General features: G+C 41.7%; 2 long non-coding RNA genes across 2 annotated transcripts; both read right to left on the reverse strand.

Moving 5' to 3' along the window:
• Positions 1–3,343: 3,343 nt before the first annotated feature.
• Positions 3,344–111,946, reverse strand: LOC129620815 (uncharacterized). Its single transcript, XR_008698732.1, has 4 exons — positions 111,839–111,946; positions 37,898–38,046; positions 5,112–5,286; positions 3,344–3,585 (listed from the first exon to the last, which is right to left on the reverse strand). It is a non-coding gene; the product is annotated as an uncharacterized LOC129620815 (long non-coding RNA).
• Positions 107,633–109,456, reverse strand: LOC129620816 (uncharacterized). Its single transcript, XR_008698733.1, has 2 exons — positions 109,318–109,456; positions 107,633–107,889 (listed from the first exon to the last, which is right to left on the reverse strand). It is a non-coding gene; the product is annotated as an uncharacterized LOC129620816 (long non-coding RNA).
• Positions 111,947–144,179: the final 32,233 nt, after the last annotated feature.

The raw sequence follows: 144,179 nt of genomic DNA on the forward strand, positions 1-144,179 counted from the left end.
ATGTGCTGCTCCCATCCAGGCTGGTACAGCAGTGAGCAGAGTTCCATGTGTATACAGCAGGTCCTTGGTGGTTACCCATTTTAAATATAACAGTGTGTACATGATCTTCCCAAAGTCCCTAACTATCCCTTCCCCCCAGTAACCATAAGTTCATTTTCTGAGTCTGTGAGTCTCTTTGTTTTGTAAGTAAGTTCATTTGTATCATTTCTTTTTAGATTCCACATATAAGGGATGTCATACGATATTTCTCATTCTCTGTCTCACTTACTTCACTCAGTATGATCATCTCTGGGTCCATCTATGTCGCTGCAAAAGGCATTATTTTGTTCTTTTTAATGGCTGAGTAATATCCCATTGTATATACATATACAATATATTGTATATACAATATACGCAATTGTATATATACATACAATATCCCATTGTGTGTGTGTGTGTGTGTATACACCACATCTTCTTTATCCACTCTTTGTGGACATTTAGGCTGCATCCACACCTTGGCTATTGTAAACAGTGCGCAATGAACATTGGGGTGCCTGTATCCTTTTGGATCATGCATTTCTTTCTCTAAATACATGTCTAGGAGTGTGATTGCAGGGTCATATGGTAGCTCCTGTTCTCCACAGTGACCATACCAATTTATATTCCCATCAACAGTGTAGGAGGGTTCCCAATAATAAGTTTTTAAATGTCTTTTAAAACATGCATGGATGCAGTTTCTGAATTAGGCTGTGGTATACACTTCAGAGACAGGACAAGGGGAAAAAAAAGAATAAGATAGTGAGACAAAGGTGAAGATGAAAGAGAAAAGGTTAGGGTCTAGATAATAATCTCACATGAGCTTTCATACTACACAGGAATAAAAGATAATATGTTATTTTTAAGTCACTCTGGTCTATATTGTCTGTACGTGCTATTATATAATATTATGTTTTCCCTAAGCCCACACATAATAATGGTTTTTAAGATATACTTTTATGAATAAGTATAAAGCCCACTTTATACTTATAAAAGAAACGATGTCTCCAAGGACTAAATGCAAGAATAAACACCAGGGTAGGTAGACTAGCTCAGGGAGTGGAAATCAAAACTTCAGGATAATTGTGGTTACAGTGTGAGGTCCTGTGACAGAAATGTGGCAAGGAGCTGCAACAGAGAACTGTGAATCTTTGGAGAAGGTGGGATGGCAAATGAAGTGTGGATATGAGATGCAAACCAAAGGATATGGATGAGGGGCTGCCATGAAGAGACAGACTAGATTAAACTCCTGTGCCACAGTTCACTGCAGTCCTCCTACCCGCAAAACTGTAGCCTAAAGAATGAATGCTTCAAACTGCAAAAGACTCTGCGGCTCCTTCTTTGTGACCACCCTATTTTTCTAAATTTATTGGCATGGAAACATTTTAGATTTAAGAAAGGAGATGATTTTTAAAGAAATGACCAAATATCACTGGAATGTGGGGAATTTAACTGGGAAGCACTATATTTTTAGAGGAAGAAGTGAAAAGAGAAAGGAGATAACAGAATAATGAAGATTATTTTCTTGCATATCTTTGATAAATTAATTTTAAAGTAATTATATTTACAATTTATATATGCATGCTCCTATGTGTACTGCACATCTACTCAAAAATGTATATTTACATAATATAACCAAGTTGTTCTTAAAACAAGAAATGTAACTCATTTCAATTTGGACTACAGGTTTTATGAGATTGATTCATACAGAATATGTTCCTAGCATCCGTGTCCACTCTGCAGATGGGTAAGAATCACAGGGAAACAGAACAGAGGGAAAAGTATGAAACCTCGTGAAAACCATAATGAATGGCAGCTTTAATTGCAGTCAAGACAGTAACCTTTTTAAAAAGGAGCTGACACAAATCAGCTCTTAATATACCATACATAAAATCAGTCAGTGGAGCTACCATTTAGAGCACTTACTGTGCACAAAACACTATTAATTACTTTACACATGGTATCTCGTTTCTTAGGACAGTGCTATTACATGGGAGTTACCATGACTGACTTTAAATGAAGAGAGGTTTAGAGGGTTTAACTAAGCTTACAGGGAAACAGTGGAAGCAATGTCAGACTTTATTTTTTTGGGCTCTAAGATCACTGCAGATGGTGATTGCAGCCATGAAATTAAAAGATGCTTACTCCTTGGAAGGAAAGTTATGACCAACCTAGATAGCATATTCAAAAGCAGAGACATTACTTTGCCAACAAAGGTCTGTCTAGTCAAAGCTATGGTTTTTCCAGTGGTCATGTATGGATGTGAGAGTTGGACTGTGAAGAAAGCTGAGCACTGAAGAATTGATGCTCTTGAACTGTGGTGTTGGAGAAGACTCTCAAGAGTCCCTTGGACTGCAAGGAGATCCAACCAGTCCCTCCTAAGGGAGATCAGTCCTGGGTGTTCATTGGAAGGATTGATATTGAAGCTGAAACTCCAATACTTTGGTCACCTCATGCAAAGAGTTGACTCACTAGAAAAGACCCTGATGCTGGGAGGGAATGGGGGCAGGAGGAGAAGGGGATGACAGAGGATGAGATGGCTGGATGGCATCACTGACTCGATGGACATGAGTTGGTGATGGACAGGGAGGCCTGGTGTGCTGTGATTCATGGGGTCGCAAAGAGTCGGACATGTCTGAGCCACCAAACTTTCTGAACTGAACTAAGCTTACACAGCTAATTAGGGGCAAAGCCATTTTATTGAAACCTTGCCTGTCCAACAGCAGATTCTGAACTCTTAATCCTTTAAATCTTTTAAAAATGCTTTTGCAAAAAGTAAACAGGAAGGTAAACAAAAGTAAGCAAAAGGGACGTGGTCTGATTACATTGAAACAAATCACTCTAAAGTCCGTCCCTGAAGCAAGTGCACATGCAACTCTTACACACACACACACACACCCCTCATCCAGCTGAACGAATGCTCTCTCTCTGACCTTTTATCAGTTATCTTCTTTTCCTTCCCTCTCTCCCCGTTGCCCTTCCATCAGACTCTGCCTCAGCCTAGCTATTACCACCCATTTCACCTGAATCCCACCCTTACTTCTCTTTTCCCCAAGCAGAGACCTTGGTTGTAGGGGTAAGAGGAAGAGGTCCCCACACCCAGCCCTAGGCCACGGATCCACTTAGCTGTGTCTTAGTCATGTTTTCCAGAAGCCTCTGTGCCTCAGTCACAAAGCCCTTCTCGAGCACATAGACAGGAATGCCCAGAGTAATCTCAGTGTCATTACCCTCTAAATGGTTCCCTCTTCCTTTAGGCTCTAGGAGGCATATCTTCACATCTGTTTTCTTTCTTTCTTTGTTTTTTTAAAGACGTTTATTTTTAGCTGTGCTGGGTCTTCGTTGCTGCGTTAAGGGCTTTCTCTAGTTGTGGCAAGCAGGCGCTGTTCTTCATGGCCTTCTCATCGAGGTGGCGGCTCTATGGCAGGCAGGCTTCAGGAGTTGTGGTGTGCGGGCTCAGTAGCTGTGGCTCGCGGGCTCCAGAGAGCAGGCTCAATAATTGTGGCACGTGGCCTTAGTTGCTTAGAGGCACGTTGGATCTTCCTGGCCCAGGGATCAATCCTCTGCCCCCTGCATTGGCAGGCAGATTCTTAACTACTACAGCACCAGGGAAGCCCCTGTTTTCTTTTCTTAATGAGGTTAGGAGGGAACACATGGAAAGGGGTGCAGAAGGAAACCTTTGCTACATTTAGATGGTTTCTAGAGTGTGTTACACTCCTACACAGAAATAAGCCTGTTAAAATATTATTCAGTATACAGTGCTGTATGTCAACTATATCTCGATAAAACTGGAATAAATAAAGTATTCAGTTAAGAGGGACTGCTGATCTGATATTGCCCACCCTGGGCACTGAGTCCTGACCATTTTGGGCAGGAGGCCTGTGACTGTCTATATTCCATGGTGCTCCAGACAGGAGTGAGGTGGGGGGCTAGAGGGTTATTCAATTCCAGATTTCATGAAAGTACCAACAGGATTTGTGAGAAATGACTGAATCTACATTATGAGGTAAGAACTAGTTTAACCACAATTACATGTAACAAACAAATGGCTCGGAGAAGGCAATGGCACCCCATTTTTGCCTGGAAAATCCCATGGATGGAGGAGCCTGGTAGGCTGCAGTCCATGGGGTTACGAAGAGTCAGACATGACTGAGCGACTTCACTTTCACTTTTCACTTTCATGCCTTGGAGAAGGAAATGGCAACCCACTCCAGTGTTCTTGCCTGGAGAATCCCAGGGACAGGGGAGCCTGGTGGGCTGCCGTCTATGGGGTCGCACAGAGTCGGACACGACTTAAGTTACTTAGCAGCAGCAATACACTATTCCTAATATTAATTTCCAATTTCTTTTTCAATAAAGAATTGCTTTAAAATGCCTTTGGCTAAGAACAATCAAAAAATAGTTTATATTCTACTCTGGTCTGAATGTCTCTTCTCTAATGTGTTGTCCAAATTCTTCTCTTCTTTCATTTAAATTATTATTTTTTTTTATGACAGTCCGGCTGTTCCTGTTCACTACTGGGATTTCACGTCTTTCTATGTCAGGGCCTTGGTTGCTAATAGGTAAACTATTCTGTATGCAATTGCTTAAAGTTTAGATTTAAACAACAGTGTCATTATCATAGAATTGCCAGCATTTGTTTTTAATATGCTCACAAAGATGCCTGGCACTGAACACTTTTTCCTCCAGGAATAATGTCAGGCAACGAACAAGCTTACTGAAATGAAACATACTAAGTACAAAACATTAGGTATTTACTTCTTTTCTCCCACTTTCAAGAGTATTTTTTAGTGAATTGTGTTCATTGAATCTTTCTGAAAGATTCCATTTCACTTTCATTGAAATAACTCTCTCTTTTTGCCCACATAATTCATTGGTAAATATAATAAATTAAAATATGGAAATAGAGTGACGAATACAACTGGCATAAACAGGTGTGGGAACCAACTCAGCAGTTTCTTGGTAAGGCGACAGCTGAGCTGGTGAGTTGCCCTGTGCACGGGAGCAGCGCTGTGCAAAGTTGAGTGTGCACCCGGATCAACGGTGGGCTTGGTAAGACACAGACAGCACCCAAAACATGACACAAGTGAACTCACCCAGGACGCAGAAGCAGGCTCACACACACGAAGAGCAGACTTGGAGGTGCCAAGTGGAGGATGGGTCAGGGAGGGACAGACGGGGAGCTCGGGGTGAGAGGATGCAAACCAGTTTATGTAGGATGGGTAAATAACAAGGTCTGACTGTACAACACAGGGATCTGCATTCAATATCCTGTAATAAACCATAAAGGAAAAAAAATAAAAGAAGATAATGAAAATCTGAAAATATGGTTAATGCTAAAATGATTATTTAAAAATTTAATTATTTTTCAATTGGTTAAACGATAAATGCCCATTGCTGTATGGTAGGCCTGGTCATCTCTTAATTGGCTTAATTTATTAAACTTTATTTTTTTCAAAAATATTGCCTTAAGCTAATAGGCTAAAGGATAACTTTCCAAAATAAAATCTTCATATATTTTAAAAAAAAAAGATTGCAGAAATTTATCTGGTTGGATTTTGCATTTCTAACAAGTTATCAGAGCATGCTGACGCTTCTTCTCTTGGGTGGAGGGCAGACTTTGAGAACAACTGTTAACTGATGCAGACAACAGTTTGGACATTTAAAGTGATTGTAAACTAGCCAATCTGATCACACAGACCACAGCCTTGTCTAACTCAATGAAACTAAGCCATGCCCGTGGGGCAACCCAAGATGGGCGGGTCATGGTGGAGAGAGTGACAGATTTTCATTATCTTCTTTTATTTTTTTTCCTTTATGGTTTATTACAGGATATTGAATGCAGATCCCTGTGTTGTACAGTCAGACCTTGTTATTTACCCATCCTACATAAACTGGTTTGCATCCTCTCACCCCGAGCTCCCCGTCTGTCCCTCCCCGACCCATCCTCCACTTGGCACCTCCAAGTCTGCTCTTCGTGTGTGTGAGCCTGCTTCTGCGTCCTGGGTGAGTTCACTTGTGTCATGTTTTGGGTGCTGTCTGTGTCTTACCAAGCCCACTGTTGATCTGGGTGCACACTCAACTTTGCACAGCGTTGCTCCCGTGCACAGGGCAACTCACCAGCTCAGCTGTCGCCTTACCAAGAAACTGCTGACAGAATGTGGTCCACTGGAGAAGGGAATGGCAAACCACTTCAGTATTCTTACCTTGAGAACCCCATGAACAGAATGAAAAGGCAAAATGATAGGATACTGAAAAGGGAACTCCCCAGGTCAGTAGGTGCCCAATATGCTACTGGAGATCAGTGGAGAAATAACTCCAGAAAGAATGAAGGGATGGAGCCAAAGCAAAAACAATACCCAGCTGTGGATGTGACTGGTGATAGAAGCAAGGTCTGATGCTGTAAAGAACAATATTGCATAGGAACCTGGAATGTCAGGTCCATGAATCAAGGCAAATTGAAAGTGGTCAAACAGGAGATGGCAAGAGTGAACATCGACATTCTAGGAATCAGCAAACTAAAATGGACTGGAATGGGTGAATTTAACTCAGATGACCATTATATCTACTACTGCAGGCAGGAATCCCTTAGAAGAAATGGAGTAGTCATCATGGTCAACAAAAGAGTCCGAAATGCAGAACTTGGATGCAATCTCAAAAACGACAGAATGATCTCTGTTCATTTCCAAGGCAAACCATTCAATATCACAGTAATCCAAGCCTATGCCCCAACCAATAATACTGAAGAAGCTGAACAGTCTATGAAGACCTACAAGACCTTTTAGAACTAACACCCAAAAAAAGATGTCCTTTTCATTATAGGGGACTGGAATGCAAAAGTAGGAAGTCAAGAAACACCTGGAGTAATAGGCAAAGTGGGCCTTGGAGTATGGAGTGAAGCAGGGCAAAGGCTAATAGAATTTTGCCAAGAGAACGCACTGGTCATAGCAAACACCCTCTTCCAACAACACAAGAGAAGACTCTACACATGGACATCACCAGAGGGTCAACACCAAAATCAGATTGATTATATTCTTTGCAGCCAAAGATGGAAAAGCTGTATACAGTCAACAAAAACAAGACCGGGAGCTGACTGTGGCTCAGATCATGAACTCCTTATTGCCAAATTCAGACTTAAGTTGAAGAAAGTAGGGAAAACCACTAAACCATTCAGGTATGACCTAAATCAAATCCCTTATGATTATACTAGGACTAGATCTGATAGACAGAGTGCCTGATGAACTATGGACAGAGGTTCGTGACATTGTACAGGAGACAGGGATCAGGACCATCCCCATGGAAAAGAAATGCAAAAAAGCAGAATGGTTGTCTGAGGAGGCCTTACAAATAGCTGTGAAAAGAAGAGAAGCAAAAAGCAAAGGAGAAAAGGAAAGATATTCCCATCTGAATGCAGAGTTCTAAAGAATAGCAAGGAGAGATAAGAAAGCCTTCCTCAGCAATCAATGCAAAGAAATAAAGGAAAACAACAGAATGGGAAAGACTAGAGATCTCTTCAAGAAAATTAGAGATACCAAGGGAACATTTCATGCAAAGATGGGCTCGATAAAGGACAGAAATGGTATGGACCTAAGAGAAGCAGAAGATATTAAGAAGAGGTGGCAAGAATACACAGAAGAACTGTACAAAAAAGAGCTTCATGGCCCAGATAATCACGATGGTGTGATCACTCACCTAGAGCCAGACATCCTGGAATGTGAAGTCAAGTGGGCCTTAGAAAGCATCACTACGAACAAAGGTAGTGGAGGTGATGGAATTCCAGTGGAGCTATTTCAAATCCTGAAAGATGATGCTGTGAAAGTGCTGCACTCAATATGCCAGCAAATGTGGAAAACTCAGCAGTGGCCACAGGACTGGAAAAGGTCAGTTTTCATTCCAATCCCAAAGAAAGGCAATGCCAAAGAATGCTCTAACTACCGCACAATTGCACTCATCTCACACGCTAGTAAAGTAATGCTCAAAATTCTCCAAGCCAGGCTTCAGCAATATGTGAACCGTGAACTTCTGGATGTTCAAGCTGGTTTTAGAAAAGGCAGAGGAACCAGAGATCAAATTGCCAACATCCGCTGGATCATGGAAAAAGCAAGAGAGTTCCAGAAAAGCATCTATTTCTGCTTTATTGACTATGCCAAAGCCTTTGACTGTGTGGATCACAATAAACTGTGGAAAATTCTGAAAGAGATGGGAATACCAGACCACCTGACCTGCCTCTTGAGAAACCTGTGTGCAGGTCAGGAAGCAACAGTTAGAACTGGACATGGAACAACAGACTGGTTCCAAATAGGAAAAGGAGTACGTCAAGGCTGTATCTACCCTGCTTATTTAACTTATATGCAGAGTACATCATGAGAAACGCTGGGCTGGAAGAAGCACAAGCTGGAATCAAGATTGCTGGGAGAAATATCAATAACCTCATATATGCAGATGACACCACCTTTATGGCAGAAAGTGAAGAGGAACTAAAGAGCTTCTCGATGTAAGTGAAAGAGGAGAGTGAAAAAGTTGGCTTAAGGCTCAACATTCAGAAAACGAAGATCATGGCATCTGGTCCCATCACTTCATGGCAAATAGATGGGGAAACAGTGGAAACAGTGTCAGACTTTATTTTTTGGGGCTCCAAAATCACTGCAGATGGTGATTGCAGCCATGAGATTAAAAGATGCTTACTCCTTGGAAGGAAAGTTATGACCAACCTAGATAGCATATTAAAAAGCAGAGACATTACTTTGCCAACAAAGGTCCATCTAGTCGAGGCTATGGTTTTTCCTGTGGTCATGTATGGATGTGAGAGTTGGACTGTGAAGAAAGCTGAGCACCAAAGAATTGATGCTTTTGAACTGTGGTGCTGGAGAAGACTCTTGAGAGTCCCCTGGACTGCAAGGAGATCCAACCAGTCCATTCTGAAGGAGATCAGTCCTGGGTGTTCATTGTAAGTAGTGATGTTAAATCTGAAACTCCAGTACTTTGGCCACCTCATCCAAAGAGTTGACTCATTGGAAAAGACCCTGATGCTGGGAGGGATTGGGGGCAGGAGGAGAAGGGGATGACAGAGGATGAGATGGTTGGATGGCATCACCGACTCAATGGACATGAGTTTGAGTGAACTCCGGGAGTTGGTGATGGACAGGGAGGCCTGGCATGCTGTGATTCATGGGTTCGCAAAGAGTCGGACACGACTGAGTGACTGAACTGAACTGAATGGAAGCACCAAATAGCCACATAGGCTGATGAGATGAAATCTGACTAACAGCGGTCCCTGTACTTGTCCATCAGGCCCTCAAACTGCTTATCCAGGTGTTCTGCGTTTAGCCTCAGAGGCTCAGTTACCCTGGGCTCTGGTCCTGTCTTTGTAAATGTACGATTTGAGATGTTCACTTAACTTCAACAATCTCCGATTTACTCATCTGTAGAAATGGATATACTCATCTTTTTGTAGAAACAAAGGACTTCATTATTCATTGCACTGCAAGCTGCATGAACATCAACATGTCTGCCTTGGTGGCTTTGGCTGCCAAGTCCCAGGGAGGTGATACAAAAAAATGGGCCAGACAGATACTATGCACACAGTGGATTTGTGTGGCAGCTGAGGGACACTGAGCTTGGAGAATCCACCGCTTTTATAGCGAGCACTAAACGAGACTGCTCTTGAGCTAGAAGATATTAATTTTTTCCTTGAGTTTACCAGCTATATAAAAATAAGCCTGAGAAATAGCTTCAGTGAAACAGCAGACAGGATCCTGCAGTCCTGGAACACACAGAAAGAAGAGCACAAGAGGCTCAGGCAGGACTGTGCTGCCCTGCTCTACACTCTTGTACAGTGTGCAGAATTGCTTTATCCAAGCATATTCACATTTTACTACTTGATACAAGTAGTAAAATTGCCAAATTGCCCTTCAGAAAACTTGTACCAGATTACATTCCCACCAAGACTGCCCAAGAGGGCCCTTCTCTCCACATTTTCATTGATGCTGGAAATTACCTACTTAAAAAAAAAATTGAATTATAGTTGATTTACAATATTGTGTTAGTTTCAATTACAGCAAAGTGATTCAGCCCTGTGGCTCAGCAGTAAAGAATCTGCCTGCAATGCAGGAGACGTGGGTTCAATCCCTGGGTTGGGAAGATCCCCTAAAGGAAGGCATGGCAACCCACTCCAGTATTCTTGCCTGATGAATCCCATGGACAGAGGAGCCTAGCGGGCTACAGTCCACAGGGGTCGCCAGGAGTCACAACTGAAGCAACCGGATTCTTTTCCATTCAGATTCAGATTCTTTTCCACTCTAGATTATTACAATATATTGAGTATAGTTCCCTATGCTATATAGTTGGTCCTTGTTAGTTATATTATATATTTTACATATAGTAGTCTATACCTGTTAATCCCATACTCCTAATTTACCCCTCCCTTCTTCCTCTTTGGTAAACATAAATTGTTTTTACTTTGTGAATTTATTTCTGTATTGTAAATAACTTCATTTATATTATTTTTTAGATTCTAATATAAGTTGGTATTATATAATATTTGTCTTTCTCTTTCTGACTTACTTCACTTAGTATGATAATCTCTATGTCCATCCATGTTGCGACATACAAATGGCATTATTTTATTCTTTTTGTGGCTGAATAACATTCCGTTGTACATATGTCCCATATCTTCTTTATCCAGTCATCTGTCAATGGACAGTTGGGTTGCTTCCGTGTCTTGGTTATTGTAAATAGTGCTGAATAGACATGAATATATCTTTTCAAATTATAGTTTTCAGCTTTTCTGGGAATATGCCCAGGAGTAGGATTGCCAGATCAATGGTAACTTTTTTAAAGGATTAAAGGAATTTCTGGACCGTTTTCCACAGTGGCTGCACAAATTTACATTTCCACAAACAGCATAGGAGGGTTCCCTTTTCTCCATACCCTCTCCAGCATTTATTATTTGCAGATTTTTTTGATGATGGTCATTCTGACCAGTATGAGGTGATATCTCAGTGAAGTTTTGATTTGCATTTCTCTATTAATTAGCAATGTTGAGCATCTTTTTATGTACCTGCTGGCCATCTATATGTCTCCTTTGGAGAAAGGCCTGTTTAGGTATTCTGTCCTTTTTTTTTTTTTTTTTTGATTGGGTTGCTTGAGTTCTTTGCTATTGTTGTTGTTGTAGAGTTGTATGAGCTATTTATATATTTTGAAAATTAAGCCCTTGTCAGTTTTATCATTTTACTCTTTGCTAGCTCTATTTATAAAAGGCAAATTGTTATTTCATTTGTGTCTCTTTGATCATTGGTGAGGTTGACCATCTTTTCATACTTACTTACTGTTTGTATCTATTCTGCTGTAAAAAGCATGTGCTTGTATTCTCAAGACCAGTTGGCTTGGTTCTTCTCCGGCCCAAGAAGAATGCATCCTGAGCATCAGTTTTAAGCACTGAGTGTCTGAATTCACCTGCCAATGCAGGAGATGGAGTTTCAATCCCTGGGTCAGGAAGATCCCTTAGAGAAGGAAATAGCAACCCACTCCAGTGTTCTAGCCTGGACAATCCCAAGGACAGAGGAGCCTGTCAGGCTATAGTCCATTGGGTTGCAAAAAAGTTGGGCACATCTTAGCAACTCAACAATGTAAGCCTCCCTTCAGAGCTGCCATGGGCGACATCTCTTGCTCAAAGTCCTTATTTTCCTATCAGGTAATTCTTTAAACTAGATTCTGGTTACTCCCCCCTTTCCTTGCCTCTTCATTAAGGCTACTGTTCATAGTACTGGAATATTGCACTGTTCTTTGTGGTTTGCCTTACTCTGCCTGTGCTTTTATAAATTGTCCTTTTGTAAAACTCTTTCAAAATTATCCAGTTTCAATCCACTATTTCCTGCTGAGACTCTGATTGGCACAGTAATTGGTAGTATAACCCAGAAAACAAATCAGAATCTTTAAAATGGCATCAGATTAGCACTGTCTGCAATATTTAAAGAGCGCAGGAGAAATGGGGCTGTGGGTAATCCTTGATGAACAATAGTATCATGATTACTCAAACTATCCCTGATGATGACATGGAAGGGCAAAATACTGGGGGGTCACGTAGCTGCAGAACTTGATTTCTGTGACAACAATGATGATTTGAGGCATTGTGTGTCCTCTAGGTTATTCTGATCTGCCTAGAGGGCAGAGGTAAGGAAAAAGAGAAGAGAAATAACTGAATCAGAACCCAGGTTATGTCAGAAAGTCTTGATATCTGCTTTAAAGAGTATCTTATTTCCTACAGTTGAAAAAGATGCGTCTGAGGACCAAGCTTAGAGTCTGACTAAAAGAGTTGCAGCACCAGTTAAATTGTCAAAACCATGAAGCCTGTTACATTAAAATAGGGAAACTTACGGAAAAACTAGTGGGACCCTGACCACTGAGTCCTAGTATGGAGACACACTTTACAGCAAGGAAGGTATGATGATGAATTTACACTGCTGTAATTCATTGATCTTGCTATGTGCCCCATCTCCAATTTAGCCACTGGATTGCTAGCAAAGCAGAAAAGCTTACTGAAGACACAGTTTTGGCCAAAGCACCCTCAAGGTTAGGACACTCTCTTATAGGATATGGCACATGCCTTGAATAAACAGCCAATATACGGTACATCTTCTTCGACAGTTAGGTTGCATAAATCTGGGGACAAATAACATGTAGCATGTGCAAAAATTCATCATATACTAGACCACAAAGTAGGGCTTAATAAATTCCTAAGAACTAATGTCATACAACTTTTTTTCCCAAAAAGAGTGCAGCAAAGACAGTAATAATAAAAAGAGAGAAGAAACCCTTATATGTTTTGGAATTTCTTGATGCACACTACAAAAAATTCATGGGTACCATAAGGCAAGAAGAAATAAAATGCATAGAGTTTTGAAAGGAAGTAATAAAATTGTCACTATTTTGCACATGAGTGTGTATGGAGAAAATCCAAACTATCCCCCACTACACCAACAGTTTATTTAAATTCATATGTGGATTTAGTAAGGTTGCTGGATGTAAGGTCAATATGCAAAAATCAACTGTATTTCTATATAATATTAACAATGAAGATCAGAATATAAAATCTTTTAAATATTATTTTTAATAGGTAAAAAAAATCAAACATCCAGAAATTAATTCTGGAAATAAAACATCAATAAGTAATTTAAAGCAGGCCTAAACGAATAGACAGTTATGCCACTTTCATGAAATAGAAGACTGAATATTGATTAAATGTCAGTTCTATCCAGGTTGATCTATAGATTCTATACAATCTCAGTCAAATCCCAAAAGATTTTTGTTTGTGGAAATTGACAAGCTGATTTAAAAATTCATATGGTAATGCAAAGAATCTAGAATGACCACATCAATCTTGCAGAAGAGAAATTTGATGATTTAGATGAAAAGATTTCAACACTTACCACATAGCATATTAAATAGGACAATGTGCTTTAGGCACATGAATAGTCAATTAAAATAATGGAAACAAAATAAGAGTCTAGAACAGACTCAGAAAAATACCACTGCAATTCTTTGGTGGCAGGAGAAGGCCGTCTTTTCAATATTCTTTTCAGTAAGTGGTGTTGGATCAGTTACTAACCACATGGAAAAGAAAATGAACTTTTATTCCTATATAATACCATACACAAAAATTGACATGGGTATAAACTTCAACATGAAAGGCAAAACCATGAAGCTTTTAGAAGAAAAGATCTTGATGACCTTGGAGTGGGCAAAGATTTCCTAAACAGAACACAGTAAGCACTTTCATTGAAAGAAAACAAATATATTTCATAGAGTTATAAACAAATTCATCAAAAGGTATCATTTAGAGAATGAAAAGACTGGGAGGAGAAATTCACAATACATGTAACAGATAAAGGAGTCATAATCAGAGTGTATGAAGAATTCCTACAACTCAGTGATAGGAAGACAAATAATCCGCTATAGAAATAGGCAAAAGTTCTGAATAAATAGTTCATAAAAGAAGATATGTAAATGGTCAACAAATATATAAAAAGGTGTTCAACATTATAGTCAGCAGGGATATGCAGACTAAACAGACGTTGAGATATTATACAATTAAAATAGCTAAAATAAACAAAGAAAAATGGACAATATAAAATATTGATGGGATGTGAAACAATGAGAACTCGCACATCATTACTGGTGGGAGCGTCAGATCAGATCAGATGAGTTGCTCAGTCGTGTCCGCTCTTCGCAACCCCATGAATCACAGCACGCCAGGCCTCCCTGTCCATCACCAACTCCCGGAGTTCACTCAGACTCACGTCCATCGACTCAGTGATGCCATCCAGCCATCTCATCCTCTGTCGTCCCCTTCTTCTCTTGCCTCCAATCCCTCCCAGCATCAGAGTCTTTTCCAGTGAGTCAACTCTTTGCATGAGGTGGCCAAAGTACTGGAGTTTCAGCTTTAGCATCATTCCTTCCAAAGAACACCCAGGGCTGATCTGCTTCAGAATGGACTGGTTGGATCTCCTTGCAGTCCAAGGGACTCTCCAGAGTCTTCTCCAACACCACAGTTCAAAAGCATCAATTCTTCGGTGCTCAGCCTTCTTCACAGTCCAACTCTCACATCCATACATGACCACAGTAAAAACCATAGCCTTGACTAGATGAACCTTTGTTGGCAAAGTAATGTCTCTGCTTTTGAATATGCTATCTAGGTTGGTCATAACTTTCCTTCCAAGGAGTAAGCGTCTTTTAATTTCATGGCTGCAGTCACCATCTGTAGTGATTTTGGAGCCCAGAAAAATAAAGTCTGACACTGTTTCCACTGTTTCCCCATCTATTTCCCATGAAGTGCTGGGACTGGATGCCATGATCTTCATTTTCTGAATGTTGAGCTTTAAGCCAACTTGTTCCCTCTCTACTTTCACTTTCATCAAGAGGCTTTTTAGTTCCTCTTTACTTTCTGCCATAAGGGTGGTGTCATCTGCATATCTGAGGTTATTGATATTTCTCTGGGCAACCTTGACTCCAGCTTGTGCTTCCTCCAGTCCAGCGTTTCTCATGATGTACTCTGCATAGAAGTTAAATAAACAGGGTGACAATATACAGCCTTGACAAATTCCTTTTCCTATTTGGAACCAGTCTGTTGTTCCATGTCCAGTTCTAACTGTTGCTTCCTGACCTGCATACAAATTTCTCAAGAGGCAGATCAGGTGGTCTGGTATTCCCATCTCTTTCAGAATTCTCCACAGTTTATTGTGATCCACACAGTCAAAGGCTTTGGCATAGTCAATAAAGCAGAAATAGATGCTTTTCTGGAACTCTCTTGCTTTTTCCATGATCCAGCAGATGTTGGCAATTTGATCTCTGGTTCCTCTGCCTTTTCTAAAACCAGCTTGAATGTCAGGAAGTTCACAGTTCACATATTGCTGAAGCCTGGCTTGGAGAATTTTGAGCATTACTTTATTGGCATGTGAGATGAGTGCAATTGTGCGGTAGTTTGAGCCTTCTTTGGCATTGCCTTTCTTTGGGATTGGAATGAAAACTGACCTTTTCCAGTCCTGTGGCCACTGCTGAGTTTTCCACATTTGCTGGCATGTTGAGTGCAGAACTTTCACAGCATCATCTTTCAGGATTTGAAATAGCTCCACTGGAATTCCATCACCTTCACTACCTTTGTTCGTAGTGACGCTTTCTAAGGCCCACTTGACTTCACATTCCAGGATGTCTGGCTCTAGGTGAGTGATCACACCATTGTGATTTTCCGGGTCGTGAAGATCTTTTTTGTACAGTTCTTCTGTGTATTCTTACCACCTCTTCTTAATATCTTCTGCTTCTCTTAGGTCCATACCATTTCTGTCCTTTATCGAGCCCATCTTTGCATGAAATGTTCCTTTGGTATCTCTGATTTTTGGTGGGAGTGTAAGCTGGTTAAAACCACCATGGAAAACTGTTTGGAAGTATCTAATAAAACTAAATATATGTCTATCCTATGACTTAGCAATTCTCCTGCTAGCCATATATCCAAGTCAGTGTCAGTCAGTGAGAGAAATGAGTAAATAGGTCCACCAAAAGACATTTTTAAGAACATCCATAGTAGTTTTATTCATAATAGCTTCAAACTAGAAACAACTCAAATATACATTGACTAATCGACAAATGAGTATATTTGTTTCCAGTAATGGAGAGGAAAGAATAGCCAATCATTGCTACAACATGGATAAATCTCTCAGTCACAAAATGCAATACATGATTCCAACTCAGATGATGTTCAAAAAGAGGTAAAACTAATCTATGATATTTAAGTCAATAGTAGTTACCTCTAGTGATATATTTATGGAGAAGTGGCATAAGGATATTCTTTGGGATGCTAAAAATGTTCTATATCTTGATCTAAGCAGTGGCTAAACAGGTGTATACATACAAACATTTTATTAGGTTATTCACTTAAGAATTGTGCACTTTATGTATAGTATAGCTCCATAACAAATTTTTTGGAAGTTGTGGGATAAAGAAAACAGTTATGATAAAAAAAAATAACTTATAATAAAATAAAATATTCAGAACCAAATGACACAGAAAGCACTTCATGTCAAACTTGTGGGAAACAGCCAATGGAGAACTCAGGAGGAAATTTATAGCCTTAACTGCGTATATTAGAAAACAAGAAAGATGGAAAATTAATGAGCTATTTAAGTAAAATTTTGCTAGAAAGAGAACCATAGATAAATTCTAAAGAAAACTGAAGCAAATGTGTTGAAAGCAGAAATTAATGTAATAGACAACAAAATTAGTAGCACAGAAGAGAAGAAATGCCTTGAAAGAAAGCAATAAACGGAAGTCAATAGAGAGAGAAAAAATGAAGAGCAGAAGTGAATTAGTAGCTACAGAGCAGAAGGAACAGAAGCACCAAAATGAATGTGTCCTACCGTCTACTCTGCATGTGGCTTGAGAAGGCGCAGTTTCTAGAGAGGCTGTTCTGTTCCAGAGTTGCAGTCGGACCACTGGAGCTACGGCCGAATTGGGAACTACGTTTCTCCATGAACACTGCTGAGGCTGTTTTTTGCCCTCCCTTATTTTCACACGAATCTTTGCAATGAAATCTTATCATTAGAGGTAAACTGAACTTCATCTCTAATTCTTGCAACCTGTTGTATTTACCTGACCAACATCCTTTCCCTCTTCTTTTGCTAACAGCATACCATTGAGCCTTCTGGGAACCAGACTGTGATTACTCACAGGTTTGTTTCCTGAGATGCTGACCCAGACTCTCAGTTCTGTGTTGGGCCTGCGATCCCGGCATGATGAAGTAAAGCACAGCTCACAGGCAGCTGATTCAGGGATGGGCACCTGCCCAGTCACGCCAGTCGATGTCATTCCCGTGATTTTCCAGAAATCGTGGGGAAGAAGGCACTCTCTTTCCTTGAGGCTACTAGTCTGGTTGAATTAAGCCTGGAGTTGGTGATAACCACCTTTCCAATACAATGGGACGAATGCCTAGCTTGAGAATGAAGCCAACATAGAGGAAAGCAGAGCAGAGTTGGAGAACGAGAGAAGATGTAGGAGAGACTGCTAACAATATGGAAGGTCCCGGATCTAGCAGGAGGTGAACCCATAACCAATGGCTTTTTGCTTAAACCATTGTTCTTCTGGATATCTGCACTTGCAACCCAATGTCCTTTTTTCCCCCCACAATGTCCTAATAGCAACTGTTGACCAATATATATATATATATATATATAAAATCTATCTTAACTACTTTTTAAAAAAAATATCACTGCTCTTCAGCAACCCACAGGATCTCTGTACACGTTTTCCCATAATGTTATAATTATTTTTTTCCTTTCAAATTAGTGTTTATGGTTTCAATATTATGCATCAACATGTATAAAATTTTTGCCAACTGCATGAGTTTTTAATTGGAACTTTCAGAAGATTCAGTCAGTAGTCCTAAGTTTAAATTTGAGAGATAAAGTAATTTGGCAGGGCCCAAGTATGTCAGAGGATGAGATGGCTGGATGGCATCACCGACTCGATGGACATGAGTTTGGGTGAACTCCAGGAGTTGGTGACGGACAGGGAGGCCTGGTGTGCTGCAGTTCATGGGGTCGCAAAGAGTTGGACACGACTGAGCGACTGAACTGAACTGAACTGAACTGAAGTATCTCAGTAGTTGGAGTACAAATACAGCTTCCCTGAAGAATCGCTCTCCCTACTTCCATGGAACCTCCTGGGCATAGGCTGCTAAAATGAGATTTATAATTATGGCCACAATCAAAATGCTCAGGGAAATCAGGGCTCTTAGAAAACTGTGTTGAGTTCTCATTATTTTTCAAATACTTAAATCTTTCTCTGTGCCATCCTCAATTCCCCACAAAATCTATGAGTAGAGGAAATAAAAATCTCAGCAATACCGACAGAGCCAGTAGCATAAATGCTGAGCTAAGACCCATGTCGCCCTGGGATCTGCTCCCAGGCCGAGTCCTCGGCTAACACGGTGCGTGCCCTCTCTCACCAAGTGCTCTTCTCCAGAACAAAAGCCTGCATTCTCACACCACAAAGAGTGAAAGGACTCTGGTGATTTCAAAGCACATAACATGACACTAAGAAAGCGTGCCGTTTTTGTTGTTACGGTTTTCAATTCCAGTTTTAATAGCATGAATTTTGATAGCAGATCTTTCTTCTGAGTTGATGCTAATCAGTGGTTAATCAGGCAGAACTTTAGAGACTGCAGAAGACTGGATTATTGTTCGCTCTAAATTACAGTCTAACCAGTGAAATGTACAGCCATTCAAATGACAATCCTGCAGTCTCCAAACAAACAAGTTCTCTCACAGTAGCTGTGATGGGTTTTGTGTATATGATTTCGCCTTCCTCTTCCTGGACTAAGCAAGATATATTCCCATTTTAGGAGAAGCTGAAAATGAACTACTTTTTCAGCAGACAAGCAATCAGAGTATTTCTTCTGGCTTGCTCCAGACTCCTTTTATTTCTAAACACGGATGTTGTTCATCAACGTAAGGTGGTATGCCAAATCATATTTATAAACATTTAATTATTGGAATAAATTCAGATAAGAACACATCTAAAGTTCTCCCAAACGAGGCCCTTGTGGTTCACCTGTTGAACTTCCCTGGTAGCTCAGTGGGTAAAGAATCTGCCTGCAATGCAGGAGATGCAGGTTCAATCCCTGGGTTGGGAACATTCCCCTGGAGAAGGAAATGGCAACCCACTCCAGTATTCTTGCCTGGTGAATCCCATGGCCAGAGGAGCCTGGTGGGCTACAGTCCACAGGGTTCCAAAGAATCGGACACAAATAAAGCAACTGAGCACACTCAGCACAAATTTCTCTAAAGGACTGAAAAAAAAAGAAACGTATCTGTCTCCTACTAGGAGTATCTAGGCCTTAATACTTGCAAGCAACTTTTGCTAAAAATACCTTTGTTTTTACTAATGCTCATTATTATCTCTGGTCTCTAGTATAATTATATCTTGAATAAGTGAATCAATGAATGGATTGAATTCTAGTTCATCAGGGAAATTTTCGCTTTCTTCTTAGAGCATACTCTGGCGTTTAAAACCAACTTTTCATTATTTGTATAATTTTAACAGCTTTGATTTGCCTATAGTTAGCAATTAAATCTTTGCTGCTTGAAGTCATAAACAGAAATCACATGTTCAGATGTCTTTCTCTTCAGGGATTATTCCTTTTTTCAGATTTTGTCCCAGAAAGCTTATGAGTAATGATCGAAAAGGGAAATTCAATATTTATCTTCTTTGTTAGGATTAGCTGGTACTTTGGTAGCCTGAGAGAATTTCTCTGTTTATTGATAGGTGGAATTTTTACGGATGGGTAAACAGTACTTTGTAAGATGCAGATACGCAAACTCAGAGTGTCAAATGAGAGGCAAAATTTCATTTTTCCTGAGGGACATTGAGTTCTGAAGAAACGGAGCGAAAGTTTCCAGAGCTTTTATGCTGCTTTACTCAACGTGTCCAGATACGTGCTCCTTTATGGTTTATCACATTCATTCTACCAAGAACTTTTAATCTAGTAAGAAGACTTTTTCAAGCACTTTTAAATTATTTGTTTGTTCAACTATCTGTTTCTTCTGCATGGCAACTGCCTTTTAGAGTGAGGATTTAGAGGGGTGTGTGTGCATGTGTCTGTGCGTGTGCGTGGTGTGTATGTGTTTGGTTTTTAATGAGGCATTTATTTACCCAGTTTTTTCTGGGTCTGTGAAAATATTTTTTTAAAAGAAGTCTAGTTGATTACAATGTTGTTTTAGTTTCAGGTGAACAGCAAAGTGATTCAGTTATACATATACGTGTGTGTGTGTGTGTTAAGTCACCTGAGTCGTGCCCAACTCTCCGTGACTCTATGGACTATAGCTCACCATTCTTTTCCCGTATAAGTTATTACAGAATTCCCTGTGCTGCACAAAAGTTCTTCCTTGTTTATCTGTTTTGTATATAGCAGTATGTATATGTTTCTCCCATCCTAATTTATTCCCCACCTCTCCTTTGGTATCCGTAAGCTTGTTTTCTATGTCTGTAGGTCTTTTTCTGTTCTCCCTATAAGCTCATTTGTATCTTTTGTTGTTCTTGTTTACCCAGTTTTAGAGCAGCATTCCTTGCATTAACTGTTTCAGTAACTCCCAAAATCCATTACTATAAGGCTTCCTATAAGCACAACTTGGGCAAGCAGGCATTCAACCCACACCCATTTTAGCCTTTATTTAGAAAACAAAATCTGGACACGCTATCCTTTCAGGCTTTAGAGTTCTGTCTTGATCTTTGTGAAGCACCAGAGTTAAACACTGTGCTTGTGATCACCTTTTTCTCTCTGCTATTGTGCCGTGCATGCATGCTAAGTCACTCCAGTCGTGTCCAACTCTTTGCAACACTATGGACTGTAGCCTGCCAGGCTCCTCATACTTTCTCTTGCCCATCATCACTCGAGGATCAACTCTGATTCCCACACAAAATGAGTGATTTTGGTATTTATTCCATGCAAATTATGACTTCATTTTAATAAAAATATTCTTTTTATGAAATATGAAAGTTTTCTTCTCTGCGACAATGTTGTTGTTGCCATATTCCATCCTCCTGGTTTCTCTCTTGTGAGGTCTGTGCCCTTGGCTCAGTCTTCATCCAAGCTGACCACACTCTAGCTTCTGAGTTGCTCATTCTTCTCAATGCCAGGCATCTTCACTTACAGCCCACAGAAAGAGTTCCCATGGGTCAAACTCTGTCATAATGTAAAGCTGATCTTCAGTGATAACCTCTAAACATTAACAGAGTACTCTCTGCCAACAATCTCTTATTCCTATAGCTTACTCTTTTGCTCCCAATATAGCTCATCTTATCCATGGCCAGTCCTCTGAGCCATTAAATTTTCTTCCAATTTACCATCTCCCCCTAGATGGCATTTTTGGTCTGTGCTGTGTTTGCTGACTGGTCTTCATGTCCTTCTGTTTTACTGGACTCACAAAACCACAGCCCAGGATCCATATGATCATACTTTTCATCTGCTTCTATTCATGGTGGACGAGACTGTACAACATTATACATGAGAAACACAGGTAAATAATGGCCTCCAGTCATAATGCTGAGCCCTCTTCTACCTGGCCTCAGTCACCAGATGACCTTGTTCCCAACTTCATTGAGAAAATCCAAGTCACTGCATAAGTATGCCCTCAAATGACTACCCTTACTCCCCTGCAAATGCATCTTACTTGTACCCTCTTATCTCCTTTTAGGCTATCTCCATAGAAGAGGCTGCTTCCTCCTGAAGAGGGATCATCTCCCCACTTTAGCTTTTGTCTTTTTCTGGCCCTGCTGTCAGGCATGTGGGATCGCAGATCTTAGTTGCTGCTCAGGGCTCGAACCCACACCCCCTGCGGTAGAAACACAGAGTATTAACCATTGGGCCACCAGGGAAGTCCCTCTGTACTCTAGCTTTTTATCCTGTCCCATTACTCCTCTCTTTCCCATAACTTGCCTACTCCATTAACTCCTTCTTCAGCAAATATTTACTAAACATTCAGTTCTTTTTTTGCACCACATTCCCACCACCTTCTTCTGAGAAAAGTACTGTCTTTCTTGAGAAATTCTTCTGCCTCCTATCTAACCAGGTAGCTCAGCACCACTTGCCATATTCTCACATAATCTTATATGCTGGTCGCAGTTGATTCTCAAGGAAAAGTTCTTATATCAACCCTAGGAATAAGCTGAAGGTAAGACCCCAAAAGCCTGAGCATTCATTCACAGGTGCCATGCCTTTGGAAAAATATTAAAGCTCTTCTCTCTGAGAGGCTGATTAAATTTGTTTGTTGTTATAAACAAGGGAGAGAAAGAAAAAAAGAAAGCAGGGAGCATAGGAGGATCAAGATGAACAAACATGACGGAGGCTGACTGGGACGAGGTGAGGAGCGTCCCTCCAAGACTGGGAGCAGGGGCAAGTAGAAGGGGAAAGAGGGAGTGGAGAAAGTGGTAGCTGAAAGATATTTTAAGAATGAGAAAACTAATCCACTACTTAAAGGGTTTGTGTGGCTGTCATTTCACTCTTCTGCCTTCTTCCCGCACATCCTCCCAAAATGTCTTTCTGAGGGGATCTTGTTGATGGTGGGATTTAAAGAGGAACGGAATTTTGCATCTGTACTGCTGTTATGTGGCACATAACAGGAGAACAGAGAATCAAAAGAAAGAGATCATGAGACTGTAAAATGTATCTACCTGCATTCCACCCCTGAAACTTAACAGAGATCATGAGAAGAGCTTAGGCTTCCATGTGACTGAGGTTCAAGTCAACTTTACCATTTTTTTCTGAAAGGACAGGTGGAAGGCACTGCTGATACTGGGTTATATGTTATACTTCCAAGTAGATACATGGCAATCCATGTGCAGTTGCAAAACAAAGCAATGATTCTCAAAATAAGATCTGCCAAACACTAATGGGATTGGGGGCTCCTCTTTGTGCAAGTCCTATTTTTCTTTTTACTATGAGTGACCAGTGCACACTCATATAGATTATTTTACTAAGTGAATCCTAAAATGAACCAGTTAGCAGAGTCTACTAATCCAAGACACCTGGCTGCCACTGAGTCCTTAAATTTCCACTACATCTGATGCAAAGACCAGAATCTCCATAATTCTCAGACTGAACTGTATTATCTCCATCAACAATGCTGATGTGAGTGGGTCATGGCTTTAATCTGCTGCTGTTCCTAAAATAATAAATACAAATGAGTGCTTTTTACTTTTGTGGATCATTTTGTTTTCCTGTAATGGGAATTTTTTTTGTGTAATTGCCACAATGTTACCATTTTTAAGTCATTGTTATCACCAAGTTCTTTTTTCCAGTGGGAGATGGGAACAACTTGGGTAGGTAAGCTGCAATGCCTTTTGTCCTGATTATGTTGGCAGATTTTCAAGTGACTGTAAAACCACTAAGTTTAGGGGCTTTTAGTAATGGCTTTGTAAGCTGTTTCTCCTTCTGTGCTTCTGAGAGACTGATGCAAGAGGATGGGAAATTTGTGTTTACTTTCACTTTGGAAAGGTTGGCAGCCTCATTCTGATGCATCTATTTATTTGTGTGTCTCTAGGGTCAATAGTGATGTCTCCTCTTTTATTTCTAATTTTAGTAATTTGAGTCTTTCCAACTTTTCCTTGGTCAAACTAGCTAATTTTTTAAGTTTCAAAGAAACAATTTTTGGTTTTGTTGATTTTCTCTACTGTCATTTCTGTTTTCTACCTGATTAATTTCCATTCTAATCTTTATTAGATCAGTCCTGGGTATTCTTTGGAAGGAATGATGCTAAAGCTGAAACTCCAGTACTTTGGCCACATCATGCAAAGAGTTGACTCATTGGAAAAGACTCTGATGCTGGGAGGGATTGGGGGCAGGAGGAGAAGGGGACGACAGAGGATGAGATGGCTGGATGGCATCACTGACTCGATGGACGTGAGTCTGGGTGAACTCCGGGAGTTGGTGATGGACAGGGAGGCCTGGCGTGCTGCAATTCATGGGGTCGCAAAGAGTCGGACACAACTGAGTAACTGAACTGAACTGAATCTTTATTATTTTCTTCCTTCTTCATGCTCTAGTTTTACTTTGCTCCTACGTGTACTAAGATAAAAGGTTAGGCTATTGATGTCAGAGCTTATTTTATTAAAAAAAATGTTTTTCTTCCAGTTTTATTGAGATATAATTTACATACAGCATTGGATAAGTTTATAGTGTATAGCATAATGATTTGACTTACATACATCATGTGAGATCTTCTTTGTTTTTTAATATAAGCATTTACACCTATAAATTTCTAAGTACTACTTAAGTGGCATCCCATAATTTTTATTACATTGTGTCTTCATTTTCATTCATCTGAAAGTATTTTTAAGATTCTCTTGTGACTTCTTTGCATGTGTGCATGCTTAGTTGCTAAGTTGTGTCTGACTCTTTCGTGACCCCATGGACTGTAGCCCTCCGGGCTCCTCTGTCCATGGGATTGCTCAGTCAAGAATACTGGAGAGGGCTGCCATTCCCTTCTCCAGGGAATCTTTTTGACCCAAGAATCAAACCTATGTCTCCTGAATTACAGGCCGATTCTTTACCACTGAGCCACTTGGGAAACCCTATTGATATTCTTTTTTCATGGCTGAATAATATTGCATTGTATGGATATACCACATTTTGTTTATCCATTCATAAGTTGGATTGTTCCATTCCAATCACTGGATTGTTTCCATCTTTTGGCTATTATGAATAATGCTGCTATAAACATTTATGTACAAATTTTTATGTGAGTATATATTTTAACTCTCTTGGGTTGTACACTATTGAAAATAGAATATTGAAATCTCTGTTTACTATTGTTGAATTGTCTATTTCTCCTTTCAATTCTGTCAGTGTTTGCTCCATGTGTTTTTGTTCCTGTTGTTTGGTGAATATACAATTATTGGGCTTCCCTGGTGGCTCAGGTGGTAAAGAATCTGTCTGCAATGCAGGGGACCCGGGTTCGATCGCTGGGTTGGGAAGATCCCCTGGAGAAGGAAATAGCAACCCACTCCAGTATGTTTGCCTGGAGAATCCCATGGACAGAAGAGCCTGGTGGACTGCAGTCCACAGGATTGCAAAGAGTAGGACACGACTGAGCAACTAACAGTTACTTACTATAATTATTATATCTTCCTGATGGATTGACACATTTATTATTATAAAAAGTCCAACTTTATTTTTGGTAACATTTTTTGTTTCACTGTCTGTGTTGTCTGATATTAGTATAGCCACTCCAGCTTTCCAGCTTTCTATAATTGCTATTTGCAAGGTACATTTTTCTTTTTTTGCCCTTTTACTTTCAACCTATTTGTATCTTTGAATCTAAAGTATGTTAACTGTAAAACAGACTCATAGACTTAGTGAATGAACTTACAGTTATGGGGGAGAAGGATAAGAGGAAGGGATAGTTGGGGAGTTTGGGATTGACATGTACCCTCTGCTATATTTAAAATGGATAACCAACAAGGTCCTACTGTATAACATGTGGAACTCTGCTTAATGTTATGTGGCAGCCTGGATGGGAGGGGAGTTTGGGAAAGAATAAATATATGTATATGTATAGTTAAGTCCCTTTGCTGTCCATCTGAAACTAATACAACATTGTTAATTGGCTATGTTGTTGTTGCTTAGTGGCTAAAAGTGAAAAGTGAAAGTCACTCAGTTGTGTCTGACTCTTTGCGACCCCATGGACTATACAGTCCATGGAATTCTCAAGGCTGAATACTGGAGTGGGTAGCCTTTCCCTTCTCCAGGGGATCTTCCCAACCGAGGAATCAAACTGGAGTCTCCTGCACTGCAGACAGATTCTTTACCAAGTGAGCTATCAGGGAAGTCCGCTTAGTGGCTAAGTCATGGCCAACTCTTTGTGACCCCATGGACTGTAGCCTGCCAGGCTCCTCTGTCCTTGAGATTGCCCAGGCAAGAATAGTGGAATAGGTTGCCATTTCCATCTCCAGGGGATCTTCCCAACCCAGGGATCGAACCCACATCTTCTGCATTGCTTGTGGATTCTTTACCACTGAGCCACCCAGGAAATCTGTTAATCAGCTATACTCCAATATGAAATAAAAAGTTTTTAAAAAGTGTTCTTACAATAGACAGTACATAGTTGGATCTTGCTTTTTAAAAAAATTTCAGTTGAAAATCTCTGCCTTTTGATTAAAATTTTCATCTCATTATATTCAATGTTATTACTGATATAGTTGGATTTACATCTGATATTCTACTTCTTTTTTGCCTACATGAATCATGCTTTCTTTGTTCCACTGTTCTTTCTTTGCTGCTTTCTTTTGAATTAAGTAAATATTGTCAAACATTTTAATTCCTCTAATGATTTTTTTTAAATTTGGATGGCATTTTAATTTTAAGCATCATAATGGCAGATTTATCATATACATTTTAACTTATCAGCATATATTTCAGATTTATACTAACTTAATTTCACTAAGATATATAAATGTTACCCTATATAGTTCTATTCTTCTTTCCCCTTCTCGTGCTGTTATTGTTATACATATATTACATATATATAATATCAATTCAGTTCAATTCAGTCGTGTCTGACTCTACATATATGTAATATACATATATGAAAAAGTTGGCTTAAATCTCAACATTCAGAAAACTAAGATCATGGCATCCGGTCCCATCACTTCATGGCAAATAGATGGGGAAACAATGGAAACAGTGAGAGACTTTATTTTTCTGGGATCCAAAATCACTGCAGATGGTGACTGCAGCCATGAAATTAAAGATGCTTATTCCTTGGAAGGAAAGTTATGACCAACCTAGACAGCATATTCAAAAGCAGAGACATTACTTTGCCAACAAACGTCCATCTAGTCAAGGCTATGGTTTTTCCAGTAGTCATGTATGCACGTGAGAGTTGGATTATAAAGAATGCTCAGTGCAGAAGAATTGATGCTTTTGAACTGTGGTGTTGGAAAAGACTCTTGAGAGTCCCTTGGACTGCAAGGAGATCCAATCAGTCCATCTTAAAGATCAGTCCTGGGTGTTCAAAGGAAGGACTGATGTTGAAGCTGAAACTCCAATACTTTGGCCACCTGATGCGATGAGCTGACTCATTGGAAAAGACCCTGATGCTGGGAAAGATTGAGGGCAGAAGGAGAAGGGGACGACAGAGGATGAGATGGTTGGACGGCATCACTGACTCGATGGACATGGGTTTGGGTGGACTCCGGGAGTTGGTGATGGAGAGGGAGGCCTGGCGTGCTGCCGTTCATGGGGTCGCAAAGAGTCGGAAACGACTTAGCAACTGAACTGAATTGAACTGATATTACATATATATGTTAGAAACCCAACAATACATTGTTATAATCATTACTTTGTATACTGCTGCTGCTGCTAAGTCACTTCAGTCGTGTCCAACTCTGTGTGACCCCATAGACGTCAGCCCACCAGGCTCTCCTGTCCCTGAGATTCTCCAGGCAAGAACACTGGAGTGGGTTGCCATTTCCTTCTCCATTGCATGAAAGTGAAAAGTGAAAGTGAAGTCGCTCAGTTGTGTCCGACCCTCAGTGACCCCATGGACTGCAGCCTTCTAGGCTCCTCCGTCCATGGGATTTTCCAGGCAGGAGTACTGGAGTGGGGTGCCATTGCCTTCTCCCACTTTATATACGATTATGTGTTTTAAAGAAGTTGAGAGAAGAAAGGAGAAAAAGTATATATTCATAGAGTTTGTTATATTAACCTTCTTATCCACCAAATGTAGTTCTCTTCATTTGTTTCTATGAGTTACCATCTGGTGTTATCTTCTTATTCCAGTATGACTCTACTCCCACCTATGTTCTCTGTGCAGTATTGTCAAATATATTGCATTTCTATAAGTTATACTCTCCAAAATACAGTTACACATATATTGTTTTATACAAGTGCTTTTTAAAAAGACTTCTCTTTTAGAGAAGTTGTCGATTAATAGCAAGACTAAGAGGAAGGTATATAGAGCTTTCCCACATACCCTCTACCCTCACACATGCATAGCCTCCCCCACTATCGACATCTTCCCCATCCCCTGCCCCAAGTGTACCTTTGTTACAACTGACGAACCTACACACCATTAGCACCCCAAGTACACAGTCTGCCTTAGAGTTTAGTTTTGGTGTTGTACATTGTATGGGTTTGGACAAATGCATAATGATATGTATGCAGCCTTATGGTACCATACAGAATATTTTCACTGCCCTTAAAATTCTCTGTGCTTCTCTTAATAATCCTTTCCTGCCCCTTTCAATCCCTCAATCGTCTCCATATTTTGCTTTTTCAAAATGTCGCATGGTTGGAATCAGTATATAGTCTTTTTAGATTGGCATCTTTCACTTAGTACTCTGAACTTAACGTTCTTCCATGCCTTTTCATGGCATGAGCTTTCCAAGCTCATTTCTTTTCCTTTCTTTCTTTGGTTCTTTCTTTCTTTCTTTTTTTTTTTTTATAGCAAAGCCCTTTTAAAAAAATACAAAATGGACTGAATAAAAGGGATTTACTCTTCTCAGCAAACAAAAGTAGTAAATTTCACTTAAACCTAAAAGTATTTCTCATATGTCTGACTCAAGGAAGGAAACAGCCTGTGGCAATTTCTAGTTTGGCACAGAATGACAGTTTGGTTTTGATTCTTATTCTATATAATCTAACTTATTTTCAAGGTACACATAAGCTGCTTCCTTTTTTTTTAACTCGAATTTTCCTTACTTATAACATAAAAGACAGATAATTTAGTTACATAGGTATAGGTCTCTGTCATTCACCTTCTCTTGTGCTTTGCTTTCCTCAAACTGTAGAGAATCGCCTGTCTCTGCAGACACATCTGTAGCAATGCTTGTACCATGAGCTTAAAGTTCTGGTGGCACATTTTAAGGAGGAAAATGACACTGGGGCATCAGTATGTTAAATAATAAATACTCATAGCCACTTCTCATATGCTAGAAAGCTTTTGTATTGAAACAAATTCTAATATTAAAAGGTTGATTTACATAGTGTTGCTGTTGTTGTTCAGCTGCTAAATCGTATCTGACTGTGATCCCATGAACTGTAGCACACCAGGTGCCTCTGTCCTCCATTATTTCTCAGAGTTTGCTTAAATTCACGTCTATTGAGTCAGTGATACTATCCAACCATCTCATCCTCCATCACCCGCTTCTCCTTATGCTTTCAATCTTTCCCAGTCTCAGGGTCTTTTCCAATGAGTAGGCTCATGGCATCGGATGGCCAAAGTATTTGAGCTTCAGCTTCAGCATCAGTCCTTCCAAGGAACATTAAGAGTTGATTTCCTTTAGAATTGACTGGTTTCATCTCCTTGCAGTCCAAGGGACTTTCAAGAGTCTTCTCTGGCACCGCAATTTGAAAGCATCGATTCTTTGGCCCTCAGTCTTCTTTATGGCCCAACTCTCACGTCCATACATGATTATGGGAAAAACCACAGCTTTGACTGGATGGACCTTTGTTGGCAAAGTGACGTCTCTATTTTTTAATATGCTCTCTAGGTTTGTCATAGCTTTTCTTCCAAGGAGCAAGCATCTTTTAATTTCATGGCTCCATTCACTGTTTGCAGTGATTTTGGAGCCCAGGAAAATAAAATCTGCTACTATTTCCATTTCTTCCCTATCTATTTGTCATGAAGTGGTGGGACCACATGCCATGATCTTAGGTTTTTGAATGTTGAGTTTTAAGCCATCTTTTTCACTCTCTTCTTTTGCTTTCATCAAGAGGCTCTTTAGTTCCTCTTCACTTTTTCCCATTAGAGTGGTATCATCTGCATATCTGATATTGTTGATATTTTTCCCAGCAATCTTGATTCTAGCTTGTGCTTCATCCAGCTTGGCATTTGGCATGATGTACTCTGCGTACATGTAAAATGTATAATTCAATAGATTTTAGTATATTCACAGTTGCTTGTTCATATAAATGGAATCATACAATGTGTAATTGCTTTGTAACTGGCCTTATAATAATGTTTTCAAGGTTGTAGCATGTATCAGTACTTCATTCCTTTTTACTTGCTAAATAATATTTTATTATTTAATGTGTAATTCCCATACTTGAAGACTTTTTGAAAGGCACAGTAAAAATGTTTTGATTTTAGCTTATATGACTACCTTCTGTGCTTTGGAATTTAAAAAATAAGGACACAGCTCTTAATTCTTCTGACCTTAACATGACAAGAAAAGCTTTTCATTCTTCTCAGTAGGCCAGTCTCTCATGAGATGCCCAGGAGTATCCAGGGCTTCATCATTCAATCTTGCACTGAGAGCCAGTAGAAAATTTGATTTGCCTCACTTTCTGCTGCCTTGCCCCTTGCCACATGATGAATTTGGGGACTGACCCTTGCCCGAGGGCATGTCTCTCTCCATGGAGTTCACTCTAGACATGGAACTAATTTTAAAAACTCATCATAGGGTTTACTCTCTATTGGCCTTGATTCTGCTTTATTCTCCAGTAATTCAACATTTTACCATTTCACTCACTGCTGGTCACTGCATTGAACACAAGCCTGCCATCTCAATGGCTATACTGGTGTGGGTCTTGACACATCCTGATTTATGAGGGACAGCCACCCTTCCACCAGCCAGGTCTCTCTGCCCTCTGAAGTGAAGGTAATCCCATCCCTGTAACTTCCAGACTGACATCCATATTCTTTTCAGTAGGTGAGTAACACTTTTTTGAGGGCAAAACTATTGTTAGATGAAATATACTGAAGAGGAAAAAATTATGCAAGAAATGGCATACTTTGATGACAGCTTTTTAAAGGGGGAAAAAAAGAGAAAAGTCTAATTTACACAGCAAAGGAAGCTATAAACAAGATGAAAAGACAGCCCTCAGAATGGGAGAAAATAATTGCAAACGAAACAACTGACAAAGGATTAATGTACAAAATATATTAGTAGCGCATGAAGCTCAGTATCAGAAAAACAACCCAATCAAAAAAATGGGCAGAAGTCCTAAACAGACATTTCTGTAAAGAAGACAAACAGATGACCAACCAATACATGAAAAGATGCTCAATATTGTTTATTATTAGAGGAATATAAATAAAAACTACAGTGAATGCAAATCAAAACTCACACTGGGCAGAATGACCATCATTAAAAAAATCTACATCCAATCAATGTTGAAGAGGATGTGGAGAAAAGGGGACCGTCTTGCAAGGTTGGTGGGAATGTAAATTGACATAGCAACTATGGAGAACAGTGCGGAGATTCTTTAAATACTATCCAGCAATCCCACTACTGGGCATATATCCTGAGAAAACCATAATTCAAAAAGACACGTGTACCCCAATGTTCACTGCAGCACTATTTACAATAGCAGGGACATGGAAGCAACCTAGATGTCCATCAACAGGTGAATGGATAAAGAAATTGTGGGTAAACAGTGGAAACAGTGTCAGACTTTATTTTGGGGGCTCCAAAATCACTGCAGATGGTGACTGCAGCCATGAAATTAAAAGATGCTTACTCCTTGGAAGAAAAGTTATGACCAACCTAGATAGCATATTGAAAAGCAGAAACATTACTTTGCCAACAAAGGTCCATCTAGTCAAGGCTATGGTTTTTCCAGTAGTCATGTATGGATGTGAGAGTTGGACTGTGAAGAAAGCTGAGCGCCAAAGAATTGATGCTTTTGAACTGTGGTGTTGGTAAAGACTCTTGAGAGTCCCTTGGACTGCAAGGAGATCCAACCAGTCCATTCTGAAGGAGATCAGCCCTGGGTGTTCTTTGGAAGGAATGATGCTGAAGCTGAAACTCCAGTACTTTGGCCACCTCATGTGAAGAGTTGACTCCTTGTAAAAGACTCTGATGCTGGGAGGGATTGGGGGCAGGAGGAGAAGGGGATGACAGAGGATGAGATGGCTGGATGACATCACTGACCCGATGGACGTGAGTTTGAGTGAACTCCGGGAGTTGGTGATGGACAGGGAGGCTTGGCGTGCTGTGATTCATGGGGTTGCAGAGTCAGACACAACTGAGCGACTGAACTGAACTGAACTGAACTGATACACAATGGAGTATTACTCAGTCATAAAAAGGAGAGAATGTGAGTCAGTTGAAGTGAGGTGGATAAACCTAGAATACATTAGACAGAGTGAATTAAGGCAGAAAGAGAAAAACAAATATCCTATATCAACGCATATATATGGAATCCAGGATAATTGTATTCATGAATCTATTTGCAGGGGAGGAACAGAGATGCAGATGTACAGAATGGACTTGTGGACACAGTGGGGGATAAAGAGGGTGGGACGAATTGAGAGAGCAGCACTGACATGTATACACTAACAAATGTAAAACAGCTAGCTAGTGGGAAGTTGCTGTATAACACAGGGAGCCCAGCCTGCTCTGTGATGACCTAGAGGGGTGGACTGGGGGAAGGGGTGGAAGGGACGCTCAAGAGGAAGAGGTTTTAGAGATCTATATGTGTGTGTATGTGTGCGTGTGCTCAGTCACTCAGTCATGTCTGACTCTGCGACTCCATAAACTATAGACCCTCAGGCTCCTCTGTCCATGGAATTTTCCAGGCAAGAATACTGGAGCAGGTTTCCATTTCCTTCTCCAGGGGAGCTTTCCCACCTAGGGATTGAACCAGCATCTTTTGTGTCTCCTGCATTGGCAGGCAGGTTTTTTACACTGTGCCACCTGGGATACCTATATGCGTGTGTGTGCACAACAACACTGATCGTGCTGTATGGCAGAAAGCAATGCAGTGCTGCAAAGCAAGTATCCTCCAATTAAAAATGAATTAAAAAAAGAAAATGTGCCAGAACATTAGCACGAGTTGTCCAAGGATGTTAAGATTTGGATATTATTTCTAATCACTTCTTCACTAAGTTATATCATTCTCCACATTTTTCTAAAATCAAAGTATTTCAACAGTCAGGATAAAAATAAGGTGAATAAACATGAAAACACACGATGGTAAGCGTGAAGTGGCACCTCTCTAACTATGCAAGGAGTGGAGTGAGATGGCGCCCTCCAGTGTCCACACTTTCAGAGTACTCGACTCATGCACCTGAGGCCACGCCCCTGACCCCCGCTCAGCATGTGGTTGAGCTGAGCAGGCGAAGGGCAGTACTAGAACCAGGCCATTTCTGTCTGATGCAAGACTCCCTAACAAGAATATTCTTTTACGGTTTTGCCTGAGGGCTCTGTTAACTCCTCTGCCTTGGGTCATGACAGAGTCTAAAGTGATCTGGAGTTTCCAGACATCTCACAGAATATTATGTTGATCCATCACATCAATGACATCATGCTGGCTGGATGGGTTGAGCAAGAAGAGGTAACTAACACACTAGAGGCCTTGATAAGACACCTGTGCTCCATAGAGTGGGAGACCAGACTACTATCTGAGTAAATTTTTTTAGAAGTTCAGTAGTTAGGGGTTTGCCAAGACATCCTCTCAGAAGTAAAAGGAAAATTCCTGATTCTTGCATTTCTTATTTCAAAGATGGAAGCAAAGAACTTGGTGAGCCATTTTGGACTGGAGGCAACATAGTATCATCTAGAAATAGTTCTCCAGCCCATTTACAGAGTGATACGGAAGGCTGCCAGCTCTGAGTGGTGCCCCGAGCAGAAGTGAGTCCTGCAGCAAACGTGGGCTTGAGTGCAAGCAGGTCTGCTGCTGGAGATTTGGAAGACCCTATGCTGTTGCTGATGCCAGGGATGGAAAACATTGTGGTGTGGCAAGCCCTGATGAGAGACTCGCAATGCAAACCCTTGGGGTTCTAGAGCAAGACCATGCCACTTGCAGTAGAGAATTACATACCTTTTGAGAAACAGCTCCTGGCATGTTACTGGGCCCTGTTAGAACTGGAATACTTGATCAGAGGGTACCAAGTGACTGTTCATTCAAAACTGCCCATTATGGGGTGGGCTTTGTTAGACTCACCAAGTCATAGAGTGGAACAGGTCCAGGAGCAGTCCACAGTAAGAGGGAAATGGAATGTCTGAGATTGAGGCCAAATAGGACCAGAAGGTATGAGCAAGCAACATGGGCAGGTGTCCCAGACTCCATGTCACCCTCCATCTTTATGCCAGTGCCCCTCCTTCACTCAAGCATATGGCCACCTATGCAGGAATCTCATACAGCCAGATGAAGAAGCAAAAAAACTGGGTTTGAGGGGTGACTTGGCCTGGTATGCAAATGCAAGCTGAAAGTGGACAGCAGTTGCATTATAGCCAAAGTCAGTGTTGGCCTTGAAACAAAGTGCAGATAAAAATCTCAATAAGCAGAGTTGGGATCGGTACATCTCGTCATTGACTTTGTATGAAAGAAAAAGTAGCCCTAAGGGAGAAAAAATACAGTCTTCGGGGCAGGTACCAATGGCCCTGTCAACCATTCATGTGCATAATGTGTCAATTCTGGGAAGGCTTTATCATTGACTTTCCCAGAATTGACACATTATGCACATGAAAGGAGTGGCCAAAATGGCAGAGATGGAGGCTATGCCTGAACTCAACAGCATACATGCCCGTCATTGAGGCTGATTTAGCTACTGGCACCTTGGAAGTTCCAATCTGCCAGCAACAGAGACCAACTTGAGTCCCCCAAATGGCATTATTCTTTGAGGAGACCAACCCATCATTTTATGGCAAATAAACCACGCTGGGCCCCTTCCATGTTGCAAGACCCAGTGGTTCATCTTCCTAGGGAAAGATACCTATTTGGAAAATGGGTTTGTTTTCTTGCCCACAGAGTCTCAGCCAACATTGCTGTGTAGGGACTTAGAGAATACCTGATTCACAGGCATAAAATCCCACACAACATAGCATCTAATCAGGAAACTCATTTCACAGTAAAGTGGGTGTGTAGGTGGCCACATTCCCTTGAGGCCCACTCGTTATGTTGTATACAGCACCACACAAAAGCAGTGGCCTTCCTTTGGGAGCCTTCTGAAGGTACAACTGAGGTGCCATCTTGGAGACAATAATCTGCAAAAAATGGGGTGCCTTCCTTTGGGATGCAGTATGGACACTAAATCAGAGAATCTGTATGCTGATGTGTCTCCTAGAGGAAACATATAAGCAACTGAGACCTAAGGGGTAGAAACAAGAGAAGCCCCACTTGCCATCAAACCCAACGACCCAGTAAGGGACTTTGCGCTTACTGGACAACTCTGGGCTTAGACTTGCATTCCCAGTATCAAGGAGGCGCACTCCTGCCAGGGGACCCAGCAAGAGTCCCACTGAAATACCTGCTATGGTTACTTCCAGGGAACTCTGGACTCCTTGGACCCACACACCAGCAGGTGAGACGAGTCACCATCACGGCAGGGGTAACTGACCCTGACTAGTAGGACCATGAGGCAGGACTGCTCATCTTATGCTTCTACATGAGAGCAGGCAGACCAATGTGCAGCCCAGGCAGTCCACTTTGGTTCTTCCTGACAATGCTTGCCCTTCACCTTTGCTGAAAAGGCGAGTGGACACGGGCAGCAACTGCAGCCTGAAATGGGTACAGTCACCAAGGGCTCAGACCCTGAAGGAATGAGGGTTTGGGTCACAAGACCAGATAAGTCATCAAGACATTCCCTCAGGAGGCAATACCTCCAGTTCCTAGACTATATGGGGCCAAGGATCTGTGCAGCTCAGGGGCGGACTGGGGAAGCCATGGGTGTGCTGCTCAGGTCTCCCTCCGAGAGAACACGCAGCGAGCAGTGCGGTTAGCTGTCCATGCGGCACCTCTCCCCAGGCTGTACCCAGTCAGTGACTGAGCACAGTGGGGGTCCCAGAGACAGTGCGCTTGTGTGTGATGTGGGACTCACCGCATGAGCACTCTGGGCTCTGGGGCTGACTGCCTTTCCTGGAGCTGTGCTGCAGTCTGAGGCTTTTCCCCCCAGTCCTCCTTCCCTCTGTCCTTTCACAGGCGTTGGACCAGCATCACAGTAGAAGCCTCTCCCTGCACACTCCAATTCCCTCTCCCTTTAATCCTTCACAGGCATTCTCCCCAGTAAGTCTTGAACTCCTAACTCCATCTGACATCTGTTTCCCAGAGGAACTGAACTGACATATTGAAGTACAAGAATAAGCATTATCACGTACTGTGAAGTCTTCGCTTTGAGTCATGAAGTCTTTATTGATTTGAGATTGTAGTGTACTGAATTAATGTCCATATATGAGAGATTTCTGATGCAACAAGCTGTTCAGGATCATGCACATGAAAGTGAATGTGAAAGCCGCTCAGTCTGACCCTATGCTACCCCAGGGACTATTCACTCCATGGAATTCTCCAGGCCAGCATCCTGGAGTGGGTAGCCTTTCTCTTCTCCAGGGCATCTTCCCAATCCAGGGATCCAACCCGGGTCTCCCACATTGCAGGCTGATTCTTTACCAGCTGAGCCACAAGGGAAACATCCTAATTTCTGTGACACCATATAACTGAGGTATCAGTTTCTCCCTTTGCCTCAGTTCTCTTGCCAGTGCCACATATTTAATATTTCAGGGTAAATCTTCTCACACTTCTAATGTGGGTCTTCTATTACCACAATATCTCAATTATTTGGGCCAAAGTCTATGGTTAATCTTATGCTAAATAATGAAGAACTGAGGCTAGCAAGCAGTTGGTGTCACAGTTGTGAGATATTTTACATGTATTCCTAGTTCATGAAGCCAAAAAGATAAGACTCCTTTACTTTACCAAGGTTATCAAGTTATTCAATTGGGGCTCAAGACGGGGCTGTGGCTCAGGAGTAGAGGTGGAATCTAGAAAGGGTGGGCAAGAATCAGAGACTCAGGTGAGGGTCAGGGGTGGAAGGAAGAATTCAGTATAGGATAAGGGTATCTATTGCTCACATTATTTGGTAATTTAAAATAAAGCTGAATAGGGGCTTCCCTGGTGGCTCAGTGGTAAAGAATCCACCTGCCAATGCAGGGGACACGGGTTTGATCCCTGGTATAAGAAAGCCTCGCATGCCACGGAGCAACTCATCCCATGTACCACAGCTTTTGAGCTGATGCTCTAGAGCCTGGGAGCTGCAACGTGAGAAACCACCAAAATGATAAACCTGTGCCCAGCAGCTAGAGGGTAGCCCCTGCTCTCCATAACCAGAGAAAATCCCACACAACAAACAAGACCCAGCACAGCCAAAGATAAATTAATAAAATTATTTTTTAAAAAGAGTGGAAAAACTAAATTGGATTTAAACAATAAAATGAAGCTGAATGTTTAACATTGCTTTTTAACTGCAAAGCTTTGCACAAATACAAAGTTGGGATTGCCACAACTTTTAGATGAGACACATTTAACTGTACATGGGCCAAAGATTTCAATTACTACATAAGGTTTATATTAACACTATGTTTGTAGAATTAGTTATAGGTCTTATTTCTTTTGATCACTTTGGTTTTTTTTCTCCAGTTACTGTAATGCTGCTGCTGCTAAGTCGCTTCAGTCGTGTTCGACTCTGTGTGACCCCATGGACGGCAGCCCACCAGGCTCCCCTGTCCCTGGGATTCTCCAGGCAAGAACACTGGAGTGGGTTGCCATTTCCTTCTCCAATGTGTAAAAGTGAAAAGTGAAAGTGAAAGTGAAGCTGCTCCGTCGTGTCTGACCCTCAGCGACCCCATGGACTGCAGCCTTCCAGGCTCCTCCATCCATGGGATTCTCCAGGCAAGAGTACTGGAGTGGGGTGCCATTGCCTTCTCTAAGTTACTGTAATAAGACCATATAAATTATAATTCTGGCCCTCTCCTAATTCTCTCCCAAATTCTTGTCCCAGTGGGAGACTGATCTAGGTAGACAATGGGCTCTCTTATCCAAACAGAGTTGACTGAGGTCAAGAAAATTTGAGAATATTGATCCAAGAGACTTTCAGACATGCCTTTCTAAGTACTTTACCTCTGTCCTTTAAGCAGACTTGCACAGGAAGAGGATTCAGTTGTGCTCACTGGTATTATGGGAGGCCCAGTACGGTGTCTTCTTTCCATCGAGTCCTGCCCTGTTTGTGATGGGTCGCCTCCTCCGTGGTGGCCCCCAGACACCTGTAGCTGGAAGAACATGTGTGTCATACTATGTGGCAATGCTCCGCCCACTTCTGACCATGAGGCTGTCTCTCTACTGCTATGGCCTGCCCATAACCTAGCCTTGTTAAAATCATCAGGAAACTGGCAGGTCTCATCAGTCCTGCTGCCTCTAGGACTGAGATCTCTAACTGCCCCAGCACCTCGTTCCCAGCAGGAAAGGAATTTGGGGGTGAAGTGACACCTGGTGACCTGGCCATGTGATGCTGTCCGTGTTCACTCTGAGGCTTGGTCTTCCCTGTGCAGACACCTGGGCTTCATGAACAAGTTTCCTGAACAGAATTAGTAGGCCATCGTTCCTTCTATCTTAGCCCACATGCTTTTGGCTCAAGGCCCTCTGGTGTTCACTTCTCAAAGGCCTCGCCAGTCACCTGCCCAGGGCACAGCCCCCCCAGCTGGTGTGGACTGCACTGAGAACAGGCGGCTGCCATCCAAGTATCCAGAACTGCAGTTCCTTATCCTCCATTTCCCTCCTCTGGGCTCTGAGGACAGAGTCCCTGTCTCCCTCTCTCAGTTACTGGGGACACTTCCTTTAGGTGAAAACCCTACCCAGTTAGACGCTGCAGGGACTAATAAATGAAAAAAAAAAAAAATGAGAAGTACAACATTGCATTTACAACTTAACCCGAGCTAGACAGAGAAAAGAAGTGTAGAGAGAAAGTCCTGGAAGGAAACAGGCCAAAAATTGGAAGAAGTGTTCCTTCTGGGTGATAAGATTGTAGGTTGTATTTTTACTGCCCCTTAGCAGCAGTATGTACTTTCCAAGTTTTCTGCAGTGGCCACATATAGTTGATGAGCAGAAAAAAATGGTGCAAAATCCTAGGGAACAACACAAAATATACTGTTGAAAATCACTGCAGGGACTCCCCTAGTGGTCCAATGGCTAAGACACTGCATTCACAATGCAGGGAGCCCAGGTTTGATCCCTGGTCAGGGAAGTAGATCCCACATGCCACAACTAAAGCTCCCATGTGCTGCAACTAAGACCCAACACAGCCAAATAAATATTTTTTAAAAACCCACCAAGTCCACTTAAAAAAAAAAAAAAGAAAGAAAGAAAATCCCTGTAAAGCAGGTGAATTTGTACTGGCAGAGAATGTGCACAGAGACTAGAATTAAGAGCCCTGCGCTAGGTGTGGTCATGCAACCTAAGTGTGACCAACAGAATATGAAAAGAGGTGTGTGTGCTTTCCAGTGGTCATCCCTAAGTGGGTATGGTAATGCCTTTCCCCTTCCATCTCTCCTGATGGCTAGAAGGTAGAAGTAAGAGAGAGGGAGGCTCAGAGATGGCAGTGGGAGTCAAAGGCAGGTGACTCTCAGAAAAGAGAGTGGAGCTCAGGGTTGGGGGGAAGAATAGGGTACAACCCATGAAGAGGTGAGCCCCAGAGATGGGGTGAAGCTCAGGACCAGAGAGAGGCTGAGACGTGGGCCAGAAGTAGTGAAAAGAGGTGTGCAAACAGATCCCTTCACACACTGTTTCACACACTGAGATCAGTTTCATACACTACTCAAGTGTTAGAAAAGAAAAAACAAAACAGAAAGTCTGTCTTAGGTCCGCATTTGGTAAGACTGTCCTGGCAGAGCTCCATTCTGATTTCAATTCATTCCAACAGAAGTGGACTGTTTTGTCCGTGGACAATTTGCTGTTCAAGAGCAGCTTGAGTGCCCTTCAGAGGAAGATGAGAACCCTTCCTGGCAATGACACCATGCCCAGTTCTCAGCAAGGAGTCAGGTTGGAAAAAAGGACACAAATGCAGAGACAGGCAGGCAGAAATCATTCTAGGAGAAAGGGAGACATTACTTTCTTCTTTGAAAGAGGGCAGGGAGAGGGGAAAGAAATCATGTCTTCAAGAGAAGGAGGAAAATTGATCAAGTCCTCTAAAAAGTTTAAAGACATTCTTGAAAATACTGGCATCACACTATTTTTCCCAACCCTAGTCTAATTTCTGTGTCTATTCTTATTATGTGAGTCTATAAGTTCTTGCTAGAATCCAGTCATTAGCAGCATGTAGAAGAACCTGGAATCTTAACCAACCAAACAGCAACCAACCAAGATGTGCTTAAGTAAAACCAAAGTGACATATGAAATGCAATCTTGATTATATTTTACTGGTGAATTAGAGTTTTGAAGTTACATTAACTCTTGTTAATATAGGCAATTACTTAGTATTCTAAAGAAAAACTTACTAACAAACATCAGAGTAATCATGTAAGGCAAAGAGCAATGACATGTTGAGTTTTATGCAAAATTTTGGCAAATTATCTCCATCCTCCAACCCCCATCTCCATAACTGGCTAGCCAACGTAGTGGAGGGTCATCAAAAATAATAACTCTATGTGTTGAGCATTTGAGAGTCATTTAATTCTTACAACAACTGTATGAGCCAAATATTATGACTTCTATGTTATAGACGAGGAAGGCAAAACTTAAGTAGCCTCAGTGATTAGTAGACATGGGAAAAACTGAAGCCAGCTATGGCTGACTCCAAAGCCTGGGCCATTAACCTCTACAGCTCTGCTGTCTAAGTTAGCTGTCTCACATGGAATTCCTTGAAACAGACAGCAAGACACAATGAATAACTTTAGATTTACCAAGTGTTTTATGGCTCACGATGTACTTTCAAAAATGTTGTTTCAGCTTCTTATTCATTCTGTGAAGATCAGCAGCTCAGATATGATCATGTCCCCACTTTCCAGATGAGTTAGCCGTAGGCCAAAAGTTCATTTGACTGTTCCAGCGTTAATAATGAGAGCTAAAAGTCAGAGATGTCCACAAGACCACCCCTGAGAAAAACTGCAAGAGCAGGGATCTGGAAGACCATTCTTGGCTTCCATAATTTCCCAGAAGGACTCAGAGAATTTGTTGAAAGCCGCTGCACCGATGGTTATGGTTTATTACAGTGAAAGCAGAAACAGATGAGAATCAGCTCCAGAGGAGGTGCCTGGGGTGGCGTCCAGCAGGGTCCCACCCCCAGAGCTCCCAGCTGCCTCTCCCAGCAGAGCTGTGAGTAGTGCTCATTTGTTCTGGAAACTACAGGTGACATACACACAGAGTACTGCCAATGAAGGCAGCGCCTCGGTGGCCAGAGTTTTACTGGGACTTGGTCACATAAATACTGCCAGATTAGCTGATCTTTTAAGTTTTATCTTAGAGCCTGAGCAACCTTGACCTAAAGAGGTAAGAAGCAGGAATTTGCCACAGCCTTGACTGAGTTTTCACCTAGTTTGGAAGCTGCTTTAGGAGAAACACATCACTGCCCTTTTGACTTTTAGTCAAAACCAGAGGAGAGAAGAAAGATCAAGAAGTTAAGAATGAACAGAGTCAGGGAAGGTCCCAGCCAGCACCAGCAGTCCTGGAAGCCCTCTGCTCACAGTCCAGACAGTAACAAGCAGCTGGGGCTATTAAGAGTTGCTTTGCCTTGTCAATCTTTTGTTTCCCTTGACAATGATGCCTTCAGTCTTTTAGGAGGAGTGACTGCAATTTGTAAATAAAGACTAAGGATGAGAGAAAATAATTATTTTCTTCCCTTCTCCAAATGAGGCAAGGAGGTCAAACATATGAGAAAACAAAATGAAACAATCTCAGCATGTAGATGAACAGCACCTGTTTAAATAATTGCACTTGGGATTCTATAAACACAGTAAGCATGGGCCAAGTAGCGTGTGGCTTTTTGGAAACTGTTTATCAGATCCTTAGCAGCAGCCTAGGGACAGAATCTGAGTGGCAACAACTGTGAATGCTGGGACACAGTTGGGTTGTGGGAGAGACTAACGCTGCTGATCTTTAGACCAGGAGATTAATTAGGTTTAGATGGAGAAAATGTCTGGAATTCATAAATACCAGTGGAAGGAAGGCGTGAATGGCCAGAAAGTTGTTATTCCTCTGCTTGGCTTTTAGCAGAGTCTGAGGAATTTGCTCGGGTTATTTGAGAAATTCTTGAGGTACTTATGATATAATTGGGCAGAGTTTTTAATAGCTCTGCTTGCCATCCAGATGCTAATGGCAGCTAGATCGTCGCTGTTGCACGTGTCCTCAATCGTTTCTAACTCTTTGTGACCCCATGGACTGTAGCCCACCAGGGTCCTTTCCCCATGGGGTTATCCAGGCAAGAGTACTGGAGTAGGTCGCTATTTCCTTCTCCAGGGGATCTTCCCCATCCAGAGACTGAAAATGTATCTCTTGCATCTTCTGCTTAGCAGGCCACCTGGGAAGCACCACCACTGGGTAGGAGCTATTAAATGAGTTTTCCTTTACATGGTCTCCGAGGGTGCTTGGGAGTGTGCCTACCTCACCAAGCAGCACACTGCAAGGGGACACCAAATCCTCAACCTCTTTTCTACTGTGGAGGCAGATTAATCCCCAGCCCCCTTTACCTCCCTGACCTGCTCAGAACCGTAGATTTCAAAACCTTCAGTGGTATGACCACAGGCTCTCAGATGGAAACAGAGCCCAAGAGGGCCCTTTAACCTCCAAGGATGTTTGTCTCCCCTGCCCTTCCCACTCCTCAAGGGCTCTGCCCCCTACTTGCTTGGCCTCTCAGCAACCTCAGAAGCAGCAGCAGAGCTCAGCCAGGTTTAGAGACACTCCGCCAAGTACACAACCTGGAGAACACTGAAGTGCCTGTGTGCCTTCTAGAACTGCCCTACCCGCTCTGCCCCAGACACACGCTCTTCTTGAGGTTTTATGCTCAGTGTCAGCTTTGACTGCAGAGGGGAAGTGAGTCCCTAAAAACATACCCTTCTGGTCCTAGAAGTGCAGGTTGCGGAAGTGAGATGGGGGATCCTGCTCGGTGCCTTTAAAAGCCACCATTGTGATCACCGCTCTGACAAGTGAGTCTCAACCCTGGCTGGACGTCACAATCGTGCTGAAAGCTTAAACACCAGACAGAAACACTGTGCCTAGATTTCACTCCTGAGACTAAGACTTACTCATTTGGGGTTAGGGTGCTGCCACCGCAGGTTAATAAGGGATCACGATAGTTCTCATTTTTAGTTGGGGCTGAAAATCTAGATCTAGAAGATGATCAGATTGCATGGTTGTAGAAATGAATTCACTGAGGCAGTATCAGTCCCTGTTCCCCCTTTTGTGCTCAGGGGAAAGAGCAAGGTAAACATGTTTGGGAAGATGATGTCTGCTGTGAGGTGGAAAAGATGCCTCAACCTTTTACTGGAGGCAGTACAGAAGTCAGGATCTGCCTTCTACCTGCAACTTTACAGACAGGAGTTGGCAGACATATTTAAATGCTTTGAGGTGTTATTATTATTTTTTTTAATGGAAAGTTTTTTTGGATAGTTGTGGGTTCACATGCAATGGTAAGAAATGATACAGATTTCATGTACTCTTTACCTAGTTTTCCTCCAAATAACATCTTGCAAAACTAGTACAGTTCTACGGCCAGGACACTGGCATTGACATATCTGGTGATCTTGACATAATCTGTTGCTCGGCTTTCCCCAGTCTCATTTGTACTGTGGATTTAGTTATATGCGGTTTTATTGCATGTCAATTCATGTGTCCATAACCACAGTCAAGATGTAAAACAGTTCCAGCACAAGGATTCCTGTGCTGCCCTTTTATGAGCAGGCTCACCTCCGCCCCCCTCCCTATTCCTCTAACCCCTGACAACCACTACTCTCTCATTTCAAAGACTCCATGTGAATGGAACCATACGGAACGTAGTCTTTTGGGACTGGTTTTTCTTACTCAGCATAATTCCATGGAGATGCATCCAAGTCATTGCGTGTATGAAGGGGATTGCATGAAGCATGCACACCACAATAAATTAAGCTATTTGCCATCAAAGAATCTCTGGGCAGATTCCAGTTTTTAGCTAGTATGAATAAAGCTGCTATAAACAATCATTTTTGTGTGAAGTTTTCAGTTCTTTGGAACAAACATCAAGAGTACAACTGCCAGATCACAAGGTTTAGTTTTATAAGAAAATTCCAAGCGTGGTTGTATCATTTTATATATCTCAAAGCAATGGGATCCAGCTTTTTCACATGCTTGTCAGAATTTGGTGTTCTGACGATCCTTTATTTTAGCCATTCTGATTGGTGTGTAATAACAGTTCACTGTGGTTTTAATTCTTATTTTTCTATTTGCCATCTGGATATCCTCCCCAGTTAACTGTCTGTCAGGTTTTTTGCTCATTTTCTAAATGAAATGGTTGTTGTTTGTGCTGTTGAGTTTTGAGGGTTCTTCATGTATTTTTGATACTGGTTCTTTGTTGAATTCATGTAACTTTTAACAAGTTACACATGAATACATGATTACACCGTGACTAAAAATAACACAATAGAATAATATTTAGCAAAATAACATGCAAGTCCCCCTCATACCCTGCTAGCTAATTCTACTCACATCTGTGGGAGTAACCTTTTTTACAGTTTAGTTCAGACCCTCTTTTAAACTGCACATATGTAAAAAGGGTTTGATCTCTATACATTTTTCTGTAACTTTCTTTTTAAAAAAACTTGACAGAAAACACATAAATATGTTATTTTTTCTTTAATCATTCAGCTTTTCGATTTTTCTGTAATCCAGAAAGAAATACAACAACACCTCCTAACTCCAGGAACCTGAAAGTTTAGAATATTGTTTCCAAGAGCAAAACCTTAAACTGGAACAAAAAGTGGAGAAAACTCAGGATTGCCATGCCACATCATGGGAAGAAGGTGTCTTCCGCGTGTGTACAGGGCCAAGAGCCCCAGCTGCCTTCCCTGCCTCTGCAGTGGCTAACTAGGGAGTTTCCTGCCTATCTGAAGTCCTGTTTCATCCTCAGCAGAACCACCAATTGGACACAAACTCCCTCAGTGCCCTGCCAGCTTTATCGCAGTGTCCATTTCCCATGGGGGTTGGGAGCAGGGTCTAGGGTCTAGCCCAGAATATTGATGTGCCCGCAGGTAAGGGTGGGATCCATCAGCTCCTTTCCTTCTTTCACCCACCCCCAAGAGAAGTCCACTCCAGGACAAGCAAAAAAATCAGCCCTTTCGTCTCACTGCCTGGGAAACACATATTTCCTAGTGAAAAGAAGAGTACATCATGAGAAACACTGGACTGGAAGAAACACAAGCTGGAATCAAGATTGCAGGGAGAAATATCAATAAACTCAGATATGCAGATGACACCACCCTTATGGCAGAAAGTGAAGAGGAACTAAAAAGCCTCTTGATGAAAGTGAAAGAGGAGAGTGAAAAAGTTGGGTTAAAGCTCAACATTCAGAAAACTAAGATCATGGCATCCGGTCCCATCACTTCATGGCAAATAGATGGGGAAACAGTGGAAACAGTGTCAGACTTTATTTTTCTGGGCTCCAAAATCACTACAGATGGTGACTGCAGCCATGAAATTAAAAGACGCTTACTCCTTGGAAGGAAAGTTATGACCAACCTAGATAGCATATTCAAAAGCAGAGACATTACTTTGCCAACAAAGGTCCGTCTAGTCAAGGCTATGGTTTTTACTGTGGTCATGTATGGATGTGAGAGTTGGACTGTGAAGAAGTCTGAGCGCCGAAGAATTGATGCTTTTGAACTGTGGTGTTGGAGAAGATTCTTGAGAGTCCCTTGGACTGCAAGGAGATCCAACCAGTCCATTCTGAAGGAGATCAGTCCTGGGTGTTCTTTGGAAGGAATGATGCTGAAGCTGAAACTCCAGTACTTTGGCCACCTCATGCGAAGAGTTGACTCATTGGAAAAGACTCTGATGCTGGGAGGGATTGGGGGCAGGAGGAGAAGGGGACGACAGAGGATAAGATGGCTGGATGGCATCACCGACTTGATGGACGTGAGTTTGAGTGAACTCTGGGAGTTGTTCAGGGACAGGGAGGCCTGGCGTGCTGCGATTCATGGAGTCGCAAAGAGTCGGACATGACTGAACTACTGATCTGATCTGATCTGATGCTGTCTGTAATATAAGCAAGACTTGGTGAGGGGAGAATTTCACGTTTCTGAGCTGCTCTGGTATTAGAAGAGGTAGTGCAATGTAATCGGAGAAGGCACGGGCACCCCACTCCAATACTCTTGCCTGGAAAATCCCATGGATGGAGGAGCCTGGTGGGCTGCAGTCCATGGGGTCGCTAAGAGTCGGACACGACTGAGCGACTTTACTTTCACTTTTCACTTTCATGCACCGGAGAAGGACATGGCAACCCACTCCAGTGTTCTTGCCTGGAGAATCCCAGGGACGGCGGAGCCTGGTGGGGTGCCGTCTCTGGGGTCGCACAGAGTCGGACACGACTGAGCGACTTAGCAGCAGCAGTGCAATGTAATGATAGCGACCGTTTTACTAATTTGTCTGCAAAAGAGGTAAAAGACTTGAATCACATCATTACTTCCATTCATGGGATATAATAAATAATACAAGGGGGAAAAGCCTCGCCATTCTTAGCAGGCTAGATTAAACACACACACACACACTTATTTGATATATTTATTCGCTTAAATACTACTGGACGTCTGTGGTAGGTCAGGAATACTGCCAGGCAGTGAGATAAAAAAGTGACCGTTCACAGAGAATTCTAAAATTTTCAGCAGGGACATGATCTAAACACTGGGCCCTCTTGCTCTTATGTTTTATTAAGGCCTTCTGGAAACTTCCACAGAGGAAGAAAATCTGCAGAACAAGGTGGACTCATGAGAAAACATCCTACACGAGAAAACTGCTTACAAAAGAAGGTGCTAGCAAAAGGGTCTGAAATTTCAAAGCTGTTTTCCTGGGCTCACAGGGTGCTTTGTCACAGAAGAGCATGGGGGAGGGTGGTACATGGGGGGAGGAGAAATCAGTTTAACAGAGACAAGAACTATGAACTTTCTGGAAATGGAAATGGTGGTGGCATGAATGTGAGCATTTTCTCTGTATCCAGAATTTGCCAGATGAGCTGGTATCTCAAAAAGTTGGTTAACAGATGTTTTAAAGATTTTTTTCCCCCTCTTTTCAAAAGATGTTCTGGCAGTGTGCTTAAAAACCGTCTAGGCCTGGACAGCCTGGGTCTCATTATGGTTCTGCCCCTGTTACATCTAACATTTTGTCATCTGGTAACTTGACGATGGCAGCCTCCTTGATGGATGGCTCTGACCTAGACTGAGAACATTTTGTTTTAGTGATGTCATTAGGACAACCACAAATATTTGCCACTTTCACAAATGATTTTGAAGACAGGGTGACTCAAGAGTTGCTACTGTGCTATGAAAATGTTAAGAGCTCCATTTTTAAAAATGTTTTTAGTTATTGACATTTGAAATACTAGACGCTGTGTTTGAACAATCTTAGACAATGAAAATACATTGTGATGACATGCTTGATATTTCCTCCCCTGTCATTAACCAGGGACAGTTATTGGTTATCACTGAATTTATTTTTGACTAAAGGCTGCTGCTGTTCTCAGTTGCTCAGTCGTGTCTGACTCTTTGCAGCCCAATGGGCTGTAGCCCACCAGGCTCCTCTGTCCATAGAATTTTCCAAGCAAGAATACTGGAGCGGGTTGCCATTTCCTACTCCAGGGGATCCTCCTGACCTAGGAACTGAACCCACATCTCTTGCATCTCCTGCTTTGGCTGGCAGATTCTTCACCACTAGCGCCCCCTGGGATGTTCCATTAACCAAAGGCAAACTGCTGCAGAATTAAAACCTGATGCCAAGCTGCATACTGACTGTGTTCTAATCACTTCATGCATAACTTCATGTAATACTGAAGCCCTCAGAATTTACTTGTACTCCCTATCTACCCTCTGGCTATAACACTAAATTAATTTGTATTGGATTATTTTTTCCTTAGATAACTCCTATTCCAAATCTTTATGAATACAAGTGTTGTTAGGTATCTAGTTATTTTGAGAAGCTGGTAGATAAAAAATGTAGTTCAGAACAGCCTAGGACTTACTTTTTCAGAGTAGCAATTAGGTCAAAAAACTTAGTTGTTGAAGGAGTTTTGGGATAAGGGTGGGTGTACACGGTCTGTCTTTAAAAGGGGTGGGGGAAAGACCATTAAAACAACTGCTAACTAACTTTTTAATTGAAATACCAGCTCATTTGAGAAATTCTCAGTACAGGGGAAACACTCACATACATACCACTACCACCTCCATTTCCAAAATGTGGAATAACTTCATACTTCTAATTCAATGTCAGAACGTTTTTTCTTAGTGTTCTCTAGGGCATACTGATTAAAAATTCTCCTCTTCCATTAGTTAGCTCTAAATCCAAAGCTTCTGGCAAGGTATTTCACCTGAGAATTTCTATTAAATAAAAAGCAACTACCTGTAGAATGTAAAGAAATGAAGAGAACAAAGGAAACACTTGGCTTGGAATAAAAGGGGACATGATCATGGTTATTCTTAAGAACTGCATAAAGACAGATATTTTGCTGTACTGCTATTGTTTATTAGAAAGCAATTCAGCTTCATTTATTATCCAATTTGTACTTCAAACACCCCTTTCTTCATTTTCAGTTGTTAAAAATTTATCTGTTCTTCAAGGCCTGGCTCAAGTGCCACCTTCTTTCCTAATCTGTTTCTTCATCTCCTGTGGCACATAGATGATCTTGTCTTGTGTTTGTAAATTAAAAAAAAGTACCTGCTGCAAAGTAAGTTCCCCCAGACCTCATCATTTTGTTCTCTACTACAGTCTCACAGTTAACACACAGAAATCGGTTGCATTTTCTTATGCTAACAATGAAATATCAGAAAGTTAAAGAAAGCTCATTTAAAATCGCATAAAAAATAAAATAAAACATTTAGGAATAAACCTGATGAAGGAGGTGAAAGACTTATCTGCTGAGAACTATAAAACATTAATAAAGGAATCTGAAGACAATTCAAAGACGTGGAAAGACATCCCATGCGCTTGGGTTGGAGGAATTACTACTGTTAAAAATGGACATGCTACACAAAACAATGTTCATATTAAATGCAATCCCTATCAATTTACCCATGACATTTTTTACAGAACTAGAACAAATAATCCTAAAATGTATATGGAACAAAAGACCTAGAATTGCCAAGGCAATCCTGAGGAAAAAGAACAAAATTGGAGGCATAATCCTTCCAGATTTCAGACAATACTACAAAGCTACAGTAATCAAAACAGTGTGGTATTGGCAACAGAATAGAGAATCCAGAAATAAATCCACACATCTATGTCAATTAATCTTCAACAAAGGAGCAAGAATATACAGTGGGGAAAAGACAGTCTCTTCAGCAAGTGGTGGGGAAGCTGGATAGCCACATGAAAATCCATGAAATTAGAACACTCCCTTACAACATATACAGAAATAAGCTCAAAATGGCTTAAAGAGTTAAATATAAGACATGACACCATGAAACTCCTGGAAGAGAACATAGGAAAGATATTCTGTAACATAAATTGTACCAATGTTTTATTATGCCAGTCTTCTAAGGCAAAAGAAATAAAAGCAAAAATAAATAAATGAAATCTATTCAAACTTCTAAACTTTTGCACAGGAAAGGAAACCATAAACAAAACAAAAAGAACCTACAGAATGGGAGAAAACATTTACAAACAATGCAACCAACAAGGACTTAATTTCCAAAATATACAAATAGTAACACAGCTCAATAGCAAGAAAACAAACAACCCAATCAAAAAATGGGCAGAAGACCTAAACAGACATGTATTCAAAGAAGAAATACAGATGACAAACAGACACATGAAAAGATGCTCAACATCACTAATTATTAGAGAAATGTTAACCACAATTACAATGAGGTATCACCTCATACAAGTCAGAATGGCCATTATCAAAAAGCCTACAAATGATAAATGCTGCAGAGGGTATAAAGAAAAAGAAACCCTCCTACACTGTTTGTGGGAATGTAAATTTTTGTAACCACTATGGATAACAGTATAAAAGTCCCTTTGAAAAAAATAGAGTTACCATATGATCCAGGAAACCAACTCCTAGGCATACATTTGGAAAAAACCAATTCAAAAAGATACATGCACCCCGATGTTCATAGCAGCACTATTCATAATAGCCAAAACATGGAAGCCACCTAAATATCTGTTGACAGATGAAGAGATAAAGAGGATGTGGTATATATATACACAGTGGAATATTACTCAGCCAAAGAAAGAATTGGTATAAACATGGATGAACCTAGAGATTATCATACTAAGTGAAGTAGGTCAGACAAAGACAACTATCATATGGTATCACTTATAAGTCGAATCTAAAATCTTATACTAATGAACTTATTTACAAAGCAGAAGCAGACTCACAGACATAGAAAGCAAACTTATGGTTACCAAAGTGGGATAAAGAAGATGTGGTATATATGTGCAATGGAATACTACTCAGTCATAGAAAGGAATAACATTTTACATTTGCAACAGCATGGATGGAACTGAAGGGTATTATACTTAGTGAAAGATGTCGGACAAAAAGACAAATACTATATGTTATCACTTACGTGGGATCTGAAAAATAAAACACATGAATGAATATAACAACAGTTAACAACAGCAACAACAAAACAGACTCACTGATACATGGAACGTGTAGTTATCAGTGAGGAGAGGGAAGGACTGAAAGGCAAAACATGGGTAGGGAATTAAGAGGCACAAACTACTATGGGTATAATAAATAAACTACAAGAAAATATTGCACCATACAGGAAATATAGCCAACACCTTACAGGAACTATAAATGGAGTATGTGAAACTGTGAACATGAAAATCGCTCAGTTGTGTCCGACTCTTTGCAACCCCATGGACTATACAGTCCATGGAACTCTCCAGGCCAGAATACTGGAGTGGGTAGCCTTTCCCTTCTCCAGGGGATCTTCCCAACCCAGGGATCGAACCCAGGTCTCTGGCATTGCAGGCAGATTCTTTACCAGCTGAGCCACAAGGGAAGCCTAAATGGAGTATATTCTATATAAATTTTGAATCACTATGTTGTACACCTGAGACTAGGATTATATTGTAAATCAACTATTCTTCAATTTTAAAAAAAGTTAGGAAAATTCCATACCAAAATCAATTGGGGGTAACTAATTAAACTTCTTCAAAAGAGTCAAGGATATGAAAGATAAGTGAAGACCCAAGCACCATACAGATTGATGAAGATCAAGAAGAAATGACAGCTAAATGTAATATGGTTCCTGGAACAGAAAAAAGAGTGTGAAAAATGAGAAATCCAAATGGAGTTTGTAGTTTAATTACTAATATTATATTAGTGTTAACTTCTTGTTTTTTTTTTAATTTTATTTTTAAACTTTACAGTATTGTATTGGTTTTGCCAAATATCAAAATGAATCTGCCACAGGTATACTCGTCTTCCCCATCCTGAACCCTCCACCCTCCTCCCTCCCCATACCATCCCTCTGGGTCGTCCCAGTGCACCAACCCCAAGCATCCAGTATCGTGCATCGAACCTGGACTGGCGACTCGTTTCATACATGATAGTGTACCATTGTTAAGTAAGATGTTTGGGGCCTAATGAATGGAATTTTCTGCAACTTTTCTGTCAGTATAAGATTATTTCAAAATAAAAGCTTTAATAAAAAAGGAAAAAGGGGCACTTATAAAAATTACACATTCCTAGGTCTCCCCTCACACTTAATAAAGCACATCAAGCATGGAAATCTGCATGTTAAATATTCTCCTAGGTGATTCCACTGCACATCAGATTTTAAGACTCCTGATTCCATGTACTTTGATAAATGCTTTAAAAACTAGAACCATGCTTGAAAAAATTAACAAAAATGTATTTATGCATTACTTGTATAATTAAAAAGAGTATGAGACGAGTCAAAGTTTCTCAACTTGGGCTGGATGTCAGAGTCACCTGGGAAATTTATAAAACACCCAAGGATCAGGGCACACCCCAAATCAATTTTTTCAGTCTCCAGGAGTGGGATGGCTTTTCCAGGTGGCTCAGTGGTAAAGAATCCATCTTCCAATGTAACAAATGCAGGAGATGCAAGGTTGGGATGATCCCCTGGAGAAGGAAATGGCAACCAGCTCCAGTATTCTTGCCTGGAAAATGCCACAGACAGAGAAGCCTGGTGGGCTGCAATCCAGGGGGTCGCAAAGAGTTGGACATGACTAAACAATTGAGCACGCACCAGAAGTGGGATCTGGCCACAAGCAGGTCTAAGAGATGCAAGATACGTTACTGCCTTACTACACTTAAACTTTTTCCTCAAATTCTCAATGTCTTGTGAATTACTTTTTACTCAAAAAATGTAACACTGAGATTATTTTAAAAAAGAATGCGCTCTTGGTCCTTGTTCATAACAAAAGAAGAGGGAAATCTAGTTCTCTCATTCTCCATGAAGATATCCACTCTGTTTCAGGCTGAGGACAAAGTGTTGCCAGCTTTCTAAAGGTCAGTTAGTGGAGGCATCTGCTCAGTTCTTTCTGAATCATAGAATTGCTCAACCCATATATTTACATGGTTGCAGCAAAAGCACCCATGTATTAAGCTGATCCAGCCCTACACCCTTCCAGCCAAGTGCCTGGACCAAGTTGACATATGACCCTAGCTAGATCTGACAGAACTTTCCTGGGTTTTTTTTTGCACGTGAGAGAAAATATAGCTAATCTTTCTTTGGGACCTGCACTATAAATACTAAATTTGTGGAAATAAATTGTCTTTTCTCCCCAGTTATTGTTAAGTAATACATTCATGTTCCCACTGGCACATGATGGTGAGAGAATTATAAAATATATAGATCACACACAAACACACTGTCAGCAGTGATTCCCTTCTTGGTAACAGAGTGGAAGTTGAGAGGGAGAATAAACTATTTTTTATACACAGTATACATACTTCAATGTTTTTTAGAAAATTGTCAAATCAATAGATCATTATGTTACCTGAATAATTAAAACTTCACGAGGGTCAGAGACTTTTCATCATAACAGTTTCTGACATTCCATCAATAGCCTCCATTCATTAAAGTCTGGCTGATTCACAGAAATCCTCTTTTTGGAATGCATTAAAATTTAGAGTTCATGAAAAGAGGCTTTAGGCTGATTTTCTCAACCTGTGGTCCACTGATCCCCAGGCAGTTTTATGGATAAAATTCAGGCTTCCCAGGTGGTGCTTGTGGTAAAGAACCCGCCTGCCAATGCAGGAAAAGATGTAAGAGATGCAGCTTTGATCCCTGAGTCAGGAAGTTCCCCTGGAGAAGGGAATAGCAATCCACTCCAGTATTCTTGCCTGGAGAATCCCATGCACAGAAGAGCCTGGCAGGCTTCAGTCCATAGGGTCACAAAGTCAGACATGACTGAAGTGACTTAGCATAGCATGCTGGGAGTGCATGGGCCTGGATGGAAATAATTGTATTTTCACTAACATCTTTGAAATTTAGAATTTCCTTCAATTAAAAATGTAGACATATTAATGCATATATATGGAGTGTAAAAAGATAGTACTGATGATCCTGCTTAAAGGGCAGCAAAGGAGACACAAATATTTTGGACACAGAGGGGGAAGAAGAAGTAGGATGATATGAGAGAACAGCATTGAAACATATACATTACCATATGTAAAACAGATAGCCAGTGGGAGTCTGATGTGTGCCCCAGGGAACCAAAGCCAATGCTCTGTAACAGCCTAGAGGGGAGGATGGGGAGGGAGGTGGAAGCGGGATTGAAGAGGGAGGGGACATATATATACCTAATACCAATTCACATTGAGGTATGCCAAAAACAATCACACAATGGTTGAGTAATTATCCTCTAATTAAGAAAAAAGAATGCAGACAGCAAACCACAGTAATAGACAAGGGTATTTATACCTCCAACAGAAATCATACCCATTCATTAGTTCTTGCAGATACCTCAAAATACGGTTTCTGCTCGTCACTACATGAGAATTATAGTAGGCAGTGAGCCTGGGGCTAGGCCATAACTTAGAGAGGCACACTGTGCTTAGTCGCTCAGTCGTGCCGACTCTCTGTGACCCCATGGGCTGTAGCCCACCAGGCTCCTCTATCTGTGGGGATTCTCCAGGCAACAATACTGGAGTGGGTTGCCACACCCTCCTCCAGGCGATCTTCCCAACCAGGGATCGAACCCAGGTCTCTCACATGGCAGGCAGATTCTTTACCATCTGAGCTACCAGGAAAGCCCAAAGAAGCATATTACTATATCATAAATGTGATTTAATATTTAGGTAACTGTATTTTTAAATAATTATTTTTATTTTTTCCCTATAAGTGGTGCTTTTAATGCATTTAAAACAGTATTCTTGGGAACTTTCCTGGTTGTCCAGTGGCCAAGACTGCAGTCCCAATGCAGGATGTCCAGGTTCTATCCCCAGTCAAGGAGCTAGATCCAGATGCTGCAACTGAGTGTTCACATGCTGCAAAGATCCCACAGGCTGAAACTAAAAGATCCCTCATGCTGCAACAAATATTGAAGATCCCACATGCCATAGCTGAGACCCAGCACAGTCAAATACATACATAAATAAAACATTATTCTTAGAAAAGGCCTGGAGACATCAACAATTCCAGAGAGGTTCATGATACAAAATAAGTTAAGAAATTTTACTTTAGAGCAAAATAAAAGTTCAGATGTATAAAATTTTAATGTCAATAAATAACTCTTATGCCAAGAAAGGTAAGCAATCTTATATTGAATCAGCCCTAATATCCATCAACATATGAATGGATGTAGAAGATATGTGTATATGTATATTGTATATGTACAATGGAATATTACTCAACCATTAAAAAGAATGAAATTTTGCCATTTGCAGAAACATGGATAGACTTGGAGGGCATTATGCTAAGTGAAATGTCAAAGAAAGACAAATCCTGTATGATATCACTTACCTGTAGAATCTAAAAAAAAAAAAACAAACTAGTGAATATTACAAAAAGGAGGCAGACTCTCTGATACAGAGAACAAACTAGTGGTTACCAGTGAGGACAGGGAAGGGGGCGGGCAACACAGGCTAATAACTATAAATGGAGTATAACCTTTAAAAACTGTGAATCACTATATTGTATATCCATAACATTTAATATTTTACATCAACTGTAATTTTTTTAAATGAGCAAAAAACCCCCACTAAGGTTAATTTAACAGATAAAAGTAATAATGGTCTTTTACTCCTGCTATGAGATTAATAGTCCATATGTCAAACAAGTCTTTTTTATTTTGTAAAGACCTAGCATAAAGAAAGGGTCACAAAGAGTTGGATACGACTGAGCAACTGAGCATAAAGAAAATAATACCGCAGTCATCTAGAGATAAACCATCTTCCTAAAACTCTAGATGTATCTTTTGTTTAGAAAGAAAACTTAAGTGAAAACCAATTTTTACAAGAAACATGACTTTTTCCTTTTAATCAAGCAAGCAGTATTTGACAAAGCCCTTATTTATGATATTTTACCTCTTTAAATGACAAAAAGGATGTTTGGGAATTTCAACAGGATTTTTCTAAGCAATAGACCCAAATCCCACTTTATGTTTCTGAATCTTAAACAGAGGAACCAGGATTCATACAGCCCATCAAAATGATGAGATTTGTATGATGAGTTTAGGAGTCCAAGGTTATTGCCTGGAATGTATTAAGACTTGTGGCCATTTTCTAGCTCAAGAAGGACATGAGATCTTGTCCTTGATCTTGAGAAGGACAAGATCTTGAGAAGGACAATGTCAGAGAACTGAGCAGTAACTCATTCACAGTTGTCTGTGTCAATACATTCTAGGGTGTCCTTGGACTTTAAAAAGTTCAGGGAAGGATGGCAGCAAGGGAAATAAAGGAAAACAGAGCTTGGTGAGGGGGTATTAATTGTTGGAGTTGAGGAGAGGCTGCCATATCATGTGTTGTCTCAGTGTCTACAGAGTGCGTTGTGTAATCCCTTTGCATGTCCCTCAGTGGGACATGTCCTTTGCACCCATGCTGAGTTGCGTAAGTTAAGATTTCAGTGCTTCATTTTGCCTTATCAGTGAGGATGCTGTTAATGATGCAAGGGCATCAAGACTTCCAGGCTAGAGGAACACCACTCATACTCTCCTCCTCTCCCTCACTTCTCAGTGGTCTGAGTTTGCAGCAAGTTGCTGTGCATCTTGGGTGATCATAGGAGGACTGGGAAGTCCCATCTGAGAACCAAAGTGAGAAGGACCAGGGTGGAAGACTATCAGGGCTCAGGTGTTCAAAAGTATGGCACCAACTGGCAGAGATGCTGCATGTTTTTGAGGTTTGTCTGCTTCTGACCATCCAGGCTCCATAAGCCATGTTCATTAATAAATAAGGAGTAATCCACCAAAGACACTGCAAGTGAGGCCCGTGGACAGGAAGCATCATCCAGGAGCTTGTTAGCAATCCCGGTTCTGGGGACTGCCCTGTGACCCAGTGGCGAAGACACCAGGCTTCCAATGCAGAGGGGCTGGTTTTTGACCCCTGCTCAGGGAACTAGATCCCACATCTGCAATGAAGAGCTCACATGCCACAGTTCAAAAAATAAAAGATCCTTGAAGTCACAACTAAGACTTGGAACAATTAAATATTTATTATATTTAATATTAATGTTTAAATTATTAAATAAATATTAACATTTATTTATTAATAAATATTTAGAAATAAATCGAGATTCTTGGGCCCCAGGCTAGACTTCCTGACTAAGAATCTCAGGAATGGAACCCAGGAATCTGTGTTTTAACAAGCCTCTCAGATGATTTTTAGGCACACCAAGGCTCGAGGAGCCCTGACCTAGGCAACCACCAACAGACTACTCTTCTGAAGAAGAAGGATGTCACTGTGTTACCAGGCAGCAGCAGCCTGATGGTATGTTTATTAAGTGGCCAAAGCTCTATCCCAAAGGGCACCAAAGCCAAGATCTTATAGGAAATAGACCAAGGGGGAAAATCCATTAGCTTTTTTTTAGATTGCTCATGCTACATCCATGCCAGTGAGTTTGCAAAACATGCCACACCTCTCCTATGACTACTTGTTTTGAAATTGCAGGCAAGAGGAGAGGTGGAGTAGTTCAGAGAATTAAGCCAGAACAAGTTGTTTAGGTAGTTTGAAACTTTTTCTGGTCATTCCACTGACTTTGTCTAAATAAGCTGAGAGCCAGGACAGTATCTTACTCATGCTTTTATTACTAGCAACTGGCTCAGAGACTCACTCACTATAGCTGCTCAATGAATGTTGAAAACAGAATAAATGAATGAATCAAACTAAATGAAGCTTTTGTCTTTATTTCCATGTATTAGTTTTATATTGCTACTCAAACAAATTACCACTATTTTAGTCTCTTAAGCAACAAAACTATGCCAAAGCCTTTGACTGTGTGGATCACAAGAAACTGTGGAAAATTCTGAAAGAGATGGGAATACCAGACCACCTGACCTGCCTCTTGAGAAACCTATATGCAGGTCAGGAAGCAATAGTTAGAACTGGACATGGAACAACAGACTGGTTCCAAATAGGAAAAGGAGTACATCAAGGCTGTATATTGTCACCCTGCTTATTTATCTTATATGCAGAGTACATCATGAGAAACGCTGAGCTGGAAGAAGCACAAGCTGGAATCAAGATTGCTGGGAGAAATATCAATAACCTCAGATATGCAGATGACACTACTCTTATGGCAGAAAGTGAAGAGGAACTAAAGAGCCTCTTGATGAAAGTGAAAGAGGAGAGTGAAAAAGTTGGCTTAAAGCTCAACATTCAGAAAACTAAGATCATGGCATCTGGTCCCATCACTTCATGGCAAATAGATGGGGAAACAGTGGAAAAAGTCAGTGGCTGACTTTATTTTTCTGGGCTCCAAAATCACTGCAGATGGTGATTGCAGCCATGAAATTAAAAGACACTTACTCCTTGGAAGGAAAGTTATGACCAACCTAGATAGCATATTAAAAAGCAGAGACATTACTTTGCCAACAAAGGTCCATCTAGTCAAGGCTATGGTTTTTCCAGTAGTCATGTATGGATGTGAGAGTTGGACTGTGAAGAAAGCTGAGCGTAGAAGAACTGATGCTTTTGAACTGTGGTGTTGGAGAAGCCTCTTGAGAGTCCCTTGGACTGCAAGGAGATCCAACCAGTCCATCGTAAAGGAGATCAGTCCTGGGTGTTCATTGGAAGGACCAATGATGAAGCTGAAACTCCAATACATTGGCCACCTGATGCAAAGAGCTGACTCATTGGAAAAGACCCTGATGCTGGGAAAGATTGAGGGCAGGAGGAGAAGGGGATGGCAGAGGATGAGATGGTTAGATGGCATCACCAACTCAATGGACATGGGTTTGGGTGGATTCCGGGAGTTGGCGATGGACAGGGAGGCCTGGCGTGCTGTGGTTCATGGGGTTGCAAAGAGTTGGACACGACTGAGTGACTGAACTGAGCTGAAGCAACAACAAATTTATTATCTTATAGTTCTCCATGTCAGAAGTCTAGAATGAGCCTCACTGTGTTAAAATCAAGGTGTCAGCAGGGCTGCATTTCTTTCTGAAGGCTCTATGGGACAATTCATATCTTCCAGCACATGGGTAGTTGGGAGAACTCAGTTCCTTATGGTTGTAGTACTGAAGTACCCACTTCTTTGCTGACTGTCAGGTGGAGGGGCTTACCTCGGTTCTAGAGGTTGCCCACGTTCCTTGACTCATGACCTCTTTCCTCAAACCTCAAAGCCATAAACAGGGGGTTGGGTGAGTACCTCTCAGGCACTGAATCTCTCCTGCAAAATTCCAATTCTGACATGTCTCTCTGACTGACTGTTTTGCCTTCTCCCACTTTTAACAGCTTATGCAGTTAGATTCATCCTAGTCAAATAAGATCCATATCAAGATTCACAATCCTCACTATATCTGCAAAATCTTTTTTGCCATGTAAGGTAACATACTTAATTCTACAAATTAGGACATGTACAACTTTGGGAGCCATATTAAGCCTATGACACTCTATTGGACAAAGTATATTAAAATCATCCAAGTCCCAGGAATCTGGTGGGGAACAGATATGATATTCTTATGGAATGCATTGGCACAGGTATAAACACCCAGAATTGGCCCTTTGTGAGGTGATGAATTTAGAGAAATTTATAGCTTTCTACTATCACCACTTTTAAAACTTTCCCTCCTGTACCCTCTCCTTCCATACCGAGCTGGACAGCACCCAGGCTCTTAACCCTTTCTCCTCTTTGCTCTTCCTGCTTTCCAATCAAAACATAACAGAAATAGTTATTGATTGGTTTACTATGTACTGAGTATTTTCACACAAATCATCTCATTAAGTTACCATATGATCTAAATTCAGTAAGTATATTCTCAATTTAGAGGAAGAGGAGGTTTAGAAAGTTTAAACAGCTCATTCAAGACAGTAAATGGTAGAGCTCAGATTCTATTACAAGTCTCTCTTTTTAACCATTGCAAATTCTACCCCCTTGTGATGTCTTATTTACATATTTCCTCTACCCCAAGAAATAAACAGTTAACTTAATGCAGGCTTGTATATTCACTAGTTGATGTGTATAGAAATATATATTAGTCAGGGTTCTCCAGAGAAACAGAACCAGTAGGATATATATATGTAACTACATATATATATACATGAGGAATTAGCTCATGCAATTGTGGGTATACAACCTGCAAACTGGAAAACCTGCAAGTTGGAGGCATAATTTGAATCCAAAGGCCTGAGACTCATAGGGGTCCATGACATAAATTCCAGACACAGTCTAAAGGCCCATATTTTAGGAGCATCAGAAGCATTGATGTCTATGAGCAGAAGGCGGATGTCCCAGAGCAAATCCACCCTTCCTCCACCATTTTGTTCTATTTGAGCCCTCAATGATTGGATGATCCATCCACATTGGTAAGAGCACTTTTCTTGACTCAGTTTGCTAATTCAGTGGTAATCTCTTCTGGAAACACCTTCACAAATACACTGGGAAATAATATTTTACCAGCTATGTGGGCATGCTTAGCCAATCAACACATAAAAATAACCATCACAGGGCCTTTCACAACAAGATCTCAAGCTGTAACAAATAATCCCAAAGGTGAAAATCAAGGCATCTTGTGATGGGTGGGGAGAGGAAATTTAAACATCTGGTTTCACTTAGTCACATGCATTTACAAAGCCCAGCAGAGTAGAAGTTTAAGGGAAGAGCACTGGAGAATTATTTTTCATCTTTTCTACACCAGAAAACAAACAAAGCACTTGTTGTTTGGCGTAAGAAGGTCTAGGGGAAGTCTCAAGAAACTATCTCTATAGATGCAATATTTGAACAAAGTCCCCTCACTTCTAGACTGAAATTCTATTTCTACCAAAATTGTATTCAAATTGGTCAAAACACTCCCTTAATGTGGGAATCTGCAAACAGAAATAAGAACAATTGAGTAATGAGTTATTTTTCCCCTCTTTTGATTATTTAACCATTCTTTGTCTCGTTTTATTAATAAGCACTTGGTGACTCATTATTCATAAATACAGATAGAATATTTTGCTATTTGCAGACACCATGGTAGCTATAGAGATAAAACGGAGGAATAAAAAATTCAACCACAGATTGAGACGCACTCAGCAGCCAGCAATTAAAATATGACATGCTCTCATCAGGGTACAATCTCATTTTTATCCTTATCTTGGATGATACCTTAATCAAGAAACCCCAAGGAAACATGGATTTAATTTTAAATGGCTTGTTTGTTTGGAAGCCTAGTCTTGTCCCTAAGAGATTCGTTTTAATAACTGGCTCATGAAGGGCAGGACAGCCCATTTCCCTTTTGTTCTACCATTCATGAAAAGGAACTATGATCCTGGAGAAGAGGGACCAGACTGCAGTTCCTGCCCCCCACCAAAGATTGTTTCACCCTTATATAACTTTCCTGAAAGAGCAATCCAACCTAACCTTTCTATGACTTACACTTTTACTGAGGTCATAAATGAGTGTTTATTGTACTGTGTGTTTACCAGGTATATAATTTTCTATGAATGATAATGCTATAGCCATGCCTAGTGTTTGTTGTTTAATTTTTTATTTTTTTGCATTAGCAGGACTGGCTCAGTGAAAATGAGAACTTGAGTGAGCTTGTCTTCACTCATTTCTTCTCTTTCAGCACTAATTGACTCCTGTGATACCAAGAGGACATAGGATGCTATTGGATCCATCCTTTACATCTATCACTTCCAGACTTCACCTGCCTAGAATGTGCTTTTCCAGGGCGCATTACGTGGCTCTGGAATTTGTATTACTGATTTTAAGCCCCCATTCCATAAAACTTCCTGTCCAGTTTGTCTCTCTTTTTAAAACTTAGCTCTCTAGTAGATAGATAAGGAACCAGAAGTAGGGTAAGGTCTATAGCTTATATATCTATCTGTATTCCCAAGATCTAGGTCACTGCCTCACCATAATAATAAATAAGCACACTCAAAACCATGTCAATAGTAATAGCATGCATTTGTATAGTATTTAATATGTGCTAAGTGACTATATATACATTTTTCATGTATTAATTCATTTTCTCTCATGGAAACTCTCTGAAGTAGATGCTAATATTATACTCACTTTACAAATGAGGAAATTAAACCTGTTAGTTGAACTAATGAATGAAAGATGCAAAGTTACCACAAGTAATTAAATGGATCATCTTGAGACAATCCATCTGGGGTCTTGAAAGGTACTTGGCAGGGAAGGTGTCCAGGGTGGGGGAGGAGGACAAGTCTTTCAAATCCCTTCAGTGACACAGTGTCCAGCTTATAGTTTTTCAGGAATCTCTGTCTTTGGTCTTGCTTCAGACGATTCTGCTTCATCATTTTTCTAATTTTAAGGAGTTCCAGGAGTTGGGATGTTGTAAACATGTTTTCCCAGGTCAGGTAAGTTCCATGGTGAAGTCACAGCTCTGCAATCCAAGGATCCCATGGGAAATAGTACTGATCCACAGCTACAGAAGCCTGTGGATCAGTCCTAGGCCAGGGTCTTCCTCTTGTATGCAGGGTCTCTATATTAGTTTTCTATCTACTTGACACATTAACACGTTCTCAGGAGCTTAAGCTAACACCACACATCATCTCCCATTCTGTGGATCAGGAGCCTAAGAATGGTTTATCTGGATCTCACAAGGCTGTGGTCAGAGTTTTGCCTGTGCTCTCATCCGATGGCACACTCAGGGTGCTGGCAGCTATCGGCCTGAGGACCTTGCCTACTTGTGCTTGTTGACTGGCAGCTGCCTCAGTTCCTTGTCTCATGAACCTCCCAATACAGCCCTTCATTTCTTCAAAGTCAGTTGCAGTTTCTAGAATGAGTGAAGTGAAAGTCGCTCAGTTGTGTCCAACTCTTTGCGACCCCATAGGCTATACAGTCCATGGAATTCTCCAGGCCAGAATACTGGAGTGGGTAGCCATTCCCTTCTCCGGGGTATCTTCCTTACCCAGGGATTGAACCCAGGCCTCCTGCATTGCAGGAGGATTCTTTACCAACTGAGCTATCAGGAAAGCCCCTCTAGAATGAGTATGCGTTACCAAAGTGAACCTGCATCTGCTCACCTGCTATGCAAAAAAGCCAATTTACTGGCACCAGTTTGTGGGGAAAGGAAGTACAGAGTTTATTTCATGCTCAAAAGACCCGAACTCCTTGATGGTTTCAGGGAAACTTTTTTTTTAACTTTTTAGTTTATACTGGAGGATAGCTGATTAAGAATGTTACGACTGTTTCAGGTGAACAGGAAAGGAGTCAGCCATACATATACATGCATCCATTCTCCCCCAAACTCCCCTCCCATCCAGACTTCCACACAACCCTGAGCAGACTTCCATGTGCTATACAGTAGGAGCTTGTTGATTATCCATTTTAAATATAGCAGAGTGTGGGGCCTCGCTGGTGGCTCAGTGGTATAGAGTCTGCCTGCCAATGCAGGAGACGTGGGTTCGATCCCTGATCCGGGAAGATCCCACATGCTGCTGAGCAACTAAGCCTGTGTGCCACAGCTATGGAGGCTGTCCTCTAGAGCCCGAGAGCCACAACCACTGAAGCCCGTGCGTCCTAAAGCCTGTGCTTCACAGCAAGAGAAGCCACTGCAGGGAGGAGCCTGCACACAGCAACTAGAGAGGTAGCCCCACTCGCCACAACTAGAGAAAAGCCCGAGCAGCAGTGGAAACCCAGTACAGCCAGAAATAAATACATACATAATAAAAAATAAATTAAGAAAATAAATATAGCAGAGTATACATGTCAATCCCAAACTCCCTAACCATCCCTTCCCAGGAAAGCATTCTTAAAGGCAATATTTGGGAGTGAGGGCTTCAAGAGTCATGACTTTCTTCTGATTGGTTAATGGTGAAGTAACAGGGTGGTGATTCAAGAATTTCGACCATTCTTCTGGTTCAACCAATCTGGAGTCTGTGTGCTTACGCTCAGTGCATAGTCACCGTCTGCCACAGGGTGGGTGGGGAGGGGGGGTGGCTGGGTAGGGTGTCTTAGTTCCTGTGGAAAAAGAGGACTGTTTTACTGCTAAACTTCTCTTGTTTAACAACTTTTCCTTTGTTTCTGCATTCCTTGCCTTCCCTATTTAGTAGTTGCCTATTTTCCTCTTTGAAACTCAGGGAAGGCCTAGAAGACTAAATCCTATCTTCTACAAAAGAAATGGGGGAAACAGAGAGGCTATTGTACCCAGGAGGGCCCTCCAAGCAAGACAGAATCTTATACATCCTATTGTGACCACTGAAGTTGCTACCTGAAAAACTGGGTTTCTCTCTTGTTGGATACTAAGTTAAAAGACACAACCAAGCCAAAGATGGGGAGAAAGAAGGATTTAATACTTGAAACAAGGAAGGAGAACACTGGGGATCTTTCCCAGAGCAAAACTGGGGAAGTTTTAAGCTAAGGGCGTATGCATATCCATGAAGGGGCTTGGGCAGTCAATGGAGTTTAAGCTTTAGTTAATGAAGTTACAAGGGTCAGAAAAGGTCAATACATCATCTCTTAGGTTCCAGTTGTCCAACACTTTGTGACCACATGGACTGTAGCCTGCCAGGCTCCTCTGTCCATGGCATTTTTCAGGCAAGAATACTGGAGTGGGTTGCCATTTCCTTCTCCAGGGGAACTTCCTGATCCAGGGATTGAATCTCCTGCATTAACAGGCAGATTCTTTACCACTAGCACCACTTGAGAACCTGCTTTGTTCCCTTAAGATCATTAAATATCTGTTCAAGGGCAAGCGCTGTGTTCAAGCTTAGATCGCATGATAGCTTAGGACAAAAATGGCTTCTCTTATGTCAAGAAAGTCATGCCTGATTCTCTTGCTCTGGGGAACCCCTACCCTATTTGCTTAGAAGGTGACATTCTCTCATCTTTGCCACATTCTATTGTTGGCAGTCACAGGTCAGCCGGTATTCAAGCAGAGGACATGAGTTCCAGACCATGGGATTGTGATGGGCCACCTTAAAGTCTCTCAGGACCCTCCTGAAGGAAGCCCCATGACACTACATAGAGCTGTTAGGTGCACTGAATTCGCCTCATATGTGAATGGGTGAGATCAGGAACCCTGTCTGACCTGTCCATGGAGGTATCTGGAGTCCAAAACAGTGCCCCTCCTCAACGAATGTCTGTCTGTGAGTGAATGACGTCTGGCATCGTGCATGTGATAAAGAAATGGAATAAACATGATGAGCAAGAATGAGGCTTTACTTATCTGATGTGTAAAGATGTCTCCTTACTCCTCGCTGACCAGTCTATCTTCTACAACAGAAGGTTATAGGTGAAGAAACTGTTCAGAAAACTGAGCCTGGAGATACGAGAGGAGGGGAAAAGTCTCCTTTTTTGGTAGACAGAAACCCAACCTGCCAGAGCCCAGGTTCCCGAGTTGTTCTGGGTGGCTCTGTTCCTCATAAGCTTTGAAAGTACTATAAAAACATTAACAAGGGTGCCCTGTCTTTCTTTCTTTTTTATATTATTTATAACTTATAAATCCTCAGGTATAGTTTTCTTTGAGTCACATTCTCCTGGTAGCAACACTGGACACAAAGAGAAAACAGATGGAAAGACAGAGAGACTGAAATGATAAGGAAAAATTTTAGCATTAACGCAGCTCGAAGATCCAGCTAACGATTAAGACCAGATACGGCTTGGAGCCACCGAGGACTTGACTGTTCTTCCTAGAGTGTTTCCTGTGAGGCCTGTCTCGTTGTACTAAGTCTGACCCAGGTCATGAGGCTGCGGGCAAATAAACTTGCAGAAGCAGGGACATAAGGCTAAGAGCACAGCAGACACTCAGGATGTGACCTTCACCATTCATTTAAAATGTGTAGAAACAGGGCAGAGTTTGATTGACAAATGGTCCTGTGCTAGACAAATTCAACACAGAAAACACTGGTTGTGGCTGGGTTCACATGCTAGTGTGTTTGTGCACAAGGGTAGACGCAGGCATTCAGGAAGGCACACCCAGCCTCACTTTCTATAAATCACATGGTTATGAGGGGAGAAATGAGGAGTTAAGAGGGAAGAAAAAACATTAGACTTTTCCTACACGGTGACCTGGACAGTGTGTTGAGAGCAGACACGTTACTCAGTCGACAGAGGTCCATGTAGTCAAGGATCCGTTCTTCCCAGTGGTCACACATGGTTGGGAGAGGGCAGAATGCCAAAGAACTGATGCCTTCAAATGGCGGTGCTGGAGAAGACTCCTGCAATTCCCCTGGGCAGCAAAGAGATCAAGCAAGCCAATCTTAAGGGAGATCGACTGTGAATATTCACTGGAAAGACTGACGCTGAAGCTGAAGCTCCAGTGTTTTGGTCATCTGATGCGAACAGCTGACTTAGTGGAAAAGTCCCTGATGCTGGGAAAGACTGAGGGCAGAAGGAGAAGAGGGTGACAGAGGATGAGTTGGTTGGACGACATCACTGATGCAATGAACATGAACTTGGGCAAACTCGGGACGTGGTGAGGGACAGGGAGACCTGGCGTGCTGCAGTCCATAGGGTCACAGAGTCGGACACGACTGGGCGACTGAACAACAATCCAAGATGCGTGAAAAATACAGGGATCAGAACTCAGAGACTGCCTTTGGCCTCCTCTCTAGCAGATTTTCTAAATTTTAACTGCACAGAAATTTTCATACAGGATAAAAGATCTATTCACAGGCTGATCCTTCACAAAAACTTACAAATTACAACATACTGTATAACTAAGAGGTAGGCCCTGAAATCAGGCCAGGAAAAACTCTAAGAGGGAGTGATTTATTCCCAAAGAAGAAACAGGGACCACATAAAACAAAACACAGAAGAGCAGTGAATAATCAGCGTCTCCTTTCCCAGATGCTGTTTACTCTGGGGGTTTCTAACACGCAGGTCTCATCTTCTTGTCACTGGAAGGTCACACTCACTCACCACAGGCTCTGAGGATGTGAGTGATCCACTGTTTGCCTAGGGGGTCTTAGGACTTTCTTTGTCTTGTTCCTTTCCTCCAGGACGTGCTATGTGGCTAATGATGAGACATGTCACTTATCTCCAACACTCACCCATTACTTCTAGATAAACTGGTTGGATGAAGGACATCAAAACACTTTTGTTATTCTTCCATAAAATGTTCAAACATCTTCCTAACCAACTCACCAAGTAGGGAGCTGGAAGCATTTAAAACCTTTCCAAGCCCTGGTCCTTCTGGCCAATGTTTGTGATTACAGATGATATTCAGAGAAGTCATAACTGAACTTTGTTTGAACCCACGAAACCAGGAGAGCTTTTCTCAAGAGACAGAATGTACAATGGCAAACATTTTACAACTTAATTAGGGACAGTCAGAATTCTTGGAGCTATTTACAAAGATATGCAGGCACAAAGAGAAGCTCCGCTTTGCTCTGGGTAGGAGATTCTGTGAGATCCTGGCTGTGCTCCATTCTTTGGGTACACCATGAGTAGAAAGAACATGTAACAAACTTCATGAACACAACCGTGAACTGACAATTTAGTTGAATTCGATACATGCCAAGGATGCTCAGAAATGCACAGGAGTGGTGGGAAGATGGTGTAAGAACTTGAATTAAAGTCTTTGCTTGATACAATGATGATAAAAAGGAGTGAGGACATAATGGGAAAGGGGAAAGGACACAAACATGATAAGTGGGTAATTGTCACATCAGAACTGATGCACGAGACACGGTCGCAGCAATGTTGAAATGCTGTTTTTGTGCTTAAGGGATAAAAGTAATGAAAAGGTCAAAATGGGGAAAATCAGTTTATCTGGATCTTGAACAGGCTTAGAAACAGAATTCTACTTTGACTTTTCAGTTCAGTTCAGTCACTCAGTCATGTCCGACTCTTTGTGACCCCATGAATGGCAGCATGCCAGGCCTCCCTGTCCATCACCAACTCCCGGAGTTCACTCAGACTCATGTCCATTGAGTCGGTGATGTGATGCCATCCAGCCATCTCATGCTCTGCCGTCCCCTTCTCCTCCTGGCCCCAATCCCTCCCAGCATCAGAGTCTTTTCCAGTGAGTCAACTTGTCGCATGAGGTGGCCAAAGTACTGGAGTTTCAGCTTTAGCATCATTCCTTCCAAAGAAATCCCAGGGCTGATCTCCTTTAGAATGGACTGGTTGGATCTCCTTGCAGTCCAAGGGACTCTCAAGAGTCTTCTCCAACACCACAGTTCAAAAGCATCAATTCTTTGGCGCTCAGCTTTCTTCACAGTCCAACTCTCACATCCATACATGACTACTGGAAAAACCATAGCCTTGACTAGACTGACCTATGTTGGCAAAGTAATGTCTCTGCTTTTCAATATGTTATCTAGGTTGGCCATAACTTTTCTTCCAAGGAGTAAGCGTCTTTTAATTTCATGGCTGCAGTCACCATCTGCAGTGATTTTGGAGCTAAAAAAAAAAAATTCTGACACTGTTTCCACTGTTTCTCCATCTATTTCCCATGAAGTGATGGGACCAGATGCCATGATCTTAGTTTTCTGAATGTTGAGCTTTAAGCCAACTTTTTCACTATCCTCTTTCACCTTCATCAAGAGGCTTTTGAGTTCCTCTTCACTTTCTGCCATAAGGGTGGTGTCATCTGCATATCTGAGGTTATTGATATTTCTCCCAGCAATCTTGATTCCAGCTTGTGCTTCTTCCAGCCCAGCGTTTCTCATGATGTACTCTGCATATAAGATAAATAAGCAGGGTGACAATATACAGCCTTGACGTACTCCTTTTCCTATTTGGAACCAGTCTGTTTTTCCATGTCCAGTTCTAACTGTTGCTTCCTGACCTGCATACAGGTTTCTCAAGAGGCAGGTCAGGTGGTCTGGTATTCCCATCTCTTTCAGAATTTTCCACGGTTTATTGTGGTCCACACAGTCAAAGGCTTTGGCATAGTCAATAAAGCAGAAATAGATGTTTTTCTGGAACTCTCTTGCTTTTTCCATGATCCAGCAGATGTTGGCAATTTGATCTCTGGTTCCTCTGCCTTTTCTAAAACCAGCTTGAACATCTGGAAGTTCACAGTTCACATATTGCTGAAGCCTGGCTTGGAGAATTTGGAGAGTTACTTTACTGGCGTGTGAGATGAGTGCAATTGTGCGGTAGTTTGAGCATTCTTTGGCATTGCCTTTCTTTGGGATTGGAATGAAAACTGACCTTTTCCAGTCCTGTGGCCACTGCTGAGTTTTCCACATTTGCTGGCATATTGAGTGCAGCACTTTCACAGCATCATCTTTCAGGATTTGAAATAGCTCAACTGGAATTCCATCACCTCCACTAGCTGTGTTTATAGTGATGCTTTCTAAGGCCCACTTGACTTCACATTCCAGGATGTCTGGCTCTAGGTCAGTGATGACACCATTGTGATTATCTGGGTCATGAAGATCTTTTTTGTACAGTTCTTCTGTGTATTCTTGCCACCTTTTCTTAATATCTTCTGCTTCTGTTAGGTCCATACCATTTCTGTCCTTTATCGAGCCCATCTTTTCATGAAGTGTTCCCTTGATATCTCTATTTTCTTGAAGAGATCTCTAGTCTTTCCCATTCTGTTGTTGATCGCTGAGGCAGGCTTTCTTATCCCTTCTTGCTATTCTTTGGAACTCTGCATTCAGATGCTTATATCTTTCCTTTTCTCCTTTGCTTTTCACTTCTCTTGTTTTCACAGCTATTTGTAAGGCCTCCCCAGACAACCATTTTGCTTTTTTGCATTTCTTTTCCATGGGGATGGTCTTGATCCTTGTCTCCTGTACAGTGTCACAAACCTCAGTCCATAGTTTATCAGGCACTCTATCAGATCTAGGCCCTTAAATCTATTTCTCACTTCCACTGTATAATCATAAGGGATTTGATTTAGATCATACCTGAATGGTCTAGTGGTTTTCCCTACTTTCTTCAATTTCAGTCTGAATTTGGCAATAAGGAGTTCATGATCTGAGCCACAGTCAGCTCCTGGTCTTTTTTTTGCTGACTGTATAGAGCTTCTTCATCTTTGGCTGCAAAGAATATAATCAGTCTGATTTCGGTGTTGACCATCTGGTGATGTCCATGTGTAGAGTCTTCTCTTGTGTTGTTGGAAGAGAGTGTTTTCTATGACCAGTGCATTTTCTTGGCAAAACGCTATTAGTCTTTTCCCTGCTTCATTCCATATTCCAAGGCCAAATTTACCTGTTACTCCAGGTGTTTCTTGACTTCCTACTTTTGCATTCCAGTCCCCTATAATGAAAAGGACATCTTTTTTGGGTGTTAGTTCTAAAAGGTCTTGTAGGTCTTCAAAGAAGCGTTCAACTTCAGCTTCTTCAGCATTACTGGTTGGGGCACAGGTGGATTACTGTGATATTGAATGGTTTGCCTTGGAAACGAACAGAGATCATTCTTTCGTTTTTGAGATTGCATCCAAGTACTGCATTTTGAACTTTTTCGTTGACTATGATGGCAACTCCATTTCTTCTGAGGGGACAATCCAAATCTTATCAAGATTATAACTTCACTAAAATTTGTCCTCTTAGCTGACAAAATAAGTCTTTTCTAAACCACCTGCTCGCCCCCCCCCCCCCTGCCAAAGAGGAATTTTGATGGATTGATTGACAGCACAGTAATGAGAAAAGTATGTAAAAAGTCAAAGAAGCCTAGCTCTCTCTGACACACCAGCCAGTCTGTGAGTTCAGGTCACTGTGAGTGATGAGCCAATCGACCCTTATCCCCTTCGTCCAAAGGGGAAGCACTGACTCTTTCAGCCTGCTAATGCTGTTATTGTAAAGTTCTAGAGAATGGGTGGTTCGAGCAACAGAAATGCGTCGTCTCACAGCTCTGGAAGCCAGAAGTCCGAGACCAAGACGCCAGCAGGGCTGGCTTCTGCAGCCTCAGTCCTTGGCTCAGAGATGACCGTCTTCTCCCTGTGTCTTCACATGGCCTTCCCTCTGTGTATGTCTGGGTCCTAAACTCTTCTTGTAAGACACGAGTCGTATTAGGACTAACCGCCTCATTTTGCCTTAATTACCTCTTTAACACCCCTCTCCAAGTACAGTCACATTTTGAGGTGTGTGTATTATTCAGCCCACAACAGACTCCAAGGAAGTGGAGACCAAGATGGGACTTGTCAAAAGATGCTTCTCCCTCTCCGTTGTCCCCAGTATCTGTACACCACCACTCCCGGCTGTGAGCTCTGTAGACGAGCAAAGGTTCACAGTCTCCCCTAAGGCCAGCAGTGATTTCTTGATTTGAGGAGCCACTGTGGGGTCTACTATTTGACCTCAGAGTCCTTCACAGAAACTCATGCGATAGTCAGAGGGAACCCCCAGCAGACTTTCCTTTTCTCTTTTCTCTGGCCAAACTGTACTTTCTTAGTGGATATTGTGCCTGCATGTGATCCAGTACAGCTGAGATTTCAAGGTGTCTCTATCATTTCACTTGGAAACACAACATCTTCACAAATTTTAGCTCAATTTTCTAAAATGTGATAGACATGCCATTGGCAACTTCTGAGACAAAATAAGCAGGGTATCAAGTTACATTGAATCAAACAGTGAAAACACTATTCCTTTTTGATCATTTTTTAGTTGTTTCAATTAAAGGAAAAATAAAGTGTCAGTTTGGGGCTAATATGTCTTTAACACATGACAGGAATCTTCCTAACAGAGAAGACCTTAGGTCAGAGACTTTAGCAGGTGAAAATATTAAGCTGGAACTTAATATTGTTTAGTCTCCATGACATTTATTTTCTATCACTAGGAAAGTGATAAGTATCCATATATCTTTTAAAATTAATCTGTCTTAAAAACAAAGTTAATTGAAAGAAAGTATTAAAGGAATCATAGTACAAGTAGTATTTAAATATGGCAAAAATCATGCAGGCCATTTTTGTATGGGTAAGTTGCAAATGACTGAAATCTGGGAAAATCTGCTTTATTTCATTTAATTCTATCAACAACTCCATGAGGTAAGTTTTATTCAGCACATTTTCACAAAGAAGCAACTGAGGCTCAAGTAGTTTGTTGTTCAAGATCACCCATTAGTTATTTGCAGAGCCCAAATCACATGTAGGTGTTGCTGCTGCTGCTGCTAAGTCGCTTCAGTCTCGTCTGACTCTGTGCGACCCCATAGACGGCAGCCCACCAGGCTCCCCCGTCCCTGGGATTCTCCAGGCAAGAACCCTGGAGTGGGTCATGTAGGTGTTGTTTGACTGCAAAGCTGGTGCTCTTAACTACTAAACAATCCCACCTGTTCATCAGGCCCACAACAACTTTTTCAGTAAAAGAACCTAAGGGCCTAGAGGAAAACACCTCAGGGATGGGAATGTGACCAAGGAAGGCTGACTTAGGTTGAGGTTTAACTGCTATGTGAATAAGCATTTCTTCAGTCGGTCAATAAATTTGAACTCAGTGTCTGCTATTGTCAGCCAATAAACTTGGTGCTGAAGTACAATTTTTCTGGGAGGAACCAAAGACATGAGTTCCCAGACAAGAAAAACAAAAGTCAAACAAAGCAAAACAACCCATAGTGGGGAGTCTCTTTTTTTCCATGGAGATCACCCCGTGGCTTGAGAATGATATAACTACCAAGAGATCACCCAGACTTGTCTGCAGCCAAGTGTCCCGATCTTCTGCTCTGGACCAGAAAGCAAATATTAATGCTCTCCTCTCTAAGGGAACATTTCACCATAACTACTTTAAGGCATGGGACTCTATAAAGAACAAGGTAGGAGGTTCTCATCCAATCTGTGCTGGTAGGAGTTTCTTAGTGTTGGCAATAGTTCCCTCTAATTTTGCCAGAAGAGTCATTGCAGTCTTTTAAAGACTTTACCGAGGAGGACTGCCAAGACTGAAAATTCAAACTGCGACATGGATCAGAGTCCAACTCACTGATGCTTCTCCACCTCCCTATATGATCAATCACAAAAAGAGGTGATCTAAAAACTCAACCCTGATGGTCAGCAACTGCCACGAACAATTCTGTAATTTATATAGTAGCAGAACAGCAGCGTGAAGAAGGCAATTGAATGCCTCTCTGCAACCTCCGTCTGTTTGCGAGGACTCCATCAGCAGCCACATCCAAGAGGCCTCCACAGAAATCCAGCATTAGCAACTACGGGCCGCCCCTTGTCATCTTGGAGACCTTCTCCTACTTCAGCTGGATCAGAGAAACAGAAACTCCTGAACAGAAGCCCTTTTTGTAGAGTCAGTTTGCGAGTTTCCCTCTACATCTTTCTTCTTTGTGAAGTGTTCCCAATTTTGGGAGAGCACCTGGAAACTTTTGATTAAATATTCCCTGAGAGTCAGTCTCCCCCACATAGTATCTTGGCACTGACTGCCACTCATCAGAGGCAGAATTCCCTTTAGGCCTAAATAGACAGGATGGTTTGGGCTTCTATCAAAACATACCACCCACACAGTAGATGCAGCCAACTTGACCACAAGAAGCTACTTTTAATATCCTCTAAAAAATGCTGGACACCATCACATGATCGCATTTGTTCCTTTCTTATTGGTTGAGGTGATGTGTAATGACAAAAAATATGAAATGAATCCTTCTAAATGATTTTAACAATTATTAATCCTAAAGTAACTACATACACTTTTCAAATAAAGCATATATATATCTAAGGCAGATTATTTACTCAGTCAGATGAACAAATAGATTCTCAGAAAAAGGTTTCCTAAGGAATCTCCAGTCTACAGGTTGAAAAACCTTACATTATGCTATGAGTTCCTTGAAGATAAAGTAATGTTTTATTTAGATTTAAATCCCTAATGCCTAACCCAGTGCTTAGCCCATAGCAAGTGCTTAATAAAAAATAGATGCATGGGAGGTGCTTTGTTTTAGTGAACACTTGTGGGATTCATGGAGCACTTACCATGCGCCAGGCACTGGTGTAAGTGTTGCCCATGTATTAATTCATTTTGCCATCGAACAACCCGAAGGGGTAGGTGTTTTTACCATCCATATTTATAGATGACAAAACTGAGGCTTAAATATCTTCAATAGTTTGCTCAAGGTCACACTGCAAATAATTTTCAAAGCCAGGATACAAACTCATATTTTATTGTTTTTCATGTTTTTAAATGTAGCTTCACAGAGACCATACTATGGATATTCCGTGGGGCCTTGGGCACTGCTGACCGACCAAATTAATAGGATGCTACCTGCGGTACACATACACAGTGGAATATTACTCAGCCACATGACAGAATGAAACCACATTAAGGGAAGGCACACAGAGAAAGACAAATATACGATGCCACTTACTGGTGGAATCTAAAAAACGATCCAAATGAACTTATTTACAAAACACAAATAGGTTCACAGACACGGAAAACAATCTTATGGTTTCCAAAGAGGATAGCAGGGTGAGGAGAAAGACAAATTAGGAGTTTGGGGTTAACATGCTTGTGTTTGTGTGTTAGTCATTCAATTCAGTTCAGTTCAGATCAGTGGCTCAGTCGTGTCTGACTCTTTGCGACCCCATGAATTGCAGCACGCCAGGCCTCCCTGTCCATCACCAACTCCTGGAGTTCACTCAGACTCACGTCCATCAAGTCGGTGATGCCATCCAGCCATCTCATGCTCTGCCGTCCCCTTCTCCTCTTGCCCCCAATCCCTCCCAGCATCAGAGTCTTTTCCAATGAGTCAACTCATCGCATGAGGTGGCCAAAGTACTGGAGTTTCAGCTTTAGCATCATTCCTTCCCAAGAAATCCCAGGGCTGATCTCCTTCAGAATGGACTGTTTGGATCTCCTTGCAGTCCAAGGGACTCTCAAGAGTCTTCTCCAACACCACAGTTCAAAATCATTCAGTTGCGTCCAACTCTTTGGGACCCCATGGACTGTAGCCCCAGGCTTCTCTGTTCTTGGAATTTTCCAGGCAAGAATACTAGAGTGAGTAGCCATTAGCTTCTCTGGGAGATCTTCCCGACCCAGGGATTGATCCTGGATTCCCTGTACTGCAGGCAGACTCTTTACTGTCTGAGCCCCCAGGGAAGCCATAACATATTTACATGTATTTAAAGGATGTATTTATACATAATATAGGTAAACAAGGAGGACCTACTGCATAGCACAAGGAACTATATTCATTATCTTGTAATAACCTATAATGGAAAATAATCTGAAAAAGAATATATATACATATAACTGAATCACTTTACTGTACACTTGAAATTAATATGACATTGTAAATTAACTATACTTCAATTTAAAGAGGCTTCCCTGATAGCTCACTTGGTAAAGAGTCCACCTGCAATGCAGGAGACCCTGGTTTGATTCCTGGATCAGGAAGATCTGCTGGAGAAGGGATAGGCTACCCACTCCAGTATTCTTGGGCTTCCCTTGTGGCTCAGCTGGTAAAGAATCCACCTGCAATGTGGGAGACCTAGGTTCAATCCCTGGGTTGGGAAGATCCCCTGGAGAAGGGAAAGGCTACCCACCCCAGTATTCTGGCCTGGAGAATCCCATGGAGAGAGGAGCCTGGCGGGCTACAGTCCACGGGGTCGCAAAGAGTTGGACACAACTGAGCGACTTCACACACTCACACACACACACAAAGAATCAGACGTGACTGAGTGACTTTCATTTCACTTCACTTCTTCAATTTAAAAATAAAATATAAATAATAGGATGCTGCTTTGACAGCTCCACCTCATTTGAGGAGGAATGTGTGCCTTTCGTGAAGAGGCATTAATCTCCTTGTCTCTAGGCTACTAAGACACAGCTTCAGAAACATGTGTCACATATGTATATCCTGCCAGTCCCCACCTGATGCATTTCAGACAGTAAGCTCTCACCCAGCCTTTAAGGAGAATGAGAGAGGACATGAATGAACGATTGAGTGAATTTCTGGAGGAAGGCTTTAAAGGACATCAGTTACTTTTCTGGCTGGGAGTTTTGTGGCTCTATGGTAAGCCCTTCCATGAAAGAGAAGTTTGTCAGGGCTTTGTTTCTAGCAGTGGAAGCATTAGAATCCATCAGTAAAAGACACAAAGACGTGAGGCAGAGAGGCGGGGAGGCAGAGGCCGGCCCAGCACGGTCAGTCTGACCCGCTAGGTCCTCGTGGCCTTGTGTGCACCAGAGCACAGGTACCAAGAGAGATGCAGACACAGCGGGGCATGCTGCCCTCAAGCTCAGGATGGACGACGGAAGATGGACGTGGACATCAATCACCACAATACAAGGTCACATGGGACCTCTGTTTGGAAAAAAAAAAAAAATTTGAACCAAGTGTTCTGGGAGGAGAGAAAGAAGTCAGATGATGCCAGCTAGGGGAAGCAGGAAATGCCAGCCTCTGAACTAGCTGTATTTTGATTGATAGAGATTAGCAGGGAAGGACTTTCTACGCAAGTGAAGCTCCCTGGAGATGTGGTGGGAGCGCAGGCAGAGGAGAACAGGCAGTTCATTCCGCCTGATTAAGCAGCAGTTGCACACTGGCCAGCTCTGCACTAATCTTCCCTTGGCTGGTACATTATTGTGTTTTTTTCCCCCAAAACCAAATGCTGTATTCGAATGCCCCGAGGAAGGACCTGGACTGTGTATCCCTCATCCTTCTCCACTGTCTGACTTCGCATTCACATACTCGTGTCAGCTGCTGTCCCTATAGGTTTTAGGAGGGGGTGAGCCCTGTTTACTAAAGCAGAGAGTGTCTGAGGGCTTGTTGGGGAACAAGGGGACAGGCAGGGGATCGTCACCTGGAATTAAGGCAGAGAGAGAGTCTGGGGAGTGGTGTATGGAAAAGGTGGAATTTGATGGGGGAAAAAAATGCACATGTATTTTCACTAACTTCTAGCTGAAATTTAGCATTTCCTTCCCTTTTGTATTTGAATGAAAAACAAATCACAATCGTATGAGCAGTATGTGTGATTTTGTTACCAATAAAACTCACAGATGATTCGACATATCAGTAGTTGTTGCAGATTTCACATATCAATCTTAAACTACTGTCTATGTTCAATACTTTGACATTACATTAGTTATGAGACTTAAGCCAGCTCTAGTCATTTAATGAGTTAATAAAGAAGTACATATCCTACTATATAAAAAATCTGATACATATTTTGATACAAATTCCATCTAATTGGTTTCCTTTATACTCTTACATGTTTTATTTACACATTTTAAAACATTATTCTGAGAAGGAGCCCATAGTTTTCACCAGATCATCAAAAGTGGCCATGACATCAAATAGATTAAAAACCTTTGCTGAAGGTAGCTTGCAGCCATACAACATACATGCATACATAACATACAGTCACTTCAGTCGTGTCTGACTCTGTGTGACCCCATGGACTGTAGCTTGCCAGGCTCCTCTGTCCATAGGATTCTCCAGGCCAGAATACTGGAGTGGGTTGTCACCCTCTCCTCCAGGGGATCTTCAACCATGTAACAGAGAGCTTTAAATATCTTCAGCAGTGTGAATTTAATCTCGTAGTCCAATGGGAGCCACTGAAGGGTTTTTTTTTTTATGTCAATTATTACTTTTCAATAATCTAATTGCAGCATAATTACTTTTAATCAATGTTATTGAGGTATTGTTGTTTAGTCGCAAAGCCTTGTCTGACTGTCTGCAACCCCATGGACTGTAGCCAGCCAGGCTCCTTTATGCATGGACTTTCCCAGGCAAGAATGCTGGAGTGGGTTGCCATTTCCTTCTCCAGGGGATTTTCCTGACCCAGGGACCAAACCTGCATCTCCTGCATTGGCACACAGATTCTTTACCACTGAGCCACCTGGGAGGTCCTTATAAATATAATACAGCATATATCTTTAGAAATTCAGTGAGTTTTGACAAATGTGCAGATACACATGTAACTATCACTAAAATCAAGATACAATTTGGGTAATAAAAAGTAAAATTGCAAAAACTGTATGTCCTGCTCTTGCATTCTCAAAGGATCCCCACTCTGGGCTCACAAAGGCACTAGCTCTTCACTGAGGGACCCAGAACCTGAGCTTTACAGGAGAACAGTCCCCAGAACAATGCAGGTTCACAAAAGGATGGCTTATTGATAATAAGGGACTTATGTATTCATGGGGTATGTACATGAACAGCCTAATGTCAGTCCTCACATATCTACCTATAACAATTTATGTAACCTCTATCAAGATCACAACATTACCCTGGTTAAGAGAGGGCCAGAATCTGCACTTCCGTTCTTATTGGCTGATAGGATGCAATGCTGCTAACCTACTGGTACATGGGTTGAGGATAGCTGTTTTATATTACCCACAAGTTATGTTATATTTTCGGAAAAGACAATGGCAAGCCACTCCAGTACTCTTGCCTGGAGAATCCCATGGATGGAGGAGCCTGGTGGGCTGCAGTCCATGGGGTTGCTAGGAGTCGGACACGACTGAGCGACTTCCCTTTCGCTTTTCACTTTCACACATTGGAGAAGGAAATGGCAAGCCACTCCAGTGTTCTTGCCTGGAGAATCCCAGGGACGGGGAAGCCTGGTAGGCTGCCGTCTATGGGGTCGCACAGAGTTGGACACGACTGAAGCGACTTAGCAGCAGCAGCAGCATGTTATATTTTATTGAAATTCCTGAAAACTATAGACATTCATTAAAGAAAAAAAAAGTCTCCCATTATCTCCTGGGACTCTGGGAAATCAGCGCAATTTATTTTGCCAGGCCTCACAAATATTTACTGAGATGGCATGAGACAAAACAAAGTCACAAGACTGTTTGCATTAGAAGTTATTACATTAGCTGCATTAGGGTAGGTTTCCACACTCCAAAAATAAACTAGGCTTTTCCCTTTTAAAGACATAAAAATCAATCATTTTAGAACAGCTCTCCTAATCTTAAAGGGCTTCCCTGGTAGCTCAGCTGGTAAAGAATCCACCTGCAATGTGGGAGATTTGGGTTCGATCCCTGGGTTGGGAAGATCTGCTGGGGAAGGGATAGGCTACCCATTCCAGTATTCTGGCCTGGAGAATTCCATGGACTGTACAGTCCTTGGGGTCACAGAGAGTTGGACACAACTGAATGACTTTCACTTCACTTCACTTCAATCTTCTTAAGGACTGCTGAAGTTATTACTGAAACACTTCAAATATTTTTTTTTAGTGTGTGAAATAAAATTGAAAAGAGCTAATTTTCTAGGAGAGTATATTTGGGGGGCTTCCCTTGACTATTATACAGATATTTTGTATTACTCATGTAAGGAAAGCAAATTACATGAAGTAAACACATTTGTTCCAATATAAGCTTTTTGCAAGATGTTCATAAGCCTGCCATTGTATAATGATGATGACAACAGAGGTAAGTAATATACAAGTGATAGAAATAATTTTTCCCAAGGTAGATGGTGAGTCTTCTAGCATTTAATAATAATATTTCTCATTTGTTGGATGCTGGCTGTAAACCAACATAGTGTAAGACAATTTATTTACATATATGTTCTCATTTAATCCACCCAACAATCCTAAAAACAGTATTAATGCCCATACTTTTTACCCATGAGAAAACTAAGAAGCACAGAGCCCTAAGAGGCGGATCTGACTCTGTCTTCCAAAATTCTATTCCTTCCACTTCCTTATTTTACCCAGCAATATATTACTTACTATCTTACTTTCTAGACTTTGTTAGTTGTGCTTCAAAATCTCACTTTACAACACCTGAATTGAAAGGTATGAACCAAGAGTGATGGATTCTATTTTACAAGGGAGACTCTCATCTTTTGTAACTGGTGAGGAGTGAATTCTTAAGGAGAGGACCCCATCACCAAGCTGCCATGTCTAGCTGGCTTCATTCTTCCCTCCAAGACCTCTACTCTGAGCTCCTTCATTTGTTACTATAGACTGAATGTTTGCTAAGTCGCTTCAGTCGTGTCCGACTCTGTGTGACCCCATAGACGGCAGCCCACCAGGCTTCCCTGACCCTGGGATTCTCCAGGCAAGAACACTGGAGTGGGTTGCCATTTCCTTCTCCAATGTGTAAAAGTGAAAAGTGAAAGTGAAGTCGCTCAGTCGTGTCCGACTCTTTGCGACCCCATGGACTGCAGCTTACCAGGCTCCTGCATCAACTGGTTTTTCTAGGCAAGAGTACTGGAGTGGCTTGACATTGCCTTCTCCGAGACTGAATGTTTATGTGCCCCCAAAACTCATGTGTTGAAACCCTAATCCCCAGTTTAATGGTATTTGGAGATGAGGACTTCCAGAGGCAATGAGGTCATGAGGGTGGAAACATAAATGGGACTAGAGAGTTTTTAAGAGGAGTTCAGTTCAGTTGCTCAGTTGTGTCCAACTCTTTGCGACCCCATGAACTGCAGCATGGCAGGCCTCCCTGTCCATCACCAACTCCCAGAGTCCACCCAAACCCATGTCCATCGAGTTGGTAATGCCATCCAACCATCTCATTCTCTGTCGTCCCCTTCTCCTCCTGCCCTCAATCTTTCCCAGCATCAGGGTCTTTTCCAATGAGTCAGCTCTTCGCATCAGGTGGCCAAAACTCAAAACTGTTGGCGTTTCATCTTCAACATCAGTCCTTCCAATGAACACCCAGGACTAATGTCCTTTAGGATGGACTGGTTGGATCTCCTTGCAGTCCAAGGGACTCTCAAGAGGCTTCTCCAACATCACAGTTCAAAAGCATCAATTCTTCGGCGCTCAGCTTTCTTTATAGTCCAACTCTCACATCCATATATGACTACTGGAAAAACCATAGCCTTGACTAGACAGACCTTTGTTGGCAAAGTAATGTCTCTGCTTTTGAATATGCTGTCTAGGTTGGTCATAACTTTCCTTCCAAGGAGTAAGTGTCTTTTAATTTCATGGCTGCAATCACCATCTGCAGTGATTTTGGAGCCCAGAAAAATAAAGTCAGCCATTGTTTCCACTGTTTCCCCATCTATTTGCCATGAAGTGATGGGACCGGATGCCATGATCTTAGTTTTCTGAATGTTGAGCTTTAAGCCAACTTTTTCACTCTCCTCTTTCACTTTCATCAAGAGGCTCTTTAGTTCCTCTTCACTTTCTGCCATAAGAGTGGTGTCATCTGCATATCTGAGGTTATTGATATTTCTTCCAGCAATGTTGATTCCAGCTTGTGCTTCCTCCAGCCCAGCATTTCTCATGATGTACTCTGTATAGAAGTTAAATAGCAGGGTGACAATATACAGCCTTGACATACTCCTTTTCCTATTTGGAACTAGTCTGTTGTTCCATGTCCAGTTCTAACTATTGCCTCCTGACCTGCATACAGGTTTCTCAAGAGGCAGGTCAGGTGGTCTGGTATTCCCATCTCTTTCAGAATTTTTCACAGTTTATTGTGATCCACACAGTCAAAGGCTTTGGCATAGTCAATAAAACAGAAATAGACGTTTTTCTGGAACTCTCTTGCTTTTTTGATTTTCCAGTGGATGTTGGCAATTTGATGTCTGGTTCCTCTGCCTTTTCTAAAACCAGCTTGAACATCTGGAAGTTCACGACGTGAGCGAATTTGCTTCCCCTCTGGTCTCTCTGCTGTATGAGGATATGACTAGTAGATGGTATTCTGCAAACCAGAAGGAATCCCGCACCAGACACCAGATGTCTTGATTTTGGATTTCCCAGTCTCCAGAACTGTGAGAAATAAATGTCTGTTGCTTAATACACTTTGTGGATTGTATTCTGTTACAGTATCCTGAACTAAGAAAGGTGATTCCCAGTTACTGCACAGCCATACAAGTGCACCTAAAGACTATACCTGATCATCTTCTTTTCACTCTTTTTAAGCTCTTCTTAGTTATTCTTCCTAAGAGCATGTTTTTTAGGTAATTCAACAATAATGGCAGAGAATGGCCATAGAGCTACTGCAGGGCCTGCTGTAACTCTCAGTATAGTGCGGTGAATGAGCGCATTCATGAGAGGGCATCAAAGGGAAACTCGAGCTTTGACTCCAACCATCCCTTTAAAATTTGTTCACTTTACCTTCCCCTGAATGAAATCCAGCATGTTCCATGACTTTACTGCTCACTCTTGGGAAACAGGCCATCTCAGGTCACTTTACGTCACAGAACAGTCTCTACGCAATAATGAGAATGCCCCGTTCCATGCAATGCAAAGAACTCTTTCTTTGATTTAGCATTAGATCTTTTGCCCCTCCCAGCAGGGGCAGAGTTCCAGCAAGAGTGGTGGTGGGCCTTTTCTTACTACCAGTCTGCTAAGTAATGCTCGTAGGTCCTTGGGGTTAGAGGGAAGAGGGAAAGGAGTAGAAAGTTCTTCCTTGACTGGTGTCATTCTAAAGGGCTTTGTGTTATCTGGCATGGGAGATGCTTAAAGCTGATTCTCCCATAGGGATCACTGTGGATTCTTGGAGGGATCCCTTGGTAGGTCCCTCCCACTGCAACTCTGCTTTAGCAATCAACAGTTTCTCATTAAATTTCAACAACTTCCATTTTGATCTGTCTGATCATCCTTTTTGGTACCTGATAGATGTTCTATTTCAGAATTTCAGTCTGCATTTCTTGTTTAACAGCCTATAATATTCACCATTACATAACGCCTACATACTATGGTTCATTGTCACTTGGACATACACTTTGAGTATAAGTGAAGAATGACATGCCTCTCAGCTGGGAAAACTATATATTAAAAATGTTGTCTGGCCCTTGTTACAGTACCTGGAAATTTTCTCATATTTATTTCCTTTCATTCAATTTTTTTTGTTGTTGTTATTGTAATGCACGGCTTGCAGGATCTTAGTTCCCTGATTAGTGATTGAACCTGGGCTCTAACAGTGAAAGCCAACGCTAACTACTGCTGGACCTCTAGGGAATTCTCTCAAAGTTTTGTTTTGACTACAATTTGAAAATGGATTGTAATGCCTCTTCCACAGAAGTTGATTCTTTTTTCAATTTGTTCCACATTTTGGTGGTTTTCAGTAAATAAGAACTCTTAACTCTGTTCATCCTATGCTTGGACCTGAAACCAATTCTGTCTCTCCTTGTTGATGGAAAATTTTCCTATGAGCTCATCGTGTTTTTTACATTTCTCTATGTAAGAATGCAGATGAAGGCATAAACTCAAGGTCCTAATCCCCAGACGATCTGCATCCTAACAGCAGATCACTGCACCATTCTTGGTCAATATCACCTGTGCTGTTGATGCACTTATTAGAGATTCATTGGAGTCATATTGTTTAAAATAACAGTAGCGTGTTCATTTTTAAACACTCTAATTCCTTTCCCTCTCTCACTCTGCCTTCAGAATTATATCAGAGACCACCGTAGCAACTGCATCACCGTGACAGTGACTAGGGTAAGGAGAGTATGGCATCTAACAGAAAAAAATTTAAGGAGGTTCTCACTTCCGTGGTCATCGAAGCTCAGTGTCTTCAATTTCACACCCTGGGTGCCTCACTCACCTTACCCTAGTCCTGTCTCTGTGTATCAGATCTGCATTTACTCAGTAATAATCTTGAGAACCTTCTGTGAGCCAAACACTGTTCCTGATTGTGGACACCAGAAGGAGAGCAGTCAGATAAAAGTTTATGCCCTTATTGGATAGTAGCAAGCGCCGTGGAGGAAGATAAAGCAGAGAAAGGGAATAAGGAAGTGCCAGAGTTGGGTAGGGGATGTCATTTACAATAGGGTGGTCAGGGAAATCCTTATTGAGAAGGTAATATTTGAGAAAAGAATTGAAAGAGGTAAAAAGTTTTTGAACACTTACTAAACTGCTCAAAATATCTTCTGAATTTGTTGCCAATAGTTTATGATGAATATATTTTACAAAAATATCTGGCTTCTCTTGATACATCCAAAGATCTGGCAACATGGAGCCCCCTCCTTGTACAATGAGACGAGCTGAGAGGGCTGGCCTCTCTGAACCATGCTGGGGCCTTGCATGGGACAAAAAGCTTTCTGGTTCTCCAGCTCTCCATCTGCCTGCCTTGCTCTCTTACATCACTTGTCTGTCCCTTGCAGAATCTGAGTTTGCAAACTTTGACAAGAATCCATAAGAGAGAACTCCAGTGCTGCCAGCCTCCCTCCAAGTAGTGATTTGGAGGCTTGATGGCTCTGGAGGTGAGAGGGTCTGCTCACCAGAACCCAGTAAAGTCAGTCCACTAATGAGGCCCGGTGGCCTTGACTCTGGACTCCAGAGATGAGGGTGTTTACTTAGTTGCCTCCAGCCGAGGGGCGAAGGTGCTGCTGGGCTGTTCTTTTGCACAGTGACTGGCAATACCAGACCTTCGTTAAAACCCTGCTACCCTAGTTCACACACGTTCGAACTTTCAACTAGTCCTTTTCTTGAAGCAAAAGAAAAAAATATTCTGGGGTGTGCAATGCGTGGGTTTCTCTCCCAGCAGAATTTTAATACAAGCAGTTGCAGGTCTCTGAAACCCCACCTACCTGCTGGCACATGTCAGGCACAGGAATTTTCCACTTGGGTGAGACGCCTGTACGATCACTGAAACTACCCTGAGGAAGAGATGTGCGGTGACAGACAGCACTGACAGACGCTTCTGTGAAGCAACAACAGGCCCCCATCCTCACAGCCGGGAGAAGAGAGGGCACTCCCATCGCAACTATCACATATCCGTACATGCGTTAGCTGGAATTTTGTTTCTGCAACTCTGTGCTAATCTGGACTTCCCCAGTAGCTCAGGGGTAAAGAATCTGCCTGCAATGCAGGAGATGCAGGAAACTTAGGTTCGATCCCTGGGTCAGGAAGATCCCCTGGAGGAGGGCATGGCAAACCCACTCCAGCATTCTTGCCTGGAGAATCCCAAGGACAGAGGAGCCTGGCAGGCTACAGTCCTTGGGGTCACAAAGAATCGGACACGACTGAAGCAACTGAGCACACACGCACTGCCTATATTATAAGATTTTAAACTGAGGCCAAGTAGGTGAGAACAAGTTAAGATTTCTTAATTTCAATTTATGTAATAATCTCCACTGTGGAAAAAGAAAGAAAGAAAAGAGCGAAGTCGGGATAACAATATCCTACTGCATAGGGAACTATATTCAGTACCCTGTGATAAACTCCAATGGAAAAGAATATGTGTATGTCTAACTGAATCACTGCTGTACAGCAGAAATTCACACAACACTGTAAATCAACTATATTTCAATAACATTTTAAAAAATTTAAAAAATACTAAAAAATAATCTCTACTGTGAACTTGCATGAAACTAGTTTTGTTATAAAATGAAAATAGCTGGGACCACTGTGACTCTGAGTCAGATATAGCATGTTTGTTTGATAAATGATTTAAAATTCTGGATGTATTTCAATTAACTTGCTATGTTTACACTGGATTAAAAATGCTCAAACCCCACCTAGTGTACAGAGTACATTACATCTCTGCTTTATTTCACAATCAGTTAAGAAGAAAGAAAAACTAGGGAGGGGGAGCATATTCCCAATCTTAACTCCAAGCTGGGTATTGGGATATTGAACTTTCATGCCAGTAAAAACGAAAACCATGGGTAAACAATTAGAATTATTTTAAAGACAAGTTTGCAAATAACTAGCAGGCCACTCACATAACATGAATATTAAATGCAGATGAACTGAGGGGAAACATTTTAGGGTGACCCAAAGAAAATCTGTGAAATAGGAGAAATCCTCTTTGGGTACAAACTTTCTTTTCTCGGTACTGTCCTTCATCTTTATCAGCCTGTCCTGCCCACCACTCCCCACACAGTTCTCATAATCAAACTCTCCTCCACACTTCAGCCTCCCCCTGTCAAAGTATGGGCCAATGGGAAGGCACAAGAAACTTGCAAAGATCTTTTTTAAAAAGCTCTGGTTCAAAAATTGCTACTGATTTTAAGAACACAAGGGAAAGAAGGTCAAGGGAAGAAAGACTGTGTCTCCTTACAAATTCTTATGACTTATTTCTTCTCTGGAGCACATTTTTTCAAAGGATAAAACCATTGATACAATGGAAGGTTTTTGTAGTTTTCTTTTGGGAATCAAACATTAAGCAGCAGTATCTGGGACTTAGCAAAAGGAATACCAAAAGAAACTGAATTTTAATTTTTCCATGAAAATAAATCTTCAGAGTTCTTTTATAGCCAGCCTGTATCCCTTTTCATTCACTTTTTGTTTTACTTGTTAGACAAACTTGCAAATAACTACTGACCCAAACCCAAAGCTTGAATACTAAATCCATATTAACTGCAGGAAAATTTAATTTTAGTTTGACCCTCCATTTTCAAGAAACCACATGTGAGAGAGAGATTATTTAAAAATATTCCTTAAGATGTAATACAGCCATTTAACAAGAAACACATTTTTTTAAAAAGACTAAGGAATAAAAATGTTGGGTACCAGTCTCTTTGCAGTGACCTAGAGATCACAACACTGGTAAATAATTCTGCTTTTCCTGAGATTCAACCTGCTTACCTGTTTTCCTTTCAGGAGTCATTACTAAGGTGCAGCAGTGTCTCAGATGCCCACAAATAGATGATGGAGGCCAGCCCTTGTCCTCAAGGCCATGCATGGTATGAGAAAACCACTATCATTTCTCCACTTTCTGGGACCATCCCTCCCTCTCCAGCCCTGGCATCTTTTTCCTTCCCACAGAGGAAGAGCTTCTGTCTTCTGACTCCTGGTTCCATGGGCTCTTAGTTCCCCAACCAAGGACCGAGCCTGCGTCCCCTGCACTGGAAAGCAGATTCACTGATGCTTAACCACGGGCCCTCCAGGGAAGTCTCTCTCTTCTCCTTTGGACCATCTTCCCCTCCTCCTATACCTTCCTTTCGGGCTAAAACTGGCAGCCATCTCCCCTGTTCTGAGACCCTTCCTGACACTGCGCTGTCCCCACAAGACTGCTGTCGACGTTCTTTCCCTGCCAGTCACGCGGAACAAAGACCCTGCAGCTGCCCCAACACCGCCTGCAGGAAAATCACCCAGCGTGCATCTGCATTCGAAGGCAGACTTTGAGTCAGTGAGCGCCAGCGAATCTGCGTTTCTAATGAGCCCTCGGGCGATGCCCACGTGGAGGACTCTCCAGTCAACGCGCTCACTCTTGATTGTTCATTTATCCCTCACCATTTTTTCCACCTCCCTGAAATGGTTCCTAAAAATCACCACTGATCTTCTTACCCTCATATCCAATGGCTCTTCCCTGTGTCCTTAGCATCTTTACTCCGTCCACACTATCATTTTTCACAAGTGGTCACTTGCCATCCTTTTCTTGAAATTTCTTCTCTTGGATTCACTGATATGATGATACTCCTTTGGCTCTTATTTCATGGGCAGCTCCAGTTTCCATTCATTGTAGCCCTTCCTCCTCCTGTGACCTGAAAGAACCTAGTAACCCCCCAAGTGATGACCCTCCAATTCAGTATTTGCCCTTTGGTTTACCTTTGTCTCTGTTCTTTCCCTCAGGAACTATCCGATTTCATGACCGCAAAGTGCATTTTTCAGATGCATGTTTCTAAAGGGACCTTTGCCCCAAATCACATTCCAACCTCTTAACTCCACCTGGACAAGCTACTCAAACCTGAAACTTAGGTTTTAAACCAAACTCGAGACCTAATTTCTATGGCTCACTTTTCTGTTTCTATGAGTGATGTTATTATTACTCTGGTCACGCAAGCCCCTAACCTCTGCTTTATTCTTGGTTTTCCTGTCCCTTTATATTCTATCAGAAATTCTAAGCCAGAAGAACAGGAAAGACAGCTCACAGGATCCAGCAATGAGTGAGTTGACAGTACTGGACTGGGAGGTTTACTAACCACATTTCCAGCTACAGTTTAGTGACACTTTTATATCCTGATGATAAGTCTACATACAGCTCAGCTAACTCACCAGCTTCAACCCACCAGCCTGTTTTTTATCTCCCTTGTTTTCTACTCTCTCTTTTCATTTGCATCCACATCTCCTATTTCCTTTTCAGTCCTCTCCTGTCTCATTTTTTCTTTTTCTCTTTCTCTTCCATTGGTAATCAATCAGACATTTTCAAAGGAATCATGGCCTTCTCTCATGGTACAGTGGATAAGAATCCACCTATCACTGCACGGAACATGGGCCCCATCCCTGGTCCGGGAAGATCCCACACGCCATGAAGCAGCTAAGCCTGTACGCCACAACTCCTGAGCACGAAAGCCACAACTGCTGAGTCTGCGTGTGCCTTGAGCCCACATGCCGAACAGGAGACGCCACTGTAGTGAGAAGGCCATGCCCTGCAATGAAGAGCAGGCCCTGCTCACCGCTGTTAAAGAAAGCCCATGCACAGCAATAAAGATTCAATGCAGCCAAAAGCAAATAAAGGCAATCACATTCCCGTAGCCTCTCTCAATTAGAACTCATTTAGTGAATAACACCTTTCCAGTCCTACCCACCTCTTATCTAGCTATCTCACATTTTATTTCCTCACCACACTCATTCTTGTCATCCTTCCGAATCTTAAAACAGTTCCAGGAGAACAAAGACCATTCCTACATTATTATCTTGTCTTGTATCCCCTTGGTGTCTGACATGAAGTGCTCAGTAAGTGCTGGTGAAAGGAGGAAAGAGGGAAGAGAAGGCAAGGGGGAAGAGAAAGAATACGATCCTTATTTGTCAGATAAGTAACTAGGGCTCCAAGAGCTTAAGCAACTTGTCTACGGTCATACACCTAACTGATGATGGAGACAGTCTGCTATGTCTGTCCTGTCTGAAGCTAAAGCCTGTATTAAGGACACTGCCTCAGAAGATCTTATTTACAAAGCAGAAACAGAGACACAGAGAACAAGTGTATGATAGCAAGGGGGAACAGGGACAGGATGAATTAGAAGATTGGGATTGACATATATAAACTATTAATACTATGTGTAAAATAGATTACTAATGGGAACCTACTAGATGGCTCCAGGAAGCCTACTCAGTGCTCTGTGGTGACCTAAATGGGAAGGAAGTCCAGAAAGGAGGGGATATACGTACACACATGGCTGATTCACTTTGTGGCACGGCAGAAACTAACACAACATCGTAAAGCAACTATACTACAGTAAAAAGTTTTTTTTTTAAAAAGGACACCACCTTTCTGTATCCCCAGCTCTGTAGTAGGTGCCCCAGGAGGAGACAAATACATACAAGACAAAGGCTGTGCCCCCTTAGAAGTATATAATTTAGTAAGGAAGTGAAATACAAAAATAACTGTAATATAAAGTAGGGTGTAATCATGAGTTCACATTTCTAAAAAGATTTGATGAGTACCTACTTTCTTGGTAAATAATTTTAGAGTGTGACAGAATAAAGAAGTTTGTAAACAGTGTTCAGATGGAAGGCTCTCCTCTTCCCTGGAGCCTTGTGGTTGACATGACTAAGAATAAGAGTCTTGAAATTCAAGCATAGAGGACTTTTCCTCACATGTCAGATCCACAGGCCCAAGCTAATGGAGATTTCATCATTGTTCTCAGCCTAAAACCAGATTCAAGGCGCTTAGCAGCAAGTCTTAACTGCTGGCTGCCAAGAGCAGAAACAGTGTCATTTAAACATGCTGCCAGCTTATTGTCTACAAGTTGTCTACAAGAATTCTGCAAGTTGGTACAAAAGAAATTTCTCTCAGGCCTGGAAGAGAGACAAAATTAATTACTTTTTTCCCCCCAAACCTAGAGCAGACACACCACGTAGGTCTCTCTTGTAAGTTTTCATTTTCAGATGGTTTATCGCAAAAGTATTTGATTTTCAGAAGAAAAATTGGGCAAGTCCTTCTGGTTGCTTCGGGAAGAGAATGACTGCGTAGTATGTTCAAAATCACACAAGATTCCTAGGGTAGAACTCAAGCAGCAAACAAGTAGGCATTATAGTGGGGTTAGTGTTTAGTGCAGCTCTGGAATGCAAAAGTTTAATATCATAAGGGTAAGCATCAGCCAGGGACAAGTTGGTTCCACATGTGCTTCTTACATTTCTCAGTTTGTACCAGTTTGGGGCCAAAGATTTTCATAAAGCAAACATTTCAGAACAGAGGGAATAATGGTGTTGGGACAACTGGCTATCTAATTGGGGTGAAAAAAAGTTAAATCATTGCCTTAACTTTCCATGAAAAAAAACCAACAGGTGTGCTTAAAATTTAAGTAAAATTTTAAACTATGTAAATAGTAGAAAAAGTGTGGAATAGGTGGATCATTTTCCACCCGTAGGTAAATAAAGGTCTTTCAGCATGACACAAAGGCAGAACCGTGAAGCATAGGATTACATTTAAGGATACTTAAGAATGAAAAAAGAAAACTTCTATATTGCCAAAGGGTGCAATAAAACAATGTCAAAATTAAAAACTAGAATATATTTTAAAGTATGAGATATAGTCATTCAGTTAAAAAAGGAGGAAATACATCCTTGCTATAAAGAGATAAGTAAAATAATTTTTAAAAAAGTTCCACAGTTTCTCAGCTAAACAGATGGCCAAAAAGTATAAGCCTCATAATATTTAGTTACAGCGAGCTTAATAGGAAAATGAGCTTCGTGTAGGATCATTGAAAGAATAATTGCTACCATTTTTGTGAAGGACACTTTGGTACTTTGTACCACAAAACCTGCAAAAATAGACCCAGCAATTCTACTTGTAGGAATTAATCCTAGAAAACTATTAGAAAAATACAAATCAATTTATATCCAAAACATTTATTGTGACATTGTTTATAATAGTGAAAACTTAAATCATCTAAATGTTGAATCATGGATGAATTAAATATATGATGATCTAATCATATAGCAGAATATCCTGCTGCTATTAAAAAGATCACAATGTGAATATGCTTTTACTGACACAGAAAGCTATTCAAGCTGAAGCTCCAATACTTTGGCTACCTGATACAAAGAGCTGACTCACTAGAAAAGACCCTGATGCTGGGAAAGATTGAAGGCAGGAGGAGAAGGGGACAACAGAGGATGAGATGGTTGGATGGCATCACCGACTCACATGAGTTTGAGCAAGTTCCAGGAGGTGGTGAGGGACAGGGAAGCCTGGGGTGCTACAGTCCATGGGGTTGCAAAGAGTAAGACACAACTGAGTGACTGAACAACAACAAATTACAGAAAATCCCATTACACAACAATTTGTATAATCATTTCTTTTTTATAAAAAGAATATCATGTTTATATGTGGAATCAAAAACGATACAGATGAACTTATTAACAAAACAGAAATAGATCACAGACATAGAAAACAAATTTATGGTTACCAAAGAGGAAAGGGCCTAGAGGAATAAATAAAGAGATTGGGGTTAAAATATACACACTACTATATATAAAATAATCAACATGGATCTACTGTATAGCACAGGGAACTATACTCAATACCTTGTAGTAACCTATAATGGAAGGGAATGTAAAAAAAGAGTATATATGTATAACTGAATCACTTTGCTATATACTTGAAACTAACACAACATTGTAAATCATCTATATTTCAGTAAAAATCTTAAAAATAAAATTAAATAAAAATTAGAAAGGATATCAGACAATACAACATGTATAATAACTTATTTTACATTTATATATATATATATATATGCATATTTATACATGTATGTGTGTGCTAATGAGCTCCCCTGGTAGCTCAGCTGGTAAAGAATCTGCCTGCAATGCAGGAGACCCCTGTTCCATTCCTGGGTTGGGAAGATCTGCTGGAGAAAGGATAGGCTATCTACTCCAGTATTCTTGGACTTCCCTGATGGCTCAGCTGGTAAAGAATCTATCTGCAATGCGGGAGACCTGGGTTCGATCCCTGGGTTGGGAAGATCACCTGGAGAAGGGAACAGAGACCCACTCCAGTACTCTGGCCTGGAGAAGTCCATGGACTGTATAGTCCATGGGGATGCAAAATACATTAACACTTATGTGTATTGATACATACATACACATGGAGAGAGAGAGAGAAAAAATGAGCCAGACAGTTCAACCCCAATGCCTCTGAGGACCCAGTATTAGAAACTTGTATTAGATTAACATGAACTTCAAGGTCTTTGAGTGTTCAACACCCTCCCCTGAAGTTTACTTCTTCGTGTTTCCAATCGCCTCTGCACTTCTGCACCACTGTGCACCTGTCTTGTTTCACCTCATAAAACTCAGATGTGAATCTTAGTCCTTCCACAATAAATCCACTCACACTAAGCCTCTGTTGAGTTTTTGCTGACTTTACTGAAGTTTTAAGGAGAACGGTGGTGATCACTTGGACTTCTGTCTCGATAGCTCTTTAGCCATTCTCCTGATTGATTCCTGGGAAGCTTTAGTGCCACCCAACATATGGCCCCAAAAGGAAGGTAATAGACTAAGATTCTCTCTTTATCATTAGATATGTGTGTATATATGTATACATATATATGTGTGTATCATATATATGTATTGTATATGTACACATATATGTATGTATATATAATAATATATGTGTATATATATATATATATATATATATATATATATATATATATATATAAAAAATATCCTCTGGCTTCCTGGATATTTAAAAATCCAGAAAGCAATTATTCAAAAGTTAGCAGTGGCTATCACTACTTAGTGGGAATTCAAATGACTTTTATATTCTTCTTCATACTTTTCTAAATTTTCTGAATTTTTTAAAGCATGTACTATTATTAGAATAAGAGGGAAATTTTTTAACTTATTTTTCTTTTAAAGGGTAGAGGTGTAATACTAACAACAAAGCAGTTTTTCTCTGCGTTCGTTCACACCTGACTTGCAGAAACCCTGCCCCTTCCAATTTACTCCAAATTGTTTAAGGAGCCTGCAGGAGGCATCCCACAGGCACCCTAGATTAACCAGCCATCGTGGGTACCACATTGGTCTCCCATTTGTTGTCTGTCCTGCAGTGACATGCCTCACCAGGAGCCCAAAGGACATCCCTCCTCACGTGGCCCTCAAAGAGCCCCACACTCCTGCTGGTCAATGCCCTCCAGCACCTCAGCCAAACGACCAGAGGTCTCCCAAGGCCACCATCCCCTATCTTTGCCCAAACTGACCTTCTACTGACTTGCTTTTTTGCAGCTACCGCAAAGGACGCTGGTACTTTCCAGAGCCAATAGTGGCTTTTCCCCTCCGTTTTCTACCTTTGGTAGAAAGGAAAGATGAGAAATAAACAGGGATTAATGTCCAGAGCAGGTGGGCAGTATTCCCTCCTTCTCAGGCTACAGAGAACAAGACATGCCCGCATTCCTGCCTCCCTGGAAGTCTCACTGCAAGGTCCAGTCAGATGCTGCCTGGAGCAGCTGAGGGACTGGCTGGGCCGCCCACACAGAGATGGCAGAAGCCTCTCTGGCTCCCAGTCTGCTTGTTTGGTGGAGCGGTGGGAGACCAGGCAGAAGTACCCCAAGTGAGCACCCCAAGTAGATTATGAATGACCCTCCCACCAGTGCCAGTCCATGGAGCTGTGCCACTCTCTCACCAAGGCTGAGCCTTACAGCCCACCCCTCCGCAGAGGATGTGTGGGTGAAGAGCACTACCAAGGCCATGAGTTATGGCCTCCTGTAATGGTCTCCACATGGCTTCACAGCCTCAGGATGGGGAATATATAAAATCTGGGGTCAAGTCTCAAAGGGCCCGGGTAGGCAAAAAACCACACTAAATACATAGGTTTCCAGAGAGAAAAAGAATCTCAGGATCTCAGACAAACTGGCTTGCCCGCTAGATTAGGCTTGCAGTTATGCTTTATTTTAGGCCACTCACCTGAATAATATTTTATTAATAATATTATCTAGCATTTATATGGGATTTCCCTGGTGGCTCAGATGGCAAAGAACCTGCCTGCAATGCAGGAGACTCAGATTTGATCCCTGAGTTGGGAAGATCCCCTGGACAGGGAGATCTGGTGTGCTGCAGTCCATGGGGTCACCAAGAGTCGGACACCATTTAGTGACTGAAAAACAACCCTCACATGAAGGGGTGAGAGAGTGACTATGGCTATATCCCAGGGAAGAACATTCTAGGCACAGGAAACAGCCCAGCGGAAGATTCTTAGCAAGGGAGGTTGCCCAGGGTCTTCAACAAAAGCTCATGTGGTTTGGGTCCCTCAGTGGCTCAATGGTAAAGAGTCCACCTGCCAATACAGGAGACACGGGTCTGGTCGCTTAGGCAGGGAGATTCCGCATGCCGCAGAGCAGCTTAGCCTGCGTGCCCCAGCTATCGAGGCTGTGAGCCGTAGAGCCTGCGCTCTGCAACAAGAGGAGCTGCCTCAGTGAGGACCCGCAACACTGCAGCGAGAGAGCAGCCCCCACCGTCCTGCAAACAGAGAAAGCCTGCATGGCAGCAAAGACCAGCACGCCAAAAATAAAATGAATTAATGAAATTAAATTGAAACTGCTGCTGCTGCTAAGTCACTTCACTCATGTCCGACTCTGTGTGACCCCATAGATGGCAGCCCACCAGGCTCCCCCATCCCTGGGATTCTCCAGGCAAGAACACTGGAGTGGGTTGCCATTACTACGTATATAAAAAAATATCTAATGTGCTTTGGTGTGGACTAACTACATAAAGGAAAGATATACCCATTTGAATGCAGAGTTCCAAAGAATAGCAAGGAGAGATAAGAAAGCTTTCCTTAGAGATCAATGCAAAGAAATGGAGGAAAACAACAGAATGGGAAGGACTAGAGATCTTCTCAAGAAAATTAGAGAAACCAAAGATGGGCACAATAAAGGACAGAAATGGTATGGACCTAACAGAAGCAGAAGATATTAAGAAGAGGTGGCAAGAATACACAGAAGAAATGTACAAAAAAATGTCTTCATGACCCAGATAATCACGATGGTGATTAGAGCCAGACATCCTGGAATGTGAAGTCAAGTGGAGCTTAGGAAGCATCACTATGAACAAAGCTAGTAGAGGTGATGGAATTCCAGTTGAGCTATTTCAAATCCTAAAAGATGTTGCTGTGAAAGTGCTGCACTCAATATGCCAGCAAATTTGGAAAACTTTGGCCACAGGACTGGAAAAGGTCAGTTTTCATTCCAATCCCAAAGAAAGGCAATGCCAAAGAATGCTCAAACACAATTGCACTCATCTCACACTCTAGCAAAGTAATGCTCAAAATCAGCAGATGAATGGATAAGAAAGCTGTGGTACATATACACAATGGAGTATTACTCAGCCATTAAAAAGAATACATTTGAATCAATTCTAATGAGGTGGATGAAACTGGAGCCTATTATACAGAGTGAAGTAAGCCAGAAAGAAAAACACCAATACAGTATACTAACGCATATATATGGAATTTAGAAAGATGGTAATGACAACTCTATATGCGAGACAGCAAAAGAGACACAGATGTACAGAACAGTCTTTTGGACTCTATGGGAAAGGGAGAGGGGGATGATTTGGGAGAATGGCATTAAAACATGTATAATATCATGTAAGAAATGAATCGCCAGTCCAGGTTCAATGCAGGATACAGGAAGCTTGGGGCTGGGGCACTGGGATGACCCAGAGGGATGGTATGTGGAGGGAGGTGGGAGGGGGGTTCAGTATGGGGAACACGTGTACACCCGTGGCGGATGCATGTTGATGTATGGCAAAACCAATACAATATTGTAAAGTAAAAAAAAATAATAATAATAATAAAAAAAGAAAAAAAAATTCTCCAAGCCAGGCTTCAACAGTATGTGAACCATGAACTTCCAGATGTTCAAGCTGGATTTAGAAAATGCAGAGGAACCAGAGATCAAATTGCCAACATCTGTTGGATCATTGAAAAAGCAAGAGAGTTCCAGAAAAACATCTACATCTGCTTTATTGACTATGCCAAAGCCTTTGACTGTGTGGATCACAACAAACTGGAAAATTCTTCAAGAGATGGGAATACCAGACCACCTGACCTGTCTCCTGAGAAATCTGTATGCAGTTAGAACTGGACATGGAACAACGGACTGGTTCCAAATTGGGAAAGGAGTATGTAAAGAGTGTATATTATCACCCTGCTTATTTAACTTATACGCAGAGTACATCATGTGAAATGCCAGGCTAAATGAAGCACAAGCTGGAATCAAGATTGCCAGGAGAAATATCAATAACCTCAGATATGCAGATGACACCACCCTTATGGAAGAAAGCGAAGAAGAACTAAAGAACTTCTTGGTGAAAGTGAAAGAGGAGAGTGAAAAAGTTGGCTTAAAGCTCAACATTAAGAAAACTAAGATCATGGCATCCGGTCCCATCACTTCATGGGAAATAGATGGGGAAAGAATGGAAACAGTGACAGACTTTATTTTGGGGCTCCAAAGTCACTGCAGATGGTGACTGCAACTATGAAATTAAAAGATGCTTGCTCCTTGGAAGAAAAGCTATGACCAACCTAGACAGCATATTAAAAAGCAGAGACATTACTTTGCCAACAAAGATCCATATGGTCAAAGCTATGGTTTTTCCAGTAGTCATGTATGGATGTGAGAGTTGGACTATAAAGAAAGCTGAGCACCAAAGAATTGATGCTTTTGAACTGTGGTGTTGGAGAAGACTCTTGAGAGTCCCTTGGACTGCAAGGAGATCCAACCAGTCCATCATAAAGGAATCAGTCCTGAATATCCATTGGAAGGACTGATGCTGAAGCTGAAACTCCAATACTTTGGCCACCTGATGCAAAGAACTGAGTCACTGGAAAAGACCCTGATGCCAGGAGAGATTGAATGCAGGAGGAGAAGGGGATGACAGAGGATGAGATGGTTGGATGTCATCCTCAATTTGATGGACATGAGTTTGCGTAACCTCCGGGAGTTGGTGATGGACAGGGAAACAGGTGTGCTGCAATTCATGGGGTCGCAAAGAGTGGGACACGACTGAGTGACTGAACTGAACTGAATGAAGTACATAAAGTGAGAGATTAGAGAGATTATAAGGTAGAGATGGTATGGGTCCTGTAGACTATTGTCATTTACTGGGTAAGATGGGAAGCCTTTGAAAGGTTTTGCTAATAATAATCACACTAAAGTTGTTGATTTTATTGTAGTCGAGCTAAGAAGAAAAGGAAGTATTTTTTGTAGCCATGTCCCCTTCTTGGTCCCTGTAGACATCTGAGTTTGCAATTCCTGTTATAGTTCATAGGAATATCATATGACAGGACAAAATACGTGGCTTTCTCCACCCTGATAGGCAAAGCCAGTCATACTGACTAACTTTCCGAGATATGTACCTTTGGTGGTTTCCTCTCTCTAGCCTTTGGAGCTTCAGCCTCACCACTGCACTCTCTCACTCCCTGTAGCATGCACTTCTTTTCCTTTGCTTGTCATCCCTCAGCTCCCTCATCACCTGGGGTCTTCCCTAATTCTCTTTGCGAAAACCACCTCTCTGGAGGCTCCAATCAGGTATAGATTCTAGGTCCCCCACCAGGCGCTGCCCTACTTAGGACTCTCACATCACTGACAGCAAAATTTATAATCTCTTGAAAAGGAACTTGTAACACCCTGAAATTTACTTAGCAACCACACCCCACAGGTAAACTCTACAAATGGAGCCCTTATTTGAAATGTGCTTTGAGATTAGAGGAAGGAGTTTCACTTCTACATCCAAAGCAAACTTCTCTGAAATTAATTCACCAATGAGGAAAAAAGTTTATATTCAGTCAGGAGATTAGAAGCTAGGAACTTAGCCTAAAAAGTTATATATGACTTTGGAAAGGAAATAAATTTGATCAATAGTATCTGGCTGAATGCAGGGTGAAAAAGCAAGTTAGACCAAGGTAAGTCAGTCAGTGTGAGTTTGCTCCTACATTAATATCCCCAGTTACAAATGACTACTCAAACGTGTGACTAGTTGATGGAACCAGTTGAACAGGAATCCTCATATTTTACCTTGTTTATAGAACTTTCTGGAGCTAAGTTATTTCAAAATATTTGGACCCCAAGAGTACACCAAAAGTTAAAAGGGTATGGCTGGAAGCTGGAGTGGGTGCATTTCTTCCTGTTCCTTCCTCCAGGTATAGCCAGATCCCTGTACATGTATCGTATATAAACAAGCGTTAAGAACCCCGAAAGGCTGACAGAAGACAGACCTCTAGAGACCTTGCAACCTGAGAAACGTGGCAGTGGGTCTTCATGGTTTTCCTTTGCCTCCTATATCCTGGACTAGGCGCTGAGGAAGCCTGAAACCCAGAAACCCCAACAGATGCAGGCAAAAAATGCAGTGAGAAAAGCCTATTCTCTCTGGCTAAAGTCTTGTTCTCCCTAGCTAAGTCAGCCTAGCAAGCCAGAACATTTTTCACGAAAACCACCTGGCTCCCGCTCAACACCATGGGGAAAACTAACCCTACCCTTACCCCTGTCAGCAAAGTTCCAGTGGGGAGCTCAGATTTTCACCCCCATCCAGCTCACTGGGAAGGGCCCTCTCCCCCTTTGGGGGTTATCAGTGGAGACTGGAACTGGGAACCAGTGCCTTCCCCTGCCAGTGTGATGCTGGAGGAGGCCTACAAAACCAGGAGATTTCAATAAGACCCATAGTTTTACAGCTTAATACCCAACATGTCCAGATACAATTAAAAAAAATCATTTCACAACAAAAACCAGGAAAATCTCAACTTGAATAAGAAAGGGAAGTAAAAGAATGCCAATATTGAGATGACACCTATGTTATTAGAATTATCTGATGAACATTTTAAAACAGCTATCATAAAGTTACTTCAGCAAGATTTACCATCACTCTTGAAACAAATGGAAAAAAAGTCTTATCAAAAAACAGACAAAAAGAGGAAGAAGACATAAAGAACCAAAAGGAAATTTCAGAGCTGAAAAATACAATGACCAAAATGAAAACCTCAACTGAGGGGCTCAATGGCACTGTGAAGCGGAAAGAGGAAGGAATTAGTGAACCTGAGGACAGCACAATGAAACTGAAAATACACTGGAAAAAAAACCAACAGAGCCTCAAGCACCTATGGGACCATAACAAAAATTCTAATGTTTATATCACTGAAGTTCTGGAATGAGGGGAGAAAAAAATAGGGGAAAAAAGCATTCAAAGAAATAACGGCTGAAAATTTTCCAAAATTTGGCAAGAGACAAAAATGCATGCATTCAAGAAGCTAAATGAATTTCAGATAGGATAAACTAAAGAAATTCCCACCAAGACCTCATCATCAAGCTTCTAAAAGCTAAAGATAAGGGAAAACCTTTAAAAAACCAGAGAGAAACTGTTTGACCAATAATAGATTTCTCATCAGAAACCACAGAAGCCAGGAGGATGTAACTCACATTTGTGAAGTGCTAAAGGGACTGTCAACACAGAATCTAAGAATGGGCACCATCAAAAAAGCTATAAAAAATTAATGCTGGAGATGATGTGGAGAAAGGGAACCCTCCTACGCTGTTGGTGGGAATGTAAACTGGTACAGACACTGTGGAGAATAGTACGGAGGTTCCTTAACAAATTAAAAATAGAGCTACCATATGATTCAACAATCCCACTCCTGGGCATATATCCAAAGAAAACTATAATTCAAGAAGACGCATTCACCTCAGTGTTCACTACAGCACTATCTGCAATAGCCAGGACATGGAAACAACCTAAATGTCCACCAGCAGAGGCGTGGACAAAGAAGATGTGGTGCATATACACAACGGAATAAAGAAGAACAAAATAATGTCATTTACAGCAACCTAGAGATTGTCATACTGAGTGAAGTAAGTCGGAGAGAAACAAATATCATATAATACCACTTATATGTGGAATCTAAAAAAAAGGCTACAAATGAACTTAAATGAACAAAACAGAGTTATAAATGTAGAAAACAAACTTATGCTTACTGGGGGCAAAGAGGGAAGGGATAAATTGGAAGACTGGGATTGTCACGCACACACTACTATATATAAAATAGGTAACTAATAAGGACCTGCTGTATAGCACAGGGAACGCTACTCAATACTCTGTAATGACCTATATGGGGAAAGAATCTAAAAAAGAGTAAATATGTGATTGTTATAACAGATTCACTTTGCTGTACACCTGAAATTAACACAGCATTATAAATGAACAATGTGTGCATTTGTGCTCAGTCGTGTCTGACTCTTTGCGACCCCAAGGACTGTAGCCCACCAGGCTCCTCTGTCCATGGAATTTTCCAGGCAAGAATACTGAAGTGGGCTATACCCCAACAAAAAGTTTAAAAACAAACAAAAAACCCCCAAATGGCTTAGTTAAGCTCTAGTATATTAATACATTAAAAATGATTATCGATATACATCCCATATTCCTCAGAGTACGATTATTTTGTGCTCTAAACCTTCATTTGTTAAAAGGAAGGCTTGCGTTTTCAGATATATCCAGCATAGTTAAGGTCACATTTTCCCTCATGATTTTCCATTTGTTTGACTCATTAAAAACTTTAAAATGTTCTTCAAACCACAGACCTTAGAAACTAAAGCAGTAATCAGTCGGTCAGGATTCACAATTACCTAAAGCTATGATCTAATATTCAGCACTTCCTCCAAACTAAGGCTTTCCAGATATTTCAGAATTAAATTAAACCTTTTTCTCCTACCCTACCTCCGCCCCTTAAATAAGAGTACTGCTACTGCTGCTAAGTCGCTTCAGTCGTGTCCGACTCTGCGACCCCATAGACGGCAGCCCACCAGGCTCCACCACCCCTGGGATTCTCCAGACAAGAACACTGGAGTGGGCTGCCATTTCCTTCTCCAATGCATGAAAGTGAAAAGTGAAAGTGAAGTTGCTCAGTCGTGTCCAACTCTAGCGACCCCATGGACTGCAGCCTACCAGGCTCCTCTGTCCATGGGATTTTCCAGGCAAGAGTACTGGAGTGGGGTGCCATTGCCTTCTCCAAACTAAGAGTAAGGACAATCCTATAAAGTTACCAGGGAGAAGTACTCCAGCTGGTTGTATGACATCAACATATGTCGTGATTGCAAACAGAATGAAAGAACTTGACACAAGTCCATCTCTGGTACAATGCTTATCTTTTCTTTCCTTCCGTCATCTCTATGGTTTGTGAGCTAATTCTTCTTTCATGTAAAAGGAAATTACATCTACTTTGAGGATTAAACAAGTTTGGTAAATGTTAAAGTATCTAATGTAGACCAAAGTAAACAGGAGGTAATTAATATGAGCTCTCCATCTTCCATCTCAGTTTTCTGTTGGGTGGACAAACCTAGAAATCTTTAGAATGGAGCTCCACTATATATCTTCATGTTTTCTTTTTAATTTTTCTTTTGTGAACCCGAGTATAATCTTGATATACAGATCACTCAGAGAAGAAATTCCTAGAGCATTTAATCATGCTGATGCTATCACTCATGTTTAGGGTGATTACTGAGTCTGTGATCATATCTGGAACACTTTTGAGAATGAAACGGGACACCATTAATATATTACCCTAGGGCATCAGGACTCTCATGGAGAAAGCTGGATATATAGTCACAGGTCAGAGATTTACTTGTGATCCAAACACTAAACCACAAAGGCAGCAGAGCAGCCAGAGTGAAGACCTCAAAATGAAGGCTCCACAAATTCACTCGAGGTCACGCGTAGCATTTATGGGGAAGCTCTAATAGTTTTCACCAGAGCCCATTTAATCTTATTTTGTTGGTGGTGTTGTTCAGCCGCCCAGTCGTGTCCAACTCTTTGCAACCCTGTGCACTGCAGCACGCCAGGCCTCCCTGTCCCTCCCCATCTCCTGGAGTTTGCTCAAGTTCATGTTCATTGCATCAGTGATGCCATCCAGCCATCTCATCCTCTGACGTGCTCTTCTCCTTCTGCCCTCAATCTTTCCTAGCATCAGGGATTTTTCCAACAAGTCGTCTGTTCTCATCAGACGACCAAAATACTGGAGCTTCAGCTTCAGCATCAGTCCTTCCAGTGAATATTCATGGTTGATCTCCCTTAAGATTGACTGATTTGATCTCCTTGCTGTCCAAGGAACTTTCAAGAGTCTTCTCCAGCACCACAGTTTGAAGGCATCAATTCTACATGACCACTGGGAAGACCACAGCCTTGACTGGGAAGACCATAGCCTTGACTATATGGACCTTTGTCAGCAGAGTAATGTCTCTGCTTTTCAACAGACTATCTAGGTTTGTCATCACTTTCCTGCCAAGAAGCAACTGTCTTCCGGTTTCACGGCTGCAGTCACCGTCTGTGGTGATTTGGGAGCCCACGAAGAGGAAATCTGTCACTGCTTCCACCTTTTCCCCTTCTATTTGCCATGCAGTAATGGGGCCAGATGCCATGATCTTAGTTTTTTTAATATTTAGTCTTAAGATGGCTCTTTCACTCTCCTCCTTCACCCTCTTCTAGAAGATCTTTGGTTCCTCTTTGCTTTCTGCCATCAGAGTGGTATCATCTGCATATCTGAGGTTGCTGATGTTTCTCCTGCCTATCTTCATGCCAGCTTGTAACTCATCCAGCCCAACATGTCTCATGATGTGCTCAGAGTATAGATAAAACAAACAGGATGATAGCAGACAGCCCTGTCATCCTCCTTACTCAATCTTGAACCAGTCTGTTGTTCCATACAGGGTTCTAACTGTTCCTTCTTGACCCTCATACAGGCTTCTCAGGAAACAGGTGAGATGGTCTGGTATTCCCATCTCTCTAAGAGCTTTCCATGGTTTGTCATGATCTACACAGTCAAAGGCTTTAGCATAGTCAATGAAACAGAGATAGATGTTTTTCTGAAATTCCCTTGCTTTGTCTCTAATCCAGTGAATGTTGGTAAGTTGATCTCTAGTTCCTCTTCCTTTTCTAAACCCATCTTGGACATCTGGAAGTTCTTGGTTGGCATAGTGCTGAAGCCTAGCCTGCAAGATTTTAAGCATGACCTTACTAGCATGGGAGGTGCGTGCATTTCTTATTTTACACCTAGTTCATTAAGATTTCTTTTGCAGTTTCTGATTCCTAAGGATGTTGACTACAAGACAGGACAACTGATAGAAAGGATGCAAGGGAGGCAATATAACCATGAATAAAACAAACAGGACACTCAATCAGATCAGTCGCTCAGTCGTGTCCGACTCTTTGCGACCCCATGAATCGCAGCACGCCAGGCCTCCCTGTCCATCACCAACTCCCGGAGTTCACTCAAACTCACATCCATCGAGTCAGTGATGCCATCCAGCCATCTCATCCTCTGTCATCCCCTTCTCCTCTTGCCCCCAATCCCTCCCAGCATCAGAGTCTTTTCCAATGAGTCAACTTGTCGCATGAGGTGGCCAAAGTACTGGAGTTTCAGCTTTAGCATCATTCCTTCCAAAGAACACCCAGGGCTGATCTCCTTCAGAATGGACTGGTTGGATCTCCTTGCAGTCCAAGGGACTCTCAAGAGACTTCTCCAACACCACAGTTCAAAAGCATCAATTCTTCGGTGCTCAGCCTTCTTCATAGTCCAACTCTCACATCCATACATGACCACAGGAAAAACCATAGCCTTAACTAGATGGACCTTTGTTGGCAAAGTAATGTCTCTGCTTTTGAATATGCTATCTAGGTTGGTCATAACTTTCCTTCCAAGGAGTAAGCGTCTTTTAATTTCATGGCTGCAGTCACCATCTGCAGTGATTTTGGAGTCCCCCAAAATAAAGTCTGACACTGTTTCCACTGTTTCTCCATCTATTTCCCATGAAGTGATGGGACCGGATGCCATGATCTTCGTTTTCTGAATGCTGAGCTTTAAACCAACTTTTTCACTCTCCTCTTTCACTTTCATCAAGAGGATTTTTAGTTCCTCTTCACTTTCTGCCATAAGGGTGGTGTCATCTGCATATCTGAGGTGATTGATATTTCTCCCGGCAATCTTGATTCCAGTTTGTGTTTCTTCCAGTCCAGCGTTTCTCATGATGTACTCTGCATAGAAGTTAAATAAACAGGGTGACAATATACAGCCTTGACGTACTCCTTTTCCTATTTGGAACCAGTCTGTTGTTCCATGTCCGGTTCTAACTGTTGCTTCCTGACCTGCATACAAATTTCTCAAGAGGCAGGTCAGGTGGTCTGGTATTCCCATCTCTTTCAGAATTTTCCGCAGTTTATTTTGATCCACACAGGACACTCAATAGCATAGCAGTTTAAGAGTGGAGACAAGCAGCTGCACCCTTCAACAGGCAGGAAAGAGTTATATTATAAAACAGTGCCAGAAATTATGTTTATAATGTTGACCTCGAGTCATTAAGGAAAGTTTGACTCATGCTTAGATTACACTGGGACATTAGTGAAGACTGAACTGCATTTCCACCTAAAACTTTTTTGAATTTCTGTTTTCCGATGAATACATGTGTCACTATTTACACCTCAACCAATTAGGAAACGTAATAGGAGGCTTAGCTTGAGCCCCAGCTAAGCCTGACCTAGGGCTCAGAGCTATGTGATCATGAGAAGACAGGCCCGTGGAGAGGACGCTAGGGCTCCCAGAGGGAAAAAAAAAAGACTCACGGCAGGAAAAGAGAGCAGCTGCAAAAGAAGGTGCAGGAAAGAGGTGTCTGAATGAGAGAAGGGGCATCCGGAGAGGCTGTGGTTCTCCTCCCCCCGCCCCGCCCCCTGCCCCCGGCTGATCCTCCACACTGCCGCCTACCGGCAGGCCTGAGAAACGCCCTGGAGAGTGGAGGGCCCCGGGAGCTGAGAGCACTGGGCGTGGGCCGCCCAGGAGACCCGCTAGGGATTTGGAAAGGGCCAGAAACTCCTTAGGTAAATGGGTCTCAGACCCCTTTGGGAAAGCTGAGGGTGTTACCGTGCGTTGTCAAATGGATTCTATTTCCTCCATGCTGTTGTTTTTCTTGGTGTTGGTTTGGTTGGTTGGTTGGTTTTGGCCACATCCTGGGTTATCTTTTCTCCCCAACCAGGGACAAACACAAGCTCTCAGCAGTGAAAGCAGAGTCCTCATCCCTGGACCACCAGGGAATACCCGCTGCTGTTTTTCACACTGGCAGCACTTGAAGATCTGACACCTAAACTCTTCTGCCGATGATAACAGGAATATATCTACTACTATTTGAAATAAAAGTGGTATCATAATATCAACTGTGACAAAAGAAGAAAATATAAATATATGTGTGTGTATGTATATACATAATGTATATATGTAATATGTATGTACATATATTTATGTATATAATATATATATACTCTCTTAAGTAATATGGGGATATGGAGGAAGATAAAAGTGGAGCAAATAGCTGAAAGAAATAAAAACAGGGATGCTGCTGCTAAGTCGCTTCAGTCGTGTCCAACTCTGTGCGACCCCATAGACGGCAGCCCACCCGGCTCCCCCGTCCCTGGGATTCTCCAGGTAAGAACACTGGAGTGGGTTGCCATTTCCTTCTCCAATGCAGGAAAGTGAAAGGTGAAAGTGAAGTCGCTCAGTCATGTCCGACTCTTAGCGACCCCATGGACTGCAGCCCACCAGGCTCCTCCGTCCATGGGATTTGCCAGGCAAGAGTACTGGAGAGGGGTGCCATTGCCTTCTCCGAAAAACAGGGATAACAGGGTCTTAAAAGCTGGTTACAATGTGAGAAATCTGTTACTCAATGTTCTTATATGTGCACTTGTGTGATTATATGTGCATGTTCAGATTTTTGTGTGTCTCACTGCAAGAGAAGCGATTTGGTCAATAATATATTTGGAGACTGAGACTGTAACAAAACTGCTATAATGTGGATGAATTTTGGTTAAATCCTTATCCTGGGACCTTAGATAAAGGTTTGTTTTTCTACAAAGCTGTTGTTTCTTGAATGAATTATTAAAATGTCTCCTTAGATAAATTAGTTCTCATTCAAATATTGAAAATGAATGTATAGTGTGTGTGTGTATGGATATATGAACACACACTAGTTCAGGGGCTAATTTTAGATGTAAGAAACTGATTTGGAAAGTGATTAATTTATTTTGAATAAGAGATAATTTAAAATAAAATATATGTGCCATTTAAAATAACAATGCACAGTACTGGGATTCAAAGATAGTTTAAAAATGACACCTTTCTTCTCCTTGAGTTTTTAAATAACATTTAAAAGAAATAGATATAAATATTTTGAGTATTTATAACAAAGGCTGTAGATCTTTACTATAAAATAGATATACCAAATGCCACATCAAACAGAAAGGGGAAGAGGAAGGAAGAGACAATGCACAAGGAGGAAGCAGAAATAGACAACACGTCTACAAAGCCTTTTCTCTACTATAAAGTTTAAATAAGTAACATGATGTTCTCCCTCTCCTTTTACTGGGAGGGAGAGAGGGGCTTCCAAACCAAAAAGATGTTAAAAGATGTCCAGAGCCACTCAAGTTGGCAAAAGTGTTTATAAATGGACGACATCGCATGAGTGCATGGGACACACAGGGCTCAAAAGCACGTGATCTCTAGCAGCCCGACCCATGACGAGCTCAACATTCACTCACAGAAAGTAGCTCATAAACCATCACACCACTGATAGAGAAGATTTACAATCAGGTCAACCTGTGCTCGCTCATTAGCTCTGAGATTAATGACATGTTGTTAGGGAACCAAAAAAAAACAAACAAAAACCAGATGTGAGATCCATTACCTCTTTTGTTACTGAAAAAACTGATTCTGGAGAAGGCAAATCTGTATTTGTGAACAGAAAACTCCCTGGCCCTGGACCTGGAATTAGGCCCTCTTTCAACGGCGTGGGCAGCGCTCTGTGCAGGGAGGAGGAAGGCACACATGTGCTCTCTCTTGGGGAGCGCACTCTCAGGAGGGAGGCTCAGATGAAGAGTATATGCCACCCATGCTCACTTCCTGTCTCTGAACTCCAGGGTGTGATAAGACAGAGGGTGGAGAAAGTGGTGCCTAATGACTGTGCTTCACATGCAAGGAAACATCCAGTGTGCTTGGGAAGAAACATATTCTCTAATTTTGTGTCCTACGACTGAGCGACTTCACTTTCACTTTTCACTCTCATGCATTGGAGAAGGAAATGGCAACCCACTCCAGTGTTCTTGCCTGGAGAATCCCAGGGATGGGGGAGCCTGGTGGGCTGCCATCTATGGGGTCTCACAGAGTCAGACACGACTGAAGCAACTTCGTAGCAGCAGCAGCAGCAGCAGCAGCAACCACTCATCTGGGGTGTGGCCACTCCCTTGAGGGAAAATATCAGCCCTCGGCCAGTACCATTCTGTGCTCTCCCACCATCACTGCTCTCAATGCCAATGCCTTCCCCTTTGAAGAGCATCCTGGAACCACTGGTGGGAGTTTTGATTTTGCCTCCAGTGGCTCGGAACAATACATTAGGTAGATTAAGGGCAAAGCCGCTTTCTACCCAATTATAGATGTTGACTACCCCTTTTGCTTCCCATCACAAATCCTGAGCAGCCTCATCGTCCAACATAGTTTGTTACAGGTTCACCATGACAGCAAGTGGCAATATAAAGTTAGTCCAACAAAGAATGGTCAACATAGAAATATGACTCTAAACTTTCTTTCATTCTCAAAGAGGAATTGAGGTCCATAAATTAAGCCCTACTTATAAAGTGAATCTAGAGCCATTATAGTCAAAAGAAATGAAAAGTTGGAAATTAATTTCCATTGCCTTTCAGAATTAAAAAGACATTAACATTCAAAATGCACCCTTCCTAATTTTTTATCCTGTTCAGTGGTAACAGAGGGGTTCTCCATCTTGGGCAAAGTGATTCTTGCAGCAGCTATAGCGTAAGCTGCCTTGTCAATGTCGTTCATAAGAACTGTGTTATTTATTGCCAAATCTTTACAAACCACACTTGAAAGAAGTCCGGAGTTAATTGCTAGTAAGACATACAAGATCATGATTGCACTGGTCCACAGCTACCAAATTTAGAAAATGACTCAATCCCTAGTCCCTCGGACAGTTAGCCTGGAACAAAATTATATTCCCGGAACTTAGCACCTCGTCCAAACCAAAAAGAGTTGGCAAGAAGACAGCAGAGATTCAACAGCACTGACAGAAAAGTACCAGTTTGTTTTGAGCTGTGCCAGTGCGCCAGAGTTTTTATTAGTTGTCCAGAGACCATGACCTGTGAACTTTAAATCAATTGGGAAATATCTCTTGGCAAGAGATTGTTTTTGGAACTATCAGTTTTCTAGATTGGGAGAGAAACCTATGCCTACTGTCTTTTCTCAGAGAAGACCATTTAAGCCATTGGTGCTTTGAGCAAAGTCTAAAAATTTGACTTAGCAGCAACCCCAGTCTTATTTGAGGGGACTTTCACCTACCTAATGTATGTAACATTTCCTAAGTTTCAATTTTGCCTTTAAATTCCATGTGTCTAGTGTTAAAAGATATTTTCGAAAGATGCAAAATCATAACTCACACACAGATATAAAATGAATACAAGGTAAAGATTTTATTTAACTCCCTGAGTAAACCAAAGAGATAAGCAACTGGTTCAAGGGAGAAGGCAAAGAAGCACAAATTCTTATGGAGTAAGGAATGTTGAAGTGAATATGCAAACGGATACAAAATTGGCTTTTGCATAGGATGGAGGGGTAGGTGTTGTCCCTCAATGGAAGGAATCATTTCCATGTCAGCAGACAACAGTTATTTTGCATTGCCATCAGTTATTTTCAACTTACAGAGCTGTAAAATAGAAATCAGAATTGGATAACCACAAAAGGGGTGTGTTAGTCTAAATGGGACAAGGTTACATAATTTTTGATCAGAGTGTACCTTTTACCTCACTGCTGCTGAGTCACTTCAGTCGTGTCCGACTCTGTGCAACCCCATTGCCTTCTCCTTACCTCACTAGCACCCCAATATTAATTTGAATGTAGACCCCAGTTTGCTCTAATACAGAGCATTTACATTCTTCTGTGAGCAGGCCTTTCTCATCTTTGGCCATAGATGCTGTTTCTACTGGAGAAGGCAATGGACCCCACTCCAGTACTCTTGCCCGGAAAATCCCATGGACGGAGGAGCCTGGTGGGCTGCAGTCCATGGGCTCGCCAGGACACGACTGAGCGACTTCACTTTCACTTTTCACTCTCATGCATTGGAGAAGGCAATGGCAACCCACTCCAGTGTTCTTGCCTGGAGAATCCCAGGGATGGGGGAGCCTGGTGGGCTGCCGTCTATGGGGTCGCACAGAGTCGGACACGACTGAAGCGACTTAGCAGCAGCTGTTTCTACTACCTCTTGCTGTGGGTTCACTAGTCCTAAAAGTCCTGCCTTGTAATCTGAGCCTTATTAATATCACATGGTGGAAAGTGATTCTTGAATCTGTGCACAAGCTCCTTGACAGCTCACTTCTTTGGTCTGGAGGCATAATGGAATTGAGACAGCTCAGCTGATGCTCCCTACCAAGGTCTGGCACTCATCATTGAAACCCTCTGTCACACACACACACACACACACACACACACACACACACACACACACACCAGCAGCATCACATTCTAAAAGCAGCAAAAGAACGCTGCTTTATAAGTGTGTCCAAAACAATTTCTTTCCCCTGTAAGTGGATGAGTGCCTCAGCCCCTCCACTATCAATCCCTCTGAAGCTCGCTGGTATTAAAGGAAGCCCAGGAGGCTGAGGCACGTGTGTCTTTGTAATCCAAGGAACTGCAGCCTGGATATCAAAGCCACCACCTGGGACAGCACCTCCGCGGAGGACAGCAAGGCCAGGGTTGGGTTGCTCGCCAGCCCCCCTCACGCCTGTCTGCTGAGGCCAATCATGGACCCCCTACATTTACTGTGTCTCCTCTTTCATAAAAGACAACCACAGGCCTTTGACTAAAACCTCATAAGCAGCAGTAACCAGCAAGTTCAAAACGCCATGTGGCCCAAGAGAAAGAGACTCTGGTCCAGGCTACAGCACTTAGGGGTTACTTGTACAGCTATGCAGACTGCATCAAACCCAATGGTCAAAAAATCTGTGTGACGTGGCTTCACCTAAACCTTCCATCTTAGATGGCTATTTTGGCACCCAAATCAATTCTACTCCTTATATATTTCTCCAGGTTCTCTGAAAATGCCTCAAAGCCCAGCATTCCCCTAGATTCAACTCACCTCACCAGACTCTGTCCAAGAGGACCAGGCAAGGAAGTGGTGGGTCCCTGCAGCCCAGCCTCCACCATGCTTTCCAGCTGGGGAGGCAGGAAGGGAGAGGGTGGAGACAGGCCAAAAGAATCAGAGCTAAATGCTATCCCATCACATCCATCACAGGAAATACAGAGTCAGAAATAACTACTGGGCTAACACCAAGTACTACGTAAGGTGAGTTTCGGTCTCATGTATCACCAAGATAGGAAAAAAGAACTGTCCTTTAAGTGAGTCACAGCATCTAATGTAAGATACATCCCAATTAGAAACTACACATTGGAACAAGAAAAAGTGAATCTTAGAATCAATGGCATACAGTAATAATAGTAACACAAGCTAAAATTTGTGTGTAGTTCCTATGTTCCAGGCACTGTTTAAGTTCTTTATTTGTATTGTCTCATTCAGCCCTCCCAAGACCTTCATAAAGGCAGATGTTATTAGTATTATTATCCCACTTTTTACAGAAGGAAATGAAAGTAGAGTGAGTTAGTAACTTGCCCAAGGCCACATAGGTGTTAGTGGAACCAAATGTCTGAGTCTAAATTCCTACTCCTGCATCATCGCGGCTCCTCTGGAAATTACACAAAATACACAGAAGCAACAAAAAAGTCACTTGTCATCCTATTGCTGAAAGACAGCATCCAGATCTGACACTGTTCCTTCCAGTCATAAAAATAACAATACATTGTCCATGTGATTTTTAATGATCAGTATTTTTAAAGCAATAGTGTGTAGAGGAAGCAAATGGAACTATATATATATTAATAAGTATCACCCTCAAATTTCTGTCCAACATTTTAGAATAAATCCACCATGAGCCCTTTGAACAACAGAAATTTTGTTGGGCATCCCAGCCATTCCTCTCCTTGCTTCATCCCTTACTGGGTTAACCCAAGCTTTTCCCCTTTTCCATATGGTGTCTAAGAAGGTCACCAAGTAATGTGTTTCTCGTATCAGTGCCAAATGCCTCTCTTAGACCCTGGACGCTGTAACATGATTCTGCTGAATTCTTGTAGAAAATGCTCACAGACCCCTTGAGATACCGTATGGCAAGCAACCAGATGTCATCATAAAAGCATGAGTCAGATTTCCAGGCAGCCAACAGCCTCAGAGGACAAAGCTCCTCCAAGGCCCTGGAGTGCTTGCAACACGGCTGACTGGTTGGAACGGGTATCTCCAGGTCAGAGAACCCATCCCAGAGGGCTGTCTGACACTTGGGAATGCAGGTGGGGCTTAAAAGCTTCTGCAAAACAAAGCTGAAGATTTCGCCTGCCAGTCACACAGCCGGCAAACCCAGACCAACGGAAGGCAGATTAACAATAGACTACAGAAACAAACGAAAAGCATTAGGCTGTGATATATTCCCCTGAAACCACACAAAAGGAAAAAGTACAGCTCCTTTCACTGTTAAAGCCTACAAAGGCCCTGTATGTGACTGGGAATGGTTTTGTATAGAAATAGACTTGTGGCTGGTATGAGTGAGTGAAGTCGCTCAGTCGTGTCTGACTCTTTGAGACCCCGTGGACTGCAGCCTACCAGGCTCCTCAATCCGTGGAATTTTCCAGGCAAGAATACTGGAGTGGGCTGCCATTTCCTTCTCCACAGGATCTTCCCAACCCAGGGATTGAACCTGTGTCTCCAGCATTGCAGGCAGACACTTTATGGTCTGAGCCACCAGAGAAGCCATAGGTTTTCTCAAACTAGGCAGCAGGTGAGAGGGACTTGCTATTTCTTTGAGGCTTGGGAGTTTTGTGAGGAGTTTTAAATGCTGAATTTTTAATTTTAAAGATAGCATAAAATCATCTTGTTATAAAGAGATCATACATCTGCCATGATAATTCATATCCAGAGAAAGTCTTTCTGTAAAATAAGATTTTTGTTTCTTAAGGGAGTGTTTTCCCCACTGAAGTCAACATATTCTTGGGATTTTATGAGAAGGTTTTTTCCTTGAAAAGGTTAATATAGCTCTCAAATTTGAGAAATATTCATCTGGTATGTTAAAAAAATATTTTATTAAAACTCCAATACCTCATTATGATTTGGGATCAAACTACAATGTGGGATTCCTCTTTATTTCCATTTCTCTGTGACATGACTTCCTCCCACTCGTTCCCTTAAATGAGATATAAAGTCAGGTGAAGTTAATATTCCCTGGTGGCTCAGCGGTAAGGAATCCACCTGACAATGCAGGAGACGCAGATCTGATCCCTGGGTCAGGAAGATCCCCTGGAGAAGGAAATGGCAACCGACTCCAGTATTCTTACCTGGCAAATCCCATGGACAGAGGAGCCTGGTGGGCTATAGTCCTTGGGGTCGCAAAGAATCAGACACGACTGAGCGACTAAAAACAACACGAAATTAATGTGCAATAGATCTGTCAGTGGAAAGATACAGATTTAATGAAGGGCATTGATTGTTTTAGGCATAAGTGTAGTTCTGGAATAGTAATGAAAGGCACTCTACAGAAAGAAAAAACATTCATTCTTACCCAGAAGCCTTGTGGGGGCAAAGGCGAGAATGGGACAGGTTCTCAAAGCCAGCGGGTGTCTCCTGGCTCCTCTGGCTCCTCCTCCTCTGGGGTGGAGCCTCCGGGCATGATTGACACAAGACCTACCGCTTGGGAGGAGCCGCCGCGGGGCTTCTATGGGCAGGCCAGAAAGTTCTTTGTTTTTCAAGTAAAAATAAAAGACACATTTTTCATTTTCACCAAGAACTTAATTGAACAACGTATTCACCATTTTGTTCCGCTACCTTCTGTCATTTTCCAGGCAACTTTAGAATTCCATCTTTCCAAGACATTTGATCTTTTTGAGCAAAGAACTATTCCAGGTTCCTTTTACAGTCTTCCAGGGAATTGAAATACTCTGCATTAAGAGAATTTTGTGAAGACTGAAATAAAGAGCAGTCTGAAGGTGCAGTGTTTGGTGAATACGGTGGATGAATCAGAACTACCCAGCCAAGCCGTAACGATTTCTGCCTGTCACCAAAGAAACACATGGTCCTATGATATCATTATCCTGATAAAAGATTATGTGTTTTCTGTTGACTAATTCGGGGTGCTTTCCATCAAGTGCTGTTTTCAGTTGGTCTAATTAGGAGCAGTACTTGTTGGAATTAATCTTTTGGTTTTCCAGAAGGAGCTCATAATAGAGGATTCTCTTCCAATTCCACCATACACAGGACATCACCATCTTTGGATGAAGACTGGCCTTTGATGTGGTTGGTAGAGGTTCATTTCACTTGTCTGATGATCTCTTCTGTTCTACATTATTATACAGTATCCACTTTTCATCACCACAATTGTTTCATTGTCACAATTTGTTTTAAAAACCAAACATCTTCATTATGTTTAAGTAGAGAATTGCATGCAGAATGCAGTCAAGAAAGTTTTTTTGCTTAGCTTATGTGGAACCCAAGTGAAAGCCCAAGTGAAAAGTGAAAGTGTCTGACTCTTTGTGATTGCATGGGCTGTAGCCCACCAGGCTCCTCTGTCCATGGAATTCTCCAAGCAAGAATACTGGAATGGGTTGCCATTCCCTTCTCCAGGGATTTTCCCAACCCAGGGATCAAACCCGTGTCTCCTGCATTGGCAGGATTCTTTACCGTTGAGCCATGAGGGAAACCCATGTGAAACCCAAACATCAAAGCAATTAATATAACCAAGCTGGTGCAAATTATCTTCAATGCTTGATTTGGATATTTTGAGTTTGTTGGCTATCTCCCACATGGTGTACCATTAATTGTCCTCAATTACTGTCTTGACTTGATCACTATCAACTTCAAGTGGTGTACAGACTGTGGAGCGTTATCCAGCAAGAAATTTCCAGCCTGAAACTTCACAAACCACTTCTGACACATTTGATCAGTCACAGCAACTTCTCCATACAGTGCACAAATCTTTTTTTTTTTTACATTTCAGATGAGTTTTTACCTTGCTTGAAGTAATGAAGTATAGTATGCTTTTTCCCTTCCATCTTCAGTATGAAAATGGCTACACAAAAATTCACCAATTTTGATAAGGTTTTTTAATGTGATGCTGACATGAGAGCTGTCACCATGCACTCTAACAAAATTGTTCCAAATGAAGTTAAAGACATCTAAACTCTACTAGAGCCATCTTATGGAAAACCTGAAAAAACTGTTTAGCCAACCCAGTATTTTGACCCGATGAGTAAAGTAAACTTCTGTGGAGCAGACAGCTACATGCAGGTGAATGTGCAGGTGAGAGGGCCTTCATGATGCTGGGCCCAAAGCAGGTGCTTCACAAGATTTGTTCAGATCACCTAGTCATCTAGTTAAAACGCGTATTTTGATTCAACAGACTGGTTCCAAATAGGAAAAGGAGTACGTCAAGGCTGTATATTGTCACCCTGTTTATTTAACTTCTATGCAGAGTACATCATGAGAAACGCTGGGCTGGAAGAAGCACAAGCTGGAATCAAGATTGCCGGGAGAAATATCAATAACCTCAGATATGCAGAAGACACCACCCTTATGGCAGAAAGTGAAGAGGAACTCAAAAGCCTCTTGATGAAAGTGAAAGAGGAGAGTGAAAAAGTTGGCTTAAAACTCAACATTCAGAAAATGAAGATCATGGCATCTGGTCCCATCACTTCATGGGAAATAGTTGGAGAAACAGTGGAAACAGTGTCAGACTTTTTTTTTTTTTTTTTTTGAGCTCCAAAATCACTACAGATGGTGACTGCAGCCATGAAATTAAAAGACGCTTACTCCTTGGAAGGAAAGTTATGACCAACCTATTTAGCATATTGAAAAGCAGAGACATTACTTTGACAACAAAGGTCTGTCTAGTCAAAGCTATGGTTTTTCCTGTGGTCATGTATGGATGTGAGAGTTGGACTGTGAAGAAAGCTGAGCGCTGAAGAATTGATGCTTTTGAACTGTGGTGTTGGAGAAGACTCTTGAGAGTCCCTTGGACTGCAAGGAGATCCAACCAGTCCATTCTGAAGATCGGCCCTGGGATTTCTTTGGAAGGAATGATGCTAAAGCTGAAACTCCAGTACTTTGGCCACCTCATACGAAGAGTTGACTCATTGGAAAAGACTCTGATGCTGGGAGGGATTGGGGGCAGGAGGAGAAGGGGACGACAGAGGATGAGATGGCTGGATGGCATCACTGACTTGATGGACGTGAGCCTGAGTGAACTCCGGGAATTGATAATGGACAGGGAGGCCTGGCGTGCTGCAATTCATGGGGTCGCAAAGAGTCGGACACGACTGAGCGACTGAACTGAACTGAACTGAGAGAGCTTGAGATTCTGTGTATCTCACAAACTCCAAGATGCCAGTGCTGTTAATCCATGGGTATTTGTAGCAAGGATGTAAAAGAAGCATATGAAGAATATGAGTAAAATGGTTTATTGATATGTTAGAGTGGGGGGAAATAAAATTTCTAAATTATAACATTATTTTCTATAATATGTAATTTAAAATTTGTACAACAGATTTATTAAGCAACATGGTTTAGTAATCATTTCAAAATTTCATCTACTTCAGTAAAAGTTTTCATATTCAAGATGGCCCCTTGAAACTTTCAAAAAAAATGAGAAATTAGGAAAACAGCTTTTATTTGTAATTGCTTTTTATCTGGACATATAGAGTGCTTTTGGAATCTTGTATCATGTCCTATAGGGTTTCCCTGGTGGTTCAGTGATAAAGAACCCACCTGCCAATCCAGGAGACTCAAGTTAGATTCCCCAGAACAAGGAATGGTTATCTGCTCCAGCATTCTTGCCTGGAAAATCCCATGAACAAAAGAGCCTGGCAGGCTATAGTCCACGGGGTCACAAGAATTGGACATGACTTAGCAACTAAATAGCAACAATATCATGTCCTATAACTCTCCTGGATTTGATAACTCCTGGGGCTCCATTGTTTAGGTCACACTCAATAAGACAAGACATTTTAAAAATCAGATGTAGTGAGAGAAAAGAATGGTAAAGAATCCAGAATCTGCCTGCAATGCAGGAGACCGGGGTTCGATTCCTGGGTTGGGAAGTTCCCTTAGAGAAGGGAATAGGTTACCTGGTTACCCACTCCTGTATTCTTGGGCTTCTCTGGTGACTCAGACGGTAAAGAATCCACCACAATGTGGGAGACCCTGGTTCAATTCCTGGGTTGGGAAGATCCCCTGGAGGAGGGCATGAGAACCCACTCCAGTATTCTTGCCTAGAGAGTTCCCATGGACAGAGGAGCCTGGTGGGCTACAGTCCACAGGATCACAAAGAGTCAGACATGACTGAGCAACTAAGCAAACACAGTGAGAGAAAAAAAGATGAAGAAATCTGGTCCTCAACTCAGACAAATCCGACTTCTAATCCCAACTGTATTAATGATCTATTCCTATATAATAAATTAACCCCACATTTAGTGACTTAATACAGCCAAAATCATTTTTTATCTTTTATGGTTCCTACTGGGCTTTCATGGTGGCTCAGATGGTAAAGAATCCATCTGCAATGAAGGAGACTCAGGTTTGATCCCTGGGTTGGGAAGATCCCCTGGAGAAGGGAATGGCTACCCACTCCAGTATTCTTGCCTGGAGAATCCCATGGACAGAGAAGACTAGTGACTAACACACACACGATTCCCATGGATCAGGAATTCAGGCATGGCTTGAGTGGGCAGTCTGGCTTGAGTTTTCTCATGAAGTTACTGTCAGATGCTGGCTGGGACTTGAGTCATCTGAAGGCCTGATGGGGACTGGAGAATCCAATGCTCTTCATGGGAGGCTTCAGTTCCTCTTTGCATGGACTTCTCCACAGGGCTGATGGAGTGTCTTCATAATTCACAACTTAAAAGTAAGGTTGAAGCTCCATATCCCTTATAACCTAGTTTCTGAATCATATACCATCACTTGTGCCACGTTTTGTTGGACATGCAGACCAGCTCTGACTTCAGTGTGAGAGTAGACGACACACGAATGGGAATGCTAAGTGCTCAGTTGTGTCTGACTCTGTGTGACCCCATGGACTGTACCCCATCAGGCTCCTCTGTCCATAGGAGTTCCCAGGCGTGAATACTGGGGTGGGCTGCCATGCCCTTCTCTAGGGCATCTTCCTGACCAGGGATCGAATCTGTGTCCCTTACTTTTCCTGCATTGGCAGGCAGGTTCTTTACCACTAATGCCACCTGGAAGCCCATGGATGGGAATCTCAGGAGGTAATCTGAGACTGAGGGAATCTCATCGAGGGCCGCCTTAGGGACTGACTGCAGTAGTTTGGCTCCGTCACTTAATTTGGGAAGATTCTCTAATCCCTCTGAGCACCAACATACGTATCTATAACGTGGGATTTAGTAATACTCTCTAATTCTTAAAATTGTTTAAAGAGGAGGTGATATATATGTGCTCTTCACTTAGTAGGAATCCAGTATACACTAAACATAATCATAATACTACTATCATCCACATGGTTAGACGATGGCTGTGGTGCTATGATTTATAATAAGGAATATAAATTTGCTCTTCCTCTCTTACATACTGCTCCTAAAACCCTTGTAATGGCCTAAGCAATAAGAAAAATGGAAGCATCTTTTGTTTTTCATGCCTTGGTTCCTGAAATAGCTCTAGAGCAATAAAGATGAAAGAGGTATCTTTTGTTATTTACAAAGAGTTCCTTTCAGCCACTCCTGAAGTGAATTTTGGAAAGCCCCTAGATAACTACTGATAAGGGCTAGTTACCAAGGAAACCAACCATGTGATTAAAGGTTGAAATTTCAGCCTCACCCTCCACCCTTCAGGGAGAGAAGGACTGGAGGTTGGATTAATCACTAATGGCCAATAATTTAATCAACCATGCCTACATAATGAAGCTTTCCTAAAAGCTCCTAAGCTTCGAGGTAGAGCTAATGGTAAAGAACCCACCTGCCAATGCAGGAAATGTAACAGACATGGATTCTGTCCCTGGGTCAGGAAGATCCCCTGGAGGAGGGCACAGCAACCCACTCTAGTATTCTTGCCTGGAGAATCCTATGGACAGAGGATCCTGGCAGGCTACAGTCTATAGGGTTGCACAGAGTCAGACATGACTGAGCAACTTAGCATGTGGCATGGAGCTTGGGGGTCAGAGAGCTTCCAGTTTGGTGAACATGTGGTGATGCTAGGAGGGTGGTGTGCCTGGAGAGGGCTTGGAAGCTCTGTGCTCCTTCCCAAACGCATCTCTTCCATTTGGCTGTTCCTGAGTTGTATTCTTTCAAAATAAAGCAATAACCTAGGGTGTAAACTGTTTCTCTGAACTCCTTGAGCTATTCTTACAAATTAACAAATGGGAAGAGGGGGTCTTGGGAACTTCTGGTTCACAGTCAGTCAATAAGAAGCACAAGTGACAACCCAGACCTGTAACCGATGTCTGAAGTGAGGGATTAGTCTTAGGGATTGTTGTTGTTGTTTGGTGACTAAGTTGTGTCCAGCTCTTTGTGACCCCATAGACTGCAGCACACAAGACTCCTTTGTCCTCCACTGTCTCCCAGAGTTTGCTCAAATTCATGTTCATTGAGTGGGAGTGATCCCTTTAACCTGTGGCATTTGATACTAACTCTAGGTAGATAGTGTCAAAATTGAGTTAAATTGTTGTTGCTGGAGAATTGGACCGTGTAAGGGGAAAAAATCCACACATTTGGAGGCCAGAAGTGAAGTCTTAAGAGTAGTGTGTGTGGAGAGAAGGAAAACAATATCTTTTTCCTTTCAAAGCCTAAAAACCTTCCCACAATAAAACCACATAACTGCCAGTCCGGTTCACAGAGAAACCCACATTGCCCAGTTAGGAAGTAGAAGCCTGGCGTGCGTTGCTGGCTCTTTCATAAATTCATTCGTGAGAACTGACCGTCTCTCACAGCCCCCCACCTGCCCTGCAGATCACACACTTCAGCTCTCTGCATTGAGTGACTTTCAGTTTCATGTTACTCCACATTTTAAGTCTTCATGCATGCTCCTCCCCTGCCTGAAATGCCTTCTGTCTCTCCAATACTTCACTGAATTTTAACTCATCCTTCTTTCCTTAATAAATATACTGATATGTTTTCCTAGGCATTCTCTTTCTCTCTTGCACTTTTTTTGTTTCTTTCCCCTATATTTATACTCTTTTTTTTACTCCTTTTTTCTTTTATTCATTCAACATACAGTTACTGAATATCAACCATGTGCCAGGAAAGCCTTGATCAACAAAATGAAGTTGCTGTCCTCCTGGGACTTATAGTTTGATGAAAAGCATAGAAATGAGTTTAGTTGCTTAAAGTCATGTCTAACTCATTTTTGACCCCATGGACAGTAGCCTGCCAGGCTCCTCTGTCTGTGAGATTTCCCAGACAAGAACACTGGAATGGGTTGTCATTTCCATCTCCAGGGTATCTTCTCGACCCAGAGATTGAACCTGCATCTCCTGCACTGGAAGGCGGATTCTTTACCCCTGAGCCACCAGGGAAGCAAAGGCATGAGTACCACTCCCCTAAAATATGTATAATACACCATGTGATGATTAGTGCTATGAAGATACACCTAGCAGGGTAAAGAGATTGATAGTTGTGAACATGGGGAGCTATTTTAGTCAGAGAAATTTAAGTAATTCATCTTCCTCATAGACTCTCAGAGTCAGGTATTAGGTCATTGGCCTGTAAATCTCCAATACTTAATGTATCTGGAGCCAAGGAGATGTTTAATCAATATTTGTTGAGTTAAAGAAAGAAGGAATGAATAGGTGTATGAATGAATGAATATTAGATTCTAGTGTAAACCACAGATGCAAAAACTGAGTCCCAGAGAGGTGTGATCTGTCGAAGAGCAAGAAATAAAATCTGAACTTCCAAGAATGCTTGCTTCAAGGACAATGCTGTTTTTACTATGTCATATTATGAATGCCTAAAACATCTTTGTTTTCATAATGTCTCATCTGTTCCTCTTTCCGCATTTGACTAGAGTTGGCTACTTGAATGGAATTCTGAGAGCTTGTTTTTCTAGATTTTAACTTAGTCTTCATGGAAGCCATCTACTGTTTACTCTCGAATAGACAAGGGGATTCACCCAAGTCCCTACAGTATATTTATTCACCTGGTCAAGCAGTTGATTGATTGTAAATCACAAGGGTTCAGAAAGCAAAGTGGGTCAGGACCAGGAAAGAGTTTCCATTGAGATCCCCTTGGATGCTTTTATAGAAGAGAAATAAATTTGGGTCAATAGCTGTTTCAAACTTTTTGGCTCAGGACAACTTTACTCTCTTAAAAATTATTGAACATCCCAAACAGCTTTTGTTTATGTAAATTATGAAAAGTGAAAGTTGCTCAGTCCTGTCCAGATTCTTTGAGACCCAGTGGACTATAGCCCACCAGGCCCCTCTGTCCATGGAATTCTCCAGGCAAGAATACTGGAATGAGTAACCATTCCCTTCTCCAGGGGATCTTTTAGACCCAGGGATCAAACTCAGGTCTCCTGCACTGCAGGCAGATTCTTTACCCTCTGAGCCACCAGGGAATCTATGTTGCTGCTGCTAAGTCACTTCAGTCGTGTCCGACTCTGTGCAACCCCATAGACGGCAGCCCACCAGGCTCCCTCGTCCCTGGGATTCTCCAGGCAAGAACACTGGAGTGGGTTGCCATTTTCTTCTCCAATGCATGAAAGTGAAAAGTGAAAATGAAGTCGCTCAGTAGTGTCTGACTCTTAGTGACCCCATGGACTGCAGCCCACCAGGCTCCTCCGTCCATGGGATTTTCCAGGCACGAGTACTGGAGTGGGGTGCCATTGCCTTCTCCAAGGGAATCTATATCTACTTGTATTCACTGTATTTGAAATTAAAATTAGGTAATTTAAAAATATTTATTAACTTATTTTAAAATAATAAAACTTGCATCCCATGTTAACATAAATAACATGGTTTTATGAAAAATAAAACTTTTTCCAAACAAAAAATAAAAAATATGTGGCATTGTTTTATATTTTTTAAAAATCTCTTTAATATCTAGCTAGTTTAACACAGAAAGACTAGATCCTCCTCTCTGCTTCTGCATTCAGTTTGTGGTGATACCACTCACCACTTCAGCTCAGTTCAGTTCAGTCGCTCAGTCTGTCGGACTCTTTGTGACCCCATGGACTGCAGCACCCCAGGCTTCCCTGTCCATCACCAACTCCTGGATCCTGCTCAAACTTATGTCCATCGAGTTGGTGATGCCATCCAACCATCTCATCCTCTGTCGTCCCCTTCTCCTCCTGCCCTCAATCTTTCCCAGCATCAGGGTCTTTTCAAATGAGTCAGTTCTTTGCATCAGGTGGCCAAAGTATTGGAGTTTCAGCATTAGCCTCTGGGAAACTCCACTGCATATCCATGAAAGGCTGTGCATGAAGGCCTTCCCTGGTGGCGCAGTGTATAGGAATTGCCTACCAATGCAGGGGACACAGATTCCAATCCCTGGTCCAGGAAGATCCCATATGCCACGGAGCAACTCAGGCTGGGCCCGGCAACCATTAAGGCTGTGCTCTGGAGCCTGGGAACAGCAACTACTTATTGATGCCCAAGCGCCCTAGAGGCTGTGCCCTGTAACAAGAGAAGCCACTGCAACCAGAAGCCCTTGGATCACAACTGGAGAACAGACCCCACTCTCTGCAACTAGAGAAAGCCCGCATGCAACAAGGAAGACCCAGCACAGCCAGAAATAAATAAATAAATATAGCAAAGTGTACATATCGAAAAAAAATTTTTAAAGAAGAACGCGTATGAAAAAGTCAAGTAATGTCTATTATTACAAAAGTTGTTTTGATCTGTGGACTCCACGAAAAGCTTTCAGGGGTCCCAAGGATGCCCTGGACCACACTGAAGACTGCCAGTTGCAAGAGCCATAAATTTGCATTGAAAAACAAACCAGGAAATGAAATTAAACTATCTGTTGAGGGTTTTCTTCCCTAGAAACCTATATGTTTTCATATTCCTATAACAAGGGTCCTCTATTTTTGCTGCATGTGCTTAAGAATCATTTAGAAGGCATATTTAAAATACTGATTCTGGACCTCCATCCCCAAATTGGCTGATACACTCAATTCAACTGAGATCTAGGAATATGCAATTTTTAGCAAGTCTCCACTCCTGTTCCTCTGCCCACAGGTAGTACTTAATCCATGGTAGATTATTTGAGACATTCATTTTAGAGGGGAAAAAAATAGTTTAGGTAGTTTGCAAAACTTAAACACATTTCAGTGAGATGAAATTTTAAAATTTGAAATGAAAGAAAATACCTAAAACAGAAGGAGGTACCAAGAAAAGGGAGACCCATTTCTTAGGATATATGTGGGCCTGTTCTGTGATTATTGTACCAGAAGCGTGTGTTCTTGGGAGCATGTGGCATGTAGAGTTTTCCTGTCCACTGGATTTCATTATAGCTTAAAGTCTTTTAAGGTTTTCTAAACACAGTTCTCCAGCCTCCTAGTAGGATACTTACTTTATATTATGAAAGTACAAAACTAAAGTGCTGTCTTCTAGAAGGAGCTGAAGATATCATTAAAGCTTATTAAAAATTTAAAAAAAAATACAGTTTTTTTGTGAACATTAAAGTAGCTACTTTTTTCTTTACATAGTGATGGTGATTAAACTCATCATTTCATTCATTCACTTATCAAACAGTTAAAAGCTCGCAAGCAAGGTCCTGGAAATGTCAGCTTATTTACCAGTTGGCCCTCTCATTTCTGCCACTGGCACCACCATCATCTACCTATTTGTTCAGGTCGGAAACCTGTGAGCCACTTGAGTTCTTTTCTTTTACAACTCACCTCTCATCTACCAACCAGTGCTATTGACTGTAACTCCAAAAGGTATCTCAAGCTTCTTGGCCCTTCTCAACCCCCATCACCTGCACTTTAACCATGCCAACAATATCTTATGTCTAGACTCCTGCAATAATTACTAACTCATTTATTCATTCAATATTTATGAGCAGCTGCTAAGTACCAGGAACTTTTCATTCCTGAAGATGGAGCAGAGAAACAAAACAGATAAATCCCTGCCTTTATGGAACTTTAATTTTAGTAATGGAAAGACAGACCAAAAACCAACCGTTCAATTAAATGTGGGTAAGCCAAAGAGATAATTGGGTTAGTGACAGGATTTTGGAGGAGAGGTCAGGACACATTTTATTTCAGTCTTCTGGAAATTCCAGGAACAGGCCAAGCACTCATTTGCTCCCAAGGCCTTTGTACATACTGTTCCCTCTGCTTGGGACTCTCTTCTCCTTACATTTTTCAAGACTGATCCTTCCTCATACCTCACATATATGGCACCTTCCTCAGGAGCCTGTCCCGATCACCTGACTTAAATCAGGTTCTTCCTCTCACTTCCTCTTTAGTAACGCCTATTTATTTTCCTTCTTAGTACATACCACAACTTGCAAATATACATTGCTTGTGTGTTTGTCATTTCTGCCCATACTAAGCTGTAAATTTCATCTCTGTCTTGTTTACCATTGAGCGCTTACTGCCCATCACACAGTGGCCATGTGGTTCAGTCAGGGTTCTGTCAAAGAGCATACATCATATACGTGTGTGGGATTTATTGGGAAGAATTGGCTTATGCCCTCTGAGGGCTGCTGAGGCAGTTCTGAAATCTGTAAGGTAGACAGGCAGACAGGAAAGGCTCAGTCGGACACTAAAGCTGCAGCCCTTAAGTAGAATTTTTTTTCCTCAGGGAAACTTTGGTTTTGCTCTTGAGGTCTTTCAACTGACTGGATGATATGCACCCATATTATTTAGGATATTCCCCTTGATTTAAGGTCAACTGATCATATATGTTAATCACATCCACAAAATACCTTCATAGCAGCACCTGGATTTATATTTGATTAAACGGCTGAGTACTATGGCCTACTCAAGCTGACACATAAAACTAATCATCACAACATGCAATAAATATTTACTGGATGAGTAAAAGTAAGTGAAGTGTTCATAAAAGGGTCTCTGTTTTCAGGGAGCAAATAGGCTAGCAAAAGAGATGAACATATGCATAGACAATTACCAAACAGCAAGGCAACTGTCATGTCTCAAGGGATGTGCTTATTGCCATAGGCATCCTGGACAGTGACCAAAGCAGTTACATATGTTGAAGCTGCAAGTTTTTATTCTTGTTGTAACTAGAGATTAACAGAAACCTCCACTAACATTAGGGAAAGATGGAATTCACTTGTTCCTGGAATTAGCTGGAGACTTTCCATTTGCTCTGAAATATTTTCTAGGATAATTCTGGTTGATGGTGTTTTCTGGGTTTATTCACACAATTAACCAGTGAAATAATCCATAGGAAAGCCAAATCTTCCTTCAGTTCAGTTCAGTCACTCAGTTGTGTTCGACTCTTTGCGACCCCATGAATCGCAGCACGCCAGGCCTCCCTGTCCATCACCAACTCCCGGAGTTCACTCAGACCCACGTCCATTGAGTCAGTGATGCCATCCAGCCATCTCATCCTCTGTCGTCCCCTTCTCCTCTCACCCCTAATCCCTCCCAGCATCAGAGTCTTTTCCAATGAGTCAACTCTTCGCATGAGGTGGCCAAAGTACTGGAGTTTCAGCTTTAGCATCATTCCTTCCAAACAAATCCCAGGGCTGATCTCCTTCGGAATGCACTGGTTGGATCTCCTTGCAGTCCAAGGCACTCTCAAGAGTCTTCTCCAACACCACAGTTCAAAAGCATCAATTCTTTGGCGCTCAGCCTTCTTCACAGTCCAACTTTCACATCCATACATGACCACAGGAAAAACCATAGCCTTGACTAGACAGACCTTTGGTGGCAAAGTAATCCTTAGGCCTAGGATATTATATATTAGAGGCACAGCCGAAGAAAAGACAGAGCTTATAGTCAGAGGCTAGTGTTTATAGAAACTACAGAATCTTTCTTAGAGACAAGCAATAGTGATTGTCAACTATGCTGAACATCTTTGAGGTGCTGTCTGTTAGCACTTATTAAAATAAAGGAAAAAATAAATATTATTTCTTACAAACCTATGAGGTCTTATGTAGAAGCTATAAAAGAAGGATCAGCCATGCAGCTTTGTGTAGTACAATGAATTTTGCATTTTTAAACACAAGATTAATATTAATATATGGCTTTATTACACTGTAAAATATTCAATACATACAAAATTATGAAAAATAGATAAAACTGGGCTGTCTAACTTCCAACCCCACACTCCCACTTTATTCTGCAATGCTGTGTATCCTTCTAGTTCTTTTCTTATGCAGATGACTGCAAATGTTTACATATATAATTTTTAAAACATCAAAGGGATTATATAGTATGTATACATTTCACCATTTGCTTTTTTCACTTATCAGGCTCTTGAAGAATTTTGCAAATCCATGCATGCAGATCTACCTTTTTTATTTTAGTGGCTGCCTAATATTCCACAATGGGATGTGCTCTATCTATTTACCCATTCTGCTGCTTATAAGCAATAGGATGTGCTCTATCTATTTACCCATCCTGCTGCTTATAAGCATTTAGGCTGTTTGGCTATTTTTCTCTATTACTAGTGCTGCAGTATACATTACATCAATCAGGAGGCATTTGGCTGAAAACAATAGAAACTCTGACTCAAACTGCTTTAACAATAAAGAAATTTTTAGCTCACATAACTGGGATTAAAGAGATTAAGCAAACTTTATTGCTGGTTGATTTACTGGCAGAACAATGCCATTGTGAATCACATGCTCTTGGACTGGAAGAATTAATATCATAAAAGTGGCCATACTGTCCAAAGCAATCTACAGATCGAATGCAATTGCTATCAAAAACACCCTTGATATTTTTCACATCTGCCTGCAATGTGGGAGACCTGGGTTCGATCCCTAGGTTGGGAAGATCCCCTGGAGAAGGAAATGGCAACTCACTCCAGTGTTCTTGCCTGGAAAACTCCATGGACAGAGGAGCCTGGCAGGCTACAGTCCATGGGGTTGCAAAGAGTTGGACCTGTCTAAGCGACTAAGTAGGGCTTCCCTGGTGGCTCAGAGGTTAAAGCGTCTGCCTGGAATATAGGAGACCCGGGTTTGATCCCTGGGTAGGGAAGATCCCCTGGAGAAGGAAATGGCAACCCACTCCAGTACTCTTGCCTGGAGAATCCCATGGAGGGAGGAGCCTGGTAACCTACAGTCCGTGGGGTCGCAAAGAGTCAGACACGACTGAGTGAGTTCAATTTCACTTTCACTTTCAAGCGACTAAGTACACACACACAGAACAAATAATCCTAAAATGTATACAGAACTACAAAAGATCTAGAATTGCCAAAGCAATCCTGAGAAAAAAGAACAAAGGAGGAGGCATAACCCTCCCAGGCTTCAGACAATACTACAAAGCTACAGGAACCAAAACAGCATGATACTGGCACAGAAACAGACATATTGATCAATGGAACAAGACAGAGAGCCCAGAAATAAACCCACACACCTATGGTCAATTAATCTTCAACAAAGGAGGCAAGAATATACAACGGAGAACAGACAGTGTCTTCAGCAAGTGCTGTTGGGGAAGTTGGACTGTGATATGTAAATCAGTGATATTAGAACACTTTCTCACAACATTCACAAAAATAAACTCAAAATGGCTTAAAGACTTGCACAAAAGACATGACACCAAATAACTCCTAGAAGAGAACACAGGCAAAACATTCTGTGATATAAATCATACATAGATATGTTTTCTTGGGTCAGTCTCCCTAGGCAATAGAAAAGAAAGCAAAAATAAACAAATGTGACTTGGCCAAACTTACAGACTTTTGTATAGCAAAGGAAATCGTAAACAAAATGGAAAGATAACCTACAGACTAGGAGAAAATAATTTCAAATGATGCGACTGACAAGGGCTTAATTTCCAAAGTATACAAACAGCTCATGCTGCTGCTAAGTCACTCAACAAAAAAACAAACAACCCAGTTGAAAAATGGGCAGAAGACCTAAGTAGATATTTTTCCAAAGGAGACATACAGATGGTTAGCGGGCACGTGAAAAGACGCTCAACATCACTAATTATTAGAAAAATGCAAGTCAAAACTACAATTAAGTACCACCTCACACCAGTCAGAATGGTCATCATTAAAAAAGTGCACAGATAACAAGTGCTGTTGAAAGGGAAGCCCTCCTACACTGTTGGTGGGTGTATAAATTGGTGCAGCCATTGTGGAAAACAATATGGAGAGTCCTCAAAAAACTAAAAATAGAGTTACCACATGATCCAGCAAGCCCACTCCTGGGCATATATTCAGACAAAGCCATAATTTGAAAGGGTGCACGCATCGCTACATTCATAGCAGCACTATTCACAATAGCCAAGACATGAAAGCAACCTAAATGTTCAATGACAGATGAATGGATAAAGAAGATGTGGTACATATACAAATGGAATACTGCTCAGCTCTAAAACAGAATGAAATAATGTCACTTCCAGTGACATGGATAGACCTAAAGATTAGCATATTAAGTGAAGTAAGTCAGAAGGAGAAAGACAAATTCCACATGATATTATTTATATATGGGATCTAAAAAGACATTAACGAACTTATTTACAAAACAGAGACAGACTCCCAGATGCAGAGAATAGATTTGCAGTTGTCAAGGGGGACTGAGAGTGTGGAATTAGCAGAATCAAATTATTGTATATTGAATGGATAAACAAGGTCCTATACCAGGAATTATATTCAACATCTTGTGATAAACCACAGTGGAAAAGAACATGAAAAAGAATGGATATATACGTATAACTAAATTTTTACTTAGCTGCATAGCAGAAAATAATACATTATAAATCACCTGTATTTAAATAAAATAAATTTTGAAAAACAAAAGACACCGTCACGGAGCCAGGTCCTTTCTATCTTGCTACCCTGCCAGTCTCAGCATTCATTTCATCTCAATGGCTGACAACAATGACCAGAGCTATATGCTTTCTAGTTTGCATGCCAAACGGGAAAAGATTTGCTTCTCACAGTTCTCTTTTAAGAGTGAAAAAGAGCTTTTTCAGAAACCTTTACTAAAGGTACCTCACATTTCACTGGCTGACTTTGCTTATTTCTGGACCAGTCAATGGCAGCGAGGCTGGGGTTCCTCAGACTCTTCAGACCCACCACCCATGCTGACTTCAGTTCCCCAAACTGCAGGGCAGCTTCCAGTAGTAGAGAAACGGAATGGATTTTTGGAAAGTGAACCAAAATGTCCTAGTTCTCAAACTGTCACCTCCCAGAACTACACCTTTGAGAATCTGTGCAACTAGAATTTCTTTAGGAATCTTTCTTGTAAATACAGGTTCTGGTTTAAAATGTATGCACAATTAATGTGTTAATAGATTCAGCTTGATTACCCTAAAAGCAACAACCATTACCACCACTACAAGAGAACACAGCCTGACTCAATTTGAACTCTCACCAAAAGGATGAGAACACTTTTTATCCATGTGCTTGCCAAAATGGCCCTTTCTCCACCTTCTACTGGTATTGGGAGTGAAGAATATGTTTTAATATTCAGTTTGTGGATTACTGATGAAGTGGAGCGTCTTTTCATTTGCTCTTAGTCACTTTTGAATTTCTTCTGTGGCTTGCTAATTTAATTCCACCATTGGATCTTCATCCTTTTCATATGTATTCTATGAACTCTTTATATATTTGATATATTAATCCTTTCAGATATGTTTCAGATATTTTCTGAAAAATCTGTTGGTATATCTTCTACATGCTTATGGTAACTTCTGTATGATAGAGTTTTAAAATATTTATAGTTTAAATATAATTTATTTTCTTTTTAACCTTCATGGTTTCTAAGCTTTGACTGAATCTTGTTTAAGTGATGTCTTTCTCACATCAAGATCATAAAAGTTTTTCTTTATGCATCTTACTGTTGTAAATAACATTAAGATATGTTTTAACATGGAATCATCCTGCTTCACTGAGATAAACTCTGCTTGCTAATACATCAGTGAGCTTCATTTGTTAATATTTTATTTGTGCTTTTTTTGGGTAACCTCAGCTGGGTACCCAATTGAGGTTGGCCTATGATTTTTATTTGTTTCTTTGTTGTTTGTGGTGGTGGTGGTAGTATTTGAGCCTAATAGAGTGAGGTAGGAGACTTCATCTTTAGGTACGCATGGAATGCTTTCTATAGTCTAAATTAGTCCGTATAAGTCTAGTCATCTGACTTGCTTGTCTATTTAGCTGAGAAGAAAAATACATTGTATTACAATGAAGTCTATGAATAAATACACTAAATGTGTTAATATTTACAAATATATATTAAAGATCTGTTATTTTGTTACTTTATTTTTATTAATTCCTTACTTAAATCTTTTTAAAAAATACATTATATTTTTAGAGTCCCTACCATTCCCCCCATTTCCCTCTGTCTACCCCTCCTCCAAGGTAGACATCAGAATTTCTAGATGGTGCTAACTAGTAAGTCGATTATTCAACCAGATCTTCTAACCAATATTCAATCTTCAATTTTGTCAATTTTTCTATTAAGTTTATTCACTGAGCTTTAACATTTTCTATGATCATATTTTTAATCTCTAAGAATTTTGGAGTTTTCAAATAATTGTCTATCTTATTGTATATATTAATTTTAACTATTTTTAAGTCTTTTCTATTTGTTCTCTCAACTCTGTTTCTTTAACGTTGGTGCCTCTCTTTCACAGTATTCAAATAGTAAAATACAATTCACAATATTTCAAGAATCAAGTAGTGATTCTTAGTTGTGTGCTTATCTTTGTATCTATGGCTCTGTGTATAAACATGTTTGTGGATTTTATTTCTGTTTTCTACAACCTGCTTCTAGGGATTGTGGGTGAGACAGAATACATGGCTAGGAGAAATCCCAATAGATGTCTTTGGTGTAAGAGGTCTTTCTGTGCCTCACCAAGTCAGCAGGTCTGTGGGGCTCTGTTCTGCTGTGTTATCCCCAAGGTTCATTGTGAGCATCGAACTGCTGCTGCCACTGCTGTTGGGAGAAGGAGGAGGGGCTGGCCTGCCCATGAGCTCTGCATAGGATTCCCTAATTAACATCTGTGGCCTCTCTCTGCTTAATGGCATCTGTTGGATGGGCTTACAGGTTCCTGGAACTACAGTTGGATTTCACAGTTACTTATAACAGATTGCCTTTAAACAGCAACTAATATTCTAGAGAATTTATACATTGCATAAAATGAAGCAAATTTATATCAGTATTATTATGATTTGATCACCATTGAGAGATCTAGATAATCACAATGGTGTGATCACTCACCTAGAGCCAGACATCCTGGAATGTGAAGTCAAGTGGGCCTTAGGAAGCATCACTATGAATAAAGCTAATGGAGGTGATGAAATTCCAGTGGAGCTATTTCAAATCCTGAAAGATGATGCTGTGAAAGTGCTGCATTCAATATGTCAGCAAACTTGGAAAACTCAGCAGTGCCACAGGACTGAAAAAGGTCAGTTTTCATTCCAATCCCAAAGAAAGGCAATGCCAAAGAATGCTTAAACTACTGCACAATTGCAGTCATCTCACATGCTAGTAAAGTAATGCTCAAAATTCTCCAAGCCAGGCTTCAACAATACGTGAACCATGAACTTACAGATGTTCAAGCTGGTTTTAGAAAAGGCAGAGGAACCAGAGATTAAACTGCCAACATCTGCTGGATCATTGAAAAAGGAAGAGGGTTCTAGAAAAATCTATTTCTGCTTTATTGACTATACCAAAGCCTTTGACTGTGTGGATCACAATAAACTGTGGAAAATTCTGAAAGAGATGGGAATACCAGACCACCTGACCTGCCTTTTTAGAAACCGGTATGCAGGTCAGGAAGCAACAGTTAGAACTGGACATGGAACAACAGACTGATTCCAAATAGAAAAAGGAGTACATCAAGGCTGTATATTGTCATCCTGCTCATTTAACTTATATGTAGAGTACATCATGAGAAACGCTGGGCTGGAGGAAGCACAAGCTGGAATCAAGATTGCCAGAGAAGTATCAATAACTTCAGATATGCAGATGATACCAGCCTTATGGCAGAAAGTGAAGAAGAACTAAAGAGCTTCTTGATGAAAGTGAAAGAGGAGAGTGAAAAAGTTGGCTTAAAACTCAGAAAACGAAGATCATGGCATCTGATCCCATCACTTCATGACAAATAGATGGGGAAACAGTGGAAACAGTGTCAGACTTTATTTTTCTGGGCTCCAAAATCACTGCAGATGGTGATTGCAGCCATGAAATTAAAAGACGCTTACTCCTTGGAAGGAAAGTTATGACCAACCTAGACAGCATATTCAAAAGCAGAGACATTTGCCAACAAAGGTCTGTCTACTCAAGGCTATGGTTTTTCCAGTGGTCATGTATGGATGTGAGAGTTGGACTGTGAAGAAAGCTGAGAGCCGAAGAATTGATGCTTTTGAACTGTGGTGTTGGAGAAGACTCTTGAGAGTCCCTTGGACTGCAAGGAGATCCAACCAGTCCATCCTAAAGGAGATCAGTCCTGGGTGTTCATTGGAAGGACTGATGTTGAAGCTGAAATTCCAATACTTCGGCCACCTCATGCGAAGAGTTGACTCACTGGAAAAGACCCTGATGCTGGGAAAGATTGAGGGCAGGAGGAGAAGGGGACGACAGAGGATGAGATGGTTGGATGGCATCACAGACTCAATGGACATGGGTTTGGGTGGACTCGGAGTTGGTGATGGACAGGGAGGCCTGGCGTGCTGCGATTCATGGGGTCGCAAAGAGTCGGACAGGACTGAGCAACTGAACTGAACTGAGAGATCTATGAGATTTCTTGAAGTCTCTTTAAAAATGCTTTTGATAGGGAATTCCCTGGAGGTTAGGACTCCGCATTCTCACTTCTGAGGGCCCAGGTTCAATCCCTGGGAACAAAGATCCTGTAAGCCACAAGGCCAGAAACAAACAAGCAAAATATCTTTTGCTTTATGACCTACATAAATTATCTTAAAAAATTTCTAAAGAAATGTAAAATTCTCAGACTGCCGTTTTAAAAAGGCAACACTAGCCATGAATCACTTTCTTGGTTGTATTTACTGATCTCTTATTTATTGGTATATCTTTCTCTCTAGAAAGTAGAATTATAGCTTTGGATAAAGCAACTGCTAGTGCTAAGTCGCTTCAGTCGTGTCCAACTCTGTGCGACCCCATAGACGGCAGCCCACCGGGCTCCTCCGTCCCTGAGATTCTCCAGGCAAGAACACTGGAATGGGTTGCCATTTCCTTCTCCAATGCATGAAAGTGGAAAGTGAAAGGGAAGTTGCTCAGTCGTGTCCCACTCCTAGCAAAGAGGTAAGCAAAAACAAAATAGTTACATGCAAACTCAGATCTTATTTTAAGAAATTTTTAGTAGGAAACTATTACCATCAACATCAAAAAAAAATTGAACACCTCCTTTAATATAATAGTGGGCTTCCCTGGTGGCTCAGATGTAAAGAATCTGCTTGCAGTTCAGGAGACCTGGGTTCAATCCCTGAATTGGGAAGATTTCCTGGAGAAGGGAATAGCAACCCACTCCAGTATTCTTGCCTGGAAAATTCCATGGACAAAGGAGCTTGGTGGGCTATAGTCCATGGGGTTTCAAAGAGTTGGACGCAACTAACACATACATACATACATTAATAGAATAGATTTTAAATATCTCGTATAGTTTGAGGAGATTAAATGAGAGAGAAAAAAGCATAAGCTCAGTTTAAGTTGCTGTTTTTAAAGATACTCAGGTCAATAATGATATATATTTTTTTAATTTTAGAAAGCAAATCTTTTTACTATTTTGTAAAATGTTTAATGTTAGAATATTATATTAAACAGGGTTGTCAGGCATCCTATATATATGGGACAAGTTCTGTATTTAATCATGGCCTACACCCTGTATAGACTTTGTTAGAACCTATTGTAGTCAGCTTTTTTTTTTTTTTTTTTTTTTGAGAAATTACAAATATTTATCAGTTAGAGCTATTTTTCTGTCACAATGATTGGTGCTTAAATCACTTAAATGGCAATCCTAGGCATTTCTATATAGAGGCCTAGAAAACCATACCTCTATAAACAAACATCTGGGCAAACTCTTACTGTTGCTCCTACAGGTTTGGTTGAGGGGAGAGAAAAAGGGGAAACAGAGAATTAAAAATATTTACTTTTCATATTCAAGAAAAGAGAACATTCTTCTTTGGCCAAATTGCCAAGCTGTGAACAAGTAATCACTGTTAATTCACGATAACTTGGTACCAGTTTATATGCTCTGAATATCAGCCAAATAGCTGTCGCCTCACTCCCATAGCCCTACTTCTGGAGACTGGCCAGTCAACAGCCTCGCTGCGGGCATCTACAAGCAGGCAAGTTAGTGGCAGCCCCGGTTCTGAAGGCCAGCCGACCAGTGGCAGAGCCCAGTCCTGAAGGCCAGTGCTCCGTGCTAGCCCGTGCTTCTCGATACAGCACCAGGCAGCAAGTAGCCTCACTCCTGGAGGCTGACCCTACCAACGCAGTGACCCTACCAATGCAGCTGAAAGTCCTGCAGTCTCTGTACACTCCTGCTTCTGAAAGTTTCTGGTCTCTGAATGTCAAGTTTCCCAAGACCTTATGTAAGGTCGGCTCTGGTTTTGCTCATGGAAACGTCTTACGAGTGTAGCTCTCCCTTGCAGGCAAGCAGAACGATTATCTACTTCGCATCAGATATGGAGTTCAGTGTATTGCTGGTCAGCAACCTTGCAACCCTTTTTGTAGTTCCTTATGATTTCAGATTTGTGAGTGACCAATGGAATTGATCTGGCCAAAAGATTATCAAGTTCAGTTGTCTCAAATTTTGCAGTGATTGATAATAACAAATTAATAATTTTAAAATTTGTGTATATTTGAAAGCTCAAATGCCAAAACACAGAGTAATTTTGTGATGAATTTCCAAACAGTGGACATGTACTAAATGAGAAAAAATTTCTCATCTGAAGCCTTTGTTTAATACACAACAGTTTATTCAATATAAAAATTGTCAGGTATAAACCAGCATATAATAACTTTAGGCTGAGCATAAGAGATATATGATTTCTTCATCTAGTACTAAAGAAAATGATAGAATATTAAAATTTTTTGATCGAGAGAAATTCATATGAAGATAAAATAATTATAGCAGAAGTTATAATGGCCTTCACAGTCTGTATCATCAGCTGCATTTTAGCTTGAATGTTTACATGTACTGCTACCAGGAGGATTTTCTGATTCCAAAACTGCTAGTATATACTCAAGGGCTGGGACAAAATCTATGGCCATAATAAAGTGTTACTGCATTTACTACCACAGGTTATCAACAATCTAAATGCTTCCTCATCTTTTTGCAGCACAGCCACAAATAACCATAGCCAGAAAAAAATTTTTCCTGTTTCTCCTCTATGTGAAAAAGACTTGCTCCCAAGGTCATTGTGAGTGAAATCTCTTCCAGACAAGACTTCAGAATTCTCCAGGCCAAAATACTGGAGTGGGTAGCCTTTCCCTTCTCCAGGGGATCTTCCCAATCCAGGGACTGAACCCAGGCCTCCCACATTGCAAGAGGATTCTTTACCAGCTGTGCCACAAAGAAAGCCCAAGAATACTGGAGTGAGTAACCTATTTCTTCTCCAGGGGATCTTCCCAACCCAGGAATCAAACTGGGGTCTCCTGTATTGCAGGCGGATTCTTTACCAACTGAGCTAAAGGGAGATTTTAATCAAGACATGTCTTAAAACAAAGAACAACAATTCTGGTTTAAATAAAGACTGAAGTCATCACCTTGAAAAAGTTTACTGAGTTCTGGGCTGCTGCTGCTGCTGCTAAGTCACTTCAGTCGTGTCCGACTCTGTGTGACCCCAGAGATGGCAGCCTACCAGGCTCCCCGCTCCCTGGGATTCTCTAGGCAAGAACACTGGAGTGGGTTGCCATTTCGTTCTCCAATGCATGAAAGTGAAAAGTGAAAGTGAAGTCGCTCAGTCGTGTCTGACCCTCAGCGACCCCATGGACTGCAGCCTTCCAGGCTCCTCCGTCCATGGGATTTTCCAGGCAAGAGTACTGGAGTGGGGTGCCATTGCAGGTTGAGAAAAATAAATAATATATCTATTCCTGGAAATATCCTGGTGAACTTTTTTGAGTGCAAGGACGAACAGAAAATCTTACTTGCTTCCTTCCAGACAAAAGACAAAATAACAACAGCATCTGCGGAAGCCAGGAGATGATAGAATAATAACTACAGGGCATGGAAAGAAAGGAAGGCAGTTTCAAAAGCCTACTCTCAGCCAAGATGCCATCCACCTCCCAGAGTGAAATGAAACCTGTTGGTGAATTTGGGACGATTTACATATCCCTTGTGTATCTCAGAGGAAAATACGAAGAAAGAATGTTTCAAGCTAAAGGAAGCTCAAGAGAAGATTTAACAGTGATGAGCAGTGAACCTTGACATACATATTGTTATATTTTATTTATTTGTTTTGGCCTTGCCTTGCAGCATGCAGAATTTTAGTTCCCAAACCAGGGATTGAACCTGTGCCCCCTGCACTGGAAGGGCAGAATCTTAACCACTGGACTGCTAGAAAAGTCTCGTATTGTTATATTTTAAATAAATAGTGGCACAAAGGTTACAAATGTGTAACTTAAGTGGCAAATACAGAGTCTCAAAACTGAAGACATTGAAGACACATATGGCAAGTGAAAAATCGAAAACTCTTTTAGAATTAAAATAGCAAAGGATCTCGGCCAATAGGAATTGGGCAAAAGGGCTAAGTAAGGGAATTATTTGTATCCTAAAGTTCTCCTTTAGTGAATGAGGAAGCAAAACCATGAGGATGAGTAGAAGTGCAATGCAACTCTTTAGTATCTTGTTTTTATACAAAGTAGAATATATATAGAAAAATACATATTTTTATGAGTAGGAGAAATTAGTAAATAACGTTCAGTGGAATGGAAACGTAAGTAAGAACTAAAATGAGGGCCATTTGCCAGGAGAATTTGGACAGAGTCTCAGTTTATGCCCAAAGGCTCAGTTTCTTGGCTCTCAGCTTCTGAACGGCTCAGCCTGAAGCCAGGACGCTCTTCTGGCCTCCAGCTCAAGAGTGTGAGAAAAACCTGCTGGCAAGGCAGAGCGGCAGGGTACATGCGGCATGAACTGCAGAGGCGGCCAGAACTTGATCCCATTCAGAAGTCTGTCACTATGTAGCTTGTCCTTATCTGTAAAGGGAGGATAAAACCGCCCTTCCCAAGGCTGTTGTGAAATGGGGTGAAGTTACATGTGGACACGCATGCAGTGCTTACTCTAAGTAGCTATGCCGCAGTAGTGATTTTTACTTTTTATTATTGTTCTCATTTTTTGAAGGGATTAGCTCAGCCTGTGCAGATGCTCTGGAGGCCAGGGGCCAGCTGGACTCAGCTGGTTACAGACATCAGTTTCAACGCCCTGACCCCTATTTTAGCTCTTTCTTATGTGACTTTGCTTTGTAATTTCAAAACCACCCTCTCATGCTGAGACCCAGGACATTTCCCGGATTAAACCTCCTACCTGGAGGTAGACTGGACTGGCTTTTTTGGACCTCTGTTAACTTGAATCTTTGAATTATCTTTAGATGATTTTGATCAGTTTCTTTAAATTTTGTGAAGCAAGGATAGGGTTGTTGTTTAGTCGCTAAATTGTGTCTGACTCTTCTGCAATGCTATGGACTATAGCCTGCCAGGCTCCTCTGTCCATTCTCAGGCAAGAATACTGGAGTGGGTTGCCATTTCCTTCTCCAGGAGATATTCTTGACCCAGGGATCAAACCCATGTCGACTGAGCTGCCTGGAAAACCCAAGGATAGAGTAAAGGGAGTCAAAAGACATCATTTTGTAAGTGTTGAGAATAGTCTATTCGGATATAAAATTATCTGAAATTTTTAAAGTAGAAGAGTTCTATATTTCCAACCATCTTGGATTTTGAAGTTAAAAATAAAAAAACACGAAGTTGGGTTTGACCTGCCCACACTAAAAGTAAAACCCACAAATTAAAGTCAAAATTTTTCCGTGTTAGGACCACTGGAAATTCCTGCCAATATTTGGTCTGGATAAAAGAAAGAATGCGTCAGATTAAAAACTGTACCTAAAATATTGCAGATGGGGGAAAAAAACTTGATGGTCTGTCAAACAAGGTATGAATTAACACATGCAGAGGAGTTTGTATCTTGGAGAACTATAAATCATAGAAAGTTAAGTAGAGTTAGCTTTTCAGGCAGCCTTAAAAGTACCTTTTATGACTTGCATAGGAATTTTTTTTCCAAAAGAAATTAGTTTGACAATTCTTTCCATCACCTGCCTAAGAATTAGACTCGGTTATATTTAGTTCAATAATCTATTTACCCAGGTAAATTAAGTGAATCTTGTATGTGGAATTTTTTAAGTTGAACTCATAGAAACAGTGTAGAAAAGTGGTTGCCAGGGGCTGGGGGTGGGAGAAATAGGAAGAGGCTGGTGAAAGGATACAAACTTTTACTTGTAAGAGGAACAACATCTGAGGATCTAATGCATAACATGGTGATTATAGCTAACAACACTGGATTATACAGCTGCAATTTGCTAGGAGAGTAGAACTGAACTGTTCTTACCTCCATGCCACCTGCACCAAAAGAAAAGGCAAATAAGTGAGATGATGGATGTGTTAACTCAATGGTGGCAATTCTTTCATAGAGTTCAGATATATCAAATCATGTGCTGCCTATTAAATATGTTATGATTTTACTTCAATAAAGTTGCAAAGTTACTGATAGAATGAAATGAAGTGAATCTACATGCTGAATTCTTGGTGATTCACACAGAATCAGCTGTCCCTGTAAAGCGTCTTCACTGACTTCCTTCCTCTACCTCACTCATGTTTCCCTGCAGAGTCTGCTGATGGCAGTATGAGTCAACTTGATAAGAGAATTCATATAAAGCAGATCAGCTCTAATTCTGTGTCCATATGAAAATACCCAAAATTAAACAATTAAACAATTTTATCTTTACAGGATATATTTCTTCCTGATTTGTCTATGGTAAATATGAATTATTCCTCCTCCCTGGAGCCTCCCTCCAGCCAGTCCATGGAGGATTCAGTCTGGCCAACAGCTCCTCTCTACCTTAGCTTCTGTCTTTTCAAGCGTCAACCCCTAGTCCAGATCGCCCTGTCAAGACTCCTGCAGAGGCCTCTAAAATGACCTCCCTGTCTTTACTTCTCTCCTTCCCCAGCCCCACTCATACCAAGAACTGGTTAAACCATCCTAAAACCTAGCTCTGATCACGTGACCCTTTTCTTTGGCTCACTCTCCATTGCTTTCTGCCATGACTGAACATGCTCTAACTGGGGGTTGCCTCTCTTGTTTGCAGCCAGTCCCAGGGACTTTCTGCTGGGGTGATATCATTCTGTCCTTGAACAGAGAGAAAGAACTCAGAGGAAGCATGTTATCTCACCTTGAGATGACATGCTGTCTCTCCGAGTGGAACTGTGCCTTTTGAACATCCTGAGTGTCCTTTGGACAGCCTGCTATCACTGTCCGCAGGACTTATAGATAGCCTATCAGGGGCATCACTGTGAGGGGGGCGACATGGAGGGGAAGCAGTGACTCTGGTAGAGACAGCAGGAGTGGATGGAGTGTTGTCCTTCTCTGACGATCAGGCTTAATGACTATCGAGTTGATCCCCATAAGCACTGGTTGTCACAATGCCCATGTCACCTACTTCCACCTCTGGCTCTTACTACAGCGTGCTTCCCAGGAGTGAATCCTTTCTCCCCACGCTAATAAAGCTAGCCACCATTGATTGAACATGAGATGGGACAGATAATTCCACGAGGAAGGGTTTGTGCCAGGTATTTCAGCCAGGATTTTTTTGTATCACAGACACTAGAGATAAAGGGAATCTTTAAAGATCTCTTTAAATCCTGCAGATCAAAAAAAAATTAAAAATCAGTAGTGAGGTCTCTCCTCTACTGAAACAAAACTATTATTGGAATTCCAAGTTATAAAGTAAAAATTCAAAACTGAGCTGGTTTGGTTGCTGAAGGACTTGGGGATTGAGGGGTGGTGGCTTAATCCTAGACTATTAGTCTATCCTCTATCCTTCATTAAATCTTGTCTGGGGGAAAAATCCAAGTATTCCAGGGTTTTATGGAACTCAGCATTTAAAAATTCTTTTAACTGAAAGATGAAGAAACCAGGGCCCAAAGAAGTTAAAAGTCCAGTACAAGCTGATAACAGAGCAAGGTCAGAAGCCCATTATCTCTTGACTGAGTATTCTTTCCATTCCTTCTAGCACAGGGCTGTGATAGGAAAACAAAGTCAAATGAGAAACAGACTAAAATTCAGAAGAGCTATTAAGAAATAGTTTAGGTGTATCAAGCTAGAGGGGTGGGCTGGGGAGGGAGAGGGGAGGGAAGCTCCAGAGGGAGGGGACATATGCATACCTATGGCTGCTTTGGGTTGATGCTTGACAGAAAACAACACAGTTCTGTAAAGCAATTATCCTTCAATTAAAAAAAAAAAAAAGAAATAGTTTAGGCATATGTGTCATAGCTGAAGAAAGTCCCAACACTAGCAACAAGACTGGTGTTTCCTCAAGTGTGTTCTGTAGACCTTGTGCCTCAGAATGCTCTGGGTTTCTGGGGAAAGCTGTTACGTGTAGATTTCTGTGTAAATCAGTACAGCCTCTGTCGGGAAAAGCATGGAAGTTCCTTTAAAAACGTCGAAGTAGAGTTGCCATGTGACGCAGCAATCTCACTCCTGGGCATATGTCCAGAAAAGACGGAAACTCTAATTTGAAAAGATGCATGCACCCCAGTGTTCTTTGCAGCACTATTTACTATAGCCACGATACAGGAGCAACCTGAGTGTCCACAGACAGATGAATGGATAAAGGTGATGTATGTATCCATTTACATATATATGTACACACACACACATACACACACAAGGAATATTACTCAGTCATGAAAAAGAATGAAATTTTGCCATTTGCAGCAGCATAGATGGACTCAGAGGGTATTATGCTAAGTGAACTAAGTCAGACAGAGAAAGACAAATACTATATTATATCATTACACAGAGAAATCTAAAAAATACAACTAACTAGTGAATATACAAATAGAAATAGAGAATAGAAAAATATATAGACTATAGAATAGAAAACAATGAGTGATTACCCGTGGGGAGAGGGAAAGGGAGGAATAAGATAGGGCATAGGGGATTAAGAGGTAAGAACAGCTATGTATAAAATAAATAAGCCATAAGGACATATTGTACAGCACAGGGAATACAGCCCACACTTTATAACTGTAACTGAAGTATGACCTTTAAAATCTGTGAATCACTGTTGAGCACCTGAAACTCATTTAACATTGTACATCACCTATGCTGCTGTGATAGGTTCTCAGTTGTGTTTGACTCTTTGCAAACCCATGGACTGTAGCCCGCCAGGCTCCTCTGTCCATGGGGATTCTCCAGGCAAGAATACTGGAGTGGGGAGCTTATCCTTTCTCCAGGGGATCTTCCCTACCCAGGAATCGAACCGGGGTCTCCTGCATTACAGATGGATTCTTTACCAGCTGAACCACCAGAGAAGCCCCACAGCACTTATACCTTAATTTTTAAAATTTACTTTGAAATCATACATGGAGGCAGCCCTAAGAGACCACGGTTAGCCACCAAGAGCACGATAATTCCCACCCCGCTGCAGTTCCACGACAGCACGCTAGGCTGGCACCTCTCCTCACTTATCTGAAGTGGGTTTCAGGAGCAAGAAAAGGAAGAACTAGGGGAGAGAGAAATGGAGCAATAGCCTCTGTCACCAAGGCTGAGGACATGCAAGGCAACAAAACTGCTTCAAAGGCTCAGAGAAGGGCAGTTGGGAAATGCACTAAGATTCAGAATCAAGAACAACACAATCATCCTGAATCATGTCCACAATGCTAGAATTATTGGAAGAATCAGGAGACTTCATTATAATGTCATATGATTTCTAGTTCCTGTATCATCAATCTTACCATTCCAGCAACATCCAGGGATTATACTGCAGAAAAGAAACAGTAAAATGTAATCGTCTTTACCTTTTTCTTCATTTAATATCAATGTTCATGTCTTATATTTGTCTTTGACCAAACATGATGGCACCCCACTCCAGTACTTTTGCCTGGAAAATCCCATGGATGGAGGAGCCTGGTAGGCTGCAGTCCATGGGATTGCTAAGAGTCGGACACAACTGAGCGACTTCACTTTCACTTTTCGCTTTCATGCACTGGAGAAGGAAATGGCAACCCACTCCAGTGTCCTTGCCTGGAGAATCCCAGGGACGGGGAAGCCTGGTGGGCTGCCGTCTATGGGGTCATACAGAGTCGGACACGACTGAAGCGACTTAGCAGCAGTAGCAGCAAACATGGAATGGTTTATCTGCTGAGGTGGACCTTACTCCTTTTGTGGGGTGACATCAATCAATATCTCCTAGCATAATTTCCCCAAGTGTGATATACATCCACTGATACATGTGCAATTATTTAAAGTGGTACACGGACCAACAACTTTTAATAGTTGATTAAAACAGTACTTATTTTCATGTATAGCAGAAAAATGTATAATTAGTTAATCAAATCCCCAATTTCATGAGAATTTTTGCTTAGGACAAGGTTAAAGTAGAAAAAAGTTAAAGAAACATAATAAATCTTTAATAATAATGTGGTGGGAGGTATGACATTCCTGTTTCTGGGTGGAAGTCACTCAGCAGCTCTAACACTGTGCATGCCTTTTCCAGGCCCTCATTCTGTTTGGAGGAGGAGGGAGTCTTCAGATTAGAGGTTGGGAGAAGAAGCTGAGCATGCGCACTTAGCTCTATCCTGGGCGTTACAGACTGGCCCCCACTTCTCTGCTCCTGGGGAAAGGTGGGCAAAGGGAAAGGAGTTAGGGAGGAGGCCTGAAGTTTTCCAGTTGGACCAGCGCCTGGATGAGTGACTAACCCTAATCTAGGAGTGAGAAATTAGCAAACGCACTTGGCTACAGCCCTGAAGCCTCAGGCACCGAACAGGATCAGTAACAAAGTTGATATTTTCAGCTCTATAAATCTGACTCCTAAGTATATCTCTAAACTTGTTCCACACTCAGGCCGCCCCGAACTCCCACAGTGTGTGCAGCTGTGAAAGGAATCTCAGAAATATGAGAGTATAAATTCCATGAAGACAGTGATCATGATTCATTTGATATCTGTATCTCTAATCTCCCAGCACATTCTGGTTATTCTAGGTAACAAATTACACCCTGAATATAATGGTGTAAAGCATCTATTTGTTATGCTCTAATTTTAAGGGTTATGAATTCAAACAGGGCACAGAGGAGATGGTTTTTCTCTGCACTGTGATATCTGGGATCCTCTGAAAGCTCATTTACTCACATGGCTGGCAGTTTAGGCTGGCTGTAGGCTGAAGACCTCATTCCTTGTTCTAATGGGCCTCTCCATGTGATCTTTCTGCATGAGCTGGTTTGGGCTTCTTGAAGCATGGTGGCTGGGTTCCAAGAGTGAGCATGCTGAGAGAGAGTTGAGAGAGAGAGATTAAGAGTAGGTAGAAAATGATCGTCTAGCCTTTGACACTGCTGCTGCCAAGTCGCTCAGTCGTGTCCGACCCTGTGCGACCCCATAGACGGCAGCCCACCAGGCTCCCCCGTCCCTGGGATTCTCCAGGCAAGAACACTGAAGTGGGCTGCCATTGCCTTCTCCAAGCCTTTGACACTAGGCAACATTAATACTCCTGCCACATTCTATTCATTGAACCGGGTTTGAGGAGAGGAAAAAGGTCATGTCTGGAAGAGCACGTGGGCCCAGAGGTACTGTTGGAACCGTTTTAGAAAACATAAACTGGCACACAGAGAAGCAGGGTGTAAGAGAAGTTGTCTCCCTCTGACTGAATTTGCACAATTGCTGTTGTAAGAATATGCCACAGTTCGGTCACTGCTTACGATATGTGGGTCTACATAGCCATCCCTCTGAATTGTTAATCAGCTCTGAAGAAGTTCTGGTTTTTTTTAGCACATAAATAAGGAAGGGTGTGCAGTGGGTACTGTGGATGACTAGGATGAGAAAGAGAATAAACCTTTCAGAACACCACTGCCCTGTGGTAGAGAATATGATGGTACTTGGCCCATGGGGACAAGCTGGAATGTCGAAGAGAAAAATTCAGAGATGTGAGTGAAATCGCAGTAGCATGATTGTGAAGTTATTGTAGGATCTGTATCTTCATACTGAAAACCTTTGCATGGCGTGAAATGCTGTTTCTAATAAAGTCTTTTTGGCCAATATTTTATTATGAATAATTACAAATACATAACCTAAAATAATTTGTAATTATTTATCTGTAATTTGTAATTAATTAGAATTCAATATTTGCTTAAAGATCTTTTTTGAGGTAAAAATGTTTATTTTAGTATGAGTTAACTTATCTGGCACTGAAATATTAATAGCATCATGGAGATTCAACCAGTCCATTCTGAAGGAGGTCAGCCCTGGAATTTCTTTGGAAGGAATGATGCTAAAGCTGAAACTCCAGTACTTTGGCCACCTCGTGCGAAGAGTTGACTCATTGGAAAAGACTCTGATGCTGGGAGGGATTGGGGGCAGGAGGAGAAGGGGACGACAGAGGATGAGATGGCTGGATGGCATCACTGACTCAATGGACGTGAGTCTGAGTGAACTCCGGGAGTTGGTCATGGACAGGGAGGCCTGGTGTGCTGCGATTCATGGGGTCGCAAAGAGTTGGACACGACTGAGCAACTGAACTGAACTGAACTGAACTGATTCAAGAAGTTTGAGCTTTATATCCTTGCTCAGGCCAAAGTGTTGAAGAGGGAGCAGCATTCCTTGGGACCAAGCTGGGTGGCAGTAGCAGAAGCTGGAACGGAAGCATCTCACAGAAAGGCAAGACTTGAAGACCTCCTTGGCCTGGTGCCCTGCCTCTCCTGGGATGCTGCCCATGCATTAGGTCCAAAATAAACCTCTCACCAGTCTGCAGCTGTAACCTTAGATCACCACGTTCTGTAACATATATTCATGATGAGGCTTCCAGACCCTACCAGCATGATATTGGACCCTAGTTCTTGCAAAATGACACCTGGGTATTTCTGAGAACATGCAAGATGCTTCCTTGTATGTGTGCAATGAAGTGCTTTTATTCCTCTTTGTTGCCTCACCAACTGATGCTGCCAATGATTCTTGAAGTTTACTGAGCACTGCGCCCATCAATGCACCCCCAGCTCTGGCCTCAGGGAGAGGCTGCCGTGGACTCTTTGCAGATCCAACACAAATCTTCCTTTGATCTCTCATGGCACAGCAAAAACTAAGTCGAAATGGATAAGACATGACTGAAGGCTTGGGCACAGGGAAATGGACTGCGCACAGCACAGAGCCTCATAGTCCTGCAGGATGTGGTTTCCTGAGCCCTCAGGCTCAGACCTGCCCTTAGGTCCCCTGAAGAGCTGCCTCCCACCTCTACCTGGAAGGAACAGCCCTGCCCTCCTACAAAAATCCAGACTCGTGCCACACTTTACATTGTTTGGCTGGGGAAAAGGAATTTTTCACCCTCTTTTAGTCTGTGGCCAACCTTCTCTTTCTCTCAGCCAGAATCTGCTGCTGCTGCTAAGTCGCTTCAGTCATGTCCGACTCTGTGCGACCCCATAGACGGCAGCCCACCAGGCTTCCCCATCCCTGGGATTCTCCAGGCAAGAACACTGGAGTGGGTTGCCATTTCCTTCTCCAATACATGAAAGTAAAAAGTGAAGTTGCTCAGTCGTGTCCAACTCTTAGCAACCCCATGGACTGCAGCCTACCAGGCTCCTCCATCCATGGGATT

Source organism: Bubalus kerabau, chromosome 10 (genome assembly GCF_029407905.1).
Source record: "Bubalus kerabau isolate K-KA32 ecotype Philippines breed swamp buffalo chromosome 10, PCC_UOA_SB_1v2, whole genome shotgun sequence".
Lineage (NCBI taxonomy): Eukaryota > Metazoa > Chordata > Mammalia > Artiodactyla > Bovidae > Bubalus > Bubalus kerabau.